Here is a 104,681-nt window from a genome sequence, read left to right as displayed (position 1 = left end):
CTCCCTAACACAAAAAATGATACCAGACCCACAATCACAAAAACCACACAGGAGGTCACCACCACACATCCACGCAAAAAACAAACCCAAAGCCACACCGATGACGAGGCACGACCACAAACCAGAAGCCAGACCACAGCTGAATCATTAGCCACTTTAAACCCCTCCAATCCATACATGAAGCAAACTGACACCCTCCATGAAGAGGAGACACAACCACGAACGAGAAGCCAAAAAATAGCAAGGCAGCCCAAAATCTTAAACCCCTCTGCAACTCAGACTAACCTGAGCACAACCAAACAGAACACTCCCCCAGAAAAATCAGAGCACAGCCAAGCCCCTAACCATTCAGAACATACCTCCACCCAATCAGAACACAGCCAAGCTCCCACCCAATCAGTTCATACCCCCACTGGCAGTTAAAAGGAAGAAACAGCTAAGACCACACATTGCTGCTTGAAGCACGAAGCTGAAAACACCAGCCTGAAGATGACCAATGGGACTTCGTCGAAACGTCGCCAAGACACTTCCAATTTTACACGGGAGAAGACCCGAACAACCAAAGACCTACATGTATATATATATATATATATGCTGGAAAATTTGCATAAAAATACGACTCCTGGGCATGTCTGTGGTACAAATAAAATACGAACACCAGGAGAGTATAAATATAAAAATATACTTTACTAAAAGCTGCCAAGCTTTCGTTTGGAAACTCCAAACATCATCAGGGCTAAGGAGCCAGTAAACAATGATGACTTAAATGGGTTTTGCCGGCATCTGCACCCGGTTCATGGACCGCGTCACCGGTCCCGGCCGGTTAATTAGTGTTCCAGATGTTTCTTTATTACTCTCTTTGCGCTTCCTTCTATGGTTCTTCCGGATCATTCCTTCCACTATCTCATTACTGACATTCATCTCCTCCACCACCCCTTTATCCTTATTTCCTTCCATAGTACTGACCCTCATCCCCTTTTTGTTTTCATTTTCCACCCTGGGGGCATCCGTTTCTCCTCTATCAGTGTTACAAGCTTCCCTGGGCTCACAGACGCTCCCCCCCACACACGCTTTTCTCAATCCCTGTTCCACACCCTTTCTTCTCACTCCTCCACTGTCATGAGTAACTTTCATACGGGTGTTGCATATTTGGAGGTTTATGCCCTCCTCCTCCGTCCTGGCAATCTTCGTGTCGACAGTTCTCCACCGTTCCATTTGTTTGCTGCATGATTGGGTGCTTACTCTGCCTCTCAATTCATCATCCCCCCTCCTTCCTATCGCACGCTCTTCCCCATTGCTGATAGGAACGGCATTCAGGCAGACACCAGGTCTCCGGATCTCTGCATTCTGATTCCCCATGTTCTCACTCTCCTCTCCTGTGCTCGTCTTTGGGGGGACTTCAAAGTGTTCGTCCCGGGGAGGGGGCTGGATCGTTGGTGGGGGTATTCCTTGTCTGCAGAGGGTCCAGGCAGAACACCGTGTCTCTCCCTTTCACCGTATGCCTAGGCAATCGAGCCGTGGTTTCGTTCTTCTTCTCCCCCCTTTTTTCTTTTGATCTCCGTCGACGTTCCCCACAGTGTTGGGCTGCAAACTCCTCATGCTGGATCTTCCACACTCTCCACAGTTGTTGTTAAGTTCCAGGGGTGGGGGTCTATCGTGGTGATATTGGGGAAGGGGGAGGCCTTCCATCGGTGGATGATTACGTGTGTTTGACAGTGGTGGCCTCCTCAGACGTTCATTAGAGCGATATTGGTGTTGATCAGGCAAAACGGGGTTGCCCCTGGAGTGTCGAGGGTTAGCCAAAGTTCCATCTATCTGTTCAAGATGGAGGCCAGGTATCCCATCACATTTACAGCTATACAAGCATTGTTTAGACCGCTTATAATGATTGGCATGGTGTTTAAAATCCCATTTCCTCAATGCTTGTTGCGCTGGATGTAAGTCAATATGACAATTAACCGTGTCTTTGTTGGAATACCATGCCTCTTTCAATAGCCGGCTCCCTTAGTGGCATCCTCAGACATAACACGAACATTCACAAAGTCAAACTGGTGGCCATGTTGTGCCATATGCATCCACAATTGACAATGCTGTTCACCCCTTCTTATAGCTAACTGATGTTCATGCAGGCGAGATCTTAAACGCTTAGCTGTTTCACCCACATAATTGCCATCGCAGTTTCTTGCAATTGATTTTATAGATTACTGCTGATCTATCCATGGCAGGGAGTGGGTCCTTGGGGCGAACGACTTTGGACCGTAATGTCTGATTGGGTCTGTGGGCCACTTCTATTCCATGGGGGGCCAGCAGTCTGGCTGTTGCTTCCGAGACGTTATTAATATATGGCAAAGAGACACGCATTTTTTGTAATAATGGTTCCTCTCTCTTTTGGTTGTTCCGGGTCTGGGGTGTAAGACCGTACTGTCTGATAAACCTCAAAGGATACCCATTACATTGACAAATCCGGAAAAGGTATTGCCTTTCTTTCTTCTTAAACTCCTCAGTGCTGCAGTGGGAGTCCACATGCTTAAACAATGCTTTAATGCAGCTAGCTTTATGAGATACGGGGTGGTTGCTCCTATAGTGGAGTATTCTGTCCGTGTGGGTGGGTTTATGAAACACCCCTGTAAGTAACATCCCATCCAATTGGTGGTATATTGACACGTCCAGGAAGGCTAGGTGACCTTGTTTTTCTTCCTCCACTGTAAACTGGATGTCAGAGCAGATCGAGTTTAGTACTCTCATAAAGGTAGCTACATGTTGTTTTTTAACAACTGCAAACGTGTCATCCACGTATCGAACCCAAAATTTGGGTTGGTATAGCGGAAATAGTACTCCAACAGCTAGAACACAGGGCTATGGCCTTACACCAACCCAAATTTTGGGTTCAGTACAGCACACATCAAAAATGAAATTTAGTTGCCTGCTCTCAAAGTGAAACATATACATGACACACACCTAAGCATACTATGAATATATGTATAGATCCTCATCCCTACATATACGTAGCAAATAAATATTAAATACTGTCCATCTTGAATATATAACGGAAGGAGAAAGCTTGAGAGTTCACAAGGTTAATGCTGTATGGAATGAAACTATGGCTGAATCTGGATGTCCTGCTACAGATACCACGAAGGTTCCTCCCAGAAGGTAACAAGGAAAACAGGTCGTGAAGAGGATGTGTAATGTCCCGGATAATCTTACGGACCTTGCTCAAGCAACGCTTCTGTGCTATGTCCTGGATGGGAGGGAGGGAACTGCCAATGATCTTTTCGGCCATTCTCACCACTCTCTGCAATGTCTTCCTGTTTGAAGCAATGATGCTTCCAAACCAGACTGTGATGCTGTATGACAGGATGCTCTCAACTTTCACTCTGTAGAAAGTGGTCAGGAGAGAGTAAGGAAGATGTGCTTTTCTCGTGCAATGCAGAAAATGCAGGCGCTGCTGTGCCCGCTTCACCAGTTTCTCACTGTTGAGCGACAAAGTCAGCCTACTTGTTAGCTGTACACCCAGGAATTTGATGCTGGTAACCATCTCCACAGGTGAATCATTAATGCACAGAGAAGTGTGGCTGTGCCTGTCTTTTCTGAAATCAACAATGATCTCTTTGGTTTTTCCGGTATTTAAAACTAGACTGTTTTCCTTACACCAGTTCACCAACCCCTCAACATCCTTAAGATAAGCTTCTACCTTGTCATCCTGAATAAGGCCCACTACTGTTGTATCATCTGCGAACTTCACAATATGGTTGGCGGCAAATCTGGCACAACAGTCACGGGTCAACAGGGTGAAGAGCAGCGGACTTAAGACTTAAGACAATCCATCACCATTGCCTAACAACCATGTCTTCCATTGTGCCATACATCTGTGCACAAAGCTTCTGATGTTTCTTTTTTATTATTATTGAAAAGTTTTATACAAGTTTTTAACAATATCCCCCCTAAAATAACCCCCTCCCTCCCCCCCTCACTTCCCAGAGCTGGTTACAGGGTACAAATAAACAAACAAATTCTAAATAAACTTATCCAGCTATACAAATAACAAAATCAATAATGTACTTTAACTCAAATACAAAACAAATTTAAGTAAATTTGTACAAATAAAATACGAACACCAGGAGAGTATAAATATAAAAATATACTTTATTAAAAGCTGCCAAGCTTTCGTTTGGAAACTCCAAACACCAGGAGAGTATTTTATCTATCTTATTGGAAGAGATTAATATCAAGAATACTATATTGCTTGAGGGGCTCATCCCTTTTAAATTAAAATTCATTTATATCCAAAATGTTTCTATTTCTTTAACCATATTCAAACAGATGTTTAATTTTCAAATATTCCTTCCCATCATCTAATTTCTTGATTCTCACTTTAGCCTTTTTTTCTTTTTGCCAAACATCTTTCCTGATCAATATGTTTCTCTGAATCAAAAAATCTTCCTATAGTTTTATGGATGTTGTTGTGGGTACAAAGGGCAAATCAGATGAGATGTTTTTATAAGAAGGTTTCACCCCTTCATATTCATTGAATTTTTTCCCCTTTCTTTCTCTCTTAATTTCTCTTATCATTTTTTGTCTCTTAAGTTCTGCAATCCATTTTGTCAAATCTTTTTTCTTGTCCTCAGACTTATTTTGTGATTTTAGAGTATAAGTTATCTTTTACATGTCCATTATTTCCTGTAAGTTTTTTTCCCATCTGGGTTGAGTCACACTTCCTTCTGTTGTTAGGTTCCATCTTTAAATCTCTGTCCTCTGGTTCATAAGTTTTCTGCTTTATCTGCTCACTCTCTATTTTTATTTTCTGAGAGTTTTTTGTTTTAAAGTTAAATTGGAGATGTATTCATTTATGTTTTCAGTTATTTTTAAATTCCTCATAGTTTGAGATCATTTTTGTTTGAATTAGTTGCAACATAGCATACATTTCCTCCTGAAAAGTATTTGGTTTTTCTTGGTATATCAAGGTTTTCCTTTCTCTGCAGACAGCTTTAAAGTCACAGTTGAATAAGTATTTATAATCCAGAAAATCAATTGTTTCTTCTTCTAAAGTTTATAATTCTCGCTTTGTAGGTAGCCAAAGATTTTTTTTTGGGGGGGGGGTCACAGCTATTCTCTGTTTTTAAGACATTAAAAGTCACCAACAATAAGTTATCTTTTCCTGGGCTTTGCCAATTCCTGTATTGAAGCAACTGCAATATTTTTACCCACCACATGATGTCAGCACTAGTTTTTCAATTTCAAAATAAACAGTTGTTTTCTTCTGTTTTCATGCTTTAAAAGGGAAAACACATTCCATCAATTCCATTTTTTTCCAGATTTAGTCTTATATTCATTTCATTTCAATGTATTTCTGTCCCCACTAAAAGGTTTAATTTGCTGCTTCTGTCTGTAGAAGGGTGGGGCAAAGCCTCACCTTCAGAGGCTTTTTGCTTCTTGGGTTCCCCCCCCCCAGGAAATCAATTATCAAATAGAAGAGAGAAAATCACTGTTCTTACCCAGTTCCAAGCATGTTGTTTACAATCAGTTTAAAATAGTGCTTTTGGGCTTTGGCTCCTTGCCAAAGCTAGCTTTTCTCCTGCTGGTTTCTGAAGGGCTTTTCCCAGACGAATCAGATTGATTGCTGTTTTTCCATACTCAGCGGGACTTCCCTCCTTCCTTATTGCTTCTACATGGTGACTTTAGGCCCATTTAGGGTCCCCTAACAGGCAGAAATTGCCCATAGGGTACGGAGCCCCGTGATCCCTCTGCTGCTGCACTACTGTGCAAAACTGGAAGCCAGGCTTCTGGAAGTATTCTTGTTCTCCATGGCTTGTTTTCATTGGCTTTTAGTACCATTAACCATAGCATCATTCTGGACCAAATATGAGGATTAAGAGTGGGAACCATCAAATCTTGTAGAATTTCTAGTTTTAGTCCTCAGTGGGTTTGTATTTCCTTATTCATGATTCATGAGTTCTAAGATGGCGGCACCTGAATTGACTGTGGCTGCATTGGCTCTCGAAGGTGAAAAGCTTTGGGAAGGATATTAAGGGATATAGGCCACATGATCAGGAAGGTTTTAATGTGTTTGAGCAACGTGGTGGAACTAAGGTAATATACGACATACGACCAATAATGTTTGCTGGCATGGCAAGTTTCTAGTTGTTTTGGAATTGTTAGTGAGACCGTTAAAGGTCATTGGCGCTGTTTGAAATTGTTCTGCTGGCAGCAAGATCTGACTGCTGGCCCAGCGACGGATTCTATTGCAAATCAGGACTGTTTCCAAATGAGGCAGAGGAGGAGAGGTCCCGGGGCTTATGGAGTGAAGGAACTGGATGAGGCTGTTGGCAGGCCCAGAGGATGGGAGAGAGGCTTTTGGAGGAGTTGGTGGCAGCGTTCTCCAGCAGTGAAAAGAAGTGAGGCCCTTTAAGGAAAAGATGGAAGAGACAGGATCAGAAAAAGGAAAGGAGGCAAGGTTGTCCTGCAGGAATACAAGCTAATTTGAGGGTTAATTTCCATCTGTCCTGTTTGCTATCATTCGCTCCCTAGAGACTAAAATGGAAGATCTACAACTTGAGCTGGCCATGAACAAGGAGTATATATCAGAGGTGGTGGCCTTTTGAGAGCTGTATGCATCAAAATTTCATTTTGATGTATGCTGATTGATGTACATTCAAAGTGACAATAAAATTGTTGTTATTATTATTATTCAACGTTTTGAAGTATGTTCTAAATTTGAAACTCTTGCTTAAAAAACAGGCAGCAGCTCAGATAAGAAAATCTTCGTACAGATTCAATTTGTGCGCCAGCTGTAACCATTCTTGCTTAGGGAGCCCCTCCAGACAGTCACTCATGCCTTGGTTATTTCACATGAGGAATATTGTGATATAGTCCAAAAGGGTTGAAGATTACTCAGAAGTGATAGATAATACAGGACACAGCGAGTTCAGGCAGTAATGAGAATGCATAGCATGAAACATCTGCTTTGTGAGCTCTGTTAACTCTGTTGGTTGTTAAGCTACTTTCCCGATACAATTTCAGGTACTGGTTGCTACCTTTCATGATGTAGAGCCTGGCTATCTGAGGAATCATCTCTCTAGTATTTTATGTCCATTGTGTACAATGGGAGTTGCCTTGCTTGGGAGTCCCATTGATCAAATGATGCCATTTAATGGGATCCAAGAAGTTGGCCTTGTCTATTGCAGTGTCTCTTTTCTTGAACAGCATCTGCCCAGAAAATCATATGCATATGATTTTTTCCTTGCTCTTCTTCTAGTGATTCTTAAAAACATGGCTTTGCCCCAGGCTTTGGGCTAAGAAGGATGCTTAGACCTCTTATGAGAATATGAATCTTAGGTTGTATGTTTTATTGTTTGGTCTTTATTATTTTATTTTCATACTGTTTTAATGTATGTTATTCAGAACAATTATGGAATTGATTGGCCATATAAATTTAATAAAGAAATATATCTCAGAGCAGAGTCATTTCTAACCTTACTCGGGGGGGGGAGGGCTTTTTTAATTATTAAAAACATGGCCTTGTCTCAAGGTCACAATGCTTCAATTCTTTTGATTAGAACTAGTTCCAGACAAATGATCTGTACATAGTTTTGTGATTACTTACATAGAGTGAGCTCAAGTGTCAACTTTCCAGCTGGCCCATTTTAGGAAAAGTCTGAAAAAACAACTGAAGACAATTGCTGAATTCATATAGCATGCTTAAGACGCTCAGTTAAATAAATAGAAGCATTTTACACATACTAAAGTTGGTTAGTGGTAACCTTGCTTAGTTTGTATAAGTTTAGTATGTGTGAAAACAACTTATTTGTCTATTTATGATTTATTGCAAAGTATTGTATGAATTTAGAAAATAGCATTAATTCTATAACTAGATTAAGTGTGCTATATGAATGTAGCTAAGTAGCTTCTGAACAGGTGATACTTTGGCTGTTTGGAAAGCCAAGTGCTAAGCTTTGTATCCAATAAATGTTAAGGGTTCATAAACATTTCAAGCAGGATATGATAACAAAAGGTGATGATGATCATGGCCATATGACCGAAGTTCTATCTGTGTGTGTGTGTGTGTTTGTGTGTGTGTGTGTGTGCATGTGTGTGTGTATACATTGTATGTATGATTGCATTGTTATGGCTGCCATTTTACCTTTTTTCTAAAAAAAATATACTATCTTATGGACACTCCTAGTTTTAGGGTTCTTATGCAGAGGAAAGAACCAGCATAGAACTCTATCAAACACTATCTTGAGCATGGTACATCTTCAACACAATTTCCACCTAATCAGCTATTGACTTTATTTGTTTTTTAGTGACCTGATACATGTTTTCTCCCTTGTCATTACACTATGCATTGGCATGCAGCAATAGCAATGGCACTTGGACTTATACAGTGCTTCACAGTGCTTTACAGCCCCCTCCAAGCAGTTTACAGAGTCAGCATATTGCCCCCCAAAATCTGGGTCCTCAATTTACTGACCTCGGAAGGATGGAAGGCTGAGTCAGTCTTGACCTGGTAAGGATTGAACTTCTGGCAATGGGCAGAATCAGCATCACCACGGCTCTTCAGATGTAGAAATCTGAAGAAAGTTATACTCTTTTTCACACAAACTTACATGCACACAAGCTCTTTGTTGAATGAATATTCATGAACAATTTTGCAATGGTAATAAGAAATAATTGTTAATGAAACATTGTCCCCTTTAACTAATGTTAATGTAGTCATCTATATGGGTTAACATAATGTTTTCAGTATTTTTGTTCCCTCTCTTTGAAAGTTGGGTACATTGTTCTTGAATTGAGCATCCCTTACATCAGGAATACACAACAGGGTTCTGTATGGTGTCCTAAAAAGGTCCTACTGGCTGGGCTTGGAAGCTAAGCAAGATTGGGCTTAATTGATATTTGGATGGGAGACAATCAGGAATAGGCAGCTATAGTGTGGAGTAACAAATCAAAAACTTCTCAGGAGAATTCATAGATAAATGGCTTTTCTACAGTTGCCTAGAAGATACCTGGAATTGAGATTTACGCAAAAAAAAGACTTTATTTTTTATTTGCATAAAGAGGTGGGATAGAGCCAGGATAAAACATACAGTCTATTGAATCTCATCTAATTTAAATTAAATTAAAATGAATTAAATGCAGATTATGTGATTATTCCCCCTACACTCCTCTGCATTTAATATGTTTCTTTACTCTTATTTGAAAAATCATGTTTTGGAAATGGTTTTTGGAAGGGCTTCAGAGGATAGCTCCAGTGATTTGAGAAACATAGGTGGTCCTGACCACAGATGTGCATCGCTGACATCAATCCAATGACCCAGACAGTGGCTTGGGTTCTTTGCCCTTCAACAGATTTTGGGCATTGACTGAGTTGCTACAGGTCAACGGTCATACTGCAAGTATGGTTCAATATGAAATATAAGCCCTCTTTTAGAAATGCCATTTCCTCCATTGTTATCATTGGAAATAGCCTTAAATACTCTCACATTATGAGTATTAAAGCACGTATTCGGACATACCATTCATTTTTCAGCAAACCTTTGAAGAATATATTATATTTATACAAGTCAGCAATGGTTCTCCTGCCTGTCTACTCTGAATCCAAAATCATTTCTGGGACTGAACAAGGAAGAAACTTCTCCAGTTAATTTTGTCTAATGCCAAGAATGGTGCATTAAGGAAGGCCAGGAAAATCACTTGAAGTTCATCCCACTGGAGCTCTTCTAGCATTTCAGCCACCAAAGGAAGCTTCAGGAACAGCTCAGTTTTTTCCCCCTCCAAATTGACTTTGCAGAACTGTTATCAGCGGGCATCAACTTGCTTGCCAAAATTTTATTGGGAGGGGAAAATATTTAACCCTGCAAATAGGCATATGAAGAATTTATTTTAGGATGCTTCACGTTTTTTCCCCCTTTCTCTCTTGCTATAAGCTACAAAATACCAGAACCATATGAGAAGCTCTGCTCCTGGAGAAGGAATTTACCAGATTGGATTGAGTCCCAAAGAGCAGTTCAGGTTAGTAGAAAAACTCTCATAGGTCAAAATTTAGACACGGTCACTTTCTCCTTGGCTAGTGATAGAATTGTCATTGAAAATTTGCTAGGAATAAAAGGGGAATTAGGAAACGGGGAGATAAGCCTGTAATTTTAAGGACAAAAAGTTTTGTTGCAACATTTTTACAACTACATCCTAGGACTGCAAATCAATTAGACTTAGTCCCACCTCTGAGATTCTTTGGACCAGTTGCAGGTTTGTTAAATAGCAACTGTCTTTGGTGCTGAATATGACAACAGACTTCATTACTGCACACAATGTCTCTTATTAGATCTCTCTTCATATGTGCTGAGTTCAATAGAAACTGTTTTCAGGATATGCATATAAAATTGCAGCTTTATTTGTTTTTTTTAAATATCTGTTCTGGATATGCATGGTTATTTAAATTATGGTGATTGGGCTCATTTTCAATCTTCTCCCCTAAATAAGTATTTAAATACAAGAATGACATACAATATTTTTATAAGGGAAGATATATAAATCCTGGCATCAGCTTATAACTTTTTAGCTTATGTATTTAAATGAAGACATATTATAATAACCACTACCAGTTTTTCCTTCAAAATGTTAAGATCATGTGAATTAAAATGTCTAAATATTATTGTTTGGGCAAACCAGTTGCAAACAAACAAACAAAACACAGCTGAACATTTTAGCAAATACCTTTTAAAATGTCTCCAACATTCATGATTTAGAATGCATTAGGAAAACGAAGAATCTATCTGACTCAAAGTAAGTCTATCTCTAGAAAAAATTAACTACCTTGTGATTATTTGCTTTGAAAGAAGTAAACTAAATTAGATTTTGAGAGAGTAAGAAAGAAGATTTCTTGTATCTATCTAAAAACGAAAACAAGTTATATAGGTGATGGGTACTTCTAAAAAACATAGTGTGGAGTTCCTGGAAAAATGAAGGGAGATGAAGACTAGAACTTTAAAAAATACATTTGAACATAGAGTTGCTTATTTTAGAAAAAATGTTAACATTGATATAAATTTTCTATTTTGAAATATTTAATCACCACAGTGTTAACAACTTCCCATTTCCACTTTATAGACTCTAGTGAACTTAGCGATTGTTTGTATGTTATAATATATTATTTGTGTTTTTTAATAAAAATAATTTAGAAAAAATAAAATAAAATGATATTTAGTGCTACTTAAATACAACTAGAACTTCTCCTCTATTGACTTCCTGAAATGATTTTTCAACTGAATTTTAGTTTATTGTTTTTTTTCTTAGAAGTCTACTACAAAATGTCCAAGAAAACAGAGATAGAAGCTGATGCAGAGGGAATTAAAAAGGGAAACTTTCTTTCTGCGCATGTCTCAAATTTACTTAGATTAGGGGTCTCTGAAAAGTCTAACAATGGATAATGAGGATTCTTATTAGCTAAGTTTTGTAATGCTGGATTTAACCCCAAATCAATAGGAAACTTATATCACCCCATTTTCAGACCTGAAGATGTTTCAAAATTACAGGCTGTATGATATAACAGCTCCCCTCTCCCCAAATGCCCACACAACAGTAACTGACAACATTTATTCTCTGAAACACTCAATTTGAAAAAATGTCTCTCAGCTTTTGAAAGCTGTGTTCAGGGAAAAAAAATGTACCAAAGATTTCCTATATTTGAAAAAAAAGGAGTATATATTACCAAATTATATTTGATGAAGCTGTATATCTTATCACAGAGCTAAACCTAAAAAGATGATAGGAAGTGTTGGATGTTTAATACTGTGTTTTGTTTCATTGATATTAAATATTGCACTCTGCTTTTTTTAGTGTATATTCATTCATAACCCACTCAGGGTGGTGCCTGATGGACTCATAAGCTTATTGGTATAGTTAAAGAAAGCTTTGGGAAAAATCAGGACACTGTTCTCCTGGAATAAACACTGAATAGCAAATGGATATCCTAAGTGGCAGATTTGAAAGTTGATATTTGCAAAACTTCAATAGAAAGATAATAAACCTGAATAATTTGTATTAAAATCATTCTGCAAATGATGATCTGTAAACAAATAAATGAAATTAACTGGCCAGGGTTACATAATAATGAGTTTTCTGAAATATCAATAATTCTAATTGTAAATACATAAATAAACAAAAATCTGAGTCTTCAGTCAAAGGAGTGTCAAGAGATATTATTTAACAGCTTCCATAATACTATTACTTCTCAAATGACAATTGAACAATGTTTAATCATCTCAAATGCTGAAGAGCTTTTGAGAGAAAGCAAATAGTCTGATAGAATGTACTTCAAATGACATGTTGAAAAAAAGTTCCCTATGCATTGAGAATAATAATAATGAAAAAAAATAGGGCTTGCCCAGTTCAAAGTAAGAAATTACACTAGAATATGATAAATATTCTACATAGTGGATTTACTTAAAATTATCCTTGTGACTCTGTACTCAGATGTAGCGGTGGGTGGTAAGGAAATAGGGAAACTCAGGCACCACACAGGTTATGAAGAAAGTAAACACAGGATCAGCTATAAAGGATTCAGATATCTATACACCAATGTACAGAGTATGAGCAATAAAAACGGTGAATTAGAAATTCAGGTAAATGAGGGCAGATATGATATTGTTGCCATTACAGAAACTTGGTGGGATGAAATACACAAATGGAACACACAGTTAGAGGAATTTAAATTATTTAAAAGAAATAGACTAAATAAAAGAGGAGCTGGAGTTGCTCTCTAGATAAGAAATAACTACATCTCTACAGAAATAGAGCATAACAATGATGAAAACGGTCTTGAAGGCATTTGGGTCAATATAAAAAAGGAAAAATGACATTGCCATAGGTGTATTCTATAGGCCACCCAACCAAAAGAGGAAATAGATGAACTTTTTGCTAGTCAGTTAACTAAGGTATGTAGGAAGCACATCACAATAGTAATGGGGGACTTAATTACCCTGACATCAACTGGGAGACAAACTCTGCACCAAATGGAAGATCAAACAGATTCCTGTCAAACCTAGCAGACAACTTTGTCTCCAAAAAGTAGAGAAGGGAACTAGGGGATCAACTGTATTGGACTTAATTCTCACTAACAGAGATGAAATGATAAAAGGTATTGAAGCCACAGGAACCTTGGTGGGGGGGAATGATCATGCAATATTGGAATTCAACATTATGTAAGCACAAGGAATAGAATATGGATCCAGGAAACTACAGACCTATCAGCCTGACCTCAATAACTGGGAAGAATCTGGAAAAGATAATCAAGCAATGAATCAGTGAACACTTAGAGGTAAACCAAGTCATTACCAAAAGCCAACATGAGTTTGTCAAAAACAGATCATGCCAGATAAATCTTATTGCATTCTTTGACCAGGTGACAAAATTAGTGGACCAGAGGAATGCTGTGAATATAATTTACTTGGACTTCAGTAAAGCATTTGATAAAGTAGGCCACAACCTACTACTTGATAAGTTAGAAAAATGTGGGTTAGATAGCACCACCGCCAGATGGATTTGTACCGGGCTGACAGGCCGTATTCAGCATGTGGTCCTCAATGGAACTGCATCTACATAGAAGGAAGTGTGTAGTGGGGTGCCCCAGGGCTCTGTTCTGGGCCCAGTGCTCTTCAACATCTTCATCAATGGTTTGGATGAGTGGATAGATGGTGAACTCATCAAATTTGCAGATGACACCAAGCTACTGGGCAGGAATAGCCAACACTCCAGAAGACAGGCTTAAGATACAGAAGAATCTTGACAGACTTGAACATTGGGTGCTGTCTAACAAAATGAAATTCAATGGTGAAAAAAGCAAGGTTCTACATTTAGGCAAGAAAAACCAAATGCACAGGTACAGTATAGGTGGTTCCTTGTTCAATAGTGGTAACTGTAAGAGGGATCTCAGAGTCCTGGTGGACAATCACTTAAATATGAGCCAGCAGTGTGCTGCAGCTGCCAAAAAAGCCAACACAATGCTAGGCTGCATTAACAGAGGGATAGATTCAAGATCACGTGAAGTGTTAATACCATTTTAGAATGACTTAGTAAGGCTACACTTGGAATACTGCATCCAGTTTTCGTCACCACGATGTAAAAAAGATGTTGAGACTCTAGAAAGAGTACAGAGAAGAGCAACAAAGATGATTAGGGGACTGGAAGCTAAAACATATAAAGAATGGTTGCTGGAATTGGGCATGTATTGTTTAATGAAGAGAAGGACGAGGGGTGACCTGATAGCAGTGTTCCAATATCTCAGAGGTTGCCACGAAGAAGAAGGACTCAAGCTATTCTACAAAGCACCTGAAGGCAGAACAGGAAGCAATGGATGGAAACTAATCAAAGAGAGAAGCAACCTAGAACTAAGGAGAAATTTCCTGATAGAACAATTAATCAGTGGAACAACCTGCCTCCAGAAATTGTGAATGCTCCAACACTGGAAGTTTTTAAGAGACTGGACGGCCATTTGTCTGAAATGGTATAGCGTTTCTTGCCTGAGAGGAGGTTGGACTGGAAGACCTCCAGGGTCCCTTCCAGTCCAATTATTATTATTATCATTATCATTATTATTATTATTGTTATTGTTATTGTTGTTGTTGTTGACAGGGCTGAGTGCTGCTTATTTGATGCCCTGGCTTGCCAAAGGGCCAAGGAGCTGCAGCTGCTTCCAGCCATTGCCAGTCCTCTTGCACTCGCCGCCTCCTGTACACGCGCCCAGGTGAAGCACTTGGTCGGGCTGGGGTGGGCCATGGCCGAGGCAGCAGCGGTCAGCCTCTTGCCCTCTCCAGGGTGGCCCCCTGGGCCACATCTAAATCGTGGGCTGGATCTGGCCTAGATCCAGAGCAGGGGGCGTTGAACTAACAGACCTCCAATGTCCCTTCCAACTCTGCTATTCTGTTAATGTTTTTTTATTATTATAAGAAGAGACTAATATTATTATAAGAAGAGATTTATGGAATTTTTTATTTGCCTCAGATGACTAAATGACTGGTTTAGCCTTTATACTGAGGACAAGTTTGTTCTCTTTGCCTCAAGCAGAAAAGTATTTTGAGCCTACATAACAGTGAATTTTGTTAGAATCATAATGAGAGTTGAATATAACAACCTTTTTGTAATCTATGTGATATTCTAGCAAATGGCTAATCTCACACTGCAGATCTCATCTGGGAGATAGGACTAATCTTTCAGATTCTGAGTTATATTTTTGATATTCAATTGATTCCATTGTTTGTAGCTTTATTTTGACATCTGTTAAAGGGCAAAGTGCTTATTAGCAGTCTCCACTGGAGATTTCATCATGTTAGGATAATCTAAATCAGATATAGATCAGTTTATTCAACAATTTGACAAAACCTTTGAAATTTTAATAAGGAAGAACATTTCCTTATTGTAGTATAACATCTTTGCATAGCAATGCAAAAATTAGGATCACCTAGTTTGTTTGCTATCAGTAGGTACTTGACAGTGATTTTAGGCAATAGGGATCCATAATAGCCAGCTTCAAATCCTATAAGTTAGAATGGTAATAACATTTTTTTAAAAAAATGTATAGATTATAGTATACTGAAACACTGCTTTATCATTGTGGGGAGATGTTTTAACCTTCTTATTTATCACAGCAATAACGGACTTCCTTGGTGTTGTTAAAAAACAATGAGAGAGAACACCTTTTGAATTGGTGAAAAAAAGGCAAACCACAATTAAGCTGCAGAATAATTAATTTTTGTTCTACACTTTACTTAGTTTACAAATATAAATATATTTTATCAAGTCCATTTTGATGTTCAGGGACTTAGTTTGGCTTTTGAAGATTAATACCATATGCAAAGCAAATTAAAGCCTTGCCAAGACATTTGGCTTTCAGCATACATTCTGCTGTCCTGTGTAAGAAATTATACATTTATGTCAAAGAATGGAAAAAATGAGGCCTCATCGGATGGAAGATCAGTATACAAATATAGCACTTGTTCAGACATTACCATGTGTTTGAATGTTCGCACAGCAAACATTCTGAGCATTCTATCTCCTCAGAAAATCTGAGCAATAGAGTGTAACCAACTGTGTCTTTTGGAGCTAAAGCAAGTTAATGATATCTTGATTTTTGAAACTTGCTAGAAACTTTATCTGAAAATCAAATTTGTGACACATTTACTAACTTACTTTGAGTGGAACCACTTTTTTTATTAGGGATTGATTGTTTATAATGTAGTCATGGGACAAGAATGCAAAGGATAGTAGTGATGTTAAAGAATGAATGCAGTGTTGTTTTTAAAATGAAACTTTTTTAATGCTGTAAAGTCAGTAGTGACTCCTTGCAACTACCTGGAAAATCCTTGCCGAGTTTTTCCTCCTTTCTAGAGCTGAGAAAGAATGATTGGCCCAAGGTTATCCAGCTGGTTTTGTGTCTAAGGCAGACTAGAACTTATAGTCTCCCAGCCTTAACTGCTATATCATATTGACTGCAACAAAATGGAACAAAATTAGTGGCTGACTTTTAAAAAGTCCTCAAAAGGCTGATATAGTTTACAGATATAAATGTTGTGCCATAGTATTTGAGATAGAATTATTTTATCAACTGTTCTCAAGGCCCAATAATAATAATTTAAGAGCCCAGAAATTACTGCCCCTTAGAAGCAGAGGCCTGATTCGCATTTAGAGAATATGTGAACCTAGTTGATATGAACTGAAAACAATTGTCTATGACAGGGATTCATACATGGTTTTAGGCTAAGACCTTTACTAAACTAATTAGAAAAGAAAAGGATTCCAAGATTAAAATAAAGTTCCTAATTCAAACTAATTACAGTGTATTTTAGAATTCTCTATTTGCTTACTTTCTCTTCAAACATATTAAATTGGAATTTGCTGGCAATTTTTGGAGTCTCTAAGGATTGTTTGCATGGCTCTCAAGTACAACAGGCAAGACTTAGGTTGTGAATGCTTGCCGACCTTTGTGGAGGAATAAGCCATGTCTAGCCAAAGTTAAACTTGTTTTAACGTAAATTGAATCTATAGGTTTGTAGACAAGCTCTTGCCAAAATGTAAAATGAAATAATTAGTTCTGATAATAGTTTTAAAAGGGAAATGTTCAACTAGCCACCTCATACAACAGATGCTGTAGAGACACCAGCTGCAGTCCCCTTAGTGTTTGTCCTGACTATTATTTCCCAACTATAACTCTCTGTGAGAGAAAAAATTAAACCCACTACAAAGCCTGTCTACCATTTTCTAAGGTAGTCTGTTGCCTTCAATAGTTAGATATGCATCAATACATGTACAAGTAGGAAACTGGGTTCAATCATGACGCTGTGACTATCATCTTGCCTGTTTTCATGTCCCTATGGATATTACTGGAGGATAATATCCTGGCATACATGGTATGGGTTTATATATATATCAAATATGTGAATTTGTGTGTGCAAATATTGGCCTTTGTTTTAGGCCCTGGCTCATCTTTATGTCATATTCTCTTGTCATACAGTTCAAAATTAATTGCAATTACATGTGAAATAAATATAAATGGCATTTAATTTTTTTTACTTTACAGCTAAGGATTGGAACATTGCTCAAACTTTGAAAATGCTGTTGATATTAATTTTCATAGTTACTGGGACACAGACTTTCATGGCTCAGAAACCAGGTATAATAGATTTTTTAAAAATTCCCTAATGGTAAGATTTACCTAGAAACAGCTAAGATTTAGTAGTATAAAACAGGAGTTCCATGAATATGACACCAAAAGAAAGATGTGTTTGAATTATTGTGAAAAATGTAAGACAGTTAGCATATAACAAAGGATTGCTATCAGCAGTTCTTTTCAACCAGTTAGCCTCCAGCACTTCGGAATTTATAGTTCTTAGAATTCAAAGAGTACATGCAAATCAGAGGTCAGTTTCCTTAAATGAGATGGAGAAAAGGCTGGCAAGTGACACAAGAGGTAGAAGATGTTTTAAATAATATAATAGTAGTAAAGTAAAGTTGGAAGGGACCTTGGAGGTCATCTAGTCCAACCCCCTGCTCAGGCAGGAAACCCTACACCATTTCGGACAAATGGCTGTCCAGTCTCTTCTTAAAAACTTCCAGTGTTGGAGCATTTACTGCTTCTGGAGGCAAGCTGTTCCACTGATTAATTGTTCTCACTGTCAGGAAGTTTCTCCTTAGTTCTAGGTTGCTTCTCTCCTTGATTAGTTTCCACCCGTTGCTTCTTGTCCTGCCTTCAGGTGCTTTGGAAAATAGCTTGATTCCCTCTTCTTTATGGCAGCCCCTGAGATATTGGAATACTGCTATCATGTCCCCCCTTGTCCTTCTCTTCGTTAAACTAGACATACCAAATTCTAGCAACCGTTCCTTATATGTTTTAGCCTCCAGTCCCCTAATCATCTTTGTTGCTCTTCTCTGTACTCTTTCTAGAGTCTCAACATCTTTTTTACATCGTGGTGACCAAAACTGGATGCAGTATTCCAAGTGTGGCCTTACCAAGGCATTGTAGAGTGGTATTAATACTTCACGTGATCTTGATTCTATCCCTCTGTTAATGCAGCCTAGCACTGTGTTGGCCTTTTTGGCAGCTGCAGCACACTGCTGGCTCATATTTAGGTGATTGTCTACTAGGACTTCGAGGTCCCTCTCACAGTTACTACTATTGAGCATGGTGCCACCTATGCTGTACTTGTGCATTTGTTTTTTCTTGCCTAAATGTAGAACCTTGCTTTTTTCATCTTTGAATTTCATTTTGTTAGTTAATCCCCAGTGTTCAAGTTTGTCCAGATTCTTCTGTATCTTAAGCCTGTCTTCTGGAGTGTTGGCTATTCCTGCCAGCTTGGTGTCGTCTGCAAATTTGATGAGTTCCCCATCTATCCCTTCGTCCAAATCGTTGATGAAGATGTTGAAGAGTACTGGGCCCAGAACAGAGCCCTGGGGCACCCCACTACACACTTCCCTCCATATAGATGCAGTTCCATTGAGGACCACTCGCTGAGTACGGCCGGTCAGCCAGCTACGGATCCATCTGGTGGTGGTTCTGTCTACCCCACATTTTTCTATCTTGTCAAGTAGTAGGTTGTGATCTACTTTATCAAATGCCTTACTGAAGTCCAAGTAAATTATGTCCACAGCATTCCTCTGATCCACTAATTTTGTCACTTGGTCAAAGAATGCAATAAGATTTGTCTGGCATGATCTATTTTTGACAAACCCATGTTGGCTTTTAGTAATGACTTTGTTTGCCTCTAGGTGTTCGTTGATTCGTTGTTTGATTATCTTTTCCAGGATCTTCCCAGGTATTGAGGTCAGGCTGATAGGTCTGTAATTTCCTGGATCCATTTTTTTTCCCTTTTTTGAGGATGAGAACTACATCAGCTCTTTTCCAGTCCTCTGGTAGTTCCCCTATGTTCCAGGATCTTTGAAAAATATAGTTCAGTGGTTCTGAGATCTCACCTGCCAGTGCCTTCAGAATCTTGAGGTGTAATCCATCTGGTCCTGGTGATTTGAACTCATCTAGGCTGGACAGGTGCTCACTTACCATTTTCTTGCCTATCTTAACTTGTGTTTCTATTTTGTTTTTTATGGCACTATTTTTGATAGGTTTTGATTGATTGAGAAATAGACTGCTACTCAGACTTACTTTTTTTTTAATGGCCAGTTGATGACCTACTTATTTCAATTTTCTATCTGGAGAACTTTAAAAATCTTTTTTCAGTGTTACTGCAATTTTTAAAAATGAGAATACTTTTATTAGTTTGTTTTGCTCATTAAAAATTGCTGAATTGCACTCCAGTATGCCTTTAACTTTTCCACGAGTCTTCAGGAATGAATAGCAGATGATATTTAAAAACTGAAATAATATTGTTTCCTCCTATGATGATGTATTTGTGCAGAAGACAGAGGAATAGAAAGAGAGGATTCTGCTGTTCCCTGTAAATTTCTTTGCATACAAATACAGTTCATTCTTTGGGGAAAAGATTAATATCTGAATTAAAATATAGTGCTATGAAGGCATCTTAAACAAAATGCCATCTGGGGTCCTCTGGAAAGAAATTTAAGAGGCTTAATGTCTATGGAGATTCTCAGTCATCCAGGTCATGGTTGTCCCATTGGTGCTTTCTTCCAAAAGGCTACTGTACTTTCTTGTTTTGATAGAAGACATTTCACTTCTCATCCAAGAAGCTTCTTCAGTTCTGACTGAATGGTGGAGAATAGAAGGATTTATATTTCTTGCAGTCATGTCATGTCATTAGATTCTCAGAGGGCTAATGACCATATGACTGCAAGGAATGTAAATCCATCCATTCTCCACCATTCAGTCAGAACTGAAGAAGCCTCTTGGATGAGAAGCAAAACATCTTATATCAAAACAAGTAAGTCCAGTTGCCTTTTGAAAGAAAGTATCTTTGGGATATTCAAGGGGCTTGCATAGACCTCCCTCCTCTATTTCCTCCATAACTAGAACTTTTCTCTGTTGGGCAGTAGATGAGATAGTAACTGGCCCAAGATTACACAATAGCCTTTACATATAAGGACTGCCACGAACCCAGCTCTCTTTTGTCATGGGCTAACATGAACTCCAATATTAAATTCAATGCTCTAATTAAAATTAAATATGTATTTATTAATAACACTTATATAGCCAACCATCTCACTTAAAACAAGTCAAATTAATTTTAATCTCTAATCATATTTTAAACAATGTTTTCCCTTTGCCAGCTTGCCAGCTTCTAAGTGGCAATAAATGCTGGAGGACTCTAATGACTGCACTTCAAGGTCCATGACAGATTATGGGCCTTTTCTAGTTATACCTTATGATTTGTTCTACAAAGTGTTGAAAAGCAGTTTTAGGCTTTTAGCTTCCAGTTGCATAGTTCACTTTATTGGGTTCTTTGAAAATGTACTGAAATACTTGAACATTTTATTTTATAGCCATAATGCTTAAGCATTACATGATATAATTATATCTTTTCTTCTTTTTCAGTTTCCAAGCCTGTTGATATTATGTTTTTGGTTTCCAGTAGTAATACATCTTTCCTGCATGTCAAAACATTTATTAGTACAGTAATCAAGATTTTACCTTTTGGCCCTAATGAATATCGTATTGCACTTGCTCAATATACTGATCAAGTATATAGTGAATTCCAACTGGATACCTACAAAGGGAAGAATCCAATGTTAAATCACATCAAAAAGAAAATGGTGCTTAGAACTGGCTTATTAAAAACTGGCAGTGTTCTCTACAGAATACATGAGATTGATTACTGGAAACCAATTCTTGGAGAAGAAAGATCCAAGATTTTGATAGTGATTACATCTCAACAATCTAAAGATGATATAAAAGAAGCTGGTTGGCTGCTGCGGAAAGCTGGAGTAAATATCATTTCAATTGGGGTGGAGGAGGCCTCTACTGATGAACTACGTCTGATGGCTACAAAGCCATTTTATTTCTTCTTTCCTAGAATAGAAGATCTTAGTTTATTTGCTTGGAATATTTCTAGGATTGTGGTTGAAGCTATTCAGATAGGTAATACTGATATAAACCTTTTAAATATGACAGCTGTAAACATGAATTACAAAACAGTAATAGAAGGTAAGATATTCCATGACTAATAGATTTATTAAAAAGGAATTAGTAGTAGCCACAAAAGTGTAAATTTGATTCGTTTAAAAGGTAGTTGGAAAGTTAGCATATCTACTTACCAAAATGAGTTTGTTTGTTTGTTTGTTTGTTTATTTATTTATTCCAATTTCATCTCAAGAATGCAACTCTGGAAACTATTGTCTGTGGAGATTCTCAGTCATCCAGGTCATAGTTATCCCAAAGGTGCTTTTTTACGAAACAAGAAACAACAAAATACAGCTGCCTCGTGAAAAAATAGCTTTGGGATCTGGATACTATTATATAGAAAAATAGCAAAGACAGTGCTAAATATAATGCCTTGTGCTACTGGATGTATTATGAGATCTCTGGTCAAGAAACATTTAATAAAAGTACATCTAAATATCTGCATCCCGATTTACTATACCAGTGGTGGTGAACCTATGGCACGCGTGCCAGAGGCAGCATCCAGAGCCCTCTCTGTGGGCACACATGCCATGCCTCGAAGATGGCAACCATCTCTCTTCAACCAGCTACTTGCTAACTCACCAAGGTCCCACGTGGCTGGATGCATCCCACCATGGCTGGTTTCCCTCCCCACGTCCCTCCTGGCCTCGCATGCTTTCCTTTTCCCAGGCACGACCCACTGCATCGTCTTCTCAGCTGTCGGCCGACCGTCCAGCTCAGAGGCGGCTTCTCTGAACTACTGGTAGTGGGCTGCAGAGCCCCACAGTACGCTAGTCGAGGGGCCAGCAGCCTGTGGCTGCTGACAGACACTGTCGGCCCCCATGCGCTTACTGGCCTCTGTGTGTGGGGGCCAATGGTGTCAGGCAGCGGCTGCCTCAGCCCCTGCCTTGCCTTGCCCTGAGACAATGGCATCTCTGCCCTGCTTCGCCTTACCTCACCTCACCCCACAGGACGAGCCTCCTCCCACCGCTTCACCTGCCAGAGACTCCCTGAATCTCCCCCAATCCTGCCTGGCCCCCACAGGCATCCCTCCCAACATCGAGGTGACCATGCCCACCTTGGCCACACCCACAGCCATGCCCACTCAGTAGTCCATGCCTACCTGGCACCCGGCAATAAATAAGTGGGTTTTGGATTGCAGTTTGAGCACACAGTCTCTAAAAGGTTCGCCATCACTGTACTATACAAACATTTCCTGCTGGTGGGGGATGCACTTGACTCACCAATAATTCTTTCTTATTCTATGGCTCTCAGAAATAAATCTTAATTCCTCCAAAAAGTTGCCAGTTTTCATGCAATACAACAGTTAGAAAATAGGCATGTTAGGTCTTTATGCTGACAGATTTGAACTCCCACCCTCCCAAAGTTAGGACCTTTATCCTTAGTATAATTCTCCTTTCTGACAACCCTCAGTAGTTTCTACTTGCCAAAAAACTGAATGCTACTGACCTAGAGCAGTCTCTTCCCAGTAACCTTGTGTGCTCCAGATGTGCCTATATTTTCCAGCCTGGCCAAAACCTTGTTGGCTAGTGAGGGTGGAGGTTATAGTTCAGTGAAAGGCACTATTTGGAAAAGATGTGCCAGAGCAAAAACAAAGCAGAAAGCAGATACTTTGGAATGGATAAATGTGGATATGTTGATTCACTAATAGAGGTACTTGAAAAAGCTATATAGAATCCAAAATGCAACGTTGTGTTTCCTTCTAATTATAGCATGTCATAGTGATGGAGTTGCTGATTTAGTATTTATAGTGGATGCAGGCTCGTCACAAACAAACTTTGAAAAGATGCAGCTCTTTTTAGAAAACCTGGTATCTTCTTTGGATGTGAAGGAGAAATGCATAAGAATAGGCCTAGTGACTTTCAGCACTAAGCCCCAGGTGATATCTTCACTGCAGATGACAACTGATGGAATTCACCTTCTACAACATATCCAGGGCCTATCGCCTAAGCCAGGAAAAGCTAACATAGGTTCTGCCATTAATTTTACAAGACAGAAAGTCTTCAGTGCCAGTGCTGGAAGCAGGAAGGCTCAAGGGGTGGAACAAATAGCCCTTCTGATTAGTCACAGGCCTTCAGAAGAGGATGTGAGAGATGCAGCTAAATTGCTCAGAAGAGCTGGTGTGACTGTATTTGCTGTTGGCATTAAAGAGGCCAATATTACACAACTAACCCAGATTGCTGCTTATCCATCACCACAGTATGTTACTCAACTAAGTACATTTTCTCAGTTGCTTAATAAATCTCTGGATTTTCAGAAGAAAATTATGAATCAAATACAGCAGAAACTCTACATGGATACCAAAAGAACAGAACTTCTGAAAAAAGGTAATTTCTTCTCAACAAAGTTTGCAGGGGTGGGCTCTTAACAGGCAAAATCAAGAGGGAAGTATGTAAACATGTTCTACAAGAACTGTTTTCTTGCCAAAATTGATGTGAGAACATTCTAGAAACTGAGCACTCAAATATATAATAAAAAGGTAGTTTTTATTAACTAGCTGTAAGAAATGTTACAAAATCTATAGAGGAATATATTTATGAGATCAACCCAAAGATCAAAGAACACATAAGATTTCTGAAAATTCTTCATTACTCTAAAATAGTAGATTTATGACAATGGAAAGTTTGCACTGTGCTTTACATGGTGTGTTAGGGGCTGCATATTTGGGGAGGATATCAATATTTTTATTTAAAAAATGGAATCTATAGTGCCACTTGTTTGCAACAGCTCAGGAGCCATAAATAATGGTGTAGGGTTTCCTGCCCGAGCAGGGGGTTGGACTAGATGACCTCCAAGGTCCCTTCCAACTTTACTATTATTATTAATAATAATAATAATAAAGGTTAATAAATGTGTCAACTCTCAGCCTATGAACAGCCTTTGTATCAGCTTTAAGGCAAGACTGACAATATGATACTTCATTTCTTTTTTAAAAACTAAATTAAATAATTTTAATATTATTGTCTAATGATGTACCATAATTTATTATTATAATATATAATCATGTCATATTCTCACTTTGATATTGCAGAAAAGTAGTGGAGTTACAATAATATCATTGTATGTTTTCTTTTTTCTTTAGCTTTTTAAATATATAGTTTTGGAATAAAATTTAGAATGAAATTGTAATCAATTTTCTTCTGAATTGCTATTGTGTGTATTATTTAAATACTCAACAAAACGTTTAAATGAATTCTTATTTCACTAAAGGAACCCTATTCCAACATTCCACAAAAAGTGGAAAATATCTCAGGCTTGTTAATATGCATAATACAGCATTGGCTGCTTTGCATCATCACATTAAACATGAAATTCTGCCTTTGGTCACTAATTCTATTCTTCTCTGGTTAATGTGTAGCCATGAGTCAATTTTTTTTTATATAAAAAAACCTGTGCATCTAGATTTTACATGTATCTATGTATTCTGAAAAAAACGATAGATATTTCTTTCCTGTTTACCCAGTTTCAGTGGCTTGGTCCAAGACTGTGATGGACAAGTCAATGGTTGCCTCATTAGCGTAATGCCAAGGGAAAGATAGAAGTCAACAAAAAGATACTTGTATTCAATGGTTAAATATCTCATCATGCACCAACATTCTGTCACTTACAGGATGTGTGGATATGGAAGAAGCTGATATTTATTTTCTCATTGATGGTTCATCAAACCTTGATTATTATGATTTTGTGGATCTTAAATTATTTTTGAAAGAAGTAGTTAAATTGTTTACCATTGGCCCAAATAAAGTCCGCATTGGAGTTGTACAGTATGCTGAAACCAGTGAACTGGAGTTTGATCTTGAGGAATACGGCAAAACAAATGATATATTGAAAGCCATTGATAACATTCGTCAAATTGGTGGGACTCCCCACACAGGAGCAGCTTTGACATTCATTCAGCCCTTGTTCAGGAAATTGCGAAGTCAGCATTCCAGAAGTGTACCCTGCCATCTGATTGTGTTATTAGACCAGATATCAAAAGACCATGTAAAGGAGCCTGCCAGGAGATTGCGGAATGAGAAGATAAATCTTTATGCCATTGGTGTAGGACATACAAATGCATCTCAGATCTACACAATTGCAGATTCAACTAATCAAGCTTATTTTGTGAATGATTTTGCCTCTTTAAAGTACATAAAGAATGATGTTGTTCGGGAGATCTGTGCTACAGAAGGTAAAGGATTATAGTTTTGGTTTATATTTTATTAATAAAAGTTGATCAATGGCTAGCAGGTATATTTTGTTACCAGCTGGTCATTGGCCAAAATAAATCAAAGTAAGAGGCATGTCTCCTCTAGGGTGGCAAATGAGGGCAAAGGGGCTGGTTAGGAATATGCAGCTTTGTGGGAATTTTTTTGCTCAGGTGTTAATTATATTAGTTCTGGGCTTATTTCCCCTTTTGGTTTTTTAAATAATTATTGGACATATTTTTAACAGCATGCCGCCCAAAGTCATTTTCAATTGGACAGCTTATGCTTGCCATTAACTAACGAACTAACTTCTGAAATGGCCAAAATCTCAGGAAATTTTATATTAGGGGTATCTAAGGGTATGATAAAAAAGGCAAGTTAATCACCATAATAGGCTAATCAAATCTCCACTTGTTTTTTATATGCCATATATGCACATAAAAAGTGGATGGAACCTTGATTGGACTGTTGTGACTACATCTTGATTCTTTTAATCCTGTTATAGGGACCCCCTTATCACATCATAGGCTCCTGAGATTTCATAATATGATAGATTTCAGCAATTTAAAACTTTTAAGAAAATGAAATAGATTGCAATTATGCATGCAATTATGATGATGCAGTGTTTTGTGGTCTTGTGATTATAATTTATGACTTTCAGAGCAACTTGCAACAAGCAAAGTCAATGAGGAAGCTGGCAGGAAGTCCCAAATAATAGTCACATGACTTCACACTTAATAATCACATGATATTCATTTAACAATTGAAACCAGAACTGCTGGAACTGCTGTCATAGCTTGGTTCAGACACGTGATTTTTTTTTTTGCTTTATGACCATTTTGCTTAGTGATGGAGTTACTGTTCCTGATTATTGTTGTTAACTGATAATTATATAAGCATTCCAGATTTGACTTAATTGTGATTAACTTTTCTGTCTGTTTAAAATTTGAATTATATCCATGATATTTTTTAGTACTTATGAGATCAAGGATATATTTCTTCATATGTGATTGAAGTGTGAAAAAGTTGCATTATTTTAGCAAAAGTAATCTGGGAAATAAGACTTTTAATTAAGCAAAAAGTAGTATATATACTTGGCTTAGGGTATTGCAAAGATACAAGCTGTCAAATATATAATAAGATAACAAGTAAAACTTTTAGATAATTTAACAACTGAAAAATAATATTTAAAGGTACAGATGCCATCATTTCAACAACCACGGTCCAATGCAGTATATTCATTTCCAATATGTTTTACTTAACAGCTAGTGTAAATATTTAAATATTTGTGTAAATATTATTTACTACTGTAAATATAAAAAAGATATATCAAATATTACTATATTTATTTTATTCCTCTTCTAACAGTCTGCAAAGAAAAGAAAACAGATATTGTGTTTCTGGTGGACAGCTCTAGAAGCAGTGGGACTGAGAACTTTGAAAAAATGAAGAACTTCATGAGGTTGCTAGTGGACAAATCTGATGTCAGTCCAGAAACGGTGCATGTTGGAGTTGTCCAATTCAGTGATAAATGCAAAGAAGAATTTCAACTAAATCAACACTTGACAAAACTAGATATCAACAATGCTATTGGGAGAATGTCTCTTATGGGACAGAGCACACTCACTGGAGGTGCACTGCAATTTGTGTCCAATTATTTCAAACCTGTCAAAGGAGCACGGCTATATGTCAAGAAAGTTCTTATTCTGATAACTAATGGGGAAGCACAAGATGAGGTGAAAAACCATGCAGAAGCTTTGAGAGAGGAAAATATAATCATTTACTCAGTGGGGCTGTTCCAGGCTAACAAAACACAGCTGATGGAGATCAGTGGGAAACCCGAGATGGTGTTTTATGTAGAAGATTTTGAGGTTCTAAAGTACTTCAAAAATGAGATCGTCTTTGAAATATGTAGCTCTTCTGATGGTGAGTATAACTGGGCAGTTTGCAGGGAATACAAGCCTCTACATATTTGGGAATAGGGCTCCAGTCTGCAATCCTTATATGTTGCCATAGCATTAGCTAGGAATTTGTAATATGTATTTTAATAACAGAGACCCAACTAATCACTCAGACCTAATCTTGATGAATGATCTTTGGATTTTATTTACTGTGTAGTGTTGGTGACATAATTTGACATTATAAAAGACAAGCTAAGAGGTCAATCCCTATTATAAAATGGGTATGAAACAGAGCCAAGATGGTCAAACCTATGCTTATATATGAACAGAATCACATTGAACTACAAAGTACTAGATCAATCCCTTAGTTTTGTTCAGTCTGGCTTTTTGTACTTTCTGTTCAAGAATAGTTGCTAAGAGTAATTTCCTAAGGCAGTATCACACTAGAGAAGCTAATTGCAGGTTGACCTTCTGATTTATTATGTTCAGTTGCTTTTTCTCACACTGCTAATTAAATGAACACATCTCTCTAATTTCACTTGAAGGCTCCTGAAAATAAACTCAAATCTCCAAATCTTGGTTTTCCTTTTAGGGCAAGGTTAGGCAGTAGAACATACATACCAATTCATCTTAAGCAATTTACTCAATGCGGCAATAAACAATCCTAAATAGATCAATTCAAGGAACAAATGAAATCAAATAGAATATAAAGAAAGGTGATGTATCAAGGTCCAAAGTATGCCAAGTTTTAGGATCAGTATATAGATACTGTGGCCATTCTATGTATTGCTCATCAAAATGAGATGCAGGCAGAAGGCAAAATGCTGAGAGCTTATATCCCATGATAAAAATACTGTGATTATGTGAATGTCATCTATTAAAGAAGGCCTTTTTTTTTTAGAACACTGCCACTATCACACTTGTTTGTCTGCAGTCTATTCTTAGCCAGGACTGGCTTAGCCAGGGGGGTCTGTGGCAATCATTTGACTACTGAAGGAAATACTAGGTTTAGCTGGTTCACTGGGCAGTGTGGCCACATTTATGATATTTTGTGATCTCCAGTCGAAAAGGTCACTTTGTAAGCCCAGCACAACTGCTTCCACACAGTATTTACAGATTTACGTAAATATATAAATACGTATGTGAATATGTCTAAGCTGTTTAGCTTTTTATTCCTGACTGTTGTACGGGTAGTCATCAGCTTACAATCACGATGTAGACAGCTAAGGTGTATGTTACCACCATGTGTTTTTGATGATTGTAAAGTGAGTCACTGTATTTGTTAAACAAATCACATGTTTGTTAAATAAACCATCTGGTTGTTAAGTGAAATCAACATATCTAATGGGGATTGTTGCTGTTTTTTTCTGGAAAATGATAAAAAACATTGTACTTGTATCAAAGGACCATGGGACATTGCAACTGGTTGTAAATTTGAGCTGGTTGCTAAGGATCTGAAATGCAATCACATGACTGTGGGGGAGGAGTGTGTCAGTCATAATTTCAAGAATGGATTATAAGTATTTTTAAAAAAAGTGCATTGTAATTTGGAACAGCAACCAGTGATAAATTGAAGACTAGCCAGTGGTGGGATTCACCCAGTTCGCACCAGTTCAGCAGAACCGATAGCTAATTTTTTGTTGCCCAGGCCCAGAATGGACTTTTGGAAGCAGCATCCACACAGAGAAATGGTTGTTTACATATTTGAATCCCACTACTGAGACTAGCTAAATATAGAACCTAATTAATGACATAAGCTTAACATTGCAGAGTTCAGCAAGTCTTTCTACAGAATTCAAAAGTACATTATAGGAAAACTTCATTCAAATGTAATTAAATCTTGCCATGCATTGGTTGAAAGAGGTGTTTTTTTTTTAAACTGGCTATAGAGCTAAGGGAATTAGTCATTCAACATGAAAATGATATTATATTGTTTATGCTACACTTCATTTTACTGAATGAAGACTCTCCAGAGTCTGTCTTCTGTCTTTTTGTGTTTTTCTTCCTCTATCTTTTGATCAGTTCAGATAAACGTAAGATTGCTCCAACTTCTATGAGTGACAGTGATTCTGAGCCATTGCAACCATGATTTATAGTCAGGGGTGGTAAGAGTTATAGTCTAATAACTTCTGGAAGCTGTTAGGATTAGGTAATATTTCTGGCTGTAGAGCTATGTAAGATGTCATGAATTTTCTTTATTGATGCAGCCAGTGAAGCTGCTTAGATAGAGATACCTGCCTCCTTCTTAGCCATCACCCCCATGATTTTATTCAAAAGTCCTGAAGTTTCATTCTGCATTATTTGAAGTTTCCAAGCATTTTTCATCGGTATTCCTGAAGCTTGTCTGTAATAGTTACTTAGTTATTTCAAATGTAATGAACAAAGGTTTGACAATTATAAATTTCAACTATTTCGCATTCATATTGACATTTGACTTATTTTAGTCTAACCAACTAACTCAAGAAGTGTTATCTGAGTTGCAAGCAAGATGATTAGGAAATTGTTGCTTGATTCTGAAGCAAATTCATAGTGCAGCTATTCTACTTGATTAAGGAAGGAAACATGAACTGCTCATTCAAAACAATTATACCATCATAAAATAAAATTGCACTACAGAATGTTAACATTTTGTTGCAGAACTTTATAATAAGAAAACATGATAGTGCTATTAGACCTACCTTTTTTAACATTGTGAAGGCCTCTAGAGAAATGGTTTTGTAACAGGTATTAAGAGTGCCCCAAGAGCCCTGGTTAATTGAATTTCCATGAATTTTAATTCAATTGCAGTTTTAATATTTATTGTTTTAATGTTTTTGTGTTATTTTTATTGATTTGTAAGCCACTTAGAGTCACCTCTAGATAAGATAGGTGGCATATATAAATGTTTTTTATCCAAAAGGAGAGAGATATTTTGACGTGCTTTCATGTGACCTGCTAATCCTATTTTTATTTTAGAATGCCGAAGAATAGAACGTCTAGATATTGTTTTTGTTATTGATGGTTCTGGAAGTATAGATCCCAAAGAATATGACATTATGAAAGATTTCATGATAACCTTGGTGAAAAAATCTGATGTTGGCTATGATCGAGTTCAGTTTGGAGCAGTCAAATATTCTGCAGAGCCAGAAACATTTTTCTATCTGAACCAGTTCAACACCAAATCAGCAATTATTGAGGCTATTCAGAATGATAAACCTATTGGGGAAACAACTTATACAGCCAAGGCATTGCGTCATTCAGAAAATCTTTTCTCTAAGAAACATGGTGGTCGCAAGCACCAGAACGTTCCCCAAGTTCTCATAGTGATAACTGACGGGGATTCCCATGATGCAGCAAACCTTGAAGATGTATCGAAGAATCTCAGGGCTCGCGGGATTGTGATTTATGCTATTGGGATAGAAAGAGCCAAGCCAGATGAACTCTTGGCCATGGCAGGATCTGAAGACAGATATTTCTATGTAAATACATTTGAAGGCCTGAAAAATCTCTATCCCAGATTATCTGATAACATTTGTGGTGTTTCAAAACCAGGTAGGTGGCTATTTTCTTTAAGAAAAAAATAACGAAATATTTCTGAAAAAAGAAGTACCACAATTAAATGGTATTGTGATTTACTGACTTGTAAATAAAACACAAAATCAATCTAATATCAGAAACTAGTTCCAAAGTGATGGTCATTCACAATTCTTATTTTATTAATTCTAATCACATGTATATTGGAGTAATAGTCTTGCAGTGAAATTTTATGTCTACCAAGAAAATAAACTACATAAGACCTAATACGAAATAATATTGTAGGGAAGTACAAACCTAAATACTTTTCTGGACCATGGGGCCTTTATCTCTATGGCAAAATATAATTTACCACCTGCATTTATGCATGACTACCAACCTATTTTACAGAATTGTAGTTCAGCTGAAATATGTGTATGTTGGACTCCAGGGCTCAGTCAAAATAAATTGATGAGTTAGTATCATCAAGCCAGAAGTAAGAAGATTGAGCAAAAAATTCCCTAGGGTATTCTTAAATCTCTGACTGATAGGTCATGATCTCTTTATGAACTGGAAATTTCCTTCATAATTAAAGCTTTAAAATAAGGTAAATATAACAAATAAGAACTAAAATACAAGCAGAACCTTCAGTTGTTGTCTGTAACATCTGATTATTTTTCAGGATCTATTGTTGGTTAATCTTCTCTAAGTTTGACTTAAGCTACTTTCATCCCTTATTATATTTAATCTTCTTTCTTCTCTATTGCAGAATGTGGAATTCCAGCAGATCTGGTATTCTTGATTGATGGTTCTAATAGTATAAGTGACAGTGATTTCACTAAGATGAAGAATTTTTTACAAGATATAATTCATCCATTTGACACCTCCCACAACGTGCAAGTTGGTCTTGCTCAGTACAGTGACAGATACCAGGAAGAATTCAGCCTCAATATTTTCTCACGCAAATCAGAACTTGAAAATCAAATCAGACGTATTCAACAGATGGAAGGACTTCAGACATATATTGGTGCTGCCCTTAAGAAAGTGAAGCTCTACTTTACTCCAGAAGGTGGCAGCAGAATAAATGAAAAGATCCAGCAGATTTTGCTGGTGATCACTGATGGAAGGTCACATGATAGAGTTGTTCAAGCAGCAGAAGATCTGAGAAAGAAAGGCGTTGATATATATGCCATAGGAGTAGGGAGAATTGACCATTTGCAGCTTAGTCAGATAGCTGGCTCCTCAGACAGAAAATACACAGTTGATAATTTCAGCGAACTGAAGGTAATTAAAAAAAGACTAATTGATGATATTTGTGAGCAAGAAGATAAAACATGTAAGTATTCTCACTTCAAGCACTCTAGTAATTCAATATCTTTCCTTTTGGAAAAAAACGGGTTACGTGTCTTTTGTTCCATCTAATCATAAGGTTATAAAGATCTGATCTCTTATATTATAAAGATGGATCTTGGTGAATGTTCAAAATGCGCCACTTATAATTATTTTAAATAGGGGCAAAAAGGATTATTTTCTTTTCAGTTGAAATAAAACCTGTTGTTAAAGCACATGTCAATGTAACCTAATATTTACCATAAACAATTGCAAAACTTAACAAAATAGACTTAATTTCTGATTTAGTTTAGAGATGGACAAATCTCTCAAATCTATTGTTAACTTTTTTCCCAAATGTAATTAGTGATATTCTGTTTATCAGTTTGCATATTTTTTAGATAAACCCACATGAACATTTATATAAGTTCATGTGTATGTAATCCAAGATAACATTTTTGTATATCCGTCTTAATGCATACATTAATTCATGTTTATGTGAGTTTTGCTCAATATGCCCCTAATTGTTTTTATTCTCATGGTATAAAATTTTTACAAGGTGAATTTGGATTGATGCATTCAATCATAAATTAATGAAAAATATGAATGTGAGTGCATTTTGAATCAGATAAAGATTCAGAAGGTAGATATTAGGCATTTTCACATTAAAAGTGAACCAGATAAATTTCTAATTGTTTTAGAGTGATAATATTTAAATCAGACATGTCAAACTCGTGACGTCTCGTGATGTCGCGTGACGTCGTGCAACGTATTGGAGCTTTTTTGCTATTGCCGGTAATGGGGTGGGCGCGGTTCCGGTATGATAAAATCGGCCCACGGGCCAGCAGTTTGACACCCTTGATTTAAATTATCCAAAGTTTTAGGTTTTTGAATTAACTGTTTCATGGCTTTCCTTTTAATGCTGTGACGTAGCTAGTGATCATAAAATAATTTCCCCACTGTTCCATGCTTTCGCTCTTTTTTGTTTTTTTTTATTTCTTTTTCCTCTGATAGTAATTGATTGTAATTGATGCTATCTTCTCCTTCTTTGTAACAAACAATAGCATGCTTCATGGATATTGTTGTGGGAATAGAAGTCTCTTCACAAAATCAAGGTGATTATGTATTCCATGGACAGCCCCAGCTGGAATTCTATCTTCCTCAAATTATAAGTGCTCTCACATCTTTAACTAGCCTAAGCTGTTATGGAGGATCACAAACACAAACTAGTGTGGCATTGAAAATTAAAAACACAGATCCACCGGTGGCATCAAAGTTCCAAATTGATAGTGAAAAACTTATAAACAGTTTTGTGGGCACCACCATCACCAATGCATCTCATCTTACTGCAGAGTTCTTGGATTCACTTTGGGAAACATTCCAAATCAAATCTGCAAACAGAAAGAAAGTGAGTTTTCTGTTTTTAATCCTTTGTACTCATAGTCATTTCTCTATAATACAATTTTAGATAGTCCACACATTATTATTTTTACTTTCATATTAGGTACTACTAATCTTTTCAGATGGCTTGGATGATAGAATAGAAATCCTGGAAGACAAATCAGAAGAACTGAAGAAAAAAGGTATGTCATGAGTTTTATTAACTTCATGTAACTATTCTATATTCCCATATTTCTGAATAAAAAGAAAATCCTTTCCAGGGAAAAGCCAGAAGAGAAATAGGGAGCTATAAATCTGAGATAAAGGATGTATTGGACACAATAAAGTTGTTGTGGACATAGTAATTGGCCTTGAAAGTTTAAGAGGAAAAATGGAACCCGATTATCAGATGTTTGAGATAAGAGTTATATGTTAAATGTTTAATTTTCCAGAAAAACTTATCATCAGCCATGATAAAGCAAAGGTTCAAATAGAAAAAAAGGAACAAATTAGGCTCATTGTATTTTTAATGCAATTCTATGCTTGGTCAATAAGTGGCAATATATGCCTGCTGTCAACTTCTTCAATGGCTGAAGTGTTGTGATAGTTAATTCTCCTACGGCCAGAGAAAAACAATCTGATATCAGATTTGTTTGTTGCAAAGAAAAGAAGCAGATGGAAATTGGGTCTCTTACCCATGTCATAGGTTTGGTGGGAGAAAAGCCCAAGAACCTGAACACCAATTTTACTATAAGGGGGATCTGTCCTCCCCCTTCCCCGCAAATCCTGCCCTCCCCATCTTTTACTTATAATTTGTATTATTATTATTAGAAATATTTATTTTTATGGTTTTATTGATTTTATAGATTGTAAGCTGCCCAGAGTTGCCTTGAGGCAAGATGGGCAGCAAACAAATTTAATAAATAAATAAATAGAACTTATACAACAGATGCCAAAATTCTTTCATAATGGTTTCTTAACTTTTATACAATATACATTAGAAGTTGTTAAGTTTTTGTGTGCCAGGTTTGCCAAGAGAAGCCTGTCAAGTGCTATATGGCTCATGATTTGCAAAAGCATTTACTGTTATTACAATTTATTTATTTCATATTAATCTCTCTATTATAATTAAGCACTTTAGATATTGCATTCAACTCTAATATTCCTTAACTAGTTCATATCTTGCAATATTTTGTATAAAAGAGTCTTCAACTCTAATATTCCTTAACATAGTTCATATCTTGCAATATTTTGTATAAAAGAATCTACAACTCTAAGTAGTTTAGTTTGTATTAAACTATGACAAAATGCAGCACAAAGCTAATATTTGTTTGCTTAAGGCCCAATTCTTAACCCTTTTTCTTAAGACCCAGTTCCATTTTCACTAAACTCTTGGTCTAATCTTCTCTGTAACCTTCCATCTGTTGTAGTCCACCACAACATACCTGGTATTATTCTAGATTTAGAGATAAATTGCTTAAATGTGGAAAACTAGGGGATATGTTTGTGTGAGAATGTAGATGGTTAATCAAATTCATCATTGGATTTTTTTCTCCGATCAGAGTTTCTAGTACACAGTTTCTGTAAGCCTCATTATAAAAAAAATATCTTTACATGGCCATTAAAACCTAAGACCTGTATTAGAATGAACTGTAGGTATTACATTTTTTGTTACAAAGTCTAGTTGAATACTTACAAATAATCACAAATATTTTAACCAGGATTGGATGCATTAATAACTGTGGTTTTGGAAGGAGCTTCAAATTTTAATGACATGCACTTCATTGAATTTGGAAAAGGCTATGGCTACAAGATCCAGCTGAATATTGGCATGAGAGATATTGCCAGTCAATTGTTCAAATACATGGTAAGCAATTCAGGAAAAATGAAGGCATAAATAAATCCTTCCAAATACTTTGTGAGGGTGTTAGGACTGCAATTTTAAAGGCCCAAGTCTAGAATAAATTGGTATAGGTGAAATATCATTTAAATCTATGGGACAAAGATGAACTATTGTGATTTGAGAGCCAAGAAACTTGGCTACAATCCTTTGAGAGGTGAAAGAAAGATCTGCCATTAGACTAGCAATCCAGAAAATTCCAGTATATGTTGGATTTGTCAAGAATGTTGTGGATTGCCTCCCTTTCTAAATTCTACAGACACAATTCTATATATACAAACAAATACAAGACTGTAAAAAGCTACAGATAAAGGACAATATTTCCATCTTCCTACCCTTCCACTACAAATCTACATTATAGAGAAAAATGAAAACCTTTTACCTTGGCTTTACCCTATCCTGTAAGATTGGATTGTTAATTAATGATAATCGGTAAAGCTTTTTGCATTGTTTTTCCTCATAAGTTGCATATGAAGCGAAGGCAAATAAGACGTACAGCTTTTAATATTGGCTGTGTTTGCAAACTGAATGAAGCTAGCTTTTAACATAGTTTGATAGTTCATAGTTCAGTGAACTGATTCATAGAAAATGTAAGCCATAAACTATGAAAAAAGCACTTTGGTGTGGTGTAACTATATGATTATATTGTTTGGCATAGCTCATCTGCGTGGCTTGTCTCTTCTTTTGATATTCACTCAGACATAAGTTCCACTTCAACATAATAGAAACCACCCACTTATAAGTTCTCCTTTTGTGTTCTATTGTAACATTTGATATATCAGAAAGCAAAAACAGAATGACCTAAGAAAAGCAAAAACCAAACCAAAACAAAAACAAACCCCTACTAAATTAACCTACATTTCTCCTATGAAACAAAATAGAGAGCAACTTGGGACAAATTTCCCCAGTTGTGCTGAAAAGAGCAGCAATAACCTGCTTTAGGTTCAAATTATTTGCTTGTGAAATCTAAATCCCAGTAGATAAGCTACTACAACTAGAAAGTGCATTTTGTAGCTTCTGCCCACATAACCAAAAATCACGTTAGAAGACAGCATAAACATGTTGAAATATCTTTCTTTGACAAAAATGCTCCACCTAAACAAAATAAAACAAAAACTACTGAATAAATGTTTAGAAAAAGTGCCTAGCCCCTTAAATCAATTGACTGATCATCTTTTTTAAGACTGGGAGACAAAGTAATGAACTGAGAAAAAATGCAATTTGAGAGTGGTGCTTATTTGAGATGCTAAAATAACTTGTTACTTTGTTTTCTTGATGTTATACTTGATAAAAGGATACATTTTATTTTGACTGGTAATTTTTATTACTGTGACCAATCTCCTTTTTGAAAGAGTAACATTGCTGAACGGACTTGTTGCTGTATGTACTGCAAATGCATTGGTGAAGATGGAGAACCAGGTGAACAAGGAAGATACGGAATGGAGGTAAAGCGCGGGGGGGGGGAATCTATTTGTTTAGACAGTTTAGTTTAAGAGGCATAATTAATCTTTGCACAAGATAGGATCATTATGTATTCTTTAAATGATATTTGATTTCAGTTATTCTTATCATAATTTCAGGGACCTCAAGGTTTTGAAGGAAGCCCAGGACACTTAGGAGATGAAGGAGCACCTGTAAGTTATTAAATTACATTACATGCATTTACTAAAAAGAGAAAATTTAAAAATCTTGATAAGAATCAAAACAACATGCAGTGTTTCTGTACCGTGTAGCATTGCTTCTATATTACATTATTTCTGCTCACTCATTCTCTCAAAAGTTTTCCATCTTCATTAAATATGTTCCTGTTTTTCTGACTTACGCTTGACACAGTTTAGATATCCCTTGGGAGAACCTTTGGTGTTATTTTTAAGTTTCTTCAAACTGCTGTGTATTATTTTCTTTCTGTTACCCTTGTTTATGGATACACAGATTGCCCACAGAATCTGGTCCAGCAGAGATATATTTCAAAAAATTATTTCATTAGTCTAAATGAGACCCGGATATCAGAAAAGGTTGTGATTGGCTAGGTAGCTTTCTAGAAATAAAGAAAAATGTGTAAAACTATCTTGAGTTTCTGTGAAAAAAAAGTCAGAGTTTAAAGATCTACAAATATAATTTGTACAATTTAACATTCCTTTTTCTTTTCCTGTGCTCTGCATAATGCTGTTCATCCCCAAAGAGAACCATGTAATGGGGCATGTATATACATGCATATACTCATGCATACATACATGTATACATGCCTATGTATAATTTGGCAACATGTGAAAGCCAATGCATTCTCTGTCTATGACATGGAGATGATACAAATTCTTTACCATAAACTTTCTTTTAATTTTCACTATTATTAGGGTCCAAGAGGGGTTCCAGGATCAGATGGTGATAAAGGGTACAGCGGTTGCCGAGGCAATAGAGGCCCTAAGGTAGGAAATACAGTATTTATCCAATACCTTTAAAGTTTTAACAAAAAGTCTTTAACTTACTGCCTGCATTTAAGATTATTGTATTGATCTCTCTCTTCTTTTTCAGGGACAAAGAGGAATAACTGGTGAGAAGGTATAGAAACTTAATTTAAAAGCATGGACTGAAAGAAAAATATTATGTGCTCAAATTAGAGATCTTATCCAAACGAGGACTAGCTATTTCCCTCCCCCCTTTCTTCCCATTTTTGGAAATTGCAATATCCTCAATATTCTTATTGATATTTGCTATTTGGAGGCAGAGGAGGATTTTAATATTCACTCAAACAAGAAAATAATAAATTAGAATGTAGCAACATATGATATCAAAAGATAAAAAGCATGTGATCTCACTTTGTTATGGAAAGCCAAAGTAGGCAAAAACTTGTGTTTGGAGAAAGTGTGTCTTCCTTTTCAATCCAAGTATTATAAAATGAGGGAGGTGATGCCCCATATTACAGGGAGGTTAGTAGCACTGGATAAAAGACAAAGGCCAAAAAGGGGGATTTTCTTTTCACCATTATTTTTCTTTAATTTCTTTTTTAAACTTATTTTTTTGCTTTCCCATCAAAGTTTCACCATGAATGTAATCAACTATAGAGCTGGTAAAAATTGTGTAGACTCATTTAAAGTCCACCAGGGTAATACAAGGAGTTTAAAAAATATTGTGATTTGCAGAAGATAAGGACAAATAAGATAAAACAAAAAACGAGGGGGAAAAGTTTGGAAGCAGATATAAATACAATTAAATCTTAAAGAAAGATAATATATAGACTGTTGGGGGGCAAGCTTGAATCCTAGTGACCTCATGAAATCATCTGCATGATTTTCTTGGCAACACTATGGAAACCATTGTCTTCCTCCAGATTTTGTTTGTTTGATTTTTTAAATTTCCCAGTCTAGCTCATAGTTCAGGGATTTTCTGATACTCACTCATCCAAACATAAGAAGTTTAGATCTTGTTTAATTTTCAGTCAGGAGTAAGTAGATATTACCACCTACCTTGTAAGCTAATACTGCATTTCTGCCCAGAAAGACAATTGGATAGATGAAAGCAATCACTTAGTAACTGGCTCATTGATGCAGCATTTGAATTAATGTTTTGTTCAGGAGCTTTTTCTGATGTGTTCTTTATTCAGTGGCAGCTGTTTCCACATTTTAAAAATTTGTTGTTCCAAAGAATGATGACAAGGGCTTTAGTTTTCCAATGTATTGTTGCAATCACTCTGGCAGCTATCCAACATGATTCTTTGTTTTACAAAAATGCAACTTTTTATAAAACTTGTAAATTATATAATATATTCAAGAGTTAATTGCCAATTATTATTAGTTTTTTTTAAACTCCCCCCCCCCAAAAAAAACCTTGGACCAAAATGAATATATTAATGACAACTATCCAAAGGATTTCTCAGATATCTAGTTTGTAATCTTGAAACATGGCTTTAAAGGCATTTTGTTATTAGGCACCAGCATTAAATATAGTCCTTGCAATTCCTTGGAGAAATTGTGGGAATCTAAAAGTCACATTATTCAATAGCTACAATCCTAAATGCAGATTTCCACACCATGTGTCTTCTGGAAGAGTTGGTATGATAACACCCAGAATTCTCAAGCAAACTATGTGAACTCTAGTTCAAAATGTTCTGGAATGGTCCAACTTATAGCAAATCCCTAAAATGTAATTTTATTTTATTTTATTTATCAAATTTATTGGCTGCTCATCTCACCACAGGGTTACTGTCATATATATGGTAGGATTCCACTATAGTGTAATTTGTGTCTTCAAATGTGATTTCTGACAACTACCTGGACAAATCCTTGCAGTTTTCTTGGCTATATTTTCAGAAGTGCTTTGCTTTTGACTTCTTCCTAGGGCTGAGAAGGAGAATGGCACAAGGTCACCCAGGTGGCTTCATGCTTAAAACAGGGCTAGAACTCCAAGTCTTCTAATTTCCAGTTGCAAATAATATAACAACCAATAATTATCACAAATGGAAGTAATAATAGTCTTGTAAAGTTTTCCAAAGTTTTAAAATTGTTTGCTATATATATTTTACTGTGTCCTGTCCCTTTCAGAAACTAAAACCTGAAAAGAGCTAAAAGAAAAAATAGTTTGGATGCTATACTTTTTGTGCTTGGTATCAAATCATAGGACAGTAACATGTGCTTGATTTTGTGATGAACTTTACCTGATAATACCACTTGCTTTATCTTTGCAGGGAAGCAATGGAGAAAAAGGATTTGATAGCATTAATGGAGAGCTGGTAAGATCAGTTTCTCTCTATTTCTATTAGTGTTCCATCTAAATTAATGGTGCTTAGTTTGTTTAATTAATTAAATTTGATTAAATATTTAATTTAAATCAATAAATTTAATGACAAGAGATGTTTTGTCTCCAAGGGCTCCCCTGGGGTTCCAGGATTTAAAGGAGAAAAAGGTGACCCTGGCAACCAGGTACTTGGATTTATTTGGTTTACATTTATTTGGTTTACATATTTGAAATGCAGAATGCTGTCATTCCAAACTCCAAACATTCTAATCCCTTTCCAGCTGAGGTGAAGACGGCAATCACGCTGCACAATCAAAGCCCTCCCTTTGTATGTCATTTGATACCATCATCTATGGAAAAGAAGTGGGGCTTTGCTCATGTGATTTTTGCAATATGAAAAAAAGAAAAAAATCATAACTGAATAAGACCTCTGGTTGAAATAACAGATTGAAAGGCGCTTAATAAATTATGTTTTGTTGGTAAAGTTTTAGGATTTAAGTCAAGATAGTGATGGTTGCCTTACAGTCAAAACTCCTCCTCTTAATTATGTTACTTTATTATTATTATTATTATTATTATTATTATTATTATTATTATTATTATTTTAGACCAACAAAACAAAACACAACAAACATTACACACATACACACGTAATATATCCTTTTTTGTTAACAGCAGTTTGTAACGGTACTCTTCTATTCTTTACATTTTCCCCCTCTTTCTTCTTTGTGTGGTGGTGACATCCTGTGTGATTTTTGTGAGTGTGGGTCTGGTGTCATTCTTTGTGTTAGGGACTTGTTTGTCAATAAGGGTGGATTTCCAAATGACTGTAGGGGGGAGGCATCATCTCGTTTGTTCATGCTGTGTGAGCGTTTTTCTATCTCGATGGCTTCTCTGATTATTCTGTTATTAAAGTGTTCAGTTTTGGTGATAGTTTTGGTCTTTTTAAAGTCATTTTTGTGTCCTGTGATTTTAAGGTGTTGGACCAGGGAAGAAGTTGGTTCCTCTTTTTTGACTGAGTTCTTATGTTCTTCAATGCGTGCACTTATTCTTCTGTTGGTTTGTCCGATGTATGTGGTGAGACAAGCGGTGACAAATGAGTCCCTAACACAAAGAATGACACCAGACCCACACTCACAAAAGCCACACAGGATGTCACCACCACACGTCCATGCAAAAAGCAAACCCAAACCCACACCGATGATGAGGCATGACCACAAACCAGAAGCCAGACCACACTGCATCATTAGCCACTTTAAACCCCTCCAATCCATACATGAAGCAAACTGACACCCACCATGAAGATGAAGCACAACCACGAATGCAAAGCCAAATAATAGCAATGCAGCTCACCATTTCACATCCCTGTGCAACTCAGACTAACATGAGCACAACAAAGCCCCCACCCAAATAGAACACTCCCCCAACCAATCAGAGCATAGCCAACCCCCCCATCCAATCAGAGCACAGCCAAGCTCCTAACCAATCAGAACACACCTCCATCCAATCAGAACACAGCCAAGCTCTCATCTAATCAGTTCAAACCCCCACTGGCAGTTAAAAGGAAGAAACAGCTACGATCACACATTGCTCCTAGAAGCACGAAGCCGAAAACACCAGCCTGAAGAGGACAAATGAGACTTCGTTGAAACGTCGCCAAGACACTTCCAATTTGATGTGGGAGAAAACCTGAATAACCAAAGACCTACACACACACACACCACACACACACACACACACACACACACACACACACACACACACATATGATGAGTGGGGTGGGGGAAGAAGAGCAGGAGCAACTTGACAGCTGCCCTTTGGGTGCTTGCACACACTCCAGGGGAATAACAATGACTGGGGGCAAGGGAGCAACCTTGGAAGCTATGGCTGCATTGACAAACACGGGCCCTTTAAGAACAGCATGGCTGGTACTAATGAGTGGACCAATGACCTGTTCAAGGATTAGAGCACAGAGGTAGCCAGTTATTTATTTATTTATTTATTTATTTATGAGACTTATATACCGCTTTAAGTGCAAGCACTCTCTAAGCGGTGTACACCAGTAAGCAATGTATATATATATATTACATTGCCCCCAACAATCTGGGTCCTCATTTTACCTACCCCGGAAGGATGGAAGGCTGAGTCAACCTTGAGCCGGTGAGATTTGAACCGCTGACCTGCTGAACACAGTCAGCTAAAGTGGCCTGCAGTACTGCACTCTAACTGCTGCGCCACCTCGGCTCATATATAAACTAACTCCCGGATCCGGTGTTTTTTACACTCTAACGATGTTGGTAGTTTGGCTGAGAAAAGCTTAATACTTTTTGTAGATTAAACAGCTTTGGTTTAAGATTTTTATCCTGGTGTTTGGATACTTTTATTACTGCCACGATATGTGTATACCTGGGAGTCTTCTTTTTAACGTTGTTAAAGATACATATGTGTGTGTGTATGTGTGTATGTGTATACATATATATATATATATATATATATATATATATATATATATATATATATTACATACATACATACATACATACATACATATATATATATATATATATATATATATATATATATATATATGTCTTTGGTTATTCGGGTTTTCTCCTGCGTAAAATTGGAAGTGTCTTGGCGACATTTCAACGAAGTCCCATTCGTCATCTTCAGGCTGGTGTTTTCAGCTTCGTGCTTCGAGGAGCAATGTGTGGTCTTAGCTGTTTCTTCCTTTTAACTGCCAGTGGGGTATGAACTGATTGGGTGGGAGCTTGGCTGTGTTCTGATTGGGATAGTCTGAGTTGCAGAGGGATTTAAGATGGAGGGCTGCCTTGCTCTTGTTTGGCTTCGCGTTCGTGGTCGCGCCTCATCTTCATGGTGGGTGTCACTTTGCTTCATGTATGGATATATATATAGTCAATTACGAATAAAACGTGAACACCAGGAATATAATAAACTATAAAAGTTTAATACCATCACCGATCACCAAGCTTTCGTCAGATGCTTCTGACATCGTCAGGGTTAATGCTGGTCTGTGGGAGAGTGCCTTTATAGGTGAACCATCATTTGCACACGGCTCCTAGATCTTGTCATAGGTCCTAATTGATTTAACTGCTTTTTAATTACGGCTTCCATACTGATGACTCCTCTTTTCTTGCTTTTACTGCTTGTGGGTGTGTCATTATTCCCCTCTACCTCCCACTGTCTTTAATTAGGGAACTCCTTTCCTCCCCTTTTTTGGTCATTCGTATCTCTAAGTTGTTCCCTCTTCACACCTCCGTGTCTCCTACCTTCCTCCTTCTTCTGATCTTTACTTGCTCCCCAATTGTCATTCCTCATTCTATGGGGGCGCACTCTCAGCCTTTCTCCCCATCCCTTGCTTTCCATTTCCCTCTCTTTGGCTGCATAAACTCCGTTTCTGTCGTTGCCATTCCATCTGACATCTACTTGCTCTTTCATCCCATTATCAATGTTCTCGGACTCCACGTCAGACTGAATCCCTTGAATATCTCCTTCCTCCTCACACAAGCTCTTGTGTGCCCTCCTTTTTTGAATATGTATGCCTGGTTCCTTTATATCCCTCCCTCCATCAACACAGTGATCTTTTTTACAGTTTCTATCACATTCTACCCTTATTTGCATTTCCCCCGCCATTCACACTGCTCTCGATCTCTATATCCTCTCGGGCGTTCCCATTGGCGCTCTGTTGTTTCCGTTGGTGGGCTGTCATCACAGGCAAGCCGGTCCCATCCTCCTTCTTTCCTGATGCTGCTGGATCATCGCTGTTTTGGGTTTCGGGGGGTCGGGAATGATTGTTTGTTGGCTAATTGCCTCTTTCTCATCATGCAACCGTTCTCTCACTGTCCGGGAGAGTGTGCATGGTCCTGGAGCAGGGGGGGAGGAGTCCCTCAATCGTTGGTTATTCTCCTGAATGTCCATGAGCTGTTGTTGTTGTTGTGGGGGGTGAAAATTCATCCCCTCCATAACTTCTTCCCTAGGGTTACGTGGTACTGTCGCAGGGTGTCTCCTTAGGGGTGCGTGGTCTCGCCTGCTCCATGCTCTTAAAGTTAGATGTGCCGGGCACAAATCGATGTGCCGCTTGACAGAGTCCCCGTCAGAGAGCCATGTCTCTTTTAGTAACCGGCCCTCTTTCGTGTTGTCACCAGACAGGATGCATACATTATCAAAGTCAAAGCAATGTCCAGAATCCGCCATGTGCGCCCATACTTGGGAGTGCTGTTCCCCCCTTTTCACCGCTAATTTATGCTCATGGACCCTAGTCTTCATTCTTTTTGAAGTCTCTCCAACATAATTAACGGGACAATCTTTGCAGTTGATTTTATATATGATTGCCGATTTTTCAATGTTGGGGAGCGGGTCTTTTGGGCGCATCACTTTGGATCTTAAAGTTTGGTCATGTCTGTGAGCCACCCTCACTTTATGGGGGGCTAACAACCTGGCTGTTGCTTCTGAAACATTGCTGATGTATGGAAGGGTAACACGGGTTATCTGTGACAAGAGTTCCTCCATATCCAAGCTCATCCGGGGTTTGGGTGGTATACTACAGCGTCTGATGAACCTGGTAGGGTAACCATTGCGTCTGCATATTTGGAAGAGATTGTTTCTTTCTTCCCTTTTAGCTTTGGCTGTGCTGCAATGGGAGTCTATTCGTCTAAATAGCGTTCTTATGCAGCTAACTTTGTGGGTCATAGGATGGTTACTAGCATAATGCAGAATTCTATCTGTATGCGTAGGTTTTCGGTATACCCTCGTGCTCAGGGTCCCATCTGGCTGGCGGTGGACCATTACGTCCAAGAACGCCAGTCTCCCCTGGGTCTCCTCCTCCTCCGTAAACTGAATGTCAGGGTATACCGAATTGAGTATGCCCACAAAGTTAGCTTTATGCTCCCTTTTGATGACCATGAATGTGTCGTCAACGTAGCGGGCCCAGAATTTAGGTTGGTATTGGGCCATCGCTATGCGCTCTAGTCGTTGCAATCATTCCCGACCCCCCGAAACCCAAAAGAGTGATGATCCAGCAGCATCAGGAAAGAAGGAGGATGGGACCGGCTTGCCCTGTGATGACAGCCCACCAACGGAAACAACAGAGCGCCAATGGGAACGCCCGAGAGGATATAGAGATCGAGAGCAGTGTGAATGGGGGGGAAATGCAAATAAGGGTAGAATGTGATAGAAACTGTAAAAAAGATCACTGTGTTGATGGAGGGAGGGATATAAAGGAACCAGGCATACATATTCAAAAAAGGAGGGCACACAAGAGCTTGTGTGAGGAGGAAGGAGATATTTAAGGGATTCAGTCTGACGTGGAGTCCAAGAACATTAATAATGGGGTGAAAGAGCAAGTAGATGTCAGATGGAATGGCAACGACAGAAACGGAGTTTATGCAGCCAAAGAGAGGGAAATGGAAAGCAAGGGATGGGGAGAAAGGCTGAGAGTGCGCCCCCATAGAATGGGGATGACAATTGGGGAGCAAGTAAAGATCAGAAGAAGGAGGAAGGTAGGAGACATGGAGGTGTGAAGAGGGAACAACTTAGAGATATGAATGACCAAAAAAGGGGAGGAAAGGACCTCCCTAATTCAAGACAATGGGAGGTAGAGGGAAATAATGACACACCCACAAGCAGTAAAAGCAAGAAAAGAGGAGTCATCAGTATGGAAGCCGTAATTAAAAAGCAGTTAAATCAATTAGGACCTACGACAAGATCTAGGAGCCGTGTGCAAATGATGGCTCACCTATAAAGGCACTCTCCCACAGACCAGCATTAACCCTGACGATGTCAGAAGCATCTGACGAAAGCTTGGTGATCGGTGATGGTATTAAACTTTTATAGTTTATTATATTCCTGGTGTTCACGCTTTATTGGTAATTGACTATGGATTCACCCAGGAATCATATTTTTATTTACACTATTCTTACTAATATATATATATATATATATATATATATATATATATATATATATATATATATACACACACACACACATACACACACACACACACACATACACATACATACATACACACACACACATAACTATAATAAAGGTAAAAAAGGATATATGCAGTGTTATCTTCATTTTATATATCAAAAGGGTTTTGCGGCTCCCAGTGTTTTGTTTTCGGTGGGAAACAAGTGGCTCTTTGAGTGTTTTGGGTTGCCTACCCCTGGTATAAAGTATATAATAACTGAGGTCCAACCTAGAATTAATGTCACTGCCAACATATTGTCACTGTCACTCCAACATATTGTTCTATGTCTATCCATACTATAATGATCTCAGTTTCTCTTTGTAATGGAGGAAGGTATAAACATTGATAGCTAATAGTGAGCCAGTACCCACACTGAGAATTAGGGCCATGGCAATTTGCTTTAAAGGAGGGATGGATGTAGATGCTCCTCTCAGAAACAGAAATGAGGATGCCCAACCACCTTCATCTATCCTGGCCTTCTGCCAGAAATTGCTTCCATTTTGTATGAATTAAGACTCAGTTACATCTTATTGCTCAAAACATCTCTCATAGGTATTGTTTTTTAAAGGGCAGCCCAGGAATCAAGGGAATCCATGGCGAATATGGCGAAAATGGTTTCCAAGGAGATCAGGTAAAGGTTTGTTTTTTTTTTTAAAAAAGGAAATGAATGCCGTGAGTTGTTTTATGGTTAAAGGTATTGGGGAAGGATGAGTGCTTTTGTGTATCATAATGTTTCTTTTTAAAAGCTATTGATAAGAGACAATTGAGGACATTCACTTTATTTTTGGTCTTACTTATTCGGTCTGGTTATGCTTCTTTGTATATTATAGATATATTAAGAGATTAGAATTGTGTTAGAATTAACAGAGAATCTCCTTAGGTCTACAATGTTAGGTCTACAATGTTAATGTGCATGTGTTCCTCTTTGTAAAAGAGAATATGCCAATAATATTATACATTTATATTGCAATTTTAAAATATTGTATATTTGTCCCTAGGGAGACAACTACTGTGAATATCTGTCCCAAATGTATATTATATAAGCCCTTCCTCTGTCTCTACCATGTAAGGGGTACCAGTCTTATTCTTCTTATTCTTTATATGATCCATTTGGTTTATAGTGCAGTTTTAAGATACTGATTCAACTGTGCTGGTACAGCCTTCAAAAGGGCTAACAAAAGTATATCAGTCTAATCTTTTACTAAAGATGTTAATGTACTGTTCAGTTTACACTTCAGAAACATGCCTAATGACAAAATAACATAAACATTTTTTTCTCACAATATATCCAGGGTATTCCTGGAATAAATAATAACACAGCAGGATCAAAAGGTTTTAAAGGAAGATATGGAAGACAGGTAATCGGTTATTTTTTATAAAATATATCTTGATCAGTGGAATGTTAGTTGAAAGTTGCTTCCATAAAATTATAGTATGTTGTTTGATATTAGGGAAGACTAGTATAGATTTGGTAACCACTTGCCCTTTGAACCACTTGTTCAAAGCAAACAGATTTCTGTTGGTGTCTTGGTTTTAAATTATTTAAGTAGAGAAGCATACATATTATATAAAATAATACAACTATCTATCCACCAAGGGCAGGAGGGACAAAAAGTGGCAGTGATGATCATGACCTGGGCAACTGAAGTTCTACCACATTTTTATGCACACGTGTGACACACACAAATATTGCATGGGACTTTGAATGTGTAGCAGCAGCCATTATCTTCACTCCCATCTCTCTTTCTATCTATACCTATCTGTCTATCTAGCTATATCAACTATGTCTGTCTGTCTGTCTGTCTGTCTGTCTGTCTATCTATCTATCTATCTATCTATCTATCTATCTATCTATCTATCCATCCATCCATCCATAATCCACCTGTTGCATTTCTCAAAGCATTTTTGTACTGCAGATGATGTATAAATTTCCCATAATGCTGAAAATAGGATATTTAGTCCACAAATGGAGGTTGCATAATTGCAGAAGGTTAATAGAGTGTTTATAGGTTAAGGAATGGAATTTAGGAAAAAAGTAATTTCCTTAATTCAAAATCAAATACAATGTTTTGTTTATAGGGTGAAAAGGGACCATCAGGCCCCATAGGAGATCCAGGATCCAAAGGAACCAAGGTAAGAACCAAAGGAAGAAGATTCTGTACCAATTGTCCTTATGAATGATCCTCATGATAGCATATTGAAGGCCATTTCCAAATTTGTTCATAGTACCAGACAAAATGAACCTGCCAACTCAAATATTTCTCTTCCCTAAATACAACTCAGTTGTGTGAAAATTATACTCATGTGAAGTAGCAACTAATTCCTTTTAATGGAAATAGGAAGTATAAAATTATGGAAGTATGAACTTGGGAATTCAGGGTGCTGCCTGCCATACTTAGGGCTCTTCCCCACATGCCAGCATTAAAAGCGGCAAATCAAAGTCCCAGAACAGTCCTGTTATTGTACCTCAAAAATGAGGCTAGAAAAATTGTTGCATGTACGTGAGACTGGGGGCTTTTATTAGACAGAGAAGCAAGACGGGATTCCACCTGTTATTGCTTTTATCACCTATTCAACAAATCCTTCACCATGGCTATCCCTCCATATTTGCTGGAGATTACCATATTGTGGTTGTTGAGGCTGACAATGCTACTGTCCAGCTAATCTGAATACAAGGTCAGAGATCACCATAGTGTAAGCCAGTAGGAATATTGAGCTTCTGGGGCAAAGCCTGCCAAGATTTTCAAATAAGTATAGTTGTATGAAGAGTTCAGTATTAAGACTCACGTAGTACTAAATTATAATGTGACCAGTTTGGGTTTTGTTTAATATGTTTTATAGGGTTGGGAAGTGTGGTGCACTCAGTAAGTATGGTAAAACAAACCATGGCTAAATATAATGCATTAACCCAGAGAAACTCACCATCTCCAGATTGTTCTTTAGCTCAGTCATACTTCTAGCATTCATAGTTAATTTATTAAATTAGGAATGAAGAATCTGAAGCTCTTCAGATGTAGCCATACTGTCAGTAATGCTGCAATATGGCCAATGATGAATAATGATGTCAGTTGTAGTTGAATAGCTTATAGAGTGGCATGGGTACTTTATCCTTGCCTTAAATGATTTGAATTCTTATACCTTACTTAAAGAAATATTATTTAAAGATCATCTTTATCATTTGAACCAACTTATCTCTGTCTCTGATATTTGGATAGGTAAATCAGTGGGGAATCACAATCAGCTGAGCTAATTCTACTTTATTATAAAGCTAGATTGACAGGACTTCCTTTCTGTGACCTGCCTTTATAACCCAAGATACTGTGTGTTTCTCTTCTGAACCTCTTGCCCCATCCACTATCTAGTGCAGGCTCTATATCAGTGGTTCTTAACCTTTTTAATGCTGTGACCCCCAACCGGTCGTAAATCAGGGACTAGTCAACTGGTGCAGCACTGTTTGCAGAATGGGACTTTTGGCAGGCTCAGCAGGGCAGAGACAGCCTGGACAATTCCTATTGGCTTTTGAAAGCCAATAGAATTAGACTCTATTCAAGAGAGTCTATTCTATTGGCTTTCAAAAGCCAATAGAATAAAAGGGAGTAGCACAGCTAAGGAAAAGGGGGGAAAAATGGCAGACTGTGTTATTTGGCGACCCCCGTGAAATGGTTGTTCGACCCCAAATGGGGTCCCGACCCACAGGTTGAGAACCACTGCTCTATATGGTCTCTTATTTGTCTGCTCCCTTCGTAGGTGTCTTTACCCAATCTCTTAAGATTTTTGTTTTCCACATGCTGTTGCACCATTCAGTGTAGTATCTTGAAACAGATTGAAAGGGAAGTCTCCTGAATGCCATCCTGTGCAAGCTTATTTGGAAGTAAATAACTGTAACAAAGTATAGTTGTATAAACATTGAACAGTTTCTAACTTTGTTTAATTTTCTTATATCAGGGATACCAAGGTAAAAGAGGTCCCCACGGTCCCCAGGTATGTATACCTTTAAAAATGTTTAAGTGAAAACTAATACACTATTTTTTCTTTCATTGCAATATGCTAGCCTCTCTTGCAAAACAAAGGTACTGAATGGTATTGATATTAGTACTGAATAGTAATAAAGAACAAGGAAGAACATAAAGACTCTTGGGCTGTGCATGGGGAGCCCAAAGGAGCATGCAGTCATGGAGTTGGTTGGTGCCACGAGAAGCCACTCTTTGTCTTTGTCAATTAATTTTAAAAGGGCTAAAATTGCCTTCTTGAAAATATTCTTGCCTCCTTGAAAATGTTTATAATTTTTAATGTTTTCATTCTAAAATTTTAATTTTAGCTGTTTAATTTGTAAATACTGTTTCATATTTTGATGCTGTATTGTACACTGCCCAGAATCCCTCTTTGAAGGAGATGTACAGTGCAGAAATGTGAAATACAAATAGATAGATAGATAGGCAGAAAGAAAAAAAGAAAGAAAGAAGGAAAGAAAGAAAGAAAGAAAGAAAGAAAGAAAGAAAGAAAGAAAGAAAGAAAGAGAAAAACACGGCAAAACAAAATATTACATAGCAGGAAAAACAAACAAGACTTGACAGGGAGCCACTTGGTTAGTTGCTGCAAGAAGATCACACAGACTGACTGCAAGCAATGCCATGATAAAGTAGCAACAATGGTGCATTGGAATATCTCCAAGAAATTCCATTGGTCTGAAAGCAAGAACTGGTGGTACCATAAAATAAAATAATTTTATATTATACTGTGGCAAAAGAAAGTACCAATAGTAACCAGTGTCTTGGATGCAAACTCAAAACAACTGGAGGACCACCTGAATTCCATCAGCATTGACAAAATTATCATCAGTCTAATTGCAGAAGACAGCTTTATTTTAAGCAGCTTACATTCTGCAATGGTATCTTTAACACCATCAAACATTGCCTATCTCAGGTCCTGGGAAGGACTTAGTAGGTGTATAGAAATAATAAATGCAATCTAAACATCTGGTTGATTGTGTGACTAACCATAATGATAAATCAGGAGGATTACCATAATTCAGGGAAAACGAACAAAGCTATATACTGTATATATTCTTAAATCTATTTTAATATAAGTATAAAACTATAATGATTTCAAGGACATATTGTTCATCTTGACTCGTTCTGTGCAGTTTTCATGGCAAAAAGTGACACTTTTCTCAGTCTAACCAACCTTGATGGCCTCTCATCAAGTCCTTAATCCAGGCCAGAAATCCTCTGTTTGTCTGTCTGTCTGTCTGTCCATCCGTCCGTCCATCTGTCCGACTGACTAGCTATCTATTTATCAATCACACCATCAGGCATATATTGTAGAGATCAGTATAAGTATGTATGTATGTACGTATGTATGTATGTATCAGGTCCCCAAAACCTCTGGGCTTCCCTTGCGTATATATTCTACTTTTGGGCCTGCCATTCTGCTGGGGGGAGGGGGAGCTTGGGATAACTTTCACTTTCTACTTTCCCTCTCCTGCCTCTATCCTTGAGAAATGAACACGTCTCCCTTATCAGGGAGATGGTTACAGAGAAACGAAAGCTGGAGAAGACCTTGAGATGCATTATCTGCACATCATACCACCTGTGGATTGGCTGAATTTCAAATGGACATTATGACTTTGGTGGGAGGAAGAATATTGCTTTCTTAACTATACCGTTTGCGCGGGATTTTCCCCAGATCTCGCCTTGACTTCTCTACTGTCATTTATCCCTAATAAAAGTATCCTTTTGAGACAGTGTCTGTTTCAAGAGTTCACTTTCTTGGGTGGTTAGTTAAAGTCCTTACAGTATGTATATATGTAAAGATAAAGGCAAAGATAAAGGCTTCCCCTGTCCAGTCATATCTGACTCTAGTGGGCAGTGTTCATATCCATTTCTTGGCTGAGGGAGCCAGTGTTGCCCGAAGACATTTAATGTGGCCAGCATTGTCAGAAAACTGAATATGTGGCCAACATGACTATACACTGAGATGCATGGAACACTGTTACCTTCTCAACGAAGTGGTATCCATTTATTTAAATTTGCATGCTTTTAAACCTCTGGTGAGCAGGAACTGGGACAGATAACTGGAGTCTACCCTGTTTTGTGGCACTCCAGTAGTCTCAAATCTCATTTGGCAACTGAGCCAGCACACAGCCAATATATCAATATATCTATCAGCTGGATAAAATACAGAAAAGGCTGACTTAATTATAGGGCTCAGGCTGGAGGACTTTCTGTATAAAGAAATATATAATGACAGCTTATTTTAAAAGGTGTAAGTTAAAGAAAACTCTTGAGTTAACTGAATTATTTCTTGTGAAAAAAAATGGGGTAGAGTGTCATAACAGTAGACATAAAAATTTAAAATATACCTGTGTAACAGGAAATTCAGGATAGACAAAAATATGTATTTGCATATCATGTAACTGTTTTTCTGGATTTAGTGATAACAATACGGAGCGACGGGGATGAATCCAATGCTGTATGGTTTTAAATTCTACTTACCTACCTACCCACCCTCATATTTATCAATTGATCTATCTACTCTTCAAAAAATGTAAAGATACAGAAAATTTTTTTGTGCAATTCCAAGCACTAGGATGTGGATGGCTCCTAAAGCTAATGCTCTACACACAGTTGTGTAAAGTGCAAAGATTTGTGAATTCAGTTCCCAGTAGAGGTTTTGAACCCCAGAGACTACCCGTATTTGAGGACTCCAATAAGGACAAAGCTGGCAAAGTATGGCCTCCTGGTGGTCCAAGTAGCAAAATAGTTGAACATGCTATATTATTTTGTTTAGCTTGACTATGAATTAGGCTTTCTTTTAATGGATTTAATTCTTAAGCAATCATTTCTGTTCTTACAGGGAAGAAAAGGAGCGCAGGGCCCAGGGGGTTTTCCTGGAGATCAAGGATTTAAGGGCCCACAGGTAAATTTTTGAAGTGCTTACTTTTTTATTTGTAAACAAAAATTCAAAGTGCAAAAGTCAAGTACAACTGTCTGAAAAAGGACTTGCTCTACCTCCATGACTTGTTACTTTTTCCAAAGTAAAGAAAGCTTTGGAAGATGCTGGATTTCTTCAAGATTTCTAACATTTACTCCTCTTTAAATGCACTGAACATGTCTTCTAAGGAAAAATACAACTTCTTGACTGACTAATGAGGTTAAATCTTCTTGACTAAATCATGTAATTTTCATAGCAATTTGTCAACTAGTTCTTTGATTATTCTTTTTCATGTTCTCAGTTCAGTCTATAGCCCTGGGATTTTATGGTAGTCTTATATCCATTTATTAATTAGATCTAACTGCTTAGCTTTTCTAAGATAAGGCAGAGTTTTAAAATATTCTGTTTGAAAGGAGCAGTTGATAACACAGTCGTAAGATGGAGTATGTTTCAGATAAAGAAATGTACACAGGAAGAAACAAAATATCCCCAATTAATTGAGTCAACATTTCTTGATAATGATTTCATTGACTTATTTCCAGTCATTGTTTTATCAACAATTGTCAAAATGATAACAGTAACGGAATTCCAAGAAACTCATGTTTAGTTTCTGAATTGTTTAATGAATAAGTAGAAATAAAACTTATGTCTGCATCCCTTGTGTGTACTGTTTGAACTTAATACTGTTTTTTTTTTAATGTTTCTAGGGTGAAAAAGGAATTCAGGGAATGAAAGGAATGAAAGGAAATCCAGGAAGGGAAGGATTCCCAGTATGTCTCAGTACAATAGATTTTTTTAGATTGTTTCACGGTGGAGTGGGTTGTCCCCTCACATGTTTTTTTGTTTCTCCCTGCTTCAGGTAATGCTGTGCCAAAATCCACTATTTAATTTTTCAAAAGTTCTATCCCTGTAGAATTTTTTGGTTTTTTACTCTGTTTTTTGGAGCTTGTGAATCTTTTGAACTTATTTATGTGTTAGAAATAATAGTTATGGCATTATGTATTTCTCTTATGTATCTCCCATAACTCTGAAGACTTGTTACCTGTCCATCCTTCACAATCTGAAAAAGCCTTCTGAAAGGAGTTTTCTGATGAGGTCTTCTCTTAGGACTGAAGGCTGCAGATCTCTGGAGACGTTCTTGCACTATGCACGATAGAACATTCTCCTCTCCCCATACATAGTTGTATGGGGAGCACTTGTCTCAATCCAGAATAATTTCAGTGAAATTATTATTCCCTTGGAAAGAAATTTTCAAAGCAAAACCTTTCTTGAAGTAGAATGGGAAGTGGAAAGAAAAAAAGGGAGACTTATTTTGCAGAACAGAATATCCCCCATTTGACATTTGGACCTTGCTCCAGCATGGAAGAATAGTTTTATTAAATTCCATTGAATGATTTTAAGCTTGCAATTCTTATAATGGCAGCAGATTTTGGAAGAATTTTATATGAAGCACTGACGTATTTAATCAACTCCAGATGGATTTATTGCCTTGTTTCATTTTAGAGTATTCCAGGAAGAACAGGTCCAGTAGGCATTCTTGGGAAATTGGGACCCAGAGGGAATAAGGTATATAATCTTACTTGTCCTTAGAAACAATAGAGTATCTCTATATTCCTTCTCAGTGTACTTTTTGACATGTTCATATTTATTTTGAAATTGTCCTCTGTCTGAAAAGCAGGCTATCAACAGAAGGTTGTTTCCAATTATAACATCATTGCCTTCCAATTGGTTGGAAACATGTAGAAATTGTTCTCAAACTGTGCAGTTTAATGTTACAGAAGGGAAATGTTATAATATATAGGAATGGAAAAATAATATTAAATACAGTTTTCTTGGCCAATAATATGGATTTTGTTTGCTATTGCCTTCTTCTAAGAATCAAGTTTTAGCTTCCCAGTTCTGGAATTTTTAGGTTGTCCTCCATCCAAGTACAGCTCATGGCTGACCTTGTTTAGCATCTAAGATTTGCCAAGGTTGGTTAGGTGGTAAGACTATTAAATTTCTTTGTATTAATCATAGTATCAACAGCAGAGACAGTAGAGATCTGAGTTTCTGGGTTCTATAATCTCCTATGATTTGAAATGGACATCTAACATTAGAACCATCATTAAAAAGGCGCAACAAAAATGTTGTTCTTGCATCAATTCAGAAAGCTTAGACTGCCCAAGGAGCAGCTGATACAGTTCTGCAGAGGGATTATTGAGACTGTTATTTGTACTTCTACAACTGGTTTGACACAGCAAAAAAAAAAAAAAAAAACAACAGGACAGGTACAGACTTTAACGGATAGTTAGGACTACAGAAAAACAATTGCTACTAGCCTTCCTTCCATTGAGGACCTATATACTACACGAGTTAGAAAGAGAGCTGAAAAAATATTTACAGACCCCTTACATCCTTGATATAAACTGTTTCATCTCCTCCGCTCAGGATGCTGCAATAGGGCATTGCATACCAAAACAACTAAACACAAAGACAGTTTTTTCCTTCGTGCCATCACTCTGCTGAACACCTCATTATCACTGTCTTATGTCTGAAGATATTTACTCATGTAATGTGGCTGTATTATTATTATCCTTCTCATCTTTTCTACTACCTTCTCCTATTGATATCTTATATATTACTTTGTTGCTTGTATGTACATTGAGAGCTTAAGCAATGGAGACAAATTCCTTGTGTGTCCAATAATGTATTCTATTCTGTTCTGTTCTATTTTATTCCGTCCTGTCCTGTGCCGTTCCATCCCATCCCATCCCATCCCATCCCATTCTTAATTGAAGCCTGCTTCTTGAATGTCATCCAAAAGCAAAACTTCTTCACCCAAAATATATGGATGATAGGAACCAGTGGAATATTGCCAAAACATATATATTTATTCTCTCCCTCTATCATCATTCAGCAATGTTAAAACAGTCCACCCAAAATTTAATTTAATCTTTATATACTATTCAATATGCTTGTAAGAAATCTGAATCCACAAAATAGAAAATTGAATTGCTATAAAGGGGGGGAGGGGGTTTGCCATTCTTGCATGGCATAAATAATTAAAAATCTACCATATCTGACTAAGTGCTCTCTTGCTTGACCAGTTGTGGAGGGGAAAATCCCATCTTTTTACAAGCAGGAGGAAGATTGTTTTACAGATCTTATTTCTTACGTTACTCATGTGATCTTCTGGGTATCTTTGGCGTTTAGTGTAAAGCTAAAATTGAATGTGCTGCTACAATTCTTCCATAATATAGTATGACATGAAATTAGATTCAACTTTACGCTGCACCAGTTTTATTTCCTTTTATAGGGAGAGTTTGGTGATTCCGGAATGAAGGGGGAGAGAGGATTACCTGGATTACGAGGACTAAGGGTTTGTATTAATTTATTTACATCTAATGTTCATCCCTGCTACTATTTTATACTCTTGCTGATTTGCTGTTTTCATAATTCTCAGTAAAAAGCTAGACTGGGTTGAACAAGCATTAGATCTGGAAAATTCTTCAATAATTTCTCAGGGATGGAATTTCCCCTCTAATGGTGATAAAAACAATACTCATAAAAATGACCCATGAAGTACTATTATTCTTTCTCTCTCTCTCCCTCTCTCTCTCTCTCTCTGTGTGTGTGTATGTGTGGGTGAAAAGTCAAGATGGCATTTAGCAATAGATACTTATTTGTATATGCAGTTGTGGGACACCTTATTCAATTTTTTTACTATCTCTCCAGGGATGATCCTGGTTCTAGGTGGAGAATTTCTCTCATATTTTCTTTACATGCAATGTAAGACTCCCAGAGTTCCATTGCAGAGTGAGATGAATTACACATAAATTTAATAAGTAAATAAAAATAAATAAATGTAATTGAGGACTGGAAAATTCAAGAATCTGCAGTTGTTAGATAATGACTATGAAAACTGTGATATTCGTACTACAGATTGCCTTTTGTTAACAAAATAAGTACAATAATACCACTCATCATTCATCTAAATTTCAACGCTTTTCTCTTCTTTAAAAGAAATTCAAAGATTAACCACTAGTAGAAAAAATATGCAGAAGAATTTCTTTTCTCACTCATGTTGGGGAACCTTTCCCAATCTTGTTATAACCAAATGCAATGGGAAAACTTGATAAAATAGTCATATCCACCTTTTATTAATGTATAGTTATGGTGAGCACAAAAATCCTAAATAATACAAGTTATGCTTTTATTTTAGGGGGATATTGGTGCAATTGGATATGGTAAGCTGGGAAATAAAGGAATAAAGGTAAGTAAGTAAGGACTCTTAAATGAAAACCAGTCATAACTGGATTGGATAGAAATAAAACATGTTTTATTTTAGAGATAAGAACAAAATATAATATATTTTTATGGACCAAGTGTGATACTTTATTATCTTTTCACTTTGGAAAACTGGGCAAGAAATTGTGTAGCAGTTTTGGTATGTTTGCATGCTGAATTATCAAGCATTCCAATGTAGTGAAAATGTTTGGATGACTACAAACCAAATTTAGGGTTTTTGGATATGTTGAGGGCCAAAGCAAATAATGCAATCTGGGCACAACTAGATTCATTTATACAGATACGATAAGATGTTTAGATTTGTTTTGAGTAGAGAAAATATTGCAGTTTTCAAACAATGTTAAACTTATTTTGGGATTCAAAATCCATTTTGGGATGGTTTTTTGTCTCAGATCATTGAGACAGTAATTATATCAGGATTTGTGACAATTTTTAAACCAAGAAATGATGGAGCCACATATGGTTTCAATTGTTTAGGTTAAAAAATAATATAATGTTAAAATAAATTGAAAAATAATTAGAATTAGATTGTAGAAAACATTAAAAGGGGAGAAAGAAATAAATTATTATTTATTTAGTTATTTTAAGGAAAAATACCACAACCAACTATAGAATGCTAGAAGACCATAACATATTCTGCAGATCTGTCTCAGAATTAGCAGGAGTTTGTGAAAGGGAAAATTGGCTCTTTTTCTTTGTCTTTTTTTCTTCTTCTTACAATGCAATAAATCATGTTTCATGTTGAATAAAACCTTGAATAGACAACAGGTTTGCTGGCACAATAGAGAAAAAGTATATACATTCAAGTGAAGGGATTGAGTTCGGAGAACAGAAATATCTGATAAGCATTTTTCCATTGAGATGCTTGGGGTTTTTTTTTATCTTTGTTGCATCCTTTATTCAACAGTAAATTTTGTTCTCCCATTTGTGTGTTATAGGGGCAAAAAGGATTTCCTGGAGACGTAGGACAGGAGGTAATGGGCATTCCAAAAATGAAAATAAAAAAAGACTGTTCTGGTTATATTGTGTAACTGCATAGAATACAGATAAAATTGGACAATGAAGAGTCTATTTTTGGTCGAAAAAATAAGTTATTTAGCCCTGCAGACAAAATCTTTTTGGGAAGTATAAAGAGGTCTTAACAAAGTAATTCAGTGATTCAGTGTGGGTATCATCTTATTCAGATCTATGACCAGTACTATCAGTTCATCAAGCACTGAATGTAGCTTCTCTTCCTGGTCCCATCTAGCCCTGATCTTCATTTTAATGCACATTTATTTATTTACAGAGTTTACATGGCTACCTATCTTATACATTAATTCTACATGTTTCATAATAATCCATTAAAACACAACTAAAAAGAAAAGTACCTTTTATACCAGGCGCCACACCAAACAGCCCCCAGATGAACTGGATGAATCTTCGCATAACAGGGGGCATTTTTCATGATATTGGAGCAAATCAGCATGAGGTTTGAAGGGGAAAATCCTGGTAGTATAGTTGTAGCATGATAGCAGTTTGATTCTAGTAGTAGCATAGATTTTGTGCTAGGTTTGGATTTAATGTTTCAATAAATATTTGGTACTTTAAAAATTCTTGCAACTTTTGTCTATTTAGAGATATATTTCACTCAGCTTGATAGGTTTCCAGATAAATGAAAATATAAGGTTGCTTTGTTAAGGTATTTTTTATAAATCTGGTAACAATCAGAAGCGTCTAATAATAATTTCATTTTCAAAATTATATCTATCTATCTATCTATCTATCTATCTATCTATCTATCTATCTATCTATCTATCTATCTAATTTAGGGTGATGTTGGCAATATTGGAATTCCAGGAGAAATTGGATTGAGAGGGATCCAAGGGCAAAAGGCAAGTAATTATTATTATTAATGTTTTTCACAGTCTAAATTATTTAAGAGTGATTCACAGTCAAGAAGATATTATGACTAATAATAAATCCAACTATATCTATAAATGCTATTTTCAAAGGAAGGTCTGTTGCAGTATGACATATAAAACTGTTAAACATGCAGGCAAAAAAAAATATTTTAGGGCTTCCGTGCACTTTGTAGAACTTTTATAAAAACTACTTTTTAAGATTCACCTTGAGTGCAAAAATGGCTTACAGAATGGAGAGAATTCAGTAAATATTAGATACAAATCCAAATTTCTTTGGATTCATTAAATGATAGCCATAAAGAATCAGAATTATTTGTCAGTGTTATATGGTAACTTTAACTTATCACTTCAGATCAATTACTGGATTTCATTAGCATCACTCACTTGAAATTTCCAAAATGGATGGCTGAATTTTTTTTTATGGTAGTTTCTCCAATGTCATTGTTTTCAGGGTCCTGCAGGTGCCATCGGCCAAAAAGGAACTTTAGGAAAGCATGGTCCTCCAGGTCAGCGGGTATGCAAATTTATACCATTTTCTGTAATTAACTTTATTTGCAGGGCAATTTGTATTGCAGAAAGATGCAATAGTAGCTTGTAAAGTAAGTTTTTTATGTCAGTGCAGCAAGTGCACATATTCTTTTCTGATTGGGCTCAAGTAGATGGACTATTTCTTAGGTGTAGGATGGATAATATCCTGGTGGTATGTATCACTGGAGCTATTTGGTTTGGGTCGCTGAAATCCTCAAGTCATGCTGTAATCTACAGTTTTCTGCTGAAACCAATGAAGCAATTACCCCAGTGTTTTAAGTGAAGAATAGACAAGAATAGTTCTTTACACCTTTGAACAGGTTTTTAAATTTTAATACATTAAAACAAATTCTAGCCTCCCTGCAAAATAAAAATGAGACAAAATAAAATCTCCTAGGACAGCCCATAATTTCATATGATCATTGTTATTATTATTATTATTTCTAATAATCTGCACATTGAAAGATAACTTGCTGCTGTCTTTAAAATTAATTTTGCTTCTGTAGTCTTGGGTTGGTTTAAATCACAAACATTTATTTGATGATTACCCTTATATTGTACTATACAACATAATGAGGGAGTGGTGAACTTAATGAAAGATTTTTATCCTTGCATGTATGATTTTTTTTATTATGCTTTGAATCTGTGAAGTGATATCTGTTATAAAAGAAAAAAATGATTCAGCTGGTTGGCTTAAAGAGCTTGGGGTATATTAAAGAGATAGATATATTGATTTATTTAAAATTATTTAACGTTTAACAGAGCACTGACTATTGAATTCAATTGGAAATTCACCCTTCCCTCAAGATCAGAAAATTAAACTCATGAATATTAACCATGAGTTAAAAATTACATTAAAAGTTTCACTCACAAGAACTATTACAAATGACTCTTACATTGATTGCAATTGTAAATTCATGGTTGTTTTAGTTCCTACTAAGTACATTTGGCTGGTGCTTCTGAATGTATGCACTATATTTTTGGATCTTGCTGTTATTAATCTCAGATGTTCATACAGTGAATGTGAATGTTAGAATAGATGGGGGCATATTTGTTATGTCCTAGTTTATATAACAGCTTGGCTTTGAAGTATGTTGTGTTTATAGTTCCTAAATGGGTCATTTCATAATTCTAACTTTTAGAAAAAGTAACAAATAGCCAGGCTGAATGAGAACATTTTGCTATAGTTATCTCCAGGGCTTCTGTCCGTCTTGGGTTGGTTTAAGTCACAAACATTTATTTGATGATTACCTTTATATTGTAGACCTATACAACATAATGGGAGAGTGGTGAACTTAATGAAAGATTTTTATCCTTGCATGTATGATTTTTTTTATTATGCTTTGAATCTGTGAAGTGATGTTTTGGATCTTGCTGTTATTAATCTCAGATGTTCATACAGTGAATGTGAATGTTAGAATAGCTGGGGGCATATTTCTTATGTCCTAGTTTATATAACAGCTTGGCTTTGAAGTATGTTGTGTTTATAGTTCCTAAATGGCTCATTTCATAATTCCAACTTATAGAAAAAGTAACAAATAGCCAGGCTGAATGAGAACATTTTGCTATAGTTATCTCCAGGGCTTTTTTTCTCATAGAACGCCCAGAACGGAGTTCCGGCACCTTTTTTGGATGAAACCTTGTAGGATAGGCAAGGTGGGTTGTATGATGTGTGTGAGTTCTGGCACTTTTTTTTTTTTTTTTTTAGAAAAAAAGCACTGTTTATCTCTGATTATTATACCCCTATCACCTTCGTTATCTATGATTCTTATGCATGAAAAGACAGTTCTTAATATTTTATTCAAATATATTATTTCTCCCTCTCTCCTTTCAGGGTAACAAAGGATTTAAAGGCATGGCTTCTTTTTCAGTAAGCATTTACTATATCAAAGTTATATATTAAAAAGTATTTATAGAAACATTTTATTCAGATCACTGATAGTCTTTAATTTCTCCTTTTTTCATTTTACAGCCATGTGAGCTCATAGCTTATATTCGGAAACACAGTTGTAAGTATCAATTTGTAACATAATAATTGTCTTGTGCAGACATTCAAATAGTTGGAGTGCTTTCTATTCAGTTAGGTTTCATATGAGTGAGCAGCCTCAAATTGAAAGAAGCCAGAGTTTCTCAATGCTGCAGATATTAACATTCAAAAGGGCTATTAAGATAGTGTAACTTCAGAAGTTTATGGTGCTGTGGATTATTATATTATGATGCTAGAAGGAGCAAAGACAAAATCCAAACACACACAAAAAACAACCCATCCATGCTTTTTTTCTGCTACTGTTGTTTCTACACAATTTCTTTTCTGTATGGTTAAATGTTCCCACACAAACAGACTATATCTGCCAATTTCTTGGAAAAGCTAAATCTTTGATAGTTTACTATGACAATTCTGCCAAATTTACAGATAAAACTGCTTCCTATCTGCTCTTAAAGTTGCTACCAAATTATAATTGGAAAAGAAAAAGAAAATTAATAAATGCATGTAAAATAATCCTATTAAATTTATTTAATGTAAATAGATGTAAATATAATCAGATTTAAAATTAGATTAATCAGACTTAGATACTTGTCATCCATTTCTTTGTTCTGCCCATGTCTATTTTTGGGGAATTTGGCTTTTGGAATTCTACTCTGACCATGTTTGTCCTGGAGATGCCATATTGCTTTCCTTTGTGACTTTTGTCATTGTTATTACAGGAACTCAGCTGGATACCAATCTGGTCCAGGCTACTTTGAAGGTTCTCATAACTGTAATATTATTTATGGCCTAGCCTATTCTTACAAAATTAATCCAGAGAAAGAGGGACTAGGTCCAGTGTCACCCAGCTGGTTTTGTGCCTAAGGCAGAATTTGGACTCTTGGTCTCTCAGTTTCTAGCTTGGCACCTTAACCTCTACACCAAATTGGCTCTCTTGATGTTCGTTCATTCTGAACCTCTATAAACTATATTGTTTTTTTTCTCTAGTGAATAATACTTGTTGGCACAACATTTCAGTAGATAAATATTATAGATATTTTAAAATATTCAGATTTTTCTTTAAAATCATATCATCTTTTTTATTCATCCATTTCCTTCAATTCTGGCTTATCTTTCATTCTATTTTTTTTTAAAGTTGTCCTGTATTGTTTGTTTAGTAAATCTCAAATCTCAAATCTCAATCCCCGCACCCATAATGGAAAAATTGCTGCACAACCTAAAAATAAGCACATTAGGAACAACAAAGGAAAAATAAAGCCAAATACATTGAATAACATAGAAATAACTTGAACAGTGCCCATGGCTAGCAACATGCATAATAAAACAAAAAACAAATAGAATAGAATCATTTTTTAATAAGACAGCATTAGGAAAGGGAAAACTATAGTCATTATCAGATTCATTCAAATCAAACAAATTTTTGCTTTATATAAATAACCTGTGCATTTAAAAACAGTCCTCAAACCATTGATATCCAAGTGTAAAGTAAGAGAGAGAAAAATATATTTAATAATTTATGTAGTAGAAATATCTGTCTTCTTGCTAAACAATAATATCACATTATTTTCTCTCTTTTCTTTAGCTTGCTACCAAGGTAAGCTTCGTTCTTCATTTAAATACATTCAAATATTGACTTATCATGTGACATTGCATTGTGAACAGTTTGCAAGAGAAATACCATCTAGCATTGCTTGTGGTCACATAGGTGGCATGCTGCAAAGAAAATAGGATAGGGAGATGAAAAGAATTAGTTATCTTTTGAAACTCCCCCTCCCTTTTTTTAAAAATGTCTGGTTCAATGAACCATCTGTGCTATTGTCGTAGGAACTGCAGAATGTCCAGCATATGCTACGGAACTACTATTTGCTTTGGATATATCCCAGGATACCACACTCCAGATGTTTGAACAGATGAAAAAGATTGTCACAGAAATTGTGAACCAAATGAACATCAGAGAGAGCAATTGTCCTGTGGGAGCCAGAGTGGCTGTTGTGTCTTACAGCTCCAACACCAACTACTTGATCCGCTTTTCAGATTTCCAAAGCAAGAACAAGTTGTTGCAGGAGCTCAACAGACTTTCTTTCCAGAGAGCAACCAACAGACGGGACATTGGTGGATCCATGAGGTTTGTGGCCAGGCATCTCTTCAAGCGAACTCTCCAAGGTGCTAATGTGAGGAAAGTTGCTGTCTTCTTCAGCAATGGAGAGTCCGACCATCCAAGTTCTGTCAACACAGCACTCCTTGAATACAGTGCATTAGAGATTGTCCCAGTCATTTTAACTTTTAATAACATACCTGAGACCAATCGTGCTTTTCTGGTGAGATTAAAATTATAATCTTTCACTTCTTTTATATCCGGTAATAAGTGTGTTTTGCCTAACTTGACAGCTATAACTTTGCTCGTGTGGATGTTTTCTAACAAGTTAAATTAATAAGGAAATAAGGTATGAGAAGATAAAATTCCTTTGTTCTATTAATTTTAGTCTTGAATCATAAGGAGAGCACAGATTATCCATGATCAAAAATGTGTGATGCATTACATTTGTGGGCTAGTCTCAAAATAACAAGTTACAAAGTATATAATATTAAATTAGAGTAATAATAATAGCATTAGACTTATATATACCGCTTCATAGTGCTTTACAGCTCTCTCTAAGTGTTTTACAAAGTCAGCAAATTGTCCCCAACAATCTAGGTCAGGGGTGTCAAACTCAATTTCATTGAGGGCCGCATCAGCATTGCGGTTGCCCTTGGGGGGCTGGTTGGGTGTGGCCAGAGTGGGTGCAGCCTACTGGGTGGGCGTGGCCAGTTCTACATCATTCGCGTCAAGGGTGCCTGTCGGAGCCTGGGCAGGAGTAGGACAGATCTGAGGGTCTCTGGCAGAAGGGGGTGCGAAGGCATGGTCCACCAGGGCAAGAGCCAAGATGGCCACCACAAAATTGTATATTGGCTCCCGGCTGGCCTGGGTGAGGGCCAAGGCAGCGGGGGCTGTTCCCTCACTGTTTCCAGGATGGCTTCGTGGGCCACATGAAACCACTTCGTGGGCCGCATCCGGCCCCCAGGCCTTGTGTTTAATATGTCTGATCTAGGTTCTCATTTTACCGAGTCAACCTTGATTGTTATTGTTTCTTTATCTCATGTTACAGCTATCCAATAGCAGCTCTCCAATCACTACGAACACTCAGACCATTTCTTGCTTGCTAAACAATTTCTCTGTTCTCCAAATGATTAAAAATTTCTTGTCTATATTTTTTTTCTATGCTCATTATTCATTTTGATCCTTTCCAGTGCATAGCTTTCAAGCATTCTTCCAGGCTGTTTATCCTCTTGTTAAAAAAAAAAAACATTACACCAATCTATTGGATATGTGTCTCTGGACTTTAATTGAGGCATAGGTATCCAGAAAGACTTCATACTATCTGAGTGGATTCTTCAGTTAGTACCATGTTAATGTTTTTGCCTATATGCCACTACAAAATCAACTTTATAACCAGCACACAGAGGGGTAGGAACAGAAATCAGTCTAATTTAGTACTAATTAGTATAACACCAGAGAACCCATTTGGTCCTCTGGCACTAAGTTAAGGCACTAGGCTAGAAACCAGAACTAATCCCAGGCATGGAAAACAGATGGGTTTAGGTCAATATCACTCAGCCCAACCCATTTCACAGAGTTATATGTAAAATAGGAGGAGGAAGGTGTATTAGACAGGTTTTCTGCCTTGAGTTATTAAAAATAATACAAGTGGGAAACAAACAAACAAACACCTGCAAACATAGATTAACATAGCAGTTTGTTTTGTTTGCATGACATCACTTGTAGTGGGAGCAGGTCCACATTTCTCTGGTGGAATAAGGACAGCCCAATTCCACCCACAAAATAGCAAAACTTCAGTTTCTCCTTTTTAACCATGTGATCCTCTGACAGACTGCGGTATGTTTTTTTTGATGCAATTCTCATATCAAAACAATTTTCATACTGAAGTGTATATTTACCTAAACCTTTTTTGTAATTGCTGAAAATATATGCATGTATTCTCAGGTACACTGGTGGAGAATGGAAGTAAACCTTTAAATCTTATGTTTTACTTTAACAGGAGAAGAGAGTACCATGTAAATTATGTGGAGTTCCTGATGCAAAATGATTTAATCTTAATAAATAAATAATGCATTATATAGCAAACTTAATTTTTTTAAAATTTTTAGATGGATGATTCTGGACAATTTCAAGTCATCACCATTCCCACTGAGGGAGATTACTCACCATTTTTGAAAAGATTCCAACTGTGCACACTTTGCTATGGTATGAAGAATGCTAATATTACACATATATTTGAAATAGATGGTGATCATTTTTGTATTGAAGCAGAAGCCTGAAAGAGTTTAGCATCTCTGGGTTTCTGATGAATTGTTACTTGAATATATGTCCAGATTGTTTTATTTTTTTAATACTAATTAAATGCACTTAAATGAGGGGTAGTTTTTATACCAAATTATATACAGTATTCTGTTTCTTTTCAAGGCAGTATATATGGGAGACTCAACAACTGAGCTCCATAGGAGTGGTTCAGCCAGGTCTCCACAGTTCCAGTCAAATATCATAATAAGTAATCACATTGATTCTCCATGTAGTTCTTCTGCCAGGAGAACTGGAGAAAATTCCTTTTGTCAACTTTCATTTGAATAGAAAATAGAAAAAAAAGCTCACATGAACTCTTCAGTTAGTTTCTTTGTCAAAATACCATGGTATAAAAATGGAACAAGCACAATCCTGGAAATATGTGCAAATAATTTGGTTGAGAACAATTCTGTTGAAACTACTGTTCCTAAGTGTGCAGTAAAACTAGTCCCTGGAGCATTATCTTGTTCTTTGTAAAGAGAAACCTAACTTTCTGTTTTTTTCCAGATAAATGCAAACCAGATGCTGCCTGTGAACTTAACAGAAGAACCAGACCACCATGGGAATATGTGGATGTTGCTTTCATTCTGGATAGCTCAAGCAGGTTAGGTCCTGACGAGTTCGAGAAACTGAAGGAATTTCTAATCAGAGCTCTGAACCATTTTGATATTTCCTCTCAGCCTGCAACTTCTTCTGTTGGGGACAGAATAGCTTTGGTGAGCCATGGTGTACCAGCATTCAGACCACAAACCCAAGTGATACCTGTAAAGAAAGAATTTGATTTAGTGACTTTCAATACAACACAGCTCATGAAAAAATATATCCAGGAATACGTTCAACAAATGGATGGTCAAAGTGCTGTTGGCCATGCTATACAGTGGACAATTAACCACATTTTCTCACATACCCCATACCCAAGGGAACACAAGGTTATCATTATTATATCTGTGGGTGGAACAAGTCAATGGGATAAAGCAGTGTTAAAGAAAGTGTCTCTGAGAGCCAAGTGTCAAGGCTACGCCTTGCTGATAGTTTCTGTGGGACGGGTCTATGACAGCACAGAGCTTCAAGAGCTAGCAAGTTACCCCCTGGAGCAGCACTTAATTCAGCTTGGCAGAATTCACAAGCCTGAACTAAACTACGCCATTATGTTCCTGAAACCTTTTCTACATTTTCTTCAGAGTAAGTGTTTGTAATGTGTGTATTTTTTGTTTTTAATCTGTGCAAGGCCTTCCCCATCGCAAATGTTTTTCTTCTTCGTTATTGTTTTAATGTGCAATAGCACTCAAATTAATTGCATTAATCTTTTTTAAATCATCTTCTTTATATTTTCATTCTACACAGAGAATAATGTGGGTTTATTTTTTTTTAAAAAAAGTATAAACTGTACATTAAGCCAAACTTTCCAAAATTGGCATTTTGAAAATCATCACATATAGCAAAGACAATTTGGAGGGAGGCATAGGACCAACGGGTCATGGATTGTCCTCCCCTGGAATACAGAACGCTTCTGTTCATGAATAGTTGCTGTGTATAATTTTTAAAAAGTTGGAATGGGAATTCTATCAAATTCTCCCACCTATGGGAGAAAAAGAGGAAATATCATCTCAGACTGATATTATTAATACCAAATATTATTTTTTAGTATTAGAGGGAATTGATACATCTTAATTAATAAATGGAGTTAACTTTTATCTTTCTACTTCTCATTTATTGACTCAAACAGAATTTTCAAGGAAGGCCAAAATTATTTCTAAAATAACAAAATTGGAATTTTAAACAATTATTGCACCTTAAATATAAAAAAGCTGACCCAGTTCATGTATAAATGTTTTCTGTGTTTGTAAATTTAATGCTGAAAAGAATATTGCAAAATATTCAGTATGAAAGCATTTTTATACTATTTATAATGTTCTAAATGTTTACGTTTACTTATCTTTACTTATGTTGTTTTTTGGGGGGGTCAAAATAGATGGATTCAACAGCTGTCCATCATTTGAATTTGTAACAAAAAGTCACAAAGTCAGCACTAAAAAAATCAAGACATGCTTTTAAGCATCACAATAACAAGTATGTTCTAAATGTTTACTTTTGTGCTTTTGGGTGGGGGTCAAAATAGATGGATTCAACAGCTATCCACCATCTGAACTTAAAACAAAATGTCACAAGATCAGCACTAAAAAATCTAGACATGTTTTGAAGCGTCACAATCACAAGTAAGTCAAGCTACTTATTCATTATTCATTATAAATTAATTGCCCTTATTGTTTATATGTTCAACTATTCATTTTAGATTTGAACTATTTTCTGCTCAATTCACCTACTTATATTCATAAAAATAATTTAATTGAAAACTTCTTAAAAGCATTCTGATTATCGCTTTGAAATCAAGGGAACAAAAAAGAAGATATAAGATATATACAAACACAGTGATTTGAAAATGAATAAAATGCAAATTTATTTAAAAGAGCTAAGCATTATACAATTACGAACTCATATATTCTACTGAATCTGCTTTAAGTATGATTAAGGATACTTCAGTCATTAATCTATTATTGTCATGGCTAGTTTGGACTTTGTTCTTTAGTATGTGGAAGGATTTGTAGAATTATTTTTATTAGTCTTCTGAACACACTCAAAAGTGCTTTAATATTTTTCAGATGATTGATAGAAGATATGAACCTGTACATCCGCAGATGCAATGAAACACAACTTTTTATTCTGTAAATTGGTAGAAGGAAAAATTAATGTTTATACTAGTGTCAACTTGTCTTTTTCAATGATGTATAGAATTTTAGGAACAGCAGAAAAAAACAAGATGTAATATATAAAATCTGTGGAATGATTGTGATTCCTGTCACTTTTTGAAAGAAAATCTTTCTTTTTCAAGATTAATATAGCCATGTCTTCTGTATGTTGCTCTTATCTTCATTGTTCAGAGGTATAGTTGAATAGGTTGATTCATATGCTATTTTAGCCTTTCTTTTGAATATGTAGATGGAAAATGATTGAGGAATGTGTGCATTACAACTGGTATAATAATATTACATCTGACAAAATACTCATATTAAAATGGTTTACTGTAACAAGTAAACAAGTGAATTTTTAGACCTTATTCAAAAATAGATTTGGGGATTCACTCACTAGAATCAAGCAATGATTGCCAGACTTTTCAGTCACACTTAATGTAGGACAAGTTAGTTACCACTTTTTGATTACAGTTGGAAGTAATTTTCATTAATGGGCTTCAAATCAGCATTGTTAATCCAGGAACTTTTTGAAGAAATAGTCATTCTTTAAGAAAAAAATTGGATGCTCAATGACCTTTTTATTACAAGAAGATATTCAGTGGCTTTTCTGGTGTAATAGTAAATTTAGATAATATTTGCATTCTATACTTGAAATGTTATGCTGAGCAATACTCATACTAGTATATTAAATTTTCTAATTCAATAATGATATGTTTGGCACTTTGAAAACCTCTGGACTTTACTATGCACTTTGAGTACATATTATACATTCTAGCAATACACTCAAGAAAATGTTACATTTTTATATTCTTTACTTCTTTTCCCTATTCAAATTTTGTCTTATCTTTTTCAACCTGTTTTCAGCAACACAACTGACTTATTTTATTCTGTTTCCTCTACTGTGTTTCTGAATGTGCAGTTTGGAGATAAATGTATTCTCCTTCTCTATTTTGATAATAAAGAGCTCTCAATTAGATATTAGTTTCTATATTAACTCTCTTTGTTATTTTTTAATTTCTTGTCCTGGTTCTTTAAAGAGTCATTAGTGTATGTTTTACCTGTTGAGAGGTTACTTTTAATTCCAGACTGGTGTCAAGTTGAAATGTAGCTACATGTCCTCACAAATATCAAGATATGCATATAGACAACCTTACAAATGTTTATATAGCATGGTTATTACAATTAGATCAAAAAATATGAGTCTAAAATTTAAAAATATAACAGAATGAGTTCAGGACAAAAGACATAATAAATAAATAAAAATTAACAAGCTGTTGACAAGCAGGACTGAGACAGGTGAGTCAATTCACCTGTTCACATTTAACATATTTATTGTGCAGACTGGTATGCAGAGTCCTTTACTTGCCAAAGAACAAACATATAATAAATCATGGTTAGGATATTACATAGGAGGGAAAATGACCATATCAGACTGCATAACCAACAAATTTTGAAAAGTGAAATTATAAAAGCCCAGTCTAGCACAATACCAACAAAGAAGAAAAATAACAGCTCTCAAAAGAAACCAACATGGCTGCATAAAGAACTCTCTGACAAATTGAAAGATAAAAAAGACAACTATAAAAAGTGGAAAGAGGGGCACATGACTAAGGCAGAATATCAGCAAATAGCCCGAGTCTGCAAAGGTGAAGTGAGGAAAGCTAAGGCTCAAAATGTATTAAGACTTGAGACAAAAGTCAAAAATAACAAAAAAACTTCTTTCAAAATCTAAAAAACAAGAAAAAAGTTAAGGAAATGATTAGTCCACTAGTGGGAGAAAGTGGCAAGAAGGTGACAAACAACTGGAAGACAGCAGAACTACTCAACTTGTTTTTTGTATCTGTCTTTACACAAAGGGAAAAAACAATCCAACCTATCAAAAACAGTACCGTAAAAAACAGATTAGAAACACAAGATAGGCAAGAAAATGGTAAGTGAGCACCCGTCCACCCTAGATGAGTTCAAATCACCAGGACCACAAGGATCTGAAGGAACTGACAGATATGATCTCAGAACCAATGAACTATATCTTTCAAAGATCCTGGAACACAGGGCAACTACCAGAGGACTGGAAAAGAGCTGATGTAGTTCCCATCTTCAAAAAAGGGGAAAATGGATCCAGGAAACTACAGGCCTATCAGCCTGACTTTAATACCTGGGAAGATCTTGGAAAAGATAATCAAGCAATGAATCAGTGAACACCTAGAAGCAAACAAAATCATTATCAAAAGCCAATACTGGGTTTGTCAAAAGCAGATCATGCCAGACAAATTTTATTGCATTCTTTGACCAGGTGACAAAAATAGTGGACCAGAGGAATGCTATGGATATAATTTACTTGGACTTCAGTAAGGCATTCGAGTGAGTAGATCACAACCTACTACTTGATAAGAGAAAAATGTGGGTTAGATAGCATCACCACCAGATGGATTTGTACCTGGCTGACTGGCCGTACTCAGCATGTGTCCTCAATGGAACTGCATCTACATGGAAGGAAGTGTGTAGTGAGGTGCCCCAGGGCTCGGTTCTGGGCCCAGTGCTCTTCACAATCTTCATCAATGATTTGAATGGGGATAGATGGGGAACTCATCAAATTTGCAGATGACATCAAGCTGGCAGGAATAGTCAACACTCCAGAAAACAGGCTTAAGATACAGAAGGATGTTGACAGACTTGAACATTGGGCGCTATCTAACAAAATGAAATTCAATGGTGAAAAAAGTGAGGTTCTACATTTAGGTAAGAAAAACCAAATGCACAGATATAGTATATGTGATACCTTGCTCAATAATAGCAACTGTGAGAGAGATCTCAGAGTCCTAGTGGACAATCACTTAAATATGAGCCAGCAGTGTGCTGCAGCTGCCAAAAAAGCCAATACGGTGCTAGGCTGCATTAACAGAGGGAAAGATTCAAGATCACGTGAAGTGTTAATACCACTTTAGAATGACTTAGTAAGGCCACACTTGGAATACTGCATCCAGTTTTTGTCACCACAATGTAAAAAAGATGTTGGGACTCTAGAAAGAGTACAGAGAAGAGCAACAAAGATGATTAGGGGACTTGAGGCTAAAACATATAAAGAATGGTTGCTGGAATTGGGTATGTCTAGTTTAACGAAGAGAAGGATGAGGGGGGACATGATAGTAGTATTCCAATATCTCGGGGGCTGCCACAAAGAAGAGGGAGTCAAGCTATTCTCCAAAGTGCCTGAAGGCAGGACAAGAAGCAACGGGTGGAAACTAATCAAGGAGAGAAGCAACCTAGAACTAAAGTGAAACTTCTTGACAGTTAGAACAATTAACCAGTAGAACAACCTGCTCCAGAAGTGGTGAATGCTCCAACACTGGAAGTTTTTAAGAAAAGACTGGACAGTCATTTGTCTGAAATGGTATAAGGTTTCCTGCCTGAGCAAGGGGTTGGACTGGAAGAACTTTATTATTATTATTTTGGATCATTGCACAGTCAACCAGATGTTCAGACTGGATTTGGCATTTTGTCTACCTATCGAGTCCTTACCCAGGACCTGGGATAGGGAGATGTGGATGTTTGATGGTATTACAGACATCGTCGCAGGATGGAAGCAGTTCCTAGTAAGGCCGCCTTTTGCAATTGACTAATAGCGAATTTGTCAATGCCAATGGTGTTCAAGTAGTGCTCTAGTTGTTTTGGGATTGCACCCAAGGAGCCTATTACTATTGGTACTACCCTTGCTTGCTTTTGCCACAGTCTTTCTATTTCTATTTGTAGGTCTTTGTATTTTGTTATCTTCTCCAGTTCTTTCTCTTCTATTCTGCTGTCTCCAGGCACTGCCACGTCCACTATCCAGACTTTTTTGTCTTTCTTATCGACAATTGTTAAGTCTGGGGTGTTATGTTGCAGGTGCTTGTCTGTTTGAATTCTGAAGTCCCAGAGCAGTTTAATTTTATCATTTTCTATGACTTTCTCTATTTTATGATCCCACCAGTTTTTGCTTACAGGCAAATGATATTTTTTGCAGATCTTCCAATGCACCATTGTTGCTACTTTGTCATGCCGCTGCTTGTAATCAGTTTGTGCAATCTTCTTGCAACAGCTTACCAAGTGGTCCACTGTTTCTTCAGCTTCTTTGCATAGGCGGCACTTACTGTCTGTTGCTGTCTTCTCAATTTTGACTTTGTATGCATTTGTCCTTAAGGCTTGGTCTTGTGCAGCCAGAATTAGTCCCTCGGTCTCTTTCTTCAATTTTCCTGCTCTTAGCCATTGCCAGGTCTTGTTATTATCTGCTTTCCCAGCTATTTTTTTCATGTATTGGCCATGTAGTGCTTTGTCTTCCCATGCCTCTATTCTGTTCTTCATTTGGTCTTTCTTGTAGGCCAGTTTGGTCTCTCCAGTAGTCAGTAAGCCTTCCTGATATACTAATTTCAGTGCATCTTCATCATTGTTCTTCAGATATTCTTCCAAAGCCATTTTTTCTTCTTCAACCATCTGATGTACAGTAGTAATAGTATAGTAGTAAAGTTGGAAGGGACCTTGGAGGTCATCTAGTCCAACCCCCTGCTCGGGCAGGAAACCCTACACCATTTCGGACAAATGGCTGTCCAGTCTCTTCTTAAAAACTTCAGTGTAGCATTCCACGCCCACCTATTTGCCTTGGTAGATAAAGTCTGTCAATGTCACTGCGTGGATGAAGGGCATGATTCATTGTCATTATTTTTCTGGTCTTCCTATCCATTGCTTTTAGTTCTGCTTGAGTCCAGTCCACTATTCCAGCTGTGTACCTAATGACTGGAATTGCCCAGGTGTTGATTGCCTTTATGGTATTTCCTCCATTGAGTTTGGACTTTAAGATCTTCTTCACTCTCTTGATGTATTCACCTCTAATCTTTTTCTTGACTTCAGTGTGCTTGATGTTGTCAGCTTGAAGGATACCCAAGTATTTGTAGTACTCTTCCTCATCCAGACTCTTAATGTTATTTTCGTGGGGCATCTTGATTCCTTCAGTTTTCACTATTTTTCCTTATTTGATAGTAAGTGTGGCACATTTGTCCAAGCCAAACTCCATTACAATATCTTGGCTATATATACGGACAGTGTTGAGCAGCGATTCTATTTCAGATGATGTTTTTCCATACAGCTTCAGATCATCCATGTAAAGGAGGTGGGATAGTCTGCAGATGTTTTTGATGTTTGATAGCCATGTCCTGAGTTATTCAGTATTGTTGACAGAGGAAACAGTGCAATAACAAATAGTAATGGTGATAATGAATCTCCTTGAAATATTCCTCTCTTGATATTAACCTCTCCCAGTCTCTCACCATTGATCTGCAACTGTGTCTTCCATTGTGCCATCATCTTTGCACAAATTTTCTGATGTTTCTACTGACTCCTGTTATTTCTAGGCACTTGATTATCCAGTCATGTGGCAGAGAGTCAAATGCCTTTTTGTAGTCAATCCATGTCACATTCAGGTTGGTCTTCCTTTTCTTGCAGTTTTCCAAGATCATTTTGTCTATTAGGAGTTGATCTTTTGTTCCTCTGCTATTGGGGTGGTTTCCTTTCTGCTCAGGTGGAAAGAGATTGTTTTCAACTAGATGCTGTTGTACTGCATCAGCTACTATACCAGTTAGTAATTTGAAAGTTGTTGGTAAGCAGGTAATTGGCCTGTAGTTACCTGGTGTTGCCCCTTTTGCTGGATTTTTCATTATTAGGTAGGTTTTCCCAGTTGTTAGCCACTTTTCAATTTCTCCTCCTTGTAGTATATTGTTGAACTGCTTGGCAATGAGTGGGTGTATAACAGTTAGATGTTTCAACCAAAACCCATGCAGTTCATCTTCACCTGGTGCTGACCAATTTTTGATTTTCTTTGCTCTTTTTTCTACCATTTTTGTTGTTATTACTAGTTCTTTCATTTCAACTTCTGTTTTATTTGCATCCACCTCTTTTAACCAAGCCGCATCCTTGTTGTATTTCTTTGGGTTATCCCATATCTGCTTCCAGAACTGCACTGTTTCTTCCTTGTCAGGTACTGACTGATTCCTTGCAGTTTCTCCATTGATGGATTGGTAGAAACGTTTCTGATTGGATTGAAATTGGAGGTTCTGCCTATAGTTTGCAATTCGAGCTTCATATCTACTGATTTTCCTGGCTATAGCTGTTATTTGTTGCTTTATTATTTCCAGTGCTTCCTTGATCTTCCTTGTTTCTAAGTGGTATTTCTTGATTAGGTATTCTTTGGTCTTCTTGTTCTTCAGCTTCTTTTCTTTCATCTGTTCTAGCTGCTGCCAGTTTGGGCACAACGGGTGTAGACTGTGGGAAGGAAAGAAAAGGAAAAGAAGAAAGGGGGTGGGTGTTGTTGTTGTTGTTGGGGAGAGACCAGATGAAGCCGAAGAGAATTGCAGTTTTAGGTGATTCCTCTCCTTTGGAGTAGTGGGAAGGAGAGGAAGAAAGAAAGAGAGTGGGGTTTTATTGCTTTCTTTGCAAGGGGATACCCCGAGCAAGGGGAAGAGAGAGAGTGAGGGTGAGGAAGTTGCCTGGGGTGCTGAACCAGGTTTTAACTAGAAAGGAAAAGGGGAGGATTTGGCATAAAGAGAGACCTGGGACGACGAGTCCCAACCGAAGAGAAGAGGCGAGCCGCTACCACTTTGGAGACCAGCGGCCATCTAAATGTTGATCACTACCACCTGTGCAAGCGGTAAACATTGTGGGAGTTGCCCTAGCAGAGCGAGCTGTGACTGCGGGGTGTTGATTATCTCCGCTCATGGTTTCTGCTGCTGCTTGGAGCCGGGGAGTTCTTTCCACACACTCCTCTTGTTTCTCAAATGACTGCTACAGACTATTGACTATTATTGCTATGACTGCCTGAGGCTGTTAAATACTGTTATGCACTGACTGCCGTGGTTAGGAGTCAGTCACCTTTGTTCCTGCAACTTCCCCCCAACGATGAGAACTTGCCATCTCTTCTCTCTGCGTGACCTCCTACTGAAACTGGACATTCTATCAACACCTTGAGAGCGCAGTTGTTGAGCGGGACTAAAGGGGGAGGGTTAGGAGGGCCTGTTTTGGTGGCCTCTGGGGGGGTAACACTACATACGAATAACAGATAATTAGACCACATGGTTCTTCCCATGGTATATTCAAAAACAGACTCTGGAAAGCAAAGTTTAGGTAAAGAAAAAGTGAGGAATAGGAAATCTGATCTCACTTTGTGGAATATTCCTATTAAAGAGCAAAGATAAACTTTAACAGTTTTCATAAAAACTCAAATACTGAGAAAACAATAATCTTCTCAGCTACAGAGAGCCAATATATATTGAGGTATATATATATGTACATTGATGGTGTATATTGTATACTGATTATGTTATAAATGGAGAGAATAAAAATAGAAAGGTGATTTGGGTAAAAGTAGAACTGGAGCTGTGAGTGTTTTTAAACATGGAATTTTAAAATAATCCCTAGTAAGCAATTCAGTAAATTGAATTCCTTTTTCATGTAATAAGTCTCGTGCCTGGACCATACAGGAAGTATATTATGAATTGTTATTAAATTATAGCCTCTCATTTCAATAAAAGCAAATGGTAGTTCAGTGTCATGATATCATGTCAGATCACACATGAAAAATAGTATTGAATTGGATCAAAATCTATCTGATATACAGGTTTGTATTCCTCTTTTTTTTTCTTTTTTGAGAAACTGCTTGAATATTGTACTTCTAGTATTTGTTTATTTAAAATTATGAAAAGTAATCATAAGGAAGATTGACTGTTCCAAGTAGTACAGGAAGATAAAAATATTCAATTTCTTCTCCTGAGAATAATTCAGTCTTAAAATTAGACAAGGTCCAGTGATATTTCTATAAGATTAAAAATTGGTGCCTGAGTAGGTTTTTCATTTTTTACTTCCCATCTCTTTGTTATGTGCTGTAGATTGAATGTTAGGAAATGTTTTACTGTTACTACTAGTAAACTAGCTACTTTTAAAACAGGGGAATAATTAACTAAATAATCACAAAAATGGAGATTGGTTAGCATATGTTATTTTAAAATTACTCTTTTTTAGATGGTTGATTTTTATGTCCATCTTTTTCTAACAGAAACAAATGAATCTTTATATAAAACATTTAGCTGGCACATTTAATGGCAATTAGTTATAGGCTCATCAAGGTTGCTTGGAGCCATTGGAAAACAAGGAAGCTAAACCCCATAGAAAGAGATTCCTTTTTTTAGCACATTGGCAATATCACAGAATCTGTGGTATGTGGGCTAATTTCCAATTTTAGTTGTACTTTTATTATAAAACTATAGGGTTAGAGCAAAGCGCATATTTGCAGTTACAAAGAAAAGTCCTATATTAGCTAATTCTCAAAGATTTTTTATGATTCCCAGATTTTCTCTCTTTGTCCTGGCATGTTTAAATACTTCTGTTATAGAGATCCAAGAAAAAGCTGTTGGGAATCAACTGTGTTTTTTATAGCTGCAAAGAGAAACATATTAAAGGATTTATATCATTTACTATGGAAATAATGGAAAACACATGATTTTGTTTTAGTAAAAATGATTAAAAGTTCATGCTTATTAATGTAGTTAATTCTATTTGAAAGGTGTTTTTTTTTTCAGAAACATGTCTTTTTTGATTGAAGGCTAAAACTTAAACAAATGAGCTATGCTTATCTTGCAGTCCAGAAAAGTTATTTACAAAATTCCTCAGAACAAATGGTCACATTCTACGTTAAATGGCTCCTTCAAAATTAGCAATATGATTGACCAGCATTCCCTTTGTTTGCATGATTAATGATCTAAAAATTTCCCTTGTAAATCAGTATTCTTTGGGGGGGGGAAGGAGGGGGATACAGGACTGAATGCTTATTTTTGATGCATGTTCAGTCTGATTGTATGATGGAATTATCTGATTATTTTCTGTTATATCTGTATAGAATAATCTTATCAAAATGCATTGAAGAAAATATATTAAAAGAAGTTTTTTTATATAAAAACGTAAATTTCGTAAATCCCACTCTACCTAATTCTCCCTGGGGTAGATTAAATTAAAAAAAAAAAATTAAAATGGGACTGTGAATATATACCTATTAAGATTTTGCTGAATTACCTTTTAATTCTTAAATCCAGTATTTTTCATGCTAGTTGGAATTATGGAAATTGAAGTCCGCATATCTTAACATTGCTAAGATTAAGAAAGACTAAAGCTGCTGGAAAGTCATAGTTTCTACAATATGTTACTAGTATAAAGTGATTATAAATAATATAGATCTTGGTACAACATCTTTCTTGAATAAATTAATTGGATATCTTTTTCTGTCATTTTAAGGATGTAGCTTGAGATCTTCAACTGCATTAGACCTGACAAAATAATTGAAAATACAGTGAATTGTTTAAAAAATGGATGAGTACCAAAACATATCTTATTTAGGTCTGCACAAAATCCACTTTTTACCATCCTCACAGTGGTTCTCTCCTTTAAATACCACTTTGCTCAAGAACACCAAAAGTTCTTAACATTAGAAAGTATAACTTTCCAGCTGCAGGGCAACTAAGCACAGCTGGAATTGTCATTCTACTTGTCTTTGGAGATTCTGTTGATTTGCTTTCTGTGATCCTATCCATGAGCTGGAAGGTGCTGATTTTTTTTATTAGCCCTGGTTTTATGACAACACAGAGCAATATATATAGTTTTGTCTCTGTCTCTGTCTCCCTCTCTCCCCCTCTGTCTCTCTTTCACTCTGTGTGTGTGTCTCTCTCTGTGTGCATGTCTGTGTCTGTGTGTATAATCATCTCAGGGATTTTATTTTATTATTTATTTTATTTTATTTTATTTATAAAATCCCTGAGATGATTTATTTTCCTGTTCAGTGATTTTCCTCAATAATGGGCATGAGATATTACAAAAACAGCAGATATGCCACATAAATATTAAAAAAAAGTCTGTGCAAGAATGTAAACAGAAAGTAATACTTCTTAATTTTCAGTGGGCATATGTAAAGCTTTTTAATATATATATATATATAAATAGCCTTATGGTTAAACAAAAGTTTATTTTTATAATAAATTTGATGGTCAACATCTAAACTGCAGAGCAAGAAAATGATTTTATGCTTATTACTGAAAGCTAAACAAGTAATTGTTCAAAGTTGAAAATATTCTTTTTATTCAATTGAGAAGATTTGATTTCTTTTATGCTTTTTTGAAAATGTCTACAAATTAAAAAATAAAGCTTTTTGTACAGGTAATGTATGACTTTATTTGTTATGCAAGTGATAAGCATATCTCTGTAAAAAAATTATAAGGATTTATGGTAAATAGGATCAGTTTGTAATAGAATGGGAAAATATATAAACCATGTGGCATATGTATAAATGTATTTGTTCTAAAAAAAACCCTAACCCTAACCCTAACCCTTACATCCATGAGTAACAGGATTAACCTTTTTAAAAAATATATAAAAAGGACACCGTTTCTTCAAAATTCTTTATTAGCCAAACTGAAAATAGAGAATCCTGGTCATATCAACACATATCACAAAGTTATGACAATTCTGTGACATTTTCTCACTTCACTACAACTTTATATGAGCAGGAAATGGTACATGTATGCTCTTAGCCACTGAAATGTTGTTTGCCTCTGCTATATAGTGATATCAAATGCCTAGAAGCCTTCTGTAATATTATGGATCATTTGAAAAGTCTTGAATTTTGAAAGATAGAGTTCACATTTTCTAGATCCAAAGACATTCTTCTTCATGCAGAATCCATTTGCCACTGAGAGAAATGCTGTTTAATACATGATGTTCCAAATGAACTCCTGGGTTAAAAAAAAAAAAAAACCTACCAAGAGTTCTATAAGAGCCTCCTCGTGGCATGAGTTTTCTCAGCATTTTATACAGTTGGAGGATTTAAATTGCAAGAGAACTTCCTTTTGGCTAAAGACCTTGTGTAAAAGTCAGAAGTACATTGGGGATAATTCTGAATCCAATTCCTTGCCTTTGCTGATGAGTTTGCTTTATTACAGCTGTGTCTTCTGTCAGGGTTGACAGTAAAACTGTAAGAGACAAATAAAAAACAGCTGCCTATAAATTAAAACAAACAAAACCGAGAACTTAGAGTCAGATTGATATTGGCCAGCTGTTCAATTTCAACACAAAACATTAAATGTGGATCTTGTTCTTACACTGAGAAACATTTCAACACAGAAGCAGCTTACATTTGCACAAAAAGGTTTACATAATGTTTAAACATTGGCAATAACATTTTCATGAGATAAAGATCATCATACAGAAGAGACATACATCAAAATTAGATAATTTTCGGATTTTGGCTGAACGGTATATAATTCCTACCCCACCCACACCCCTATTATAATAGGGGTGTAATTGACTTAGCATAGGATCATTCTGATATTTGGATGATTCTGATTATCAGTCTGATGAGCTGATGAAACAGAACTGGGTCTTGATGGGTTGGATGCCAAAACAAAGCAAGATTATGGCATACACTTGAAAGGAGACCAGGAAGTCTGCAACTGGGGAGTTTGTTTGGCAAGGACAAAGAATGCTTATTCACTGGGAATATACACGTGTAAAGCTTGTAACAATTCTGGGTGGTTAGAAAGCTGATAACAATAATGAAGAGTTAGGCATTTTGCAGACTCAGCTAAAAGTTAGGAATAGAGATGGCCTGGAGCAAATAGGACAGTGATGGTGAACCTTTTAGAGACTGAGTACCCAAACTACAACCCAAAACCCACTTATGCATCGCCAGGTGCCGGGTGGGCATGGCCCACTGAGTAGGTGTGGACCACTGAGTGGGTGTGGCCATTGAGTGGGTATGGCCATGGTAGTCATGGCAGTGTGGGCGGGCATAGGCAGGGTGGGTGTGGCCACCTCAATGCTGCTTCTGGGGAGGGATGCCTGTGGGGGCTGGGCAAGGTTGGGGGAGATCCAAGGTTTCTCTGGTGGGTAGGGCAGTGGCAAGAGACTCGTCCTGCAGAGTGAGGAGACGAGAGCGAGGGGGCAGGGCAGGGGTGCCTTGCCCCATGGCAATGGCAAGGCAGGAGCTGGGACTGGTTGCAGACAAAGGGGGGCTCAGGTGAGGACGAGGTAGAAGAGGGTTTAAACAAGCTTAGCAACCGGAGTGGGGATCCCCCTAAAACAAACGTGCTGCAGAGACTGAAATCTGCTGCAACCACCCAGCAGATGGGAGGGAAATAAAAACTAAACAGCCCCCCCAACCAATCCTCAACAGAAATGCTCTCGACAATGAAAGCCTTGGACAGGGGGAAGAGCGCAGGCAGGCGGGCATCTTGCTGAGCTGATAGCTTGGGGTGGAAGGGGGCAGCTACATGCCCTCCCAAACACTGCCCTCACATGAAAGCAGGTTGAAAACTCCAAAAAGCGACAAGGAAAAAAAGTTAAAACAGAAGAGTGTCTCACGATGGTTTTCTTCCCCATTTCCTTCTAGGTGCAGTTTAAATATGTAAAGACCACAAAAGAAAAAAACTTGGCTTTCTCTTGTTTTAATTCAGAAGGCAGGAATGGGAGGATTGGGAGGGTTGTTTGTTTCAAAGGAAGGGAGGAATGCTGGCTGAGGAATTCTGAGAGTTGAAGTCCACAAGTCATAAAAGGGCCAAGTTATAAACCAATGTTTGGAAATACCTCCATAAGAGCCAGGTTTTGCGTACACATGTATGTTTGAGACTACATCACCACATTCCAGTCTGATCCCTCCTGAACATGGGTGTCCACTTAAAATTAGGGAGCTCCTAATTTTTCAGCCCTTCCAATGCTCAGCTCCCCTCCTTCATCAAACCAACACCTAACAGGACAGGAATTGCCTGCAGACAGAAACCGATGAAAGTCGAATTGATTTTCAAGGTGGCTTAATCAGGAAAAAGTCCGAACATGCTCAGGTCGGTCGATCATCTCAACACATGCGGCACTTCTTCCGCTTACTGAACCCGCCACTTCTTCCACTTACTGAACCCGGGAGCCCCCCCCAGGCTTAAAAATCTCCCAGGCCAGCCCAACAAACGGCTTTCCCAACAACTGGAGGATGCAGCTCCCATCATCCACAGCTGGTTATACCCCTGGCCACTTGCTTGCAATGACATTGGAAAATCGATCCAAAGGGAGCCAGTTCATTAGCTCGGATTCTCAAAGCTCACAGCTTTGGATGGAGAAAGTACCTGCACAGCAGCAGAAGAACCAGCATCCACTGGGTCGACCGCAAGCCCTTGGGGGCTCCAGAGCTCAAATGCAACCAGTCGGTCAATCCCCCGAGTTGGAGAAGACGTCATCTGTATCACACTGAATCATGAGCCTGGGAAGATGATCGGAGACAGACCGACCGACTAAGGTGAGCCGCTGCCCCCCCCATGGCTGCAACCGCCCCATCCTGCCCAGGCTCCACGTTGGCCCACTCACCACCAGAGCTTGCCCAGTGTCTTGCTGAGTTCGGCGTTGTGCAGGTGCGGGTACTGGTCGGCCAGTTTCCTGCATGCTGCCTGTGCCCAGACCTTGAAGGCATTCACGGACCACTTTACATGCATCTTGGCCTTCAGCACTCTATGGCCCCGCACCAGCATAGGCACCAGACTCCAGTCATAGCACTTCAGCACCTGCAAGATTGCATCCCAGATGTAGACAGGGCAGCGCTCTTCCCTGCTTGGCCCTTCCTTAATCAGAACCTGCCCGGGCCTCCACCGCCTCCGTCACTGCTATTGCCACGCACTAGGCTGGGCAGCTAACTTCTCCCCAGCCCCTGGATGAGGTAAAAAGGGCCAGATCCCGATTCCCCCATCCAACCCTGCTGTCACTCACTGGCTGGCTGGCTCCTCGGCCCTGCCTGGCTTACCAGAGCCTGCCCGGGCCATCGCTGCCTCCACTGCCATTGCTGCCACCATTGCCCCACGAGGCCAAGGCAAGGCAGCTTAAGCAGGTAGGCCACCCCCCTCTCCATGCCTTTCACCGCCACTGCTGCCACTACCACCACCACCGCCCTACGAGGCTGGGCAGTCGGTGAGTGAATATTGCCTCTTTGGGGCCTGCTGAGGCCAGCGGCCAGCCGAGGCAGTTTCAGATACCAGGCCGCCCCTCATCCTCCCCTGTGTGACCACTCGATGAAACTTATCCCTGTCGGCTCATGCTCGCTCGCTCGCTCACTTCTCCACCAAATGCTGCTCCGGCTCATGCTCGCTCGCTATCTGCAGCAAATGCTGCTCCCAACCAAAGTTGCTCCTTTTATAGCCCTGCCTATTCCCAGACTGTGCATGCATGGAGAGGAGGAATGAAACAGCTTGGCCCAGCACTGGCGCAATGCCAACAGAGATGGCTCTGTGTGCCGCTTGTGGCATGCGTGCCATAGGTTTGCCATCATGGAAATAGGATGTGTATTAGATAACTCCTGAATCATTCATTAGCCAAGGCTTAGGAATAGGGACAGCTAGAGACCAATAGAATAATTGTTAGATTATTATTGAAATGTTTATTAGATGATATTTCTTATATATCTCACCTTATACCAACTTCTGCTTTAGTGAAAATGTATAAAGTTTTCTTAATGCTGTGTTTTGAGCTCCTTGGCATTGTGGCCAGGATCTCTTTTCTTGGAGCACTTCAATAAAAGAAAACAAAACCTGCCCCTTGTGTCTTGTGTTCTTCATCAGGCTCAGACCCAAATTGGGGACAACAATCTGGGTGCTTGTTCTGGGATTCCACACCTGGATTCAATTGGAAGAAACCAATGATCGCTGGAGGAGGCCCCCAGATGGGTAAGATTAGTGGCTGAAAGGTGTGTAATTGCTCTGAAATAAACTTTCCCACTTGGTGACCAAGACGGTGTGTTTCTGTATTACGTGCAGAAATCCACATGTCTCACTGATGCATAGAGTGGATTGAGTTAATGCAATGAGCCACTGTCTAAATGAACATCTGGCCCCAGTGAAATCCTTGGTGACTTCTTAATTGTACTCAAAGGTTGAAACCCCGAAGAAACTGAGGAGCAGGAACAACCAGCAGTGTAGGAAAAGTAAAAGGCAAACAAAGGCAACGACTGGACAGGAGACATCCCAGGGGATAAGAGAGTATCCGCCTGAGATCCAGCTTTGAAATGGGAAACTGGCAGCAAAAAGGCATCCAGTCGGGGGGGGGGGGACTTGCCAAAAGGGAAGCTACCCAAAGCATACCAGTGGGTTGTATTTTGGCTAATTTTGATATATTAAGGGGATTAGATATAGGGATCAAAGACAGCCTTTTCTCATTATTATATGTCTGTCTCGCCTCAAATTCCTTGGGCAATCCAGGTGACGTTTGGCTACCTCAGGGACCTCATAATATGGGATCTAAAGAAAACTTTGGAGAAACAAAAGAAACAGAAATAAAATATTTGAGGTTATTTGTGAAACTCATTAACTGTCAATTTTTGTTAAAAGAGTGTAAGGGTAGGGTATATGTTGTGTCATTTCCAAGACTTGGGAGAGGGGCAAGACCCTCTAATAACAATAAACAAAAAACCTTATTTAAAAACAAACCAAAAAAAGAGATTTGTAAAAATGGAGTTCATTGCTAGTGAAAAGCTCCCCGAAATAATGATGATGATGATGGTGGTGGAAAGGATCTTGGAGGTCATCTAGTCCATCCCTCTGCTCAAGCAGGAAAACCTATAACCTTTTAGATAAATGGCTGCCCAGTCTCTTCTTAAAAACATCCAGGGTTGGAGCATTCACAGCTTCTTGTTCCACTGGTTAATTATTCTAACTGTCAGGAAGTTTCTCCTTAGTTCTAGGATGCTTCTCTCCTTGATTAGTTTCCACCTGTTGCTTCTTGTCCTGCCTTCAGGCACTTTGGAGAATAGCTTGACTCCCTCTTCTTTGTGGCAGTCCCTCAGATATTGGAACACTGTTCCCCCTCGTCCTTCTCTTCGTTAAACTAGACATACCCAATTCCAGCAACGGTTCTTTATGTTTTAGCCTCCAGTCCTCTAATCATCTTTGTTGCTCTTCTCTGTACTCTTTCTAGAATTCCAACATCTTTTTTACATTGTGGTGACGAAAACTGAATGCAGTATTCCAAGTGTGGCTCTACCAAGGCATTGTAAAATGGTATTAATACTTCACGTGATCTTGATTCTATCCTTCTGTTAATACAGCCTAGCACTGTGTTGGCTTTTTTGGCAGTTGCTGGCTCATATTTAAGTGATTGTCCACTAGGACTCTGAGATCCCTCCACAGTTACTACTATTGATCAAGGTACCACCTATACTACACCTGTGCATTTGGTTTTTCTTGCCTAAATGTAGAACCTTACTTTTTTCACCATTGAATTTTATTTTGTTAGCTAGTGCCCAGTGTTCAAGTCTGTCCAGATCCTCCTGTATCTTAAGTGTTGGCTATTCCTGCCAGCTTGGTGTCATCTGCAAATTTGATGAGTTCCCCATCTATCCTCTCGTCCAAATCGTTGATGAAGATGTTGAAGAGCACTGGGCCCAGAACAGAGCCCTGGGACACCCCACTACACACTTCCCTCCATGTAGATGCAGTTCCATTGAGGACCACTCGCTGAGTACGGCCAGTCAGCCACTATGAATCCATCTGGTGGTGATGCTGTCTAACCTAATCTGCAGACAATCCTAATCAGCTGCTATTTGGGCTGATTGAGGTCTCAGAGCTGAGCCTTAATCCTGCTGAATATAAAGGAGCACCTGGTTTGAGAAATCCAAATTCTATCACTGTCTGAAGAATGACCCTCGAAATCAGTGCCAGGGACAGACGGGAAATTGTACTAGTCTAAGGCTAGTCCTATCACCATAGATCACCAGAACACAGCATCAACAGAGTGGAATTCCATTTGACTTGCCATTTCACTTCATAAGAAGGACTTCTGTGCATTTTCTCTATTATGAATCAGACCCAAACAACAGTATTGCTTCACTTAAGCAAGGAAAATCAAATATACAGTACAGATTAGAGGAAATCTGCCTCAATAGCAGTAGCTATGGGAAGGATCTTAGAGTCATTTTGGACAATCACTTAAATGTGAGCCAGCAGTATGTGGCAGCAGCCAAAAAAGCCAGTGCACTGCTAGGTTGCATTAACAGAGGGGTAGAATCAATATCATGTGAAGTCATACTTTATAAAGCTTAAGACCATACTTAGAATACTGCATCCAGTTTTGGTCACATATTATAAAAAAGATGCAGAGACTCTGGAAAGAGTGCAGAAAAAAGCAAGATGATTGGGAGACCTGGAAGCTAAAACATATGAAGAAAGATTGGAGGAATTGGATTTGTCTAGTCTAGTGAAAACAAAGACTAGGGTGACATGATAGCAGTGTTCTAATTTTTGAGGGCTGCCACAAAAAAGAGGGGGTCAACCTATTTTCCAAAGCACTGGAAGACAAGACAAAAAACAATAAATTGAAACTAATCAAGGAGAGTAGCAACTTAGAACTAAAGAGAAATTTCCTAACAGTGAGAACAATTAATAGTTCTGAAGCTTACCTTCAGAAATTATAGGTGTTCCATCACTGGAAGATTTTAAGAAGAGACTGGACAGCCACTGGTGAGGAATGATATAGGATCTCCTGATCATGCAAGGAGTTGGACTAGAAGACCTCCAAGGTCCCTTCCAGTATTATTCTGTTAATATTTAGGAGCATAGCGCAATTGTGCTGCTTTAAAGAAGTATTTCTATTAATGAGCCAATAAATTTAGACTTTTCTTCAGAGTCTACCCAGCTTGAGAGTTCACAAGGTTAATGCTGTATGGAATGAAACTATGGCTGAATCTGGATGTTCTGCTTCGGACACCACGAAGCCTCCTCCCAGAAAGTAACAAGGAAAACAGGTCGTGAAGAGGATGTGTAGTGTCCCAGATTATCTTACGGACCCTGCTCATGCAACGCTTCTGTGCTATGTCCTGGATGGGAGGGAGGGAACTGCCCTTTTCGGCCATCCTTTCCACTCTCTGCACCACCTTCTGTGTCTGAAGCAGTGATGCTTCCAAACCAGACTGTGATGCTGTATGACAGGATGCTCTCGATCGTCCCTCTGTAGAAAGTGGTAAGGATAGGAGAAGGAAGATGTGCTTTTCTCATGCGACACAGATAATGCAGGATGTTCTTCCACTGGTACATCAGCCCATGATGATTGTTAATATGAACAATACATATTCAGAACATTGTTAGAAATATAAAAATTAAATTTAAATATTTTACCATATATGGTGGCAACTATTCTGGAAGATGATTTAATATAGCACAAAACAAGTCCTAAATGATAACATTCCTTTTGTACCAGTTATTTTTTTGGTATTACTAACACTATATATGATCTCCAATGTTATAATTTGCCAACAGACGAAGCACTTGGTTGTTCTGTTTAGCATAATTGGCTGGAGGTTGTTGTAAGATGAGGCTATGTTTATTGTTCCTCAAAGGGAAGCTTGCCATGAGTACTTATTAGTGTGCTTTAAACAATATGTCATAACTGAGTTTTTGACTGCAAAAGTGTTGATTGATCCAGAACATGGGTTTTTATGATATTGATTATGTTGATATGAATTTTCTGCAACACTTGGCCCCCAAAATATAAAAAATCAAGATTCATGCAATCCACAGCAAAGTATATTATCTGTGACAGCAACAAGAGTTTCACATGAGAAAGATTGATGAGCTGATTAAGGGCAATTGACAGATCACTCAAGGTGAAATTGCTGCCTGTTATGTCCTGGGCTGTGATTGACACAGCAGGTGCAAGAAGCTGCAGAGAGATCTGGGCAGACCACATGGCTGCCTGGGACAGACAGGCTGTCTTCAGCCTATTGTGCATGCACAAGGCGGGAAAGATACATTGCATTGATTGGTTGATGCAATCCCTGCAAGGGAGTATAAAAGGGATCCACGCCATTTTGTGTTGTTCTGTTGGAGATTAAATAAAGAAGCAGCTGTTGTTACTCCTGCCTTGTCTCAATGCCTTACCTACACACAGAACAGAACATTGGCGATGAAGGTGGGATCGTGCTGCAAGAAAACAACGAAAAGAAAATAGGCTGACTCACCATGGAAGGCCCGAAGTGCTTGGAAATTCAGTGTTCTGATTCGTGCGACTCTGCCTGGCAGTACGAAGATGCTGGAGGAGAGCTCAGTGAGATTCGTCCTGGAACCCCTTCGCAAGCTGGAGCAGCATGAGGTGTTGAAGAGGCTGCTAAGAAGTAACGATGTTGAAGATAGGGCGTTTGTCTGAATTCAATACAGCTCACCCTGAACGTTGGAGCTCATATGTGGCCAGAGTAGAAAACTACTTCCGAGTAAACCATGTTCGGGAAGACGGGCTTAAAGCCACAACGTTACTGTGTGTCTGTGGGCAAGAGACATTTGATATTACTGAGAATCTGGTTGCCCCAGCACCTCTGGAATCCATCGCTTACACTGAGCTGAAGAAAATGTTAAGGGAACATTTCAAACTGAAGCTATCAGTGATTGCCTGGTATCACACATTCGAACACTGGGACCAAAGGCCAGGAGAGTCTGCTGCGGACTTTATTGCTGCACTGCGACAAGCTGCTAGGCCCTGTGAGTTCAAAGACTTTGAGGAAAGACTTCAAGATCATCTAGTTTGTGGTTTGAGGAGCCATGAGTTGCAACAAAAGATTTTTGAAAAGGAAGACATTTCCTTCCAGGATGCGCTAAGGGAAATCGCAGCCGATGAAGCAGCGGGAGGAGCTGTTAAGGCCTTGCGGCTTTCCAAGCATCCTACGAGTTCAGGCTCCGTCCATCAAGAGGTAGCTGATCCTGATTCCAAAAACGAGGTCAACCGCCTACAGCAGCCAGCAGAGAGGAGGCCTCATGAGCGAGCTGACAAGCGAGCTGACAAGGAGGCCGAGTCTTCGCCAAACTTGGCTCAGGCCTATCAACAGCTACCGGTTGATGAGGCAACGGCTGAGGCCCAGACGATTGTAACGGGGAGCTTTCAAAGTCAAAAGACTACAGTTTGGGGTTAATGTAGCCCCTGGCATTTTCCAAAGCATTATGGAGCGAATGCTCCGTAACATTCCAGGAGTTTGCCCTTACTTCGATGATATTCTCATTGCAGGGGAATCTCCAGAAAACTTCGCTGAGAGGCTTCAGTCCATTTTGCTGCAGTTCCATGAAACAGGGCTGAAGCTTAGGCAAGACAAATGCAAAATTGGAGTCACGTCCACTGAATTCTTGGGGTTTTGTATAGATGCAGAAGGCATCCATATTGTTGAATCTAAGCTCAAGGCAATTCAGCAGGCCCCAAGCCCCAAGTCGAAGAGTGAGCTTCAAGCTTTCCTTGGGCTTCTAAATTTTTTCCCTTTTTTCGACCTCACAAGGCTCCAGTGGCAGAGTCGTTACACTGGCTCTTGGACAAACAGGCTCCATGGAAGTGGACACAAGTCCATGAATGGAGTTTTGCAGAGATCAAGGCATTGTTATCTTCAAATGCTATTCTTGCTCATTTCAATGAGCAGCTGCCAGTGTGTATAGCTTGCAATGCATCCCCTTATGGGATCGGGGCTGTCTTAAGTTACCTGAAGGCTGATTGGACACAAGTCCCTGTAGCCTACTATTCTAGGACTCTGTAATCTACTGAGCGTAATTATGCACAGATAAATAGAGAAGCCTTGGCCATAGTGGCTGGCATAAAAAAGTTCCATGACTTTTTGTATGGTCGCCACTTTACGGTCTAAACAGACCACAAGCCACTGCTAGGGTTGTTTACAACCAACAAGCAAACCCCACACATAATTTCTCCTAGAATGTTGAGGTGGTCAATTTTCCTTTCTGCATATGACTACACACTGGTTCACAAACCTGGCAAAGAAATGGGCCATGCAGATGGCCTTAGCAGGTTGCCTCTACAGCTTGTAGAATCAGATCCTGCTACAGCTAACCACATACTAGCTATTCAGGATTTGCTTGAGTCTCCCCTCAATGCAAGGGAGGTGGCTGCAGAAACAGCCAATGATCACATGCTAACATGTGTGTTGACATGGGTGCTGTCAGGTTGGCCTGACACATGCCCTGGCACTACCTTCCAGAGTTTCTGGAAAAGGAAGCATGAGCTATCCACCTTTAAGAGTTGTGTCCTGTGGGAAGTAGGGTAGTGATCCCAACCTCATTGAGGACTAGAGTCTTGCAATCTCTGCATGAGGGACATCTGGGCATAGTCTGGTGTGCAGCTATCTCTGGTGGCCGGGGCTTGATAAGGAGATTGAGACCCAGGTCCAGGGTTGCCAGGTTTAACAGTCTAGGCCTGAAATGCCATGGGCTCCAGTACATAGGTGGGAGGAAACGCATGCTCCTTGGTTGAGGGTTCATATCGACTATGCTGGCCCCTTTCAGGGGCAATTCTTCCTCATTGTTGTGGACAATCACTCTAAATGGCTAGAGGTCATTCCAGTGTCCACTACAACGACTGTCAGGACCATCCAGGTGTTGAGGGGCATCTTCGCCTCCCATGGGCTGCCAGATGTTCTTATCTCTGACAACAGATCTCAATTCACTTCTTCTGAGTTTCAGGCTTTCCTCCAGGCCAACATGATCTGGCATGCTACTTCGGCACCTTTCCACCAGTTTCCAACGGCCAAGCTGAGCGCATGGTGTGCACAACCAAAGATTCCTTGAAGAGGCTCACACACAGAAGCTGGCATCACAGGTTAGCTGACTTTCCTCTTTGCCAACGCACCACACCTTGCACAGCTACTGGGAAAAACAAAGCTGAACTCCGCTGGGGTCGCCGTCTCATTACCTAACTGGACAGATTGCACCCAGACCGGATGGCTTCACAGGTGTCACAGCTGCGGGCATCTAGGAAACTACAAGTGGGCGATCTGGTTTGGGCAAGTAACTATGGACCTGGACATCTCTGGGTGACAGCAGTGGTCTGCAAAGTCACTGGGCCACTGTCATACGAAGTGGTCCTGGACGATGATTGTGTGTTACATCGGCACATTGACCAGTTGCTCTGGAGGCTACCCAATCAAACTTCTGCTCCTATCTCTGCTCTCAGGGGGGAGGAGGACCATGATGGTGATCATGGATCTCAGTCTTCTTGCAGAAGCGGAGGGTTGCACTCTGCACATAGGGGTTGTGCCAATGAGGCGGCTCCTGACTCTGGCACTGGGTCCATGAAAAATTGGACACAACCGGCTGTTCAGGCCACTCCATCTGCTGGCCTTGTGTCTACGGGACATTGCTCCCAAGAGGGGTCTATCATGGACCTAGGGAATTCTACCCCAGCAAGGAATTCTGGTCTGGGTTTACAGGACCCAGCCAGTCAGCATGATGTGGGTTTGCCTGCACATAGTGAGCATCCAAGTCCCGGTCTGCTGAACCTGGTAGGCGAGCTTGTAGACTGGGCACTTGCTACCGCTCCAAGAAGATCAGAGTGGGCCAGAGGCCCACCAAACTATTTGCAGGACTATGTGAAATTCCTGCTAGTAAGTGGGCAGGCTTAAGTGTACTTAGAAATAAGAACGTGCTCAAAAGAACTGAAAAGGTATTGGATTTGTAGTAATGTAAAATAGTAAGTTCTATGTGTTTTGGAGCTAAGAGGGGAGGGGTGTTATGTCCTGGGCTGTGATTGACACAGCAGGTGCAGGCAGCTGCAGAGAGACCCGGGCAGACCACGTGGCTGCCCAGGCCAGACAGACTGTCTCCAGCCTATTGTGCATGCGCAAGGCAGGAAAGATACGTTGCATTGATTGGTTGATGCTACTCCCTGTAAGGGGGTGTAAAACAACATTTTGTGTTGTTCTGTTGGAGATTAAATAAAGAAGCAACTGTTGTTACTCCTGCCTCATCTCAATGCTTTACCGATGCACAGAACAGAACACTGCCAAAGATGTGAGTCACATTATTGGTGGTTGTTTGTTTTTTGCTATTAGACAGTTTGTATAGAAGAGATTCCTCACATTATAAGAAAAGAGATGAAAATGTCAAGTGTTGAATTTTGCTTAATGTCATGCAATGAGAATGAATGTGAGAGAGTACTTCACAGCCTTGCGACAGTTGATAAAATATGGGATGACTGAGAAACAAAAGCATCAGTTCATGGTTATAGTTTTTTGGGGTGCAGATGGTTTTATTTGCGTGGATTTTCTTGAACCTGGTGTCTACTCAGAGCACTACTTAATAATATTCAAAACTTTGAAAAAAACAGAGTGTAGAAGCAGAAGGAGAAAATTTGCTGTGACATAACACATTTCACAAGCAACCCAAGCAATTGTAAAGTTGGATCACACCATCTTAGTCCATCTACACACAGTCCAGACTTGGCGCCATGCAATTTCTACCTTTCTCAAAAATTGAAGAAATTAAAGAAATACATCTCTTTCACTGTCAGGATTAGGATGAAACAATTGATTATGGATTGTTTTATGGCTTTGAGAAGTTTGTCCATTGTTAGTTGAAATGTGTAATGGTTGGTAGCAATTAGGTGGAGAAGTATGGGTAACAAAAGTGCTCATTTTAAGGATTATTCTTTTCTTTCAATTATTAAAATATTTATATTTAGAGTAAGAAAGCCAGTTTCGCATTTATGGTTAAGACATCAGATTAGAAACTATGAATTCTAGTCTTGCAGTTGGCATGAAGTGATTTTGGGTCAGTAACTGTCTCTTAGCCATAGAAAGAAAGTGTCAATAGCAAACTACTTCTAAGAATGTTGCCAAGAAAACTGCATGGTGTTAAACTCAAATTAAACTAAAATTATTGACTCAAATTAAAATTATGGACCTATAGGCATAAATGGTCACTCAACCTTTACACTGGCTGATTTTATAGATCATAACTCCCATCAGGATACTTCATGCTTTATAATGGCTTCCCTTCATTAAAAAAAATAGCAGCTTAGCAATGGCATTAACCACACATATCCAAAATGACTTCATATATAAAAAACAACCTAGAGACCATTTCTGGAATAGAAATCTATACATAGCTTGCTAATATATCTGAGTTTGGATTTCTTTCAAATAATAGTTCTAAATTTTTAGATTATGATTGTTTATCTTTATTAACGGCATCTGTTTGCTGATCTAAACTTTTATTTAACAATAGTGCAATACAGCAGTTTTGAAACTGCTAAAAGTTTAATTGCCATGAAACTATTTTTATATTTCTTTTAACCCAGGGGTTGCCAACTCCCAGGCCATGGACCAGTACTGGAACTGAGCCGAGTAAGTGAGAGAAGCACACACACACACACACACACACACACACACACACACACACACACACACGGGATCTAGGCAGTATGCAAAACCACGCACCCCCCTCCTTTCTCTTTCATCCCCTTGTTCATTTGAAAGCAACATCAATACTGAGTAAAGCTGGCATCAACCTGAGCAGAAAATGCTAATGAGAGGAGGAAGAGGAGGAATTATTGTCTAAAACCCCCTTTTTTTAAAAAAAAAAAAAAAAAAGAGGGCAGGCAAGATGAGAGACAACAATTAGGCTTCCTCTGTTAAAAATATAATGTTGTTGGAGATGCTGCCAGAATTCATGTTTCATCCTTGTCCTCTCATCAGTTCTGTTAACACTGGGAAGTCAAAATGGGATGGCAAGAAGGAGACGACCAGTGCTACTTTAAAGCTCCTTTGATGCTTTGCTCTCTTCCTTAAAAGTACATATTTCATGGACATTCTCCTGGGAACATTGTTTTCGCTGAAACGAAGGTGATCCTCTAGGCAGGGGTGTCAAACTGCCGGCCCGCAGGCTGGTTGTATCATATGGAGGTCACACCCACCTCAGCTCTGGCAATGGAAAAAAAGTCCCGATACGCCGTGACACGTCACATGACACAGCGAGTTTGATACCGATGGTCTAGGCCAGGGGTAGGCAACCCAAAACACTCAAAGAGCCACTTGGACCCGTTTCCCACCAAAAACAAAACACTGGGAGCCGCAAAACCCTTTTGATATCTAAAATGAAGATAACACTGCATATATCCTTTTTTACCTTTATTATAGGTGTGTGTATGTGTATGTGTATGTGTGTGTGTGTATGTGTATATATATACACACACACAGAGACACACACACACATATACACATTAAAAATAAAAATAAAAATATGACTCTTGGGAATATCCATACTATTAAAACAATGATCACCAAGAGAATGCTTTAAGAGAATAAAATTACATACACACACAGGTAAAAAAAGGATATATGCAGTGTTATCTTCATTTTAGATGTCAAAAGGGTCTCTCTCTCCCTCCCTCTCTATCTGCCCTTGGTCTGCCACTCCTCTTCCCCCACTCTCTCTCTCTCCCTCTCTCTCTCTCTCTCTCTCTCTCTTCTCCCCCCCCCTCCTATCTGCTGCTCACCTGGCAAGCTTCAAGCTGTTGTCCAACAACCTCCGGGGTAGGCAACCTCGTCTCTTTTATGACTCATGGACTTCAACTCCCAGAATTCCTGAGTCAGCCTAGCTGGGCTAGCTAGCTCTCTCCTGCCCTTCCTGCTTCCTTCCTTCAGAGACGCAGCAAAGGGAGGAGCTCCGCCCAGAAAGCTTTTCAGCTCCTCGGAGAACACTGTGAGTGCACTCTCTTTTACACATACACACACACACACACACACACAAAACACACAGAGAGAGAGAGAAGCAGGGAAGTGCAATTGCCTCTCTCTGTCTCTGTCTCTCTCTGCAAAGGCAGAGGAGGCTGGGAGCCACAAGGGAAGGCTCAAAGAGCCGCATGCGGCTCCGGAGCCGCAGGTTGCGGACCTGTGGTCTAGGCCCTAGAATCCTATGAGTCCTAATGGAAAGCCAACTTTTTAAAATGATAAATATCCTCAAATAATGTAAGTTACCATGTAAAATTAATCACAAACTGATGTGGCACTGAAAAAGATGATTAGTGTGATGTTAAACTTCTAAAAGTTATATTGTAACAAATCTTTTGCATTCAAGAAGTTGAGGAGGAGAGAAGAAAGGAAAGAAGAAAGAACATATCCAGTGATACTCTTGACAGAGGCAAGGAATTTGGACACACTGTTTGGCAAGCGTGTCTTATAACTTTGGGAAAATAAATTGGAAATAAGGATTCTTTGCTCTATGCTTATCTCTGTAGAACATGAACTATATTCCATGGCTGAATACCAAATTAGATATGAGGGAGCAGACATTGACATGTGCAGTTTCTCCAGCTTTGACCCCAATTCCCCCCCCTTTCTGTACATGAAAATTAGCAATTGGAAATAAACGCTCATTTCTTTTCCTATTTTACTTCATCATAGTTCATAACCTTGAGCATTTCTTCTAAACTTAGTACTTCTGTACTAATATTAAACAGGATAAGATCATTTTGCTACGAGACAACAAAAGATAATAAGGGAAATGAGATTTTGCTTGCTCTCTTTCTCACACATACTAATCTACTTCTACTATATAAAAAAAATAAGAGATGTGATTTGAAAGTCTATAGGTGTTGAGACAAAAAACAAAAACAAAAAATCCCCAAAGGCTTTCTACACTCACACCCTCTCAAAATTGGGCTGCAGGCCAAAGGCAACATTACCCTTCTAGTTTTAGCATATTTGGCTACACAGCTTTGCTTTTCACACTCACATATTTTATGTTGAAATCAACCAAAGTTTATGAGTATTTCAATAGCCTTCCAATTCATTGGTTCATGAGTCCATGGCAAACCTAGAATAATAGTTTCTACTATCAAAATCCTCTTCTATTGATGGCATTTCCCCCCCCCCCATTATCTAGACTCCAGCAGTCTAGATAATTTCATCATTTCATCAAAACCTGTAATAGTTTTTAATCCCTCTTTCTACAGAATGGGTTCAATTTCTGTCATTGCTATTAAACGACCGATCCATTGTTGAATGGATCAGTTAACATGAATTGAGCAATACATATAAAAACATAATCACATAATATACAAACTACTGGTTACAGCCAAACCCACACGTGCTCAGACTGCCCTCTGCAACTAAGGGATTAAACTTGAGCATTTCTTGCAAATTCTAAGTTCAGTCAATGAAATGCTTGACCTACACCAATATCTTGCAGAAATCTACTACAAGGAAAACTAGTAGTACAGATCTCAGCTAAAAGCACTTAAACTTATAATTAATCTTCTACAGCTCAACCATCGTGATGACACTTATCCTTTGAGTAGGAATCCTTAATACACAGGATGGTAACTATAGACTAGAGAGTGATGGAGCTATGCAGGAATCATTAGCTAGGTAAAGGGGACTAAAACATTTTTTTTAAAAACTCCATAGCAAACATTTGGCAATGACTCAGGCAGACATCTTTCTCACTTGACTATAAGAAAGGAAGTAGGTATAGTACAATCATACTTGCAAGATCCTATTTTTATAACAAATCTCAATAAAAACTGTTTTATCATTTCTGTGGCATTTATTTCCTGGTTTGGTCTACCTAACAGGACAGACAGAAGGGGCTTAGGTAAATATTGATAAATGGCTAGACCAGTGAATTTAACCACTGCCAAAACTCACTTTATCTTTGTGCAAGCTGAACATACAATCTGGAAAAGGCAGCAAGAAAAAGAGGAAGTCAACTCCCCATTTTGTTCTCTTCCTTTCCAGCTGGCTAACAGCAGTAGCATAAGAAGGGAATTAATTCTTTATCACCAAATCTCTGGTGCTCAAAGATGGCCCATCATACTAGAGACTTGACAGATAAAGAGGTTCCCTCCCAGCTTCTTCTGCCACTCTTGCAATCAACTACACACTTTTCTAATCTAAGAAATAGGATTGCTGGCTTCAATTGACTAAAACTTTAAACCAGTCCTCAAAAAGACTCATATAATAACAACAACAACAACAACAACAACAAAAGGCGGCCTTACTAGGAACTGCTTCCATCCTGTGACGATATCTGTAATACCATCAAACATCCACATCTGCCTATCCCAGGTCCTGGGTAAGGACTAGATAGGTAGACAAAATGCCAAATCCAGTCTGAACATCTGGCTGACTGTGCGATGATGATGATGATGATGATGATTATTATTATTATTATTATTAATAATAATAATAATAATAATAATAATAATAATAATAATAAAAGATCTGTAAAAAATATCATTTGCCTGTAACCAAAAACTGGTAGGATCATAAAATAGAGAAAGTCATAGAAAATGATAAAATTAAACTGCTCTGGCACTTCAGAATTCAAGCAGACAAGCACCTGCAACATAACACCCCAGACTTAACAATTGTCAATAAGAAAGACAAAAAAGTCTGGATGGTGGACGTGGCAGTGCCTGGAGACAGCAGAATAGACAAGAAAGAACTGGAGAAGATAACAAAATACAAAGACCTACAAATAGAAATAGAAAGACTGTGGCAAAAGCAAGCAAGGGTAGTACCAATAGTAATAGGCTCCTTGGATGCAATCCCAAAACAACAGGAGTACCACTTGAACACCATTGGCATTGACAAATTCACTATTAGTCAATTGCAAAAGGCGGCCTTACTAGGAACTGCTTCCATCCTGCGACGATATCTGTAATACCATCAAACATTCACATCTGTCTATCCCAGGTCCTGGGTAAGGACTCGACAGATAAACAAAATGCCAAATCCAGTCTGAACATCTGGCTGACTGTGCAATGATCAATAATAATAATAATAATAATAATAAAAGTTGGAAGGGACCTTGGTAAGGACAAAATGCCAAATCCAGTCTGAACATCTGGCTGACTATGCAATGATCTTTAATAATAATAAAGTTGGAAGGGAGCTTGGAGGTCATCGAGCCCAACCCCCTGCTCAGGCAGGAAACCCTATAACATTTCAGACAAATGGCTGTCCAGTCTCTTCTTAAAAACTTCCAGTGTTGGAGCATTCACAGCTTCTGGAGGCAGATTGTTCCACTGGTCAATTATTCTAACTGTCAAGAAGTTTCTCCTTAGTTCTAGGTTGCTTCTCTACTTGATTAATTTCCATCCATTGCTTCTTATCCTGCCTTCAGGCGCTTTGGAGAATAGCTTGACTTCCTCTTCTTTTGTGGCAGCCCCTGAGATATTGAACACTGCTATCATGTCCCCCCTCATCCTTCTCTTCATTAAACTTGACATACCCAATTCCAGCAACCGTTGCTTATATGCTGTAGCCTCCAGTCCTCAAGTCATCTTTGTTGCTCTTTTCTATACTCTTTTTAGAATCTCAACGTCTTTTTTACATTGTGGTGACCAAAACTGGATGCAGTATTACAAGTGTGGCTTTACCAAGGCATTGTAAAATGGTATTAATACTTCACGTGATCTTGATTCTATCCTTCTGTTAATACAGCCTAGCACTGTGTTGGCTTTTTTGGCAGTTGCAGCACACTGCTGGCTCATATTTAAGTGATTGTCCACTAGGACTCTGAGATCCCTCCCACAGTTACTACTATTGAGCAAGGTACCACCTATACTACACCTGTGCATTTGGTTTTTCTTGCCTAAATGTAGAACCTTACTTTTTTCACCATTGATTTTTATTTTGTTAGCTAGTGCCCAGTGTTCAAGTCTGTCCAGATCCTCCTGTATCTTAAGTGTTGGCAATTCCTGCCAGCTTGGTGTCATCTGCAAATTTGATGAGTTCCCCATCTATCCCCTTGTCCAAATCATTGATGAAGATGTTGAAGAGCACTGGGCCCAGAACAGAGCCCTGGGACACCCCACTACACACTTCCCTCCATGTAGATGCAGTTCCATTGAGGACCACTCGCTGAGTACGGCCAGTCAGCCACTATAAATCCATCTGGTGGTGATGCTGTCTAACCTAATCTGCAGACAATCCTAATCAGCTGGTATTTGGGCTGATTGAGGTCTCAGAGCTGAGCCTTAATCCTGCTGAATATAAAGGAGTACCTGGTTTGAGAAATTCAAATTCTATCACTGTCTGAATAATGACCCTCGAAATCAGTGCCAGGGACAGACGGGAAATTGTACTAGTCTAAGGCTAGTCCTATCACCATAGATCACCAGAACACAGCATCAACAGAGTGGAATTCCATTTGACTTGCCATTTCACTTCATAAGAAGGACTTCTGTGCATTTTCTCTATTATGAATCAGACCCAAACAACAGTATTGCTTCACTTAAGCAAGGAAAATCAAATATACAGTACAGATTAGAGGAAATCTGCCTCAATAGCAGTAGCTATGGGAAGGATCTTAGAGTCATTTTGGACAATCACTTAAATGTGAGCCAGCAGTATGTGGCAGCAGCCAAAAAAGCCAGTGCAATCCTAGGTTGCATTAACAGAGGGGTAGAATCAATATTATGTGAAGTCATATTTTATAAAGCTTAAGACCACATTTAGAATACTGCATCCAGTTTTGGTCACATATTGTAATAAAGATGTAGAGACTCTGGAAAGAGTGCAGAAAAGAGCAAGATGATTGGGTGATCTGGAAGTTAAAACGTATGAAGAACGATTGCAGGAATTGGATTTACCTAGTCTAGCTAGCTATTTGCTTTGTTTAAACTAAATTTGTGTATCAGTAATTGTATGACCTCTGTAGATACCATACGATAGATAGATAGATAGATAGATAGATAGATAGACAGACAGACAGACAGACAGACAGACAGACACTCTGTCATTTACTGTTCAATCATCTCTCCAGTAATCTTTACCTTCTTTGGCTTCTGCTACATTGATTTTTTTTCTGTTGCTTGTCAAATTTCTATGAAAACTGCATTGGATCCTGGAGCCTGATGTACTGATATAACTTCCTTGTGTAGTATTAGAGGTTTTTATAAGTGGCGAATATATTGGATATTGATATCCCTATTGTACAGTCAAATCAAATCAAGTCTTTATTACAGTCATTTGACCAGCATAAGCTTAGTGGGGTACAGTCAATTAAAAGATACATAGAAGATACATCAGAATCTATAAATAATTATAGAAGGTATATTAAAACAGGAAGTATGTATGTGTGTATTAAAAAGATAAAGGCTTACCCTGTCCAGTCATGTCTGACTCTAGGAAGCAGTGCTCATTTCTGTTTCTTAGCCAAGGGAACCAGTGTTGTCCAAGGACATTTCCATGGTCATGTGGCCTGCATGACTATATGCCAGTGATGGTGAACCTTTTAGACACTGAGTGCCCAAAAACTGCCCCGCCTCGCCCACTCTGCCCCTTCACTCCCCCCACCCGCAGGGCCACTTACCACCTCCACAGCCCACCGCAGCAGATCACCCAGGCAGCCCTGCAGTGCCATGGTGGCCATGCCCTCTGCCCACACCCCACAGCATTATTTGTGTGCGACAGGGTGCAAGGGCGGAGTTTTGTCCCTGTGTCCAGCTGCCATATCCTTGGCTTCACTGCTTCATGCGGGCCACACCTGGGGGCAACACTCTGGGGGTCTGCTGGTGAGAGGGCGTCAGGGGGAGGCGGGGCTAGGGCGACGGTGCATGTGTCCATAGAGAGGGCTCTGAGTGGCGCCTTTGGCACGCATGCCATAGGTTTGCCACCACTGCTATATGCTATTATCTTCCCACTGAAGTGGTACCTATTTACCTACTCACATTTGCATGCTTTCAAACTGCTAAGTGGGCAGAAGCTGGGGCAAGTACAGGAAATGATCCCATTGCTTGGGTCTTGAACCCAGACTATCAGCTTTCTAGCTGACAAGCTAAGCATATGTATTATATGTTGTGCCGTACTTTAGTATACTTCTTCCATCTTCTTCTATCTTAGTTCTTCTTGATCTCTTTTGAATTAGTCGCTATCTGTCCAATTGGCATTCTTTAGCACCCTAATTGAATGTTAGAATCTTCTTTTAAGTTCAGACAGTCTTTGAAAAACTTTCCCTGTTTTTCTTATCTATTTCCATCTTTAATGCCTTTAACAGATGTTAGGGCAATATTTCTTCTTGATTCTTCTAACAGCTCCTGGAAACTCTTTGTTACGTTCCTTTCTGAAATTTTTATTCTTTCTCAGCTTGTCCTCTTCTTGACAATTTCTGTGGTTTATGCTAATAACCAGTTTGCTTTCTTCTCTTTATTTTTGGCAATCTCCTTTTACATTCATCTTTAAAAACTTTGGTAAGTTCAAATTGCAACTCTTCTGGTATCTATTAATCAGATTCAGAACTTCAAAGTGATTTCTTCAAAAAAAACCCAACTTCATTAAATGTCAAGAAAAACTATAATACAAATTAACTACAAAAAGGGGAGAGGAATTCAAAAGGAGCAAAAGTTAAAAAGTGAACCAAAAAAGGGGAGAAAAGTGTCCAGATTTCTTCAGTAGATATAAATATGTGATCAGGGAATCTCTTACTCTAAGTTAAACTTAACATAACCAATTCTAAATTCAACAACATATACAATATTTCTATCATCTTAAACAAATCCAATAATCTAATCATTAATTCAAAAATACATAAGTGACTGCTTGTTAAGGGAGGACTTTCTACATATGCTCCAGTCCCAAGTAGAACATCCTCTAATCATGATGAGGCATAGCAGTATTTAACCCTAACCTTAACCCTAACCCCTAATTTCTCTCCTTCATTCTCTCTCAAATAACCTCACAGAGATTGGATGCTGAAATGGTAGAAAAAAGAGAAGCCCAAATGAAACAACTCTTGGTAGTTGTGTAAGATGTATATGTACATATCTATATACACATCACCTTCTTCTATAGCAACTGTATCAAATGTTATATATATGATACATCATATATCAGAGGAGTTATAACCGCTCTGCACAACATAGTTTCAAAAAAAAATAATAATGAGATTGTGGTCACGATTATGAAACTGAAACATTGCCTACCCACAAAACTTTGAGGCTGACATTGTGACTTTTTAAAAAAAAATATTCTGCAGACACAATTTCATTTCAGCCCCTTTGGAAAGAATCATCTAATGTTTAAAAAAAAGACAAAGGTTTCATTACATTCTCTTCAGATAAATAGTGATAATACTTAGGCCTGTAACTGCTCTGGAATAAAAATTATTTTTATAGTATTGTGAGCATAACAAGGACGATTTTGCAGAGCTCATTCTTATCACAGTGATTTAAATTATTAGAATAGTTCCTTACCATTTTTATGCATAAAACACAGGAAAAGTATATTGTTAGTTGTAAAGTAAAAGAACCTCCACTCTCACATGCCAGGAAAAAGCATAAACCAAATTCTGTTTATGTATGTGATACAATCATGCCCATTTTGGCTTACTATCCTGCCATTGCTGCTTTTGATGCCCCCAAAATATTCAGCATTTTTACTTACCAAAGGGTTTTCCAGTCATAGAAAGACTGAGATATAAAGAAAAATCACCAATATAGATTTCTCTTAATACATGCAATTATAATTTGCAATTTTTTTCACACTGAATTCCACAGGTTTTTTTATATTTATTTATGCAACTTTTATAATGTTTGAACCCATTCATATTCTAATCTAGAGGATTTTTTTACTGCTGACCTTTGAAACAGAATAAAGTTTGATACTCTGTATTATCAAAAAATGGCTGTCTTATACATCTGTCAGATAGGTTTAGTTAGTTAAAATTTATTTGTGATCAAACCCCAAAATATCCTGGATATTACAGGATACAACATAACTCAATTCATCTAGATAAGGAAAACAGGAAAACCCTGGGAATTTAAATAATTATTAGAATCAGAATATTTTTTCCATTATTAATAGAGGGTAAAGCCTAAAAAGCAAAACTGAAAGGATAGATGTATTAATCCATCATGAAAATAAGTGGTGTTAAACTGGAATAAGAATTAGTTTAACAAAAATGAATTAACAATATTGTTATACAATTAATCTTCTCATACTAGTAAAAGTTGCATGGAAACATGGGCTAATGCATGGCTGTCTCTACCATTAGGCAAGCTGAAGGATGAGGGAAAATGACAAAATGAGCTTTCTTTCAATATAATGCACATTCCATGTGTACAAAAGGGCAGAGATTGTATTGCACCATTAAGGGATCATTCCATCATTTTGACTGAAAGATTCTGTGCATACTGATATTATTACTTTCAGGTCCAATTGCATGTACTATGTGATGAAAGTTCTACCTTGTAAAGTCAGATGCAATGGAGTATGCATCTTACCCCCTGTATTGAACTATGATTCGATTTCTAATTTATTTGGAACTAAAAATAAAGGTGATGGATATCTCAGGCGGACAGATATTTTGGTCCAGCCATAAGGTAGATAAAATGATGTCTCATGAGTTAGAATGCTTGCCACATCTACTTGGGTTCTAGCCAAATAACCCCTAATCTCCTTCCCCTGGACTACTTCTTGGGTCCAGACAATGAATGAAGATATTACAAAGAAGTGTCAGTCGCCATTGCTTATTCACTTGCCAATCATTTCAATCCAGACAGCAGTGAAGCTGGCAGGAAAAGGAATTGGACCTATTGGAGTTTCTTGCTTGAAAGCCAGTCAAAAGTTGGGACTGACATTGGTGATAGCCTGCTCTGTATTCAAGGTCATATATGTCAGCAGCCATGTTTACATTTCTACTTGGCTGGTTCTCCTTCTAATTTAGAGCTCTGTTGGCAGAATGTCTTGCGAACACTACAGTGAAAGCTTGCATTACATTTTACAGGCTTCAATTTTTATCACACTTCTGTCTTCAATGTACCACATGATAAGCTAAATGAAATAACTGCTTTCGCAAGCAGAGCTTGAGTCGTCATAGTAAAGCATTATACAGATTGCATTATTGTGGTTTCCTTTAAAACTGTACAGTGGGCAGTAGAGAAAGCATGTGAAAGGCTCACCACTATGAATCTGGAATGTCTGCAAAGGCTAATTGTTGGGTGTACAATAAGTGCCAAATTGGGTTGTACTGAGAAGTGATAGGAATTACAGATTTCTCCAGCAGGGCAGAATTGGTTAGATAATGGAAAACAGACCAGTTCTTTCCAGTGATGACAATCATGATAGTTTAGCATAGAATATCTGACTGGTTACTTTAATCAGTGACAACTGTTTCCATTATGGGACATCTTTCCAGAATCCCAATTCTGCAAGATGTAGTCATGAAACAGTAAAATAACAGTGGCATAAGTTGGTTGAAGAAGACAGCTCCAGAATAAAGCAAAGCTCAAGTGTCATATCTACTGTTGCAGCATTTCCAGATATACCTAAATTGTAAATTACAATGGTAGATTTATTAAAGAACCTTAACTTTGTGAAAGCTGAAAAATAATTCAATAAAATATTAAATGCACCTTAAATGTCTATGCCCTTCATCTCTTTTCTTCTTTGAAATAATTAAGAGCAAATCTGTAATTTTTGCTTGCCACAGAATGCAGGATTATATGACATTGACCTCCATCGCTCCCAACTCACTGCAAACATACTTCCTTCAGTATTTGCTTCAAAACTGGGGTTTTCTATCTTAGGTCCTTCTGAACAGATGGTCTACAA

At 37.9% G+C, this 104,681-nt stretch overlaps 1 protein-coding gene across 1 annotated transcript; it reads left to right on the top strand.

The window, feature by feature from the left end:
• Positions 1-5,960: 5,960 nt before the first annotated feature.
• On the top strand, positions 5,961-70,207 carry LOC120304932 (collagen alpha-6(VI) chain-like). The gene is made up of 37 exons (XM_039336063.1): positions 5,961-6,003; positions 17,570-17,662; positions 20,990-21,598; positions 23,287-23,901; positions 25,185-25,745; positions 27,130-27,687; positions 30,618-31,193; positions 31,924-32,490; positions 33,548-33,891; positions 33,988-34,066; positions 35,585-35,730; positions 37,116-37,208; positions 37,344-37,397; positions 38,118-38,189; positions 38,296-38,322; positions 40,445-40,489; positions 40,626-40,679; positions 47,058-47,120; positions 47,782-47,847; positions 48,569-48,622; positions 50,435-50,470; positions 53,345-53,407; positions 54,130-54,192; positions 54,926-54,988; positions 56,721-56,783; positions 57,627-57,677; positions 58,651-58,686; positions 59,524-59,586; positions 60,068-60,130; positions 61,979-62,014; positions 62,117-62,153; positions 63,714-63,725; positions 63,956-64,449; positions 66,338-66,434; positions 67,038-67,712; positions 68,650-68,746; positions 69,191-70,207. Exons 1-37 carry the CDS (start codon positions 5,961-5,963, stop codon positions 69,192-69,194), a joined length of 6,672 nt encoding a protein of 2,223 aa, XP_039191997.1. The 3' UTR covers positions 69,195-70,207.
• The last annotated feature ends 34,474 nt before the right edge of the window (positions 70,208-104,681 follow it).

The sequence above is a fragment of the Crotalus tigris genome, unplaced genomic scaffold (genome assembly GCF_016545835.1).
Source record: "Crotalus tigris isolate CLP2741 ecotype Arizona unplaced genomic scaffold, ASM1654583v1 scf7180000017666.27876245, whole genome shotgun sequence".
In the NCBI taxonomy this organism is placed as follows: domain Eukaryota; kingdom Metazoa; phylum Chordata; class Lepidosauria; order Squamata; family Viperidae; genus Crotalus; species Crotalus tigris.
This window is presented reverse-complemented; position numbering and strand designations above follow the sequence as displayed.

Excerpts from the sequence above, each read along its gene's own strand:
- LOC120304932 (XM_039336063.1), top strand. The coding sequence starts at position 5,961 with ATGGCGGCACCTGAATTGACTGTGGCTGCATTGGCTCTCGAAG. Across the intron at positions 37,209-37,343 it reads AAGGAAGATACGGAATGGAG|GGACCTCAAGGTTTTGAAGG; the intron begins GTAAAGCGCGGG and ends TCATAATTTCAG. Across the intron at positions 56,784-57,626 it reads CTGGATTACGAGGACTAAGG|GGGGATATTGGTGCAATTGG; the intron begins GTTTGTATTAAT and ends CTTTTATTTTAG.